Genomic DNA, 144,179 nt, shown 5'->3' with positions numbered 1-144,179 from the left:
TTTTAGCCACCAGCCATTACTTATATATTGTTATAGGTATAAAACTTTAAACTACATGATTCGTGCATTTGTTTGTTATTAGCCTACTGGTGCTGCCCCTTTGGTCTCAGCTTTTCATTTAAGTCTGAATATATTCATTTATACATTTTAGTGTTGTTGAAGTAAGAATTTTACTGTATGTATTTGTGATTCATTGTCTGTTTTGTCTATACCATCACTGGGATCTCTACATACTAATCATTCCCATTCTCTTTATTTTTCTAGTGGTTTGCTCTTGATTTTTCTTCCATCTTTGACCACATTAACCTACTTTAGATCTATATGACATTGATTTTTGGCAGGGACTTTTATATGTATTATCTCCAAAAATTTGTTTGATGAGGAACATCTCTATTTTCATCAATTGGCAAATTGCCTTACATTAAAACTGCAGATTATTTACTTGAGAAATGTTTGTGAGGGCTCCTCTGTGTGTTGCCATTAAGACTAATACTAACATTGCAAAATATATTCATATACAATATGAATATATGAAGGGAGGAAATATAAACCAGCAAGTAAATAATTGTTGTGACGCAATAGGGGAATGCTCAAAGATGTGTGAACTACATGGTATTAAGTAAATAAAAAATATCACAATTCCTCACACATAAAACCCAAATCTAGTCAACAACACCTATTTAAAAGTGAAAATATTCTAAAAAGACTCCTTTACATACAGTAGTTTGACAAATATACGGTGCAATGTTTTCCTCTTTAAAAACCTCTGTGGTTTACTTACTTGCTCAGCACAAAAGCCACCCAATTAACTTCACTCATTCAGCCCCTCAACAACAATACTCTTTTTCTAAAACTCTGACCTCTCTTTTTTGCTTCGGGTCTGCCCTTTGCTTCCAGATAGTTCTTGGACTCAATGGAGCTATGAGAGTTACATTAGAGGCCAGGCAGATCACTCTATTCACTTTCTACTTCAGGTCTACCTTTAGTAGTTTTCTGCTACTTGCTCCAGTTTAGCATCATTAGAGAATTTACCTTGGCATTTAAATTATATATATCAATTATGTGTAGTTCTTGCACTGTTATAATTAGATTATCATTTTGGTAATGTGCAGTCTGGAGCACTTCTTGTAGTTCTGGTCACTATGGTGCAAAAAACACAAATGAACTCTATATGCTGTATGCACAAGAACAGCAAAGTGCATCCTTGAACCATATGGTATGTCATACTGTTATAGCCTGAAAGGAGTGTGTATATACAGTATCACACAATAGCATGTATACTTACATGTCTTCTCAAATCAAGTTAATCTAGTTTTGGGTCATTGATGGAGTCCAATCCATATACTGTATGTAAATAAAGTGATGGGTAGTTTGGTTAACAAGTGTTTGCTACCAGAAAAGGGTGCCACCAGTCAGACAAAGTGCCTAGCAATGCCTTAATAGAGAGTGAGAGAGAGATAGAATAAGAATAATATGTGCTAGTGGTCAAGATGCATGTTGGCATGACAGTGCAGAAGGAAGCATAGCACCAGGGGGCAGCAAAATCTGTAAATGTACCAGTTTCCTAAAAGGCAGGCAGTGAGATGTGGCCTGCAATAAATATGTAATAATCCCACAGAACTTTAAAAAAGGGTGACTCTGAAGTCTTCAGGAAGGCTTAGCCCTATGTTAAAGTAAAGAGTTTAACGGAAGGAGGCTCAGAAGACTATGAATAACCTCTTGACTTGGAGACTCAGGGATACCAGAGTCCAATCGATCAAATTCTAGATTTATGTCTCTCTACTGAAAGTAAGACTGCAGTTGATGCCAGAAATGATTCGAAAACTTGGAAAAAAGGGACTAGCGTTGATCAGTGAAATTCACCAAAGAATTTTTCACAGCAAATATGTGTTTATTGGTGAGCTTGTTCATGAAATATTTTCCTAGAAATTTCCTGTACAGCTAGATTAGACAAACATTTTTTCTGCCAGCATCCAATTATGTTTTGCAAGGCCAGAGTGACATTACAGAATTGTAGAATCCTTGTGCAAAACTTTCACACATGCGTTCTCTCAGATGCAAAGCTGGTCTGGGCATGGTGATGTAAGGACCCAAACCATATTCCAATCTTCCACTCTGCATGTGCCTAAAAAATACTTGAAGTATTTTTATTTTCATTTCAGCTGTACGTTAACTGATCATAAAGACAATATTATGAGTACTGCCAGTGGAATATAAATCTGATCTCTGAATACTTAATTAGAATTGTGCTGTAACTATGATCCAAAACAAGCCTTAAAGGAGCACTCCTCCTTTCCAGAGAGAAAGAAGAAAATGAATGTAACCCTGTGAAATTATAATAATGAAAGGTTTGTTACTGTTTACAAGACATTTTTATCTTCTTCATGGAGCAAAAGGCTGCAAAGCATCTGCACAGAGACAAAAAAAAAGAAGTTCCAGGTTATGATTAAGGAAAGACCAGGGAAGAGAGTATTTCCAGGACAGTTTCTCCCCCAGACAGACAGAGGGCAGCCCCCTTGGTTTCTAGCGGTCATGAGTATGGGAGCTCAACCCTGCTGGGGCCCATGTTCACCAGCGGAGGAGGCATGGACACTTTTAGGGCCCTATTTGGTCTCACTTCCTCCACACCCAGAAGTGCAGCCGGAAGAAGCTTTTTGGGCACCTAGAGTCCTTCTGGGGTCAGTCACCAGAAGTAGATGGCCAGAGTCGCAAGGAAGAGGAGGAGTGAAGGTGGAAGGACGGGTGGCAAGAGGGACTGTGTTGGTTTGGTGATTTGTGCACAGTGCTGAACTATAAATAAACTGTGCATCTCTGTGTTTACTGTGTGGCAATTGGTATCCTGAATTTTTGTGTTGGGGATAGGCGGCTCTACACAACCTGGGCATCACTATATATATATATATATACAGTAATCCCTCGCTATATCGCGCTTTGACTTTCGCGGCTTCACTCTATCGTGGATTTTAAATGGAAGCATATCTAAATATATATCACAGATTTTTCGCTGGACAATGGGTCTTTTAATTTATGGTACATGCTTCCTCAGTTTGTTTGCCCAGTTGATTTCATACAAGGGACGCTATTGGCGGATGGCTTAGAAGCTACCCAATCAGAGCATGTATTACATATTAACTAAAACTCCTCAATGATATTAGATATGCTTCCCGCGCTGTGCTTGATTGTTTGCTTTTCTATGTCTCTCTTACTCTCTCTGCCTGAAGGAGGGGGTGTGAGCAAAGGGGCTGTTTGCACGGTGGCTGTTTGCCTAGAGGATACAAACGCTCCTCTAAAAAATGCCGCTTTATTGCAGTGCTTCGGCATACTTAAAAAGCCAAAAGCACGTATTGATTTTTTGATTGTTTGCTTTAATCTCGCGCTCTCTCTCTCTCTCTCTGACGTTCTCTGCGCCTGATGGAGGGGGTGTGAGTAGAGGGGCTGTTTGCACAGAGGCTGTTTGCTTAGAAGATACGGACGCTCCTCTAAAAAATGCCGCTTTATTGCGGTGCTTAGGCATACTTAAAAGCACAAAAGCACGTATTCATTTTTTGATTGTTTGCTTTTCTTAGCGAGCGCTCTCTCTCTCTCTCTCTCTCTGAAATTCTCTGCTCCTGATGCGCGCACTCCTTTGAAGAGAAGATATATTTGCATTCTTTTAATTGTGAGAAAGAACTGTCATCCCTGTCTTGTCATGGAGCACAGTTTAAACTTTTGACTAAAGGGTGTTATTTCATGTCTAGAGAGCTCTAATAATGTTAACAGTGTGGGAGAGTTTATAAGGGATTAAAATATATAAAAATAACCATACAAACATATGGTTTCTACTTCGCGGATTTTCATCTATCGCGGGGGGTTCTGGAACGCAACCCAAGCGATCGAGGAAGGATTACTGTATATATATATATATAGATATATATATAGATATATATATATATATATATATATATATATATATATATATATATAGTGATGGATTGCCGGCGTTTCAGTCCGGTCGGGACGTCCCTCAAATGAAGAAACCAGCCTGTTAGCTAGATGGCAGTTTCCCTGGATGGAAATGGTTCCATGGACTCCCGCAGGGCAGCATGAGACATGGACTCCAGTTCTTCAGCCCTGTTGGGTGTCGTGGGTGCCGCCAAGGGGAGCTCACCAAGAACCAGGGGAATATTATTGTGATGTTAACCCAGAAGTACTTAGGAGTCACGAGGACGGAAACCTGCAGTACTTCCGGGACACCTGAAGAAGGCGTTTGACCCGGAGACGGAATACCTCCGGGTCAGAGACTTTAAAAGGATTGTTGGAAACCCCAGCAGATCGAGCCGGAGTTGGGTGGTAGAGGACAGAGCTGCTGGGAGTGGAGGATTGTGATTGATTATTATTATTGTGATTATTGATTTATTGAAGAATTGTGGAGTGTGCGGTGCTTTGTGCACTATACTTGAAGGCATATTATTAAAGAATCTTCTTGTGCTTTTACACGTGTGTCTGGGACGTCTGTCTGGTGGGTTCAACGGGGCAACAGCGACCTCTAGAGTCTACTATATATATATACAGTACAGGCCAAAAGTTTGGACACACCTCCTCATTCAATGTGTTTTCTTTATTTTCATGACCATTTACATTGGTAGATTCTCACTGAAGGCATCAAAACTATGAATGAACACACGTGGAGTTATGTACTTATCAAAAAAAGGTGAAATAACTGAAAACATGTTTTATATTCTAGTTTCTTCAAAATAGCCACCCTTTGCTCTGATTACTGCTTTGCACACTCTTGGCATTCTCTCGATGAGCTTCAACAGGTAGTCATCTGAAATAGTTTTCACTTCACAGGTGTGCCTTATCAGGGTTATTTAGTGGAATTTCTTGCTTTATCAATGGGGTTGGGACCAGCAGTTGTGTTGTGCAGAAGTCAGGTTAGTTGGACGATCATTTATTTTTCAACAGGACAATGACCCCAAACACACCTCCAGGCTGTGTAAGGGCTATTTGACCAAGAAGGAGAGTGATGGAGTGCTGTAAATGGTCATGAAAATAAAGAAAACACATTGAATGAGGAGGTGTGTCCAAACGTTTGGCCTGTACTGTATATATTGTGACAGATAGGGGGCGCTATCGCTCCCACGAATCCAGACACCAGGTAAATGTCCAATAATCGACTTTATTAAATTGCCACAGTGCTCAAAGCACCCTCTCCTCCACAATACTCATATAAATCACAATGCTCAATCACAAATACAATCCTCCACTCCCAGATGCGTTGCCCTCCTACCACCCAGCTCAGCTCGCCGTCTGGGAGCTCCCAAATTCCTTTTATTGTCCCTGACCCGAAAGTGTTCCAATCCCCAGTCCATGTGATCCTTTATCACTTCCGGGTCAAATAAAAAGTCCTCTTCTTCACCCCGGAAGCATGTCATTAACCGTTGTTCCTCCCTGCAGCGTCACCTAGTGGCCCCCATTTCATCCAGCAGGGCTGTGTATAAAAACTGGAATGTCCATGATGCCCTGCTGGTTTTCAGGGAACCTTCATACTGCAGGGAGGGCTCCACCTGGTGGCTTGGGGGTATTGGCCGGGATAAACGGCCGGCCATACACCACAGTATTCCCCTCCCAGCGACGAATTATAATTCAGAGCGGCCTGCCCCGAGAGGGAAGTCTTTCTCCAAGAAGACATTCCGGTTGAGCCTTGACTAATCCTTGTATCTTAATCCCTGGAGAATCTAGGGGGAATATTAGTCAAATTCGACAGCTTGTCTCCCTCTCTCCAAGGACAGTTTCGCCAAATGTGGCCCAACCTTTGGCATCTGTAGCACTGCCTCCATCCTCCTGTTATTCTCCCCCTGCGGGACTGAAAACAATTGGGAAACATTAGGTCCGCCCCTCTCTTTTTTCTTTCTTGTCAGGAGACCCCCGTTTTATTTTTGGGATCTCCTGTTTGCTTTGGGGGTTTACCACAGTCTGAGCTTCTTTATTTAATAAAAAGAGACCTTTTTCTGTCTGCACCCCTCTAGACTTAATTTTTAACTGGCTTCGGGGTCTTTAGGACCAACTCACTCCGAAAGCCAGCACCATCCAGCTGCTCCGGATTGATCGGCCCTTCCCCTGACCCGGAAGCACGTCATTCCCCTTGTCCATGTGACTCGGACATACTTCCGGGGCGTAGGGTAAATAACAGTTGTTCCTCCCTGCAGCGTCACCTAGTGGCCCCCATGGCATCCAGCAGGGCTATGTATAAAATCTGCAATGTCCATGAAGCCCTGCTGGTCTTTGGGGAACCTCCATATTGCAGGGAGGGCTCCACCTGGTGGCTTGGGGGTATTGGCCGGGATAAATGGCTGGCCATACACCACATATATATATATATATATATATATATATATATATATATATACTAGCAGAATACCCTATATACTAGCAGAATAGCGAGAAGTAGTGTGTTAAAGAAGGTACGAAAAGAAAAGGAAAAATTTGAAAAACAACGTAACTTGATTGTTAATGTAATTGTTTTGTCATTGATATGAGTGTTGTTCTCATATCTATCTATCTATATATATATATATATATATATCTATATATATATATATATGTTGTTTTCATATCTATCTATATATATATCTCTATCTCTATATATATATATATATATATATATATATATATACCCGCGCTTGGCAGCGGAGAAGTAGTGTGTTAAAGAAGGAAAGAGAAAGAAAAGGAAACATTTTGAAAATAACGTAACATGATTGTCAATGTAATTGTTTTGTCACTGTTATGAGTGTCGCTGTGATATATATATATATATAGCAAAATACCAGCTCGCAGCGATGTCATGTGTTAAAGAAGTTATGAAAAAGAAAAGGAAACATTTTAAAAATAATGTAAAATGATTGTCAAAGTAATTGTTTTGTGTATTTGGCGGCAGCGTCACAAAGTTTTTTTCGTCTAGCTGCATCAGAAAATGTACCACAACGTCTGACATGCCTCCTTTTTAGTGTTTTCTCACAGCTTGGATTGCTGCTGTCATATATATATACACACACACACACACACATACATACATATATATACACATACATATCTTCATATCTACATATCTATATACATATCTACATATACACATATATATATATATATATATACATACCTATCTAGGTGTATAGCTTTGGTCACTGAGTGCAAGGGAAAAATAATAAAATATAGTCTATAAGTTATTAAACAGTAAAACATTAACGTTTTAAGAAGTACAGGTACATTGAGCACTACTGGAGTGGTTTCAGGTAAACTACATTTTAAAGACTGTGTAACACAACAGGTAAGTAACTAACAGCAGCTAAAATGTATATGGATCATCTCTCGGTAGTTGATCCCTTTTGAAAGGTGCTACACGACGGCTGTGGTATAGAAATTACATTTTCTATGTGAACGTTCAAATTTGTGCCTGTGGTAATGTGCCTTACCGGCATTTAAAGAAAATTAGTTTTGTGTCCTCTGCAGTGTTAAGAGAGAAAGGCTTTGGTTTGGGATAAAAGGAAAAAAGGTGTAAAGAAAGGAAAGTTGCCTTTTTCTTTTATATAGTATAGAGAGATGTGTTCGCTGACGTTATGATCGCCTTGTGTAGACTGGTGAGACGTCCCGCCATTAATCGGCTGTGATGGCACTGTCAGTCCTCCACTCGTGTGCGTGTTTTCATAATCCGAGGTGAGGACCTCATAATCGTATACGTGCAAAAGAAAGTGTGAATCGCCTTAATATTATTTTGCCGTGGTGTAGAAAAGGGGTCCCGTGTTTGCACTTGTCTGGGCTATAGCGCAGGGGGAGGATGAAAAAAATTAAAAGTGCTCACTTTGACTTAAAGCAGAAGCGCAGTCAGCATCTCAAAGGCCGGCACAGCTATGCGCGCTGGCTGCTCGACTTTTGCTGGGCAGGAGACCACAGTTTTTGCAGACACGTTCATGATATCAAAAGTCTCAGCTCTTTGGAGGTCATTCATATATTATATATATAGCAAAATCCGCGTCTCGCAGCGGAGAAGTAGTGTGTTAAAGAAGTAATGAAAAAGAAAAGGAAACATTTTAATAATAACGTAACATGATTGACATTGTCATGAGTGTTGCTGTCATATATATGCCTGCCTAAATAAGTCACCCTCGCTTTGCTCTTACTTTATTTACCGTTCATTTAATCATGGCTATTGGCGGAAAAATTATAAAATGGAAGGAGGATGGCTTTACCAAAACAATTATTGATGGCGAATCGATTATTCATAAAGCTTGAATTGGTGATGTTTTTCTGTGTTAACCTCATATTTTTTCAGACTTCTTCTCAAACTAAGGTGGTGCGAGGATAAAATGAATCGGGATGCGCTGATCAATGTAATCGGTGTACAGTACCAGGAAATCATGCATTGACAAAAGCTCCCTTTGCTTGTAATGCAAAGTGTGATTAAATGCATTATTTTTAGCGCGTTATGGAGCACATGCATCGAAGCTTCTCAGCTGTGCTTGTGCTAAGAAAAGGACAGATTTTAAAAATAACGTAACACGATTGTCAATGTGACCTTTTGTAAGTAGTGTCTGGAGGATTCAGTGTGGAGAAACTCTATAGAGACAGCGTGTGTATTAACTTGTGGATTTTTCTGTGAGTATTTGGTGGCAGTCTGACAAAGTTGCTTCGGAAGACGGCATTAGCGCTGAGCTCAGCTCAGACCGAAATTAGATGAATGGGAGGGAGATGATGACGTGACTCCCCACCGCCTTAACTGTCAATCCCCACAAACACAGTCTCGGAATTTGCATAAGCACACCCCTTCACCTACAATTTTAACTTAGTTATAAAGTGATCAAAACTCTCGTTTATATCCTGCGTCCTCTCATTAAACTTGTATCCCGCATTACCTGTGGGCATGTGAAACGCCAGCGGTAGCCTGTCTATGAACTTAGTTTAAAGTTTAGGTTTACACCTTGCTTTCTTTCCGAGGCAGCAACACTCATGAATATGGTAGTATATGTCACTCGCTCGCTTCTTATTGTTTTTCGCTGCGTTCTCAATTATATAATGCATGTTTTCTTAAGCGCTTTTTGCAGGTCTTCCTGGTTTTCTACGCACTGCGTTGACAATCAGTTCACGTGATTACGTGGGAGGCGTGATGATGTCACACGAAACTCCGCCCTTCCAGCTCAACTCCATTACAGTTAATGGAGAAAATACCTTCCAGTTATGACCATTAGGCATAGAATTTCGAAATGAAACCTGCCCAACTTTTGTAAGTAAGCTGTAAGGAATGAGCCTGCCAAATTTCAGCCTTCTACCTACACGGGAAGTTGGAGAATTAGTGATGAGTGAGTGAGTGAGTGAGGGCTTTGCCTTTTATTAGTATAGATATATATATATATATATATATATACATATATATACATATATATATATATATATATATATATATATATATATATATATATAGAGAGAGAGAGAGAGAGAGAGAGAGTTTTGCCAGTTTGTGTACAATTGTTGTATTTTGTTTGTGGTCGTGGTTCTGTTTGCATCTTTTGTTGTTTGAGATATGGTGATGCAGTAGTTACCACTGCTGCTTCACAGCACAAATTACATTTTTGGCCCCAGTATTTCGTTTTGCATAGTTGACAGATGCTTCCTTACCCCTGAGGGACATTTAAAAGGCCATTGCACTATTATAATGCACTCATGTCCATTGATTTCAATGCATTTCAGAAATTTTGGTAAAGTTCTGGAATATTTCTGCCAAACCCATGGCAAAAAGAAATATGTAGGGATTGTTCATCACTAAAAGGGACCCCAGGATGTGGCTTATAGCCGTCCTTTAGTTAAAGACCCTTTTATTATAGGCTTTTATGTCATCCATCCTTGTATTAATTTAACATTTTTCATATATGCAATATACATTATGGTCTCCATGGAGTCTCTCTGTATCCGGAGAATTGCTCTCTTTGTTAATATTTGTATATACATTTTTCCTTTATTCTATACTTTAAAATTTATCAAAACATCTAGTAGTAATTCATACAAAGTAAGTTTTGATCACTTTAATGCTATAGCTAAACTATAACTTAAACATATTCAGTCTTTATCACCTGGAGATTAAATTCTTTAGTTCCCAGCAGACATTTTATGAACTATGGCCCTTTGCTGCAAGAAAGCATTTGCATATTGTTTGTGAGCAGACACCTTTACTGTAATGCTTAATAAAGTACACCTTTACAGAGTAGGCATATCAATGCCATTTAGAGTCCTTAAGAAAGGAGAAAACATATTTTAAAAACCTGGAAATGCAAAAAAATATATAAAGTAAATAGGTGAATTTAAACAATATTGAAGGATAACTGGTTTTTAACTGAATAAATATGAAAGTACACTCATTGCTTACACAATTTCTTTATTTTTTCTAAAGAAAAGGTATAGAGAATTATACTAGATCTTTATTTTGTTTTTGCTCAGACTTTCACCTCACCTAAAGCCAAAATGGTTGACAAGTTGGAATCCAATATTTTTTTTTGTTAATCACAGACACTGACATTCATAAAAGAATTATCATTTTTGTCTTAGTTTTAGCTCATTGTTATGCTGAAGCTCTTCTCTCTACCAGCATGGGATGCCACTGCCCAAGATGTGATAATCCTTGTTTGTGAGAGGCAGCATGGTTGATGGCCCCACCAAGCAATGAAGGATTGGCACTCTAGGGGAGGATTGTCCCCACTTATTACTTCTTGAGGAGTGGGTGCGATCAAGAGGGAATCCTATCCCAGGGATCTTAGGTACGCCAGGGGAGCAAGAAGGAAGACGGATGGACAACCAACCCCAAGCGGTCTGGCCGGTGGCAGCTAAAAGAGGGATCAGGTGGTGAGGACCGCAGTTACTAGTCTGGGCATCTCTGCTCAAGCTGCTGCCCCCGCGACCCGATCTCGGATAAGCGGAAGAGGATGGATGGATGGAAATTGCACTGCACTTAACTGATTGTTTTGTTTGTAATAAAATCACTATTCACTTTATTCACCTACCCTTTGCTATGTGTATGTGTCCTCATTGCCTGACTCATCTCAGCAACGTGGTGCTGGGTTTAAGAGGCTTCTTGTAGAAAATGGTAACATGGAGGTAACCTGCATTATCATACAGATACTTCTAAATTTTTCTTGTATGTTTTTTGTATTTCATTTTCTGAATTTGAACCTTTGCTACTAATCTCCTGACTTTGATTTAGTTTAGTGTTTTGGGTTTGACATTTTCATTTACTGGATCTCCTGGTTTTGACCCTTGTGTGTTTTTTGGTCCCCTATTCACTTATTTAAGTGGCCAGCCACATTTCCATTCTTTAGGAATATCCTTGAAGTGCTGTGCTTCTGCCTTCTGTTTTTTAAACTAATGAGAGCTGTAGTGCTGCTTCATCTGTGGCAGTGTGATGAATTGGTTTACAGTGTTCAATTAAATAATCCATATGGTGAAATAACCATTTTAGCATTGCACACACACATCATCAAAGTGTGGATATATCATGATAATGGGCTGTTCTGAGTAATGACAGTCAGAAGTACAAGGTGGTGTGGCTTTTGTTTGAAAAGTTTGCATCCACATATGATGCAGTTTTTTTCTACTTAAGGAAATTTACTTGCATTTAAAACTAGTGTCAGCAAGGTGCGGTGCCACGAATAGTTAAAGATAACAGTGATTACTTAAGAGTGTGAATGCAAAGATTAAAACTGTTAAATTTAACTTTGGCGGGGTAAACTTTGAACAGATGTGGCATCCCATGAGGGCAACAATTAAGAACAATTAAGCTAAAAGGCACTTAGATAGGAATTTTGCAGATAAAGCAAATGATCATCCAAAAGAGATTCTTTCAGTATTTTAGTAGTAAAATAACAGCAATCAAGCAGGTGAAGTATATAAGGAATAGTAAAGGAAAATTAAAAAATACAGACAGTGAAATAGCAGATGCTGGAAGCTTGCATTTACATTTCTACTTCACACATGAGGAAGTAGAAAACCTCCCAGCGCTATCAAGGACTACTAAGTGATTTGGAAATTGCAGATGGAGAAGTACTGCTTATATTAAATAGTAAGAAATTAAACAAACCACCAGTATCAGATAATATTTATCCTTGAGTGCTTAAAGTTAGCGAATACATATATAAACCCTTGAAACATACTTTTAAGAAGTCACTGTGCACTGGAGAAATTCCAAAGGAATGGAAAATGGCAAATATTATTCCATTTTATATAAAGGGTGATTGGGAAGATTCAAATAATTATAAATCATTAAATGTAGCATCACATGGCAAGAATAGGAGTGTTAGTTAAACAGTCAGCGTAGGTTCAGACGAGGAAGATCATGTTTTACTAACATACTGTAATTGTCTGCGAAATACGATCAAAGTGGAGCATATGATATTATTTATCTAGACTTTCAGAAAGCATTTGATAAAGTGTCACATGGAACATTGGGCATTAAACCAAAAGAAGTGGGAGTTGAGGGTGTAATTTGTATAAATGAAGCAGAGGGTTATGGTGCAACGAACTATACCGGAATTGGGTGAATTTAAGAGTGCTGAGGCTGCATATATTTTTAAAATATATAATTGATTTTAATAGGAATATAAATAACAAGCTAGTTAAGGTTGGAGATGATGCCAAGATAGAAGGGTTAATAGATAATCTTTAGTTCGCGTTGGGGCAGATTTGTAGCAGTTGAATTTTAATAAAAGTAAATGTAACGCACTGGTGAAGACTCATGTAGAGTAGTATGTGCAGTTTTGGTCTCCAAACTACAAAAAATACAGAAATACTAGGGAAAAGACTAGAGAAGAGAAAATAGGCTGATTCCAAGGATGTAGTGGATGAGTTATGATGAAAGATTAAAACAGTGGAGCCTTTTCAGTTTACGCAAAAGGAGATTACGAGGTGACATGATTGAAGTGTATAAAATTATGAAGGGAAGTTGTTCAAAACTGTTACTTTAAAATGAGTTCAACAAGAACATAGGGACACATTAAGTTCTTCTTTCACAAAGAGAACCATGGATACATAAAATAAGTTACCAGGTAATATGGTAGACAATAGGAGTTTAGGGACCTTCAGTCTTGACTTGATGTCATTTTGGCAGAATTAAGTGCATAGGACTAGTGAGCTTTGTTGGGCTGAATGGCGTGTATTCGTCTACATTTTATTTTCTATAGATAGCTTTTTCCATTGCTAATATATGGTATATCACACAGGAACATGTGGACAGGGGAGGCAGGGGAGGCAGGTGAGGCAGAGCCTCACTTGTCATCATTAAAAGTAAAAAAACTAACAATGATAACATAAAATAAATTTGTCAACTGGTCTGTGCTATAAATTTGTTTTCTGTTTGATTCCAAAACTTTTTATCATTTTTATAGTCAAAATCGCTGAATTGGCACATTTACTGTTCAAATACAGGTGAAAAATGCGAGGTGCAGCAGGGGAGAGACACACCTCACCTCAGACTGCACTCTCCCTCACACACTGGGTTGATACATGCAACTGACTGGTGCCTATTGCTGTCTCTCTGTATGTCGCCAATATAATGTTTGCAGACATGTTTATTATACACCTGACTTTCCACAGTCTGGCTAATACCTTTAATGAATGTGTGTGACATATTAAGGCTTGCTGATCTGAAATAAAACTGCAGTGAAAAGGTATAGGGTGAGGCAGACAGCACCGTGCTGCACTGAAGGGGGTGCATGTGAGCCTAACATGTACTTCTTGCTGCTGTTCTTCTACGCAGAGCTTCTGTAAGTTAGTGATATTAGAAAGTCAAGTGCACTGCAGCAGTTCATTTACTTTTATTTTTTATTCTGATTTACTGCCAAAATAGAAGATTAAGATTTTTAAAACTAACGGAAAAAAAGAAGGGACTTTTACAAGAAAGTGAAAGAGATTTTCATGGAGAAGGATAGGTGCATGGACTTCATTTACAAATAAAGGTAATTTAATTTCAATTTTATAAAGAAATCAGACTAAGTAAAAAAAAATCCAATATTTAAAAATTAAATTTTGTCCTTAAATAAAATATTCTTTCATTTTTCTTGTTATCCTTTTGTTGAACAGTATCTATTAAAGTTGCTTAAAGCATTAGAATAAAAAGCTTTTTTTTTAAAAAAAAAAACTAAATATTTCAATTAAGGTCAAAATTGAAATCCGTTTTTTGTTCACTACTCAATACTTCATTTGTATTAAATGAGTATGAATTGTGGAATTGCAATGGCAAATTTAGAACACATGTATGGCAAATACGCTCTCTCCGCTCTCACTCGCCGCTGTAAATGTAACATTCTTTCTTAGCCAAATATGTACCTTACCTATATGTGTGTAAAGAATGCTGATTATCATTATTAAAACAGTAGTATAACCAGTAGTCAATGTGCATGCTGCCAATTGAATAGTGAATAAGCTACTCTTTTGGGTTCATATATTTGTAAATCTGACTGAAGGAGTCAGTGCCTCACCAGCCATGAACCTCACCACTACATGTCACTGATATCACAGATCTTACCAGAGTAAGATTTTAATGTTCATTGAACAGTGGAGCACTATCAGAATCCCCTGGTTACCTCAGAGTAATTTGCACATTGGGTGAAACCAATTATTGAACTGAAAAAAAACATAAATTAAAGAAAAGCAGCAGGTTCAGAATTCCAGCATCTTTACTTTAAACAATTTAACAAAATTACCCGTAATAAGTCAGATCTAAACTAGATTTTTATCTAATACTGAATCATATTAAAAGCATTGGTATTAGCTTATAAAGTGTTTTTTCCAAATCTCACAGCACATAAACCAATTAGGGAACTGCAAGCTTTACATGCTACTGAACAGAATGACTTAATGTCAAGAAAGTGAAATCTGACTTGGCAATAAAAATGAGATAAAATGAAAAATAAAAAACATGAGTGCAAAGGAAAGGAATGGATTATAAACAAATGAATAACATGACAATCATGTAATAGTTAAAAAGCCATTAAAAGAAGTTTATGTAGATCGGGGTTCCCAACCAGAGATAAACTTACTTACTACTCAGGGAGTAAATTTGGTTAAAAAAGCTGAAGTGGTGAAGATCTCAATTAGTTCCCAAAAATGACACAAGGCTCATTCTTTCAACAACTGTGGCAGGAATATCCAGTATTATACGTAGATGACAAGCAAGAGCAAGCATCTCACTGATTGATGATCAAGTGTTTCATTCTGGTATATCGGTATTTGCTCAACATTAGTTGTTTTTAAAGAAGGGAAGCAGAATAATTATGTGCCAGTATTTAATTTTATTTGAATTTAAAATAAATATGTGCCTTAACATTTCCAATTTTGATCTTTTTATTAAAGTAAGTATAAACTCAACCTGAACAAACCAGGGTGAGGGTAAATTTACTTTCAAATAGTTGCCACAGTGTAAATGGGGTAAAAAAGACTGGGAACCCCTGATGTAGATGGTATCAAGTCAGTGCAACTTTTAACTCAAAAGTACACTTTTCTAAAACACTTCATATTAGCAAATAAACACTATGAAAACCTTACTGAGAAAAAAATGTATGATGAAAAGAGCTCCCTAAATAAAACTGTCTTCAGTTACCAATATTATATAAATTGCTGGAAACATATCAGTGACACATCCTGATACTGCTTTTTAGATATGTGCAAATATAGATATGGCACTGTAGAGGCATTTTAGGCTTTTACTTTCTCTGTTTGTTCTTAAAATTGTTCAGCATGATGTTTTTGTTTTATGACGGTGTGGTGTACACATTTTCATTGATTAATATGAAATTAGCTTGTTATTTATTAAAACATATTTAGAATTCCTCAAAGATTTCAGGGATATTTTCATACTGACATTTTTAACCATTATGAAAGCATTTCAAGTTGTGTGCATGTGGTCCCTGCCTTACTATATCAGAGGATAATATTAAAGCAGATTGACTGACGTTACTGTAAATGGCTGTCCCAGGGACAACAGAAAACCGACATGAACTATGTGTGTTATCCCATTGTATTTACACGTTCTTATTTGCTAATAAGTCCTTCCTTCTGATATGATTAAAGTGGTGTTTGTTCGCATGTGATTTGTAAAATGTTTGGAAAAAAACAATCTTTTGAATAAAAAAATAGAAGTGGAAATAATCATATAGCAGATTTTTTTTAACTATTCGTAACATGATTTTTTTTTTATTTCAGTTTTTAACAGTTCCGTCTATTCTCTGTGTTAGTACTAATGCTAACTTTGATTCTTAGCACTGAAAAATATGCTTTGATGTCTTTTTTCTTTTCCTTTATCTTGTTATGTACCCCAATTTGCGATTGTATATGGTAACTAAGTTTACTTTGTAAAGCACCTTGTGATGGTGTTTGCTGCCAGCATTTATCACATATACAGTAGGTTCAAGCTCTACCAGTTATCATTTTGGGCTGCATTTCTCTTACAATAAAATGGATACCATAGTACTAATTAGTTTGCCTATTTGATGCTGCTTTTCAATGCTCTGCATAGCTTCCCTGCCTTGGCCACTAGTGTTGAACTCTGTAGCTTTAAATAATGAAGCAGTAAATCCAATTGTATTTTATTCAGTACCTTACACAGAAAACACAGGAAAGCAGTTAAAAGTGGTGTCATACATAGTTTTGGTATTATGCACAGATCTTCTCCATTGCCAGTATCCAGCAAATTGAAAGGAAAAAAATGAGAAAAGAATTTTTAGACTTCCTGGTCTCAGCCTATTCATAGATCATGCAGAATAAGCATACAGTGAAAGCGGAAAAAAAAAGAAAACAGTGGAGATTATTAAAATCAGCATGTAGCAAATGGTATAAATAAACACCCAGGAGACCTCATTTATATGAGTATACTGTACTGTATTTAAAAAAGGAAGCATGCTTGGACATTATGGATTCAAGACAGGAATTAGCCCTAGACAAGATCCCTGTCCAATAAAGACAGCACATAAAACACTCGTATTGAGGGAAAATGTTGTAAACAATTAGTCTAACAAGTAAATTACAGGATTATCTACAGAATATCCCAGAAATTAAACTAAGTCTACTAAAATGAGTACCAGTAAATTGTCCAACTACACAAATTATAAGTCATACTTGGTATGTTACAAAGCAAAAATGTCTTCTCTAAACTAATTGATATGAGACCCATGTAACCAGATTTAAAATTAATAAAGACCATGGATAAAAACTAATGTTTCCCACATCATGTTACATAAATACCAATCTTGAAAAAATCACTTATTTCTGTATGGAAAATATAGGGATTTATCTTATCTTGAGTATTTTTGAACTACAGTTAGGTCCATAAGTATTGTGACACAGTATTGATAATTTCTCTCTATATGCCACCACAATGGATTTGAAATGAAAAAATAATGTCATGCAGAATAAGCATACAGTGAAAGTGGAAGAAAATAAGAAAACAGTGGAGATTGTTAAAATCAACATGTAGCAAATGGTATAAATAAACACCCAGAAGACCTTATTTATATGAGTATGCTGTATATAAAAAGAACCATGGTTGGACATTATGGATTCAAGACAGGAACTAACCCTAGACAAGATCCCTGTCCAACAAAGATAGCACATAAAACACTTGTATTTAGGGAAAATGTTGTAAATAATCAGTCTAACAAGTACACTCTACAGAATATCCCAGAAATGAACCTGAGTCCACTAAAATGAGTACCAGTGAATTGTCCTACTACACAAATTAAAAGTCATACTTGGTATGTTACAAAGCAAAAATGTCTTCTCTAAACTAATTGATATGTGTCCCTCATAACCAGATATAAAATTAATAAAGAGCATGGATAAAAACTAATGTTTCCCACATCATGTCACATAAATACCTTGAAAAAATCACATATTTCTGTATAGAAAATGTAGGGATTTACCTTATCTTGAGTATTTTTGAACTATGGTTAGGTCCATAAGTATTGTGACATAGTATTCATAATTTGTCTCTATATGCCACCACAATGGATTTGAAATGAAGAAATAATTACATGATTGAAGTGTAGGCTTTCAGCATTAATTAAGTGTTTAACAGAAATATCATATGAGCCAGTTAAGAATGGCAGCCATTTTTATAGCATGGTTCAACGTTTTCAGGGGCTAAAAAGCATTTGGACATTTGACTGCCAAGATGTTCCAGAGCTAGGTGTAAGGAGGTCTCTCATTATTTCATTAACTATTAATTGGGTAGAAAGTCTGGAGTTGATTCCATTTGTGGAATTTTCATTTGGAAGCTGTCAATGTGAACTCTCAATATGAGGTTAATAGAGCTGCCAATGCAAGTAAAAACAGTCCATCATTAGACGGGGAAAACAAAACAAACCAGAGACACAGCAGAAATACCTGGGGCCTCATGCATAATGGCATGCGTAGCATTGAAACAAAAAAATAGTGTACGGACAAAAGTCGAAATGTGCGTACACACAAAAAAATTGAGATGCACGAAACTGTGTGTAAGCCAATGTCCATGCACTTCTGCTCCATAACACTAGAATTACCAGAGCCTACGAAAAAACTCGTAATTCCGTCCCACCTTAAACTGCTTCTTAAATCCCTTCACACCTCTCCGCCAGCGTCCTTTGTTCTCTAAATGTGCTGATAAAGAGAAGCTCGGAGCAGCCGGCTATTCCATCCCCACCAATTTAGAGCGTGCACGAACTTCTCTCAGCTCAGGCCTTGATTGAGTATCTGGGAGTGAAGTGGAGTTTTAGAGTGAAATAATAGATTGTTGTTTGGAACACACGCATTTCATGTCTGTTCCGTTTCTACAGTAATCTGTGTCAACACATTGTTAAAACAGAAACTTTTTTATATTCTAGTAGTAGATGACAAAATGTAGGCATAAACTATATAATGTATGAAGCCTGAAGTCCAAATAGCAAAGAAACATTTTCACAAGAATAACACAATTGCACTTTTATTCAAACATATAACTGCAGAAAGAAAAAGCCGCCTTAACATGCGACATTGACACCAGTTTACTATAACTGACTCCGTGGTTCAATAGATACAGCCCCCGCTTGGGAATCAAGGGTCACGGGTTGATCCTGCGCCCTCCCTTTTGAGAAGTAAACTGTTCTTAGTCTTACTGTTTTAGAATAAAAACATACATTTGATTTCAGTCTATAACAGCCGGTGCAATTTATGATCTTTGTAAAGGTTAGCTTTTTTTTTATTCACTTTTCACTCTCTCAGTCGCGTTCAGAATCAATCCATACAACCCCATCTGACACGGCTGTTTTCACTAAACGCGCTATAGCTCTGCAGTGTACCACGATGCATACTAACGCCCCCGGTTCTGACACACAAACGCTGGCGAAGCTGCCTTCTTCGTATCTCACCGTCACTTGCTTTTCTTTTTATTCAGTTTTATTGAGTGTTCCTGCCAGTCCCGCATGTTGCTGTATGCTTTTCTTTTGCACCCAGGACATGCAGAAGAAAGAATGGTAAAGACCAGTAACTTCGGGCTATATGCAATCATCAGACACTCCCCATCTGCCCGTGTCGTTCAAACACAGGAACATATATTGGTGTAAAAGTATAACAAAAGTGCACTTTTATTCAAGTGCACTTTTTCCATCGCTTTTCCTGTAAGAAGCAGTGTACACACTTCTCTCTATGCTGTGGTTTCTATTACACACCTGAAAGAAAGACAATATATGTGAAAATATAATCGCACTAATGCAATATTATTTGAAAACGAACAGCGTCAGATCGGGTGTGAATTTATGCAGGAACTGGAAATTCTCTGATGCGGGACCTTCCCCCAGGGAAGAAAGTACAGTGTCAGGTGCTCATTCAGTGTAATAGAAACCATAGCACAGAGAGGTGTGTACACGGCAACAAGTACACGGTCGTAAATGTAGGAAGGACGGTCCTTGGGTGTGTGGGAACTGTTAATATTTGAATGTGATGATTTTATATAGCACGGAATGAAAATCTGCACTTCTTAGCATTGCACCATGCAAGATGTCGTATCAATCGCCTACTGTATCTTGCTTTCTTTTTTCTTCGGTTATACAGGTAGTTTTGAATAAAAGTGCACTTGTTTTGTTTGCGAAATGAAGTGTCTGCGTGCACTTTTCGTGGCATTACACGTGTATTTTTTGAGCATGCCCGTTTGAGCAGTATAAAAGTATTGAAAAGTATAACAAAACAACGGGCAGATGGAGTGTCTGATGATTGCATATAGCGCCGAACTTACTGCTCTTTACTATTCTCTCCTCTGGAGTACAAAAGAAACAGAATACAGACGCTATAGCTCTGTGCTGTACCACGATGCATACTAACGCCCCCCCACCCGGTTCTGACACACAGACGCTGGCGAAGCTGTCTTCTTCGTATCTCACCGTCACTTGATTTTCTTTTTATTCAGTTTTATTGAGTGTTCCTGCCAGTCCCGCATGTTGCTGTATGCTGGATATGTTCACATGTATTGTCTCTTTCTTTCAGGTGTGTAATAGAAACCACAGCATAGAGAGAAGTGTGTACACTGCTTCTTACAGGAAAAGGCGATGGAAAAAGTGCACTTGAATAAAAGTGCACTTTTGTTATACTTTTACACCAATATATGTTCCTGTGTTTGAACGACACGGGCAGATGGGGAGTGTCTGATGATTGCATATAGCGCCGAAGTTACTGGTCTTTACCATTCTTTCTTCTGCATGTCCTGGGTGCAAAAGAAAAGCATACAGCAACATGCGGGACTGGCAGGAACACTCAATAAAACTGAATAAAAAGAAAAGCAAGTGACGGTGAGATACGAAGAAGGCAGCTTCGCCAGCGCTTGTGTGTCAGAACCGGGGGCGTTAGTATGCATCGTGGTACACTGCAGAGCTATAGCGCGTCTTTAGTGAAAACAGCCGTGTCAGATGGGGTTGTATGGATTGATTCTGAACGCGACTGAGAGAGTGAAAAGTGAATAAAAAAAAAAAAGCTAACCTTTACAAAGATCATAAATTGCACCGGCTGTTACAGACTGAAATCAAATGTATGTTTTATTCTAAAACAGTAAGACTAAGAACAGTTTACTTCTCAAAAGGGAGGGCAGGATCGAACCCGTGACCCTTGATCCCAAGCGGGGCTGTATCTATTGAACCACGGAGTCAGTTATAGTAAACTGGTGTCAATGTCGCATGTTAAGGCGGCTTTTTCTTTCTGCAGTTATATGTTTGAATAAAAGTGCAATTGTGTTATTCTTGTGAAAATGTTTCTTTGCTATTTGGACTTCAGGCTTCATACATTATATAGTTTATGCCTACATTTTGTCATCTACTACTAGAATATAAAAAAGTTTCTGTTTTAACAATGTGTTGACACAGATTACTGTAGAAACGGAACAGACATGAAATGCGTGTGTTCCAAACAACGATCTATTATTTCACTCTAAAACTCCACTTCACTCCCAGATACTCAATCAAGGCATGAGCTGAGAGAAGTTCGTGCACGTTCTAAATTGGTGGGGGATGGAATAGCCGGCTTCTCTTTATCAGCACATTTAGAAGACAAAGGGCGCTGGCGGAGAGGTGTGAAGGGATTTAAGAAGCAGTTTAAGGTGGGACGGAATTACGAGTTTTTTCGTAGGCTCTGGTAATTCTAGTGATAAATCCCAGTCAGCATGAAAAGTAACACACATGCATGCACTTACCGCCCCACCCCGACTCCTTCCAGAATTACACAGCTTTGAATATGCAAATCAATATAAATAGCCACTTAAGTTCAGCATTTTATGAAAAGACAATGGCAAAAGCATGGGAAAAAAGAAAAATTTCAGCGAATGCAAAGTGGAGGCAAAGAAAAACATACTATTTGCTGGCTTAAGCAGTGCTATAAGGAACAAAAGTGTGGCAGAGACACTCGAAAGTCCAAGTTCAGAAAGTCACACAGTGCCCAAAATAAAAAAAGAAGTGGTCAGATATCACAGTCGACGTGTAAATGTGAGAGGCAGCTCTCCATTTGTTTATTCTGTTTCAGACAATATTACAAAACCTAACTCCTGTGCAATGGTCAGACGGTGATTGTGCTGCTATGCCGCGCAAGTCTTCAGGTGCTGGCTGCACACACACCTCTGCCTCGGAAACTGCTGGGCAACCATCTGGCTGTGTGTAGATGGACGCTGTTCTGAGTCACAAAATGCATTAGTGCTGTAAGAGATGTTGCCAATGAACTAAGGAATATAAGCGCTTTACTTTGTGATACTGACAACAAATTGGTTAAAAAATAAATGCTGCATCTGATTAACTGTTTTTACATTCTACTAATTACATTCAAACGAAGTTGTAACACTGTCCGATTTGGTTGATTATTTGGTAGGCCAGGGTCAGGTTCATCATACCACATCTGTTCAGATACGGGCAAGCCCATTAATAGATTGGGAATGCTTTCTATTTACATAAGCTATTCATTCTCTGAAGGCACCTTTATAGTGTAGCGTCGGCACAGAGTGCAACAATGGATCGACTTTCTGCTCTTTAACCTTCAAAGGACTGCTTGCCTTTTGCCGCACTAGTTGGAAAAAACACCTGCGAATATGTAGAGCTGGCATTTTTATAGGCTTATTCTTTTAGTGATTTATTTCTGACTGTTGTAACTTGACCAATGCCATTGCAATAGCAATGTGTGTGGAGCTGACCACTCGAGATACATTTGGAAAACCAGACGTTGCTGTGAATTGCTCTTTGATGTTTCTTGGTTCAACCGCAGTGTAAGGAAATCTTATATATCTGAATGACAAGCGGATGATACCATCCTATACAGCTGGCATGACGCGACTCAGTGATGACAGAAATACCCAATCAGTCAGCCACTTCACATTGAAAAGCTCCAGTAGCTAAAACCCCGAGAGTGGACAAAACCTGCAAAGGAGCAGGTAGAGCACAATTCCTCAAAGTCTGCCTTTATAAAGCCGGTGCAAGTTAGGCACACAACTCTAAGAGGACAGCTCTTGGAAATTGAAATCAACTTAGATGCCAGTCATCATCATCGATAAATATACACTCTCTTCTAATTCTTCCATTTGTGATATCTTCTAACAATGCCAAAGCAGCCATGGTAGTTGGAATAGTTTGACCATTCTGTGCACCATTATATTGTTACAGAATGATTACAGTTAAGTGAATTAAATGGGTTAATGATATGCAATTAATTTTGGTGTATTTGATAAAACCAGCCTCATAGATGTGAATCTAAACAAACAAGTAAAGCAGGCCACAGAAACAGTAGCAATGCTTTGACTCTGGGTGCCACCAGTTTGCAAATACGAGCAGAAAAAATGTGTAAGCAATGTGTTGTGCTGCCATGAAAATGTATGTGGCTTTGCACCAAGTTTAGTTTTTATTCATTGCGGTGTGAGCGTAGTAATGGGCATATGCAACTTTTTTGTGCATACACACCATTTATACACAAGGCCACTGGAGCGGCCATATCAACCATCTGGTATATTCTTAAAGAGAAGGAACACACTGGTGAGTTCAGCAACACCAGAAGACCTGGAAAACCATGGAAGACAACTGTGCTGGAAGATTGCAGAACTTTTTCCTTGATGAAGAAAAAACAATTCATGACATTTAGCCAAACCAAGAACACTCTCTGGGAGGTAGACCTCAAATTGCTAAAGTCTACAATCAAAACAAGACTTCACAAAAGTAAATATAGAGGGTTTACTACAAGCTGCAAACCATTGGCAATTCTCAAGAACAGGAAGGACAGATTAGACTTTGTCAGAAAACATTTAGAAAGTATTGAAAATTATCATTATATTCATGATTATGCCAGTTTGCCCAAAAACTTTTGTACCCTGGAAACGGAAGGACTATGTATAAAAATGGCTGTCTTCTCTAAATGGCTCATACAATGTTGTTGTTAAATGCTTTAAATGAAACCTACAAGTCTACATTTCAATCAAATCTTGATTGTTTTGTTTCAAATCCTTTGTGGCAGTACACAGAGGCAAAATTATTAAAATGTTGTCAAAATACTTATTGACCCAACTGTGTATAACTCACATTTTGCAAAGTATAAAGAAATCTATAAACTATAAGAATGTTTCAACCTCCAGCCCACACTTGAAAAAGAATATATTTATAATCTTACTATTGGACTCAACACTTTAATGAAAAAGATTTAAAGACCAGGCAAGTTTTCCTTCAGTGATTTAAATTTTAAGGTTGAATTACCTGCAGTTTCTTCTGCCTTTAAAAGAAATACATTTTTAGCCCCTTACTAGACATATTATTGATACACTATAAATGCACAAGAAGTCCAGTTTTATCTTTGCTTGATCAGATTGCATTACTCAATAAATATCCAAATTCACTGATGCTTTGCCAAGGTACTTCTGGATGACCTGTTATCTTGTTGATATTCTTCATGGTCAGCTGGAAGCACCAGTGATAACACGCTTTATCAGTGTGTACTACTTATTTTATTCATGGTATCTTTGGTGTTTAGTTACCATTATCAAAAAGAACTGTGCACATGTGGAAATTATCTGCGTTTCATAATCTTGCTATTTTACTGCCAATACTGGCATACTACTACAGACATTTCATCTGTTTTATTTTGATTTTGATCTACAATATGAGCTAAAAGTGGTAGCTAGACAGAAAATGCAGAAAAAAATACTGAATTTTTACTGGCCTATAGCTAGTAAGGAATAGCAGCCAAGCTTCGGGTATAGTCAAATCAAACAGAACAGTCAAATAAGGTTAAGTATAATTAAAAAGTTTTTTTAAACCTACATTTTTCAAAAGAATTAATTGATAATTACTGAAAAATTGTAATAGATCAATCTTTTTCTCAGTTTTGTTATTCCATGTACACTTTGCATTTCTGACTTTTTATTGACTCTTTATTTTGTAGCAAGGCCCTTTATGGACAAATACTGTATGTTAATCGATAGTTTATAAAGATGCTATCTTCCCATCTTAAATTAGAAAAATGTCTCCTAAAATAAAAAAATAGGTTAATCCAGATCGTTTAGTAAATTTTGTTAGTTGGTACCCCAAGGGTCTCAACAGTGACCTTAACACTAGAATTACCAGAGCCACGAAAAAACTTGTAATTCCGTCCCACCTTAAATTGCTTCTTAAATCCCTTCACACCTCTCCGCCAGTATCCTTTGTCCTCTAAATGTGCTGATAAAGAGAAGCTAGGAGCAGCCGGCTATTCCATACCTCCATCAATTTAGAATGTGCAAGAACTTCTCTCAGCTCATGCCTTGATTGAGTATCTGGGAGTGAAGTGAAGTTTTAGAGTGGAAATAATAGATCGTTATTTGGAACACACGCATTTCATGTCTGTTCCGTTTCTACAGTAATCTGTGTACACACATTGTTAAAACAGAAACGTTTTTTATATTCTAGTAGTAGATGACAAAATGTCGACATAAACTATATAATGTATGAAGCATGAAGTCCAAATATCAAAGAAATATTTTCACAAGAGGTACAAATATAACACAATAGTTGCGCTTTTATTCAAAAATATAACTGCAGAAACAAAAAGCCGCCTTAACATGCGACATTGACACCTGACACCAGTTTATTGTAACTTCCTCCTTGGTGCAATAGAATCAGTTCCCGCCTGGGAATCAAAAGGTCGCGAGTTCGATCCTGCACCACTCCGTTTTCAGAAGCAAACTGCTCTAAGTCTTACTATTTTAGAATAAAAGCATACATTTGATTTCAGTCTGTAACAGCCGCTGCAATTTATGATCCTTGTAAAGGTTAGCTTTGTTTTTTTTTTAAGTCACTTTTTATTCTCTCAGTCGCGTTCAGAATCAATCCATACAACCCCATCTGACACGGCTGTTTTCACTAAAGACGCGCTATAGCTCTGCAGTGTACCACGATGCATACTAACGCCCCCAAAGGGTTCTGACACACAAGCTGTGTAACTTGCTTTCTTTTTTCTTCGGTTATACAGGTAGTCTTGAATAAAAGTGTACTTGTTTTGTTTGCGAAATGATGTGTCTGCATGCACTTTTCGTGGCATTACACGTGTATTTTTTGAGCATGCTCAAACACAGGAACATAAGTTAGTGTAAAAGTATAACAAAACAACGGGCAGATGGGGAGTGTCTGATGATTGCATATAGCTCCGAAGTTACTGCTCTTTACCATTCTCTCCTCTGCATGTCCTGGAGTACAAAAGAAACAGCTTACAGCATACAGCAACATGCGGGGACTGGCAGGAACACTCAATAAAACTGAATAAAAAAAAAATCAAGTGACGGTGAGATACGAAGAAGGCAGCTTCCCCAGCGTTAGTATGCATTGTGGTACACTGCAGAGCTATAGCACGTCTTTATGTGAAAACAGCCGTGTCAGATGGGGTTGTATGGATTGATTCTGAACGTGACTGAGAGAATAAAAAGTGAATTAAAAAAAAAAACAAAGCTAACCTTTACAAGGATCATAAATTGCACCGGCTGTTACAGACTGAAATCAAATGTATGCTTTTATTCTAAAATAGTAAGACTAAGAGCGGTTTGCTTCTCAAAACGGAGTGGTGCAGGTTTGAACTCACAACCTTTTGATTCCCAGGCAGGAACTGATTCTATTGCACCACGGAGGCCATTACAATAAACAGGTGCCAGGTGTCAATGTCGCATGTTAAGGCGGCTTTTTGTTTCTGCAGTTATATTTTTGAATAAAAGCGCAATTATTGTGTTATATTTGTACCTCTTGTGAAAATGTTTCTTTGATATTTGGACTTCAGGCTTCATACATTATATAGTTTATGTCTCCATTTTGTCATCTACTACTAGAATATAAAAAACGTTTCTGTTTTAACAATATGTGTACACAGATTACTGTAGAAACGGAACAGACATGAAATGTGTGTGTTCCAAATAACGATCTATTATTTCCACTCTAAAACTCCACTTCACTCCCAGATACTCAATCAAAGCATGAGCTGAGAGAAGTTCGTGCACGTTCTAAATTGGTGGGGGGATGGAATAGCCAGCTGCTCCTAGCTTCTCTTTATCACAGCACATTTAGAGGACAAAGGACACTGGCGGAGAGGTGTGAAGGGATTTAAGAAGCAATTTAAGGTGGGACGGAATTACGAGTTTTTTCGTGGCTCTGGTAATTCTAGTGTTAAGGGGAGGAAAAAGTGTTTTCATACCTTTTATTTGTTACAGCAGAGATAGTATTTTTGTAAAAGACCCACTTAATAGCTAATGAGCAATGTGCAAGATACGGTAAAGCGACAAGAGGAATGGAAATTTGAATTTATAAAGCAATTCCTTTTGAAGCAATATATTGTATTATGGTGGTGGAGAAACTGAGTGCATTTAAACTGTCCCTGATTAATGGGTGCACAAAATACAGATGATAAAGAGGCAAAGGCTCTTCCAACATTTCAAAAGCTCTTCCACGTTTATAATGGATAGAAACATCAACTGTGTAATGAACTCTGATCTAGAAAAGTAATTCACGTAACCAGAACTATGGCAACCACCACATATTTTATTGAGGACCATAATCCCTATCTTAAGAATTAATATTTTTATACCAATACAGTATGAGACACAATATTCTTTTTGTCCATATTTCTTCACAGATTGAATACTTTATTATTGATAACAGCTTACTATCTCAATTAAGTCCTGTAGCATTAACTCTGAACATAACCCTCTTGTTGTAAAGCTTAAATTATTATAGCCTCATCTGTTGCAACCTAATCCATTATTGCTAGTGCTGTGACAGCTCAAAATGAGGTCTTGCCAGCCAACCTCAAGATGCAGACTTACAGCTTGAGCACAAAAAATGTAAGGCCTAAAAAGAAGGCAGAAAGAGAGGAAGCCCGTGAAAACCCCTATGGCCTACAAAAGAAAACAAAATGCCTTTAAAGGCAAATTATAAAGCTACTAAACCATTTCACAACCCTACACACAAGCACAAAGTTAAAAAACAAAACAAAAAAGCAAAAACACAAGAGCTTGCAGAAATGAAATCCAAATGAGAGCTGATGAGCAGACAGATATTCTAATGTCATACCGCCTGCCGTGTGTCTGTTGCAGGCTTATAAAGCATGAGAGTTGATTCTACAGCTGCATCTTTAGGAGGCCTTTCCTCATCAAGACAGATCACAAATACATATACACAGTTAATATAAGAAAATATAAAATTATCAAACACAACAATATTAAATAAAATATAAATAAAGAACAGTTAAACCAGGAATCCTGAACGCAACATAAACTCTTGCAGATGGGGACAGAAATTAGTGAAACCACACTATGAAAACAAAATTGTGCTCACATTCTTCCTTGCATGCCTTAATACGAGCTACAGATAATTCTAATTACTGTCAATTTGATAGCAATCCTGCTGTTAGGCTATGTAAGAATCAACTTTGGCAAGACACTGGGGCACAGAAGACAAGAACAACGACAACATTTACAGTGGTGGTGTGAAAAACTATTTGCCCCCTTCCTGATTTCTTATTCTTTTGCATGTTTGTCACACAAAATGTTTCTGATCATCAAACACATTTAACCATTAGTCAAATATAACACAAGTAAACACAAAATGCAGTTTTTAAATGATGGTTTTTATTATTTAGGGAGAAAAAAAATCCAAACCTACATGGCCCTGTGTGAAAAAGTAATTGCCCCTTGTTAAAAAATATCCTAACTGTGGTGTATCACACCTGAGTTCAATTTCCGTAGCCACCCCCAGGCCTGATTACTGCCACACCTGTTTCAATCAAGAAATCACTTAAATAGAAGCTGCCTGACACAGAGATGTAGACCAAAAGCACCTCAAAAGCTAGACATCATTCCAACATCCAAAGAAATTCAAGAACAAATGAGAACAGAAGTAATTGAGATCTATCAGTCTGGTAAAGGTTATAAAGCCATTTCTAAAGCTTTGGGACTCCAGCAAACCACAATGAGAGCCATTTTCCACAAATGGCAAAAACATGGAACAGTGGTGAACCTTCCCAGGAGTGGCCGGCCGACCAAAATTACCCCAAGAGCGCAGAGACGACTCATCCGAGAGGTCACAAAAAACCCCAGGTCAACATCTAAAGAACTGCAGGCCTCACTTGCCTCAATTAAGGTCAGTGTTCAGTGTCAGTTGCTGCTTCAGGACCTGGAAGGCTTGCTGTGATAGATGGAACCATGAATTCTACTGTCTACCAAAAAATCCTGAAGGAGAATGTCCGGCCATCTGTTCGTCAACTCAGGCTAAAGCAATCTTGGGTGCTGCAACAGGACAATGACCCAAAACACACCAGCAAGTCCACCTCTGAATGGCTGAAGAAAAACAAAATGAAGACTTTGGAGTGGCCAAGTCAAAGTCCTGATCTGAATCCAATTGAGATGCTATGGCATGACCTTAAAAAGGAGGTTCATGCTAGAAAACCCTCAAATAAAGCTGAATTACAACAATTCTGCAAAGATGAGTGGGCCAAAATTCCTCCAGAGTGCTGTAAAAGACTCATTGCAAGTTATCGCAAACGCTTGATTGCAGTTATTGCTGCTAAGGGTGGCCCAACCAATTATTAGGTTCAGGGGGCAATTACTTTTTCACACAGGGCCATGTAGGTTTGGATTTTTTTTTCTCCCTAAATAATAAAAACCATCATTTAAAAACTGCATTTTGTGTTTACTTGTGTTATATTTGACTAATGGTTCAGAAACATTTTGTGTGACAAACATGCAAAAGAATAAGAAATCAGGAAGGGGGCAAATAGTTTTTCACACCACTGTATTTATATAGCAAGTTTTCATACAAACTATGTAGCTCAACGTACTTTATAAAATGGAAATAAAAGGAAGTTAATATACTATAAAACATAAATTAGTCAATTATAGTATACAGAATGTAACAAAGAAAAAGGCAATGTCAAAAGGCCAGGAGTTAAGAAAAAACAACAAAAAAAAAACAGGCTGGAGAAAATATCAAAATCTGCAGTGGTTCCAAGGCCAAAAGACCACTCAGCCCCCAGAGGGCATTCTACCTAACATACAGTACATGTTCTAAATCAGTCCTCATGGTTTTCAGGCTTCACGTGGAAGAAATTGAAGATGATGGTGGTCATGAGGACATCTGCGACACCCACCTTTCAATCCAGAAACACAGTGGGCAGCATGATACCTTGATCAGGTGGTGGTGGCACAGATTGCCATCACAGAAGAACCGGAAAAGACACCAGAGAATAGTACAGATTAGTAGGGAAATGCAGAACCCAGAGAAAATGATAATTCAATACCCATACAGACTAATAGGATTAAAAGATAGCTACAAAAAAGTAATAAAATAACAGGTTTTAGCAGTTTTTTAGGTTGCTCTACAGTATCAGCCTAGTAAATTTGTATTGGTAGAGTATTCCAAATTTTAGGCGCATAACAGCAAAAAGTTGCCTCACCTCTTCTTTTCAGGTTGGCTCTTGGAATTTTAAGCAGACTTTCATTAGAAGATCTGAGGTTATGACTTGGACTTATGTTCAATCCAATTGAAATATTTGTTAACTCAAATGTTGCATTCCAGAGCACACTGCAAAAACACATGCTTCAGTAACTTTTGAATAATATACGTGCTGGTCATTGTGACAGTTCATGAAAAGCCCCAACTCTGAAAAAAAAATATAGTAATAACAATAATAATAATAATCTTTCACCGGGAAATCATTATATATCATTATATAATATATATCATTATAACCCAACCACAATTGGAATCAGGTATCAGGAGTATTGTGTGATTGAAGAGTTAAGGTGAAGGTTAAAGGTAAGGTTTTTAAGACAGTCGTAAGAGTAGCAATTGTGTATGGCGCTGAGACATGGGAAGTAAAGGGAGTATAGGAGAAGTTAGTAGTATAACACTAGAATTACTAAAGCCTATAAAAAAACTCGTAAATCCGGCCCACCTTAAATCTCTTCGCACCTCTCCATCAGCGTCTTTTCTCTTGTAAATGTGCCGATCAAGACAAGCAGCAAGAAGCCTACTATTCCAACCCCCCACAGCCACAGAAGGAGCACAAAGTTCTCCCAGTTCCAGCCTTCATTATCTGGGAGGGAAGTGCTGGAGTTTTAGAGTGGAAATAATAGATTGTTATTTGGAACACATACATTTCATGTGTGTTACATTTCTACAATAATCTGTGTAAACACATAGTAAAAACAGAAACATTGTTCATATTTTTGTAATAAATGACAAAATGTAGACATAAAATACATAATGTGTGAAGCCTGTAGTCCTAAGATCAAATAAACACTTTCACAAAAGGTTCAAGGGTGATATACTGTAACAGTTTCCGTGGTGCAGCAGTAAGAACTGCTGAGTTGTAATCAAGAGTCCCCCGGTTCGATCCTGACATTCTCGTATATTTAACATTTTGAATAGTGAGTTGCTCTTATTGTTAATATTATACTGTACAATAAACACATTAATTTGATTTCCGTCTGTTACAGCTGCTGTAAATTTATAGTACTTGTAAAACCTTTTCACTTTTATTCTCTCAGTCATGATCATGAAACATACTACCGCCCCCCAAGGGATCTAATGCTGTTAGTTTTTATTTGAAACTGGAAATAACTGTAGATGTGAGTGGTGTTTTGAGACAGTGGAACTGGAAATTCTCTGATCTGGATGGATAAAAGCTGACACACAAACGCTAGTGAATTGTATCATGATTTTTTTTTTATTCAGTTTTATTTACTGTTCCTGCTTACGCTGAATTAGTATGCACCTTATGGTCCATGAAGTCAAAGTGACAAAATACAGAGACATAGGTACAGTATATAGTATATTTTGAATTATTCATTCAATGACCTGTATAGTACATTTCGGAAAACATTGTGGCAACATTATTCATATTATGTGGTTGTAATCAGTGACAGCGTGTTTTTTTTTTTTTCGATCTTGCCAGTGTCCACTTTTGGGTGCATGGTAATTTTTTTTTGTACTCCAGGATATGCACAAGGAAAAATAGTACAGAGAGGTCAGTTCTGCGCTATATGCAATCATCAAATTCAAATGTTAACAGTTCCCACAAACCCAAGGACCGTCCTTCCTACATTTACAACATGTGTACCTGTTGCAATGTACACACTTCTCTCTATTCTGTGGTTCCTATTACATTGAAGGGGCACATGACACTGACTCAGTTTACTTTCCTGGGGAAGCGGCTGTCTTGGAACAGAAGCTTGTTGATGTTGCACTCTCCTTTTCTTTTTCCATTGCCTTTTCTTGCAAGAAGCGACGAAGAAGTTCCTCTGCAAGGTGAGCCATGAACACTTTTCTGTTCTCAGTGGCCCCCTTGCATGCCTTTCACAGTACATATGCATTGTTCACCGCCAGATCAAGCTTGTTATAGCACAAGCAGCCAGCCACCCATGTGCTCCTGCTCGTACTCAATAAGCTCATGCCTACTGGTGAATGATGTCAATGCAGCACGGAGAAAAAACGAAAGAGACAAATATATGTGACATTTTGAATAAATCATTTTATGACCTGAATAGTACCAATCAGAAAGCATCGTCACACTGAAGCAATATTATTTGAAAACAAGCAGCGTCAGATCGAGTGTAAATTTTTGGTACTTGTAAAAGTTAGCTTTTACTTACAGCCCCAGCATAAATTTACACTCGATCTGACGCTGTTCGTTTTCAAATAATATTGCATTAGTGCGATGATGTTTTTTGATTGCACAGATTTCATTCACTAAGTACAAATTTCAAGACAACCTCTCAAATCACCTTGAATTAATGCTATGTTAGATAACACCTAACCGAGAGGTCGTGGATGCGAGAGAGGGCATCGGCGTTGGCGTGAAGGCTGCCGTGGCGATAAGTGACCGTGAACTTATAGGGCTGCAAGTCCAGAAACCACCTGGTGACCCGCGGATTCGACTCTTTGTGGAGGGACATCCACTGAAGCACAGCGTGATCAGTCCCCAGAGTGAATTCGCGACCCAACAGGTAATACCGGAGATAAGTCACAACCCACTTAATGGCCAGAGCTTCCCTCTCCACTGCCGCGTACCGACTCTCTTGGTCCCGCAGTTTCCGGCTCAGGTACATTACGGGATGTTCGACACCTTCGATACTTTGGCTCAACATGGCGCCTAGGCCGGTGTCCGAAGCATCGGTCTGGAGGATAAAAGGCAACCCAAAATCAGGGGCCTTAATACAGGTGCCGATGTTAGGGCCCTTTTAAGGTCATTGAATGCGTGTTCCGCCGTTTCGTTCCATACCACTTGTAAGGGAGTGCCTTTCTTTGTTAGGTTAGTCAAGGGTGCTGCCCTTTCGGAGAAACGGGGTACGAACCGGCATTAGTACGGTAGTACCCCGCCAGACCCAAGAAAGCCTGCACCTGTCTCTTGGTATTCGGACGGGCCCATTCCAGGATGTCTTTAATTTTGGAGCATTGGGGTCTCACCTGTCCTGGCCCCACCAGGTAGCCTAAATACTTGGCCACCTTTAAGCCAAAGAAACATTTACGGGGGTTTATACGGAGGCCGGCCTTAGCCAGTGTCGCGAGGACAGCAGAGACCTGCAATAGATGTTCCTCCCAGGTGCCGGAATAGATGACGTCATCCAGGTAGGCGGTACTATAGGACTGGTGGGGCTTCAGCACTCTATCCACCAGACGCTGAAATGTCGCTGGGGCCCCGTGCAGCCCAAATGGGAGGACCTTGTATTGCCAATGTCCGCTAGGGGTGCTAATGGCTGTTTTCTCTTTTGCAGATGCCGTTAAAGGAATTTGCCAATATCCTTTTGTCATGTCAAGGGTAGTCAAGTATCGAGCCGCACCCAGCCGCTCGAGCAGGTCGTCAATGCGGGGCATCGGGTAGGCGTGGAACTTGGAGACCTGGTTTAGACGTCTAAAGTCGTTGCAGAATCTCCAGGAGCCATCCGGCTTGGAAACGAGGACGATAGGACTGGACCAAGGACTATAGCTTTCCTCTATAATGTCCATATCCAGCATCCGCTGCACCTCCAGTTCCACTTTGGCGAGTTTTGCCTCCGGGAATCTATAGGGCCTCTCCCGGGCGACTACTCCGGGGTCCGTGACTATGTCGTGCGCAATCAGCGAGGTCCGGCCTGGTGTCTCGCTCACTACATCGGGGATGGATTGGATAGTCTGGGTTATCTCCGCCGCTGTACGGGTGTTAGCTCGTCACCGAGGTTAAGGGCAATTGTGCTAGCGAACAGGGAGAGGGATCTACTAGTGTCGGGAGACTCCTCCCGGTCCTTCCAAGGTTTTAATAAATTAACGTGGTAGATCCTCTCGCTCGGTCGACGATTCGGTTGCTTAACTAAATAGTCGACGAGCCCCTTTCTTTCCTTAACCTCGTATGGCCTTTGCCAATGAGCTAGTAGCTTTGAATGGGAGGTAGGGATGAGTACCATTACTCGATCCCCCGGGTGGAACTCCCGTAGGACGGAGTTGCGGTTGTAACATCGGGCCTGCGCTGCTTGCGCACGGGTCACGTGGTCCTTTAGGATGGGCCTGATTTTAGCGAGCCTGTCACGCAGTTGCGCCACATACTCCAATATATTGGAGGAGGGAACGGCCTCAGCCTCCCAGCCCTCTTTTAGTATGTCCAAAAGTCCCCGGGGTTGTCGCCCGTACAATAGCTCAAAAGAAGAGAAGCCCGTAGAGGTCCCAATTCCTGCCATCGGCGCTGACCACCTTGCGAAGCATCTGTTTAAGCATCTGGATAAAACGTTCTACCAGCCCATCTGTTTGGGGGTGGTAGACAGACGTCTTCAGGTGCTTTATTCGCAGTAATTTGGCAACCTCCTTGAACGTATCTGAGGTGAAAGGAGTACCCTGGTCCGTGAGGACTTCCTTGGGGATCCCCACTCTTGAAAATAGGTGGACTAATTCCCGTGCGATACTTTTTGTATTAGCGGAGCGCAGGGGAACCGCCTCTGGGTATCGGGTTGCATAGTCTACCATGACCAATATATACTTGTGGCCACAGTTTGAGGGTTCCAGGGGGCCTACCAGGTCTACCCCTATTCGGTCAAAAGGGATGTCTATCAGGGGAATCGGGACGAGAGGAGCACGATCCTTTCTAGGAATCTGGCGAGTCTGGCACTCCGGACAGGATTGACAGAAACGCCGGACCTCCTCGTTGATCCCGGGCCAGTAAAAGAGGAGCTTGATTCTCTCCAGTGTCTTCTCGGCCCCGAGGTGGGCGCCTAGGAGGTGGGCGTGAGCCAGCTCACATACCTCCCGCCTGAAGGTACGCGGCACTAACAACAGTTTCCGCACCTCCCCATCATGGGATGCGACCCGATACAACAGATCATTCTCCAGTACAAAGAAGGGCTCGCGTGGCATGGAACCGTCAGCTTGTGAGCTGCCTGGAAGAACAATCGCATTCCGGGCAAACCGCAGGGAATCGTCATTCCACTGCTCCCTTTTAAACGAGGCAGGCGTGGACCGAAATTGGTGGTCCAAATTACTTAGGGGGTCTTGTGAGCGGTTTGGGGGAAGGGTTCCCTGGCTCGTCCCTTCTCCGGCGGATGCTTCCAGGTCAGAGTCCGTCGCCTGAGAAACACGTAACGGCGAGCGACAATGGTAATGTTGCTGTCAACTTCGGCCGCCCAGGTGCAGTCCATCGGCTCTACCGCCGTGTTGAGGAACAGGTAGCAAGAAGGTGGCCGACCTCGCTGCACTTGTAACAGCGGTGGCGGTTTTCTTTGGCCTCGGGTAAGCTTCTGCAGCACGTCGAGAGGGCTCGGGGTGCCGCCCGTCCCTGTCGGTTCCATGAGCGTGCCTCAAAAGGATGTCGCCAGGACCTGCTGGGCGAGCTGGGCAGAGCGTTCACCAGGCCCCTCGCAAGCCACCTGCTCTCACGACCTTCCGGCCTGGGGGCCTTCGGTCGTGAACCACCAGCCCCATTTTGCCCCAGAAGTCGAAGGCCTGCGCGCGGGCCGCCTCTCTGGGTCGAACTGCCAGCTCCGCCATTAGGCCGCCTGCTGGCCCGGCGTGATGCCGTAGCGCCCCAGGATCTCCTGTTTCAGGAGGTCATAACTTGCGGCCTCCTCGACGGGGAGGTCACGTAATAAGCCCACTGCGTCGGGTCCCTTCAGATAGGGCGCCAGAATGGGCGCCCTCGGACCGCTGCCACTCGTTCCGGGTGGCCCTCATCTCAAAGATCCCCAGGTAGGATTCTATGTCGTCCGCCTCCGTCATGGGTACCAGAGGCGGGGTTGGACGAGGCGGGTCAGGCCTTACCCTCTGGGCTTCCGCCAGTTTGGCCTTACGTCTCCTCCAACTCCCGGGTGGTGTTGGCTTGCGCTACTGCAGGGCCAGGATCTGTGCATTCATTCCCTGCAGCACCGTTGAGATCTTGCCCTTCGGTCATTTTTATCGGGCTTTTTTATCCTGCCGACTACGCCACTGTAAAAGAAAGCACAGGCAGTATAAAAGGTTGGGGTTTTCCGGCCCCGTATATTGCGGACACTCCACAATAATCAAACAAAAAGGTCAAAGATATAAACAAAACAGTTCATATGCGCGACGCCGTTTAGAAGCGTCAGCGGCCATTTTATAGGGAGGAGCGGAAGTGGAGGAATGCTGGGAAGGAACCGTGAGGGAGGATGGGACTGCTGACGTCAAGGAAGATGGCGGAGGAAGGCGGAGTGGGACTGCGGGAAGGTTACAATGGCGGAGGCGTCTTTTTTCCTGGAAGACAAAGGAGAAAGGTTAGTACCCGCCACTCCCCTACCAGCTTAAGTCTTTGAAGCAGTGCAAGGTCCGTCAGCGTCCTCCTACTGCATGCGATATATATAATTATGCATATGCATATTTCAACCTAAAATTGGGTTTGGCTGGTAATATATTAGTCTAAATTACTTTGTCCTAAAATTGGGTTTGGCTTGTAACAAAGCCACACAGTGGAGGAATTTGACATACCTGTCAGGCAGGTTCAATAATGAGTTTCCACATTATTATTCAGCCTGAGCAGTGAACTGAATACAAAGACAAGTGATGAAGCTTCTGTGCCTTCCTGCTACCCAACGGAGCACCATGGAGGCAACTGAGGGAGCAGAGGAAAAGGAAGAGACACAGAGCAAGAGGAAGGTCTTGTTGAAGGAGACAAAGGGTCTCAAATGAGATGCAGGCAACACTAGTTGACCATGTCATCAACCTTGGCTTGAACATGAGAGAAGCAGGCCAACATGTTAGGACCAATGTGTTGCTTTTACCGTGGTTGGCATAATGTAATAATTTGGAAATAAAGATGGTACAGTAACTGTGGCTTCTGCAGTGCAATACTTATACAGTAGTACCTGTAGATTTAGATATGGTACATTTCACAAAAAATACACAAAGATGAGTAAATGTGTGTTTTTTCAGAGTATAAAAAGAATCTGAAGAGAGACAGGCTGCTTGTATTTAATCCATAAGCAGCAGACTGCAGAGTTAAACATGGATACTAATAATTTCACTGCACACTGAAAAGCAAAATGGATTACACTGTTTTGCATTTTCCTATCAGTGTATTAGTTGGTGTTTAAAATTAGCTATTCATGTGATGTTTTGATGTGGAGTTTTGATATAAAATACCATTTTTAGAAGAGTTAGTATGGTTTTGAATGAAGTTTGTGATTTACATGAGGATGTCTGACTTGTTTTTTGGATTGTGTGAGGTGTTTGTGGGTATTGGGTATAGAGTTTGGATAAAATGAGCTGTAGTTTCCAGAAATCAAATGTAAGCCGTCAGAAAGAACTGCAAAAGAATGTGAATAGAGCAGCACTGCAGAATAATGCTCAGAGACACTGTACACTAGGTGTTATCATACACATGCATTTCATTCTGGAAATTATATCATTTCAATTGTAAATCTTAGCTTTTCAAAGCTTGAGAAAATATAATGATGTAAATTTAAAATACTGAGATGTATACGTGATATAATTTTATGATGATAGGAGTTAAAGCCGCGTTATTAAACATGGGTTTCACTTTGATGAAGTAATTTATTGTGGTGGCACTGGGCAGAGGAATAATCGGTGGCTCCTTAAGCCCATCAATGTCAGTAAGGTAGCTTATGCATAGTGGATGGCTCATGACACAAGGATTTAACTTTTGCCGAAATTTGTTTGCTGCGTTTTATCTGTGTTGTTATTTTCTCTTTCTGTTTTATATTCAATATATATATGCGTAGCCACTGCAGTCCTTGCTTTTCTTTCCCCAAGTAACCGATGCCACACAATCAGCTCTGTAATAGAAGTTAAGCCATCTGTAAGCTTAACGCGATTCTTCAAATCGCTTAAGGAACATTTAAATATCTTCGTAGTACATGTTTAATTATTTTGTCCGTCCACGACACTCCCAGTGAAGAATATAGATTATTTAAATGAAGTTAAAGTTTTATCTGTATAATTTAATAAACATATTTTGCTGCATTTCACCTCAAAAATGATATCGATCATCATATGTAAATACGCACTTTATAAAGGTGGCTCAGGTTGTGCGATATTATAACCATAGTGCAAGTTTACAGTGGGGTGATTGTACTTTTAAGTACTAACAGTTCTTCAAGGAACAATTGATTGAGTGCGTTTAAAGTTCTTGGGATTAAACTGTTTCTGAACCCTGAGGTCCGTTACAGGAAAGGCTTTAAAACATTTTGCAGTGGCTGAGACAGCGTGTCTTTGAATCTGTATACGATAATTCTCTTTCCGATCAGCTGCTGCTGTGATTCCCACTCAGATACAGTGATATAAATACTCTGAGTGGTGCAGTGAGAAGGAATATGGAAAAGATGATCCACTGTGGCAACTCCTACTTGGAGGAGCTGAAAGAAGAAGAAGAAGGAGAAGTGAGAGTAACAACGCTAAAGTAGTTATGGTATTTGGAATACTATCCTTGGTTAGTTTCACTGTATTTATAAAGCCGTGTCAGGAAAATAAGGTGTAACCACACAGGAACAGTAGCATTGCTTTGATGCTGGGTGCCGCCAGTCTGCAAAACCGAGCGGAGAACTTGCGTAGACAAGGTATGAGGTACTGTGGAAAGTCGTGGCTTTACGCCTAGTGTAGGTTTTATACATCGCAATTTGAATGTGGAAAAAGTTCTTACACAACATTTCTGTGCTACGCACCATTTTATACATGAGGCCCCAGGTGATCTGATTTCCTCTCACAGCCAACAGATGAGCTTGTTACTTGGATTGTTGATGCTAAATTGTGCCTTGATGTGTGTGTAGCTGGTGTCCTTTAAAAGGATTATTCTTGGTGCCCAAGACTTTCTGGGATAGACTCCAGTTTCTCTGCATTTCTATTCTGGATAAGCAGGTTTAAGGATTGATTTCAGGAAACAATTGTAAACTAATGACTTACCTAAAGATTACATTCATGAGGTATGGATGGTGGCATAAGAAGTGTACTGGTACCATTTTTTAAGAATAATGGGGATGTGCAGGACTGTAGTAACTACAGGGGGGATAAAATTGAGGAGCCACGGCATGAAGTTATGGGAAAGTGTGAGTGGAAGCTAGGTTAAGAAGGGAGGTGATGATTAGTGAGCCGCAGTTTGGTTTCATCCCAGGAAAGAGCACCACAGATGTGATGTTTGCTCTGAGGGTGTTGATGAAGAAGTATAGAGAAGGTCAAAGGAGTTGCATTGCGTCTTTGTGGACCTACAGAAAACAAATGACAGCATGCCTCGAGAGGAGTTGTGGTATTTTATGAGGAAGTCGCAGAGAAGTATGTAAGAGTTGTACAGGATATGTACAAGAGAAGTGTGACAGTGGTGAGGTCTGTGATAGGAGTGATGGATGCATTCAACGTGGAGGTGGGGATCACATCAGGGATCAGCTCTGAGCCCTTTCTTATTTGCAATGATGATGGACAGGTTGACAGACGAGATTAGACAGGAGTCCCCTTGGACTATGATGTTTGCTGATGTCATTGTGATCTATAGCAAGAGTAGGAGTATGTTGAAGAGACCCTAGAGAGGTGAAGATATGCTCTAGAGAGGAAAGGAATGAAAGTCAGTAGGAACAAGACAAAATACGTGTGTGTGAATGAGAGGGAGGTCAGAGGAATGGTGAGGATGCAGGGAGAAAAATTGGCAAGGTGGATGAGATTATAGACATGGGATCAACAGTACAGAGTAGTGGGTATTGTGGAAGAGAAGTGAGAGAGAGAATGCAGGCAGCATGGAATGGGTGGAGAAGAGTGTCAGGAGTGATTTGTGACAAATGGGTATCAGCAAGAGTGAAAGAGAAGGTCTACAGGATGGTAGTAGAGACCAGCTATGTTATGTGGGTTGGAGACGGTGGTACTGGCTAAAAACAGGAGACAGCTGGAGGTGGCAGAGTTAAAGATGCTAAGATTTGCGTTGGTAGTTACAAAGATAGACAGGATTAGAAACAAGTACATTAGAGGGTCAGCTAGAGTTTGGACGGTTGGGAGACAAAATCAGAGGAGAGATTGCGTTGGTTTGGACATGTGCAGAGAGTCTTGCTGGGTATATTGGGAAAAGGATGTTAAAGATAGAGCTTCCAGGCAAGAGGAAAGAGGAAGGCCTAAGAGAAGATTTATGGATGTGGTGAGAGAGGATGTGCAGGTGATGGAGTAACAGAGCAAGATGCAGAAGACAGGAAGATCTGGAAAGGATGATCCGCTGTTGCAACCCTAGCGGAAGCAGCTGAAACAAGAGGAAGAAGGTATGAATGGTGGCAGAGCATGGTTGTCATCCAACTGGAGACAGACTGTACAGATGCAGAAGTGACCAGAGCGAAGAAAAGAAAAGAGCAACATGTTGTAAAATTGTATTCTCTTTTGAATTTGGGAAAAAATCTTACTTTATTACAATCTTAATAAGAACAATGAAAATTACTGTGTTTGTCAAATGTTCGTAGGAACTGAACCCTGGCCCCCAAATTAACAACTGTGCTCCCTTTCCACTATGCTATTTAAACTGGTTTGTTTGTGAACATTGAGTTGTGACATTGAAGAAGCCAAAATCATGCAGAGGAGGATAGAAGAAGGTTATAAGAATACTATTTCTTGATCAACTGCTGAAATATTGTATTCTAATATATGACAATTAAGTAAAGCTATAATATTTACCAAGTTGTGCTGTAATACAACATGGATTCCGGCAACTTGACACTTAACGTCACAGGTGTTTCAAATAAATTTGCAAAACCTCAAGTAAACTTTTTCACATTGTCATTATGGGGTGTTGTGTGTAGAAATTCTGAGGAAAAAAATGAATTTAATCCATTTTCGAATAAGCCTGTAACATGTGGGATTTTCCAAAATGTGGAAAAAGATGATGCAGTGTGAATACTTTCCGGATGCACTGTATATATATATATATATATAATAAGTTGTAAAAGTCACTTCTCATTATTTTTTGGGAGCAGGTAGAGGGCACCATGTGAAATTCAAGAAATAGTAAAAGTTTTATCTGTGCCAAAATTTGCCGTCAATTTGTGGTGTAGTGGTTAGCATATCTGTCCTTAAATGAAAAACTATGTGGTCAAATCCTGCCCACAAATGATTTTATTTCAAAATCTGTCATTGGTTGTTTTGAGCGCACGGTAGCACAGTGGGTAGCACTGCCTTGCAGTTAGGAGACCTGGGTTCGCATCCTGGGTCCTCTCTCGCGTAGTTTGCATGTTCTCCCTGTGTCTCACGTGGGTTTCCTCCCACAGTCCTAAGACGTGTAGGTTAGGTGCATTGGCGATTCTAAATTGTCCCTAGTGTGTGGATGTGTGTGTGTGTGCACCCAGCGGTGGCTGGTGCCCTGCCTGGGTTTGTTTCCTGCCTTGCTTCCCCATGTTGGCTGGGATTGGCTCCAGCAGAATCCCATGACCCTGTAGTTAGGATACAGCAGGTTGGATAATGGATGGATGGATGGTTGTTTTGTTTGTGGGTGGGGACATAATTTCTCAGGCATTACCTAAAGGTTACTTGCAGGAAGCAGGTAGAAGGTGGCAGTATGAAAAATGTCTTTTGCACTCATGAACTATGAGAGATGTATGCTGACAAGCAGTGGCAAGCAATAATGACAGGTATATGGAAATAAGTGTTGCTTATTAAAGGAAAAAGTATAGGTGATAAATGGGAATTGACCTGTAACTCATTGGTTGAAAGGCATGCTAACCACTACACCACCAATATGCCTGGTATACAGTTCTTTCTTAGTTGATGCTGTATATCAGACTGTATTATTTGAACAAATTGCAAGAGATAGAGGTGAAAGGAAATAATGGAACTGTTCCTCATATGTGAATTAAGTTCTAAAACTCACTTTTACTCTGTTTTGTGTAGACCGGGGAGGACATAGTTTGACTTAGTAGTGTAGTGGTTAACATAATTGCCCTAAAAAGAAATGTTTTGGGTTCAAATCCTGGCCATGATGTATTCAGTTTAATCATTCTGAAATATTTCATTATGCATAATTGCATAATGATATTTTCTCAACTATTGCCCATTGTTATTTGGGGAACAGCTACAAGTTATCAACATGAAAACATTTCAATATCCTGGTGACAAGATAAATATAGAGTAATGTGTTGAAATCTGGATTTTCAACAGATGTAGTTAATGATTCTGGGCCTTAAAATTGGACATTTTGAAACTGGTATGTGTCCATTGCTGTATGGTGTGTTGCTGTGAAAATAACAAGGAACTGTAGCTGTGGGAGAAAAATGGAAAATTCTGTTGGGGTTGACACACTCAGACAGATCGTTAGTGGTGATTATGTATTAATAATTTCTGCGATATCACCTCACGGGTTCCTGAGTCATGGAGGAGCAGTAAATTGAGGTAACCACACATGTCAAATGCTTCTTTGTGAGACTCCAAAAGGATCATTTTATGCTTTCCTCCGACATCACTAGACCCAGGTATGCTATGAACTTAAACTCAAAAGCATGGAAATTTTTTTTTGCATAGGTAAAATGTGCCACCTTGTTATGAAACCTGTAATTTTTCGTTGTCTGTGTGGTAATAAATGGACAGTGCAAGTGCTTGGGTGACTGGTACAGTAATCCCTCCTCGATCACTGGGGTTGCTTTCCAGAACCCCCATAATAGATGAAATCCATGAAGTAGAAACCATATGTTTGTATGGTTATTTTTATATATTTTAAGCCCTTATAAACTCTCCCACACTGTTAACATTATTAGAGCCCTCTAGACATGAAATAACACCCTTTAGTCAAAGTTTAAACTGTGCCCCATGACAAGACAGAGATGACAGTTCTTTCTCAAAATTAAAAGAATGCAAACATATCTTCCTCTTCAAAGAATGCGTGTCAGGAGCAGAGAATGTCAGAGAGAGAGTCTGCGTGACAGAAAAGCAAACAATCAAAAATCAATATGTTTGCTTTTGGGCTTTTAAGTATGCCAAGCACCCAGCGATAAAGCGGCATTTTTAGAGGGCGTCCGTATCTTCCAAGCAAACAGCCTCTATGCAAACAGCCCCTCTGCTCACACACCCTCCGTCAGGAATGAGAATGTCAGAGAGGGTGAGAGAGACAGAGAAAAAGCAAACAATCAAGCACAGCGCAGGAAGCATATCTTATATCATTGAGGAGTTTTAGTTAATATGTAATACATGCTCTGATTGGGCAGCTTCAAGCCATCTGCCAATAGCGCCCCTTGTATGAAATCAAGTGGACAAACAAACTGAGGAAGCATGTACCATAAATTAAAAAGACCCATTGTCCATGAAATCCACGAAACAGTGAAAAATCCGTGATATATATTTAGATATACTTACATTTAAAATCCATGATAGAGTGAAGCCCGCGAAAGTCGCCGATATAGCGAGGATTACTGTATTACTGTTTGTGATCACTGGTGTTGATCGGACAAATTTGCGAGTGTTTCTCACAGCAAATATGCCACGTTAGCCAGTGACCTTGTTTGCAGAAGTAATTTCCTGAAAATTCATTGTAGCGGCCAGCTTAGACTCACTTTCATCTTCTAATGCACCAGTGTGATATAATAGAGCTTTAGCAGCCAGTGTTGCTGTGTTGGATGGGACAGCCACTCAAGTATATAACTAGTTCACTAAATATAATTTAAATATAGTGAAAAAATTGTACACTAAATCGAGTTTCCTAATAGTACACTAAAAATGACTGGAAAACTTGCAATAATTTGTAAACAATAAACATGCTATCGAAGGAAAATTGCCAATGTTTCGGTGCATTTTGCGTTTAAAAGGTTGTGTGTTTTGTATAGACGTATATGTGAGCTGTGTTGAATATGCATGCCTAGCCCTTTAACAGTATTACCCAGGGTGCTGTTCAGTTGATCAACCAGGAAGGACTGAAGAGTCCACATGCTTTAGTGTTGGGCCTATTTGGTAGTAGCAGCAGTGAGCAAAGCAAGTCTATAAGGGAAAACCAAACAAACTGAATGATTGATTGATTGGTTGATAGATAGATAGATAGATAGATAGATAGATAGATAGATAGATAGATAGATAGATAGATAGATAGATACTTTATTAATCCCAAGATGGAAATTCACATACTGCAGCAGCAGCATACTGATAAAGAACAATATTAAATTAAAGAGTGATAAAATGAAGGTATAAAAGACAGACAATAACTTTGTATAATGTTAATGCTTTACCCCGTTGGAACTGAAGAAGTCGCATAGTGTGGGAGGAACGATTTCCTCAGTCTGTCAGTGGAGCAGGACAGTGACAGTGCAGTCTGTCACTGAAGCTGCTCCTCTGTCTGGAGATGATACTGTTCAGTGGATGCAGTGGATTCTCCATGATTGACAGGAGCCTGCTCTGCACCGTCGTCTGCCACGGATGTCAAACTGTCCAGCTCCATGCCTACAATAGAGCCTGCCTTCCTCTCCCAGTTTGTCCAGGCATGAGGCATCCTTCTTCTTTATGCTGCCTCCCAGCACACCACCGTGTAGAAGAGGGCACTGGCCACAACTGTCTGATAGAACATCTGCAGCATCTTATTGCAGATGTTGAAGGATACTAACCTTCTAAGGAAGTATAGTCGGCTCTGTCCTGTCTTACACAGAGCATCAGTATTGGCAGTCCAGTCCAATTTATCATCCAGCTGCACTCCCAGGTATTTATAGGTCTGTACCCTCTGCACACAGTCACCTCTGATGATCACAGGGTCCAGGAGGGGCCTGGGTCCCCTAAAATCCACCACCAGCTCCTTGGTTTTGCTGGTGTTCAGGTGTAAGTGGTTTGAGTCGCACCATTTAACAAAGTCCTTGATTAGGTTCCTATACTCCTCCTCCTGCCCACTCCTGATGCAGCCCATGATAGCAGTGTCGTCAGCGAACTTTTGCACGTGGCAGGACTCCGAGTTGTATTGGAAGTCTGATGTATATAGGCTGAACAGGACCGGAGAAAGTACAGTCCCCTGCGAGTGCTCCTGTGTTGTTGACTACAATGTCAGACCTGCAGTTCCCGAGACGCACATACTGAGGTCTGTCTGTAAGATAGTCCATGATCCATGCCACCAGGTATGAATCTACTCCCATCTCTGTCAGCTTGTCCCTAAGGAGCAGAGGTTGGATGGTGTTGAAGGTGCTAGAGAAGTCCAGAAACATAATTCTTACAACACCACTGCCTCTGTCCAAGTGGGAAAGGGATCGGTGTAGCATATAGATGATGGCATCCTCCTCCGCCCACCTTCTCCTGGTATCGCAAACTGCAGAGGGTCGAGGTGTATGGCGGACCTGTGGCTTCAGGTGGTGAAGCAGCAACCGCTCCATGGTCTTCATCACATGTGACGTCCAGAGCGACAGGCCGGAAGTCATTCAGCTCACTAGGACGTGATACCTTTGGGACTGGGGTGATACAAGATGTTTTCCAAAGCCTTCGACTCTCCCCTGTTCCAGGCTCAGGTTGAAGATACGCTGTAGAGGACTCCCCAGCTCCAATGCACAGGCCTTCAGCAGCCATGGCGATACTCCATCTGGACCCACTGTTTTGCTGGCACAAAGTCTCCTCGCTCTCTGCTTAACCTGGGCTGCTATAATTGTGGGTGGGTGTCTCTCTATGCTGGTATCAGCAGAAGGATGGATGGATGCAGTACTCAGGTGAGAATGGGTTAGGGTGTATAACCTGTTAAAGAAGTTGTTTATTTGGTTTGCTCTCTGCGTCTCTAGATGGTGGTACCCTGCTTGAGCTGCAGCCAGTGATGATCTTCATCCCATCCCACACTTCCTTCATGCTGTTATTCTGCAACTTCTGCTTCAGCTTTCTCCTGTACTGCTCTTTAGCCACCCTGAGCTGGACTTGGAGTTCCTTCTGCACGATGCTTGAGCTCATGCTGATCACCACCTTTAAAAGCCCTTTTCTTCTGGCTCAAAGGCCCTTGATGTCACTTGTAATCAATGGCTTGTTGTTAGCATAGCAGCGTACTGTTCTAACTGGGAACTGCAATGTCCATACAAATTTGATGTAGTCAGTAGTGCCAGTCAAAACTACTCCTCAATGTTCTCACTTTGTGACTGGGATATCCCAGTCCTAGTTCCAAAGCAGTCTCTCAGAGCCTGCTCTGCCTCAGGGGACCACTTCCTGAATGAGCATGTGGTTGTAGGTAGCTCCCTCACTCTTGGTTTGTAGTGAGGCTGAAGCAAGGAACTTTCAGGTTATGATCTGCTTTCCCAAGCACTTAGACAGCGGGGTGGCGATGTATGCATCTTTAACGTTTGCATACAGTAGGTCAATAGTCCTATTTCACGAGATTATTTACAATCCACATACTGGAGTTGAGGCAGTTAATGTTTTTTCCAGCGTCACATGGTTAAAAGTCTCCAGCGATTAGCATTAGTTGGCACTGCTGTGCCCACATCTCAGGTCAAATTTTGGACACAATGTTTGGTCCAGAATAATTTTGAAAACACTTCTGTAGACTTCAGAGGGAAACTCTTAAAGAGACTATTGCACCTTCATAATCCGCTCAGAGTTCAATTTATTCTTGCCCACTGACTGTGCATTTTACTACAAGATTCTACAGCGTTCCCAGACATTTCCCCAATTTCACAGAAACAATTCAACCAAGGTTAGGCTCATCACTAGTGAGCACAAACAACACATTCTGATGCCAAACAAAACAGAATAAGTACAAACATATTATTGTACTAAAAATGAAGTATGAGAGCTGTATATGAGAAAGGATTTGGCTTCGAAACAGCTTGAAGTAAAGAGACGTTAGTCCAGGTGAATGTACAGTTACAGGGAGATTTTCAGAGACTAATAATTTTCTTGATTCCTTTTGAGGAACAATGACACGAAAATGATATCACACACTCTTCATGCCAGTCTATCTGGATGGCATATCGGTCATGAGTCATTTAGACCTGGAAGATAATGGGATATCACCAGACAGACAGGGAAAATGTGAAAGAAACAATGGTAATGAATGATAACATTTTGTAAAAGTACAACTCAATTGTTTTTAGAATCAGATTGCTGCAAGAAACTAGGACTCATTTTATTGCCAAGTAATGCGTCTGTAAGTTTGAACTTCTTAGTTATGTTGGATGAGGGAGGTCCCACTTGGAGTGTAGAGCATTGTGATATTCTTACATTAAATTGGGGTGGGTTTCTCCCATAACAAAGTTCAGAGGCACAATATATATGTAGTGTTTTATGTGTGAGTATTGTATTTGGTATGAGGGTTTGACTCTGTGTTTGGGTTGTGTGTACTTGTCCTTGTGATGCACAGGCACTTTGTCCTGCTTTTTGTGCCATTTTACTTTCTGTGACAGTGCAGCTGCCCTTGACCCTGCCCTGGAAGAAGCTTAGGAAGCTTAGGTTTGGAAGAGGAATGGATGGATAAATGGAGGGATGGATGTGTTATGGTAAAACGAGGTCCACTCACATAGTAATTGTGATCTCTTAACCTATGAACAAAGTACCCAAAATCTTTAGTTAACAGAAGTGAACAGGAATCATGGAGAAAATAAACCTATTGGGGATTCCATGATTGGTTATATTAGAGAGTACCAAGTAAATAAAGAATAGTTATGAGCCACTGTTGGCTGTTCTTGTGTTACTTTTAAAAAAATCCTTACCCACTTTGTGAGGGTCTTGTTTGGTGCAGCATGGCGAGACTCTCACTTGTCTCAACAGAGTAGCCTGTTTACAAGTTGGATACATTTGCATTGCACAGTTACAAAGCATTTTCATTACATAATCAAAAGAACAGATATATGGTATGGTCTTAAACAGACCTATATATCTCTTGAGTATTATCTCAAAGGATTATCTCATCTGGTCCACTAACCTTTCTCTCTTTCTTTTCCTAGGTGAGAAGCGAAGAGAGTAGAAACAGACAATGGCCGACAGTGGGGTAGATCAGCGTTTACTTGCATTAAATTCGTCGAAGAACTCAGGCACTTCGACAAACAGATTCAGAAACTCCTGTCCAGACGAAGGTACCTCAGAGACTTGAAGTCTCAGCTGCTGGACAAACCACACTCAACAACTGAAGTCGGTGTCTGACTTGTCAGAGCGTCAGAAAGAACTGCAAAGAATGTGAATAGAGCAGCACTGAGAATAATGCTCAGAGACACTGTACTCTGTGTTATCATACACATGCATTTCATTCTGAAATTATATCATTTCAATTGTAAATCTTAGCTTTTCAAAGCTTGAGAAAATATAATGATGTAAATTTAAAATACTGAGATGTATACGTGATATAATTTTATGATGATAGGAGTTAAAGCACGTTATTAAACATGGGTTTCATTTTGATGAAGTAATTTATTGTGGTGGCACTGGGCAGAGGAATAATCGGTGGCTCCTTCAAGCCAATGTCAGTGCAAGGTAGCTTATGCATAGTGGATGGCTCATGACACAAGGATTTAACTTTTGCGAAATTTGTTGCTGCGTTTTTATCTGTGTTGTTATTTTCTCTTCTGTTTTATATTCAATATATTATTGGTAGCCGCCCACTGCAGTCCTTGCTTTTCTTTCCCCAAGTAACCGATCGCCACACAATCAGCTCTGTAATAGAAGTTAACATCTGTAAGCTTAAGCCGATTCTTCAAATCGTTTAAGGAACATTTAAATATCTTCGTAGTACATGTTTAATTATTTTGTCCGTCACGACACTCCCAGTGAAAGAATATAGATTATTTAAATGGAGTTAAAGTTTTATCTGTATAATTTAATAAACATATTTTGCTGCATTTCACCTCAAAAATGATATTGTCATCATATGTAAATACGCACTTTATAAAGTGGCTCAGGTTGTGCGATATTATAACTATAGTGCAAGTTTACAGTGGGGTGATTGTACTTTTAAGTACTAACAGTTCTTCAAGGAGCAATTGATTGAGTGCGTTTAAAGTTCTTGGGATTAAACTGTTTCTGAACCGGAGGTCCGATTACAGGAAAGGCTTTAAAACATTTTGCAGTGGCTGAGACAGCGTGTCTTTGAATCTGTATACCGATAATTCTCTTTCCGATCAGCTGCTGCTGTGATTCCCACTCAGATACAGTGATATAAATACTCTGAGTGGTGCAGTGAGAGGAATATGGAAAAAGATGATCCGCTGTGGCAACTCCTAACGGGAGGAGCTGAAAGAAGAAGAAGAAGGAGAAGTGAGAGTAACAACGCTAAAGTAGCTATGGTATTTGGAATACTATCGCGGTTAGTTTCACTGTATTTATAAAGCCGTGTCAGGAAAATAAGGTGTAACCACACAGGAACAGTAGCATTGCTTTGATGCTGGGTGCCGCCAGTCTGCAAAACCGAGCGGAGAACTTGCGTGCGACAAGGTATGAGGTACTGTGAAAGTGCGTGGCTTTACGCCAAGTGTAGGTTTTATACATCGCGATTTGAATGTGGAAAAGTTCTTACACAACATTTCTGTGCGACGCACCATTTATACATGAGGCCCCAGGTGATCTGATTTCCTCTCACAGCCAACAGATGAGCTTGTTACTTGGATTGTTGATGCTAAATTGTGCCTTGATGTGTGTGTAGCTGGTGTCCTTGTAAAAGGATTATTCTTGGTGCCCAAGACTTTCTGGGATAGACTCAGTTTCTCTGCATTTCTATTCTGGATAAGCAGGTTTAAGGATTGATTTCAGGAAACAATTGTAAACTAATGACTTACCTAAAGATTACATTCATGAGGTATGGATGGTGGCATAAGAAGTGTACTGGTGCCATTTTTTAAGAATAAGGGGGATGTGCAGGACTGTAGTAACTACAGGGGGATAAAATTGAGAAGCCACAGCATGAAGGTATTGGAAGTGTAGTGGAAGCTAGGTTAAGAAGGGAGGTGATGATTAGTGAGCAGCAGTTTGGTTTCATCCAGGAAGAGCACCACAGATGTGATGTTTGCTCTGAGGGTGTTGATGAAGAAGTATAGAGAAGGTCAAAGGAGTTGCATTGCGTCTTTGTGGACCTACAGAAAACAAATGACAGCATGCCTCGAGAGGAGTTGTGGTATTTTATGAGGAAGTCGCAGAGAAGTATGTAAGAGTTGTACAGGATATGTACAAAGAGAAGTGTGACAGTGGTGAGGTCTGTGATAGGAGTGATGGATGCATTCAAGCGTGGAGGTGGGATCACATCAGGGATCAGCTCTGAGCCCTTTCTTATTTGCAATGATGATGGACAGGTTGACAGACGAGATTAGACAGGAGTCCCCTTGGACTATGATGTTTGCTGATGTCATTGTGATCTATAGCAAGAGTAGGAGTATGTTGAAGAGACCCTAGAGAGGTGAAGATATGCTCTAGAGAGGAAAGGAATGAAAGTCAGTAGGAACAAGACAAAATACGTGTGTGTGAATGAGAGGAGGTCAGAGGAATGGTGAGGATGCAGGAGAAAAATTGGCAAAGGTGGATGAGATTATAGACATGGGATCAACAGTACAGAGTAGTGGGTATTGTGGAAGAGAAGTGAAGAAGAGAATGCAGGCAGCATGGAATGGGTGGAGAAGAGTGTCAGGAGTGATTTGTGACAAATGGGTATCAGCAAGAGTGAAAAGAGAAGGTCTACAGGATGGTAGTGAGACCAGCTATGTTATGTGGGTTGGAGGCGGTGGTACTGGCTAAAACAGGAGACAGCTGGAGGTGGCAGAGTTAAAAGATGCTAAGATTTGCGTTGGGTGTTACAAAGATAGACAGGATTAGAAACAAGTACATTAGAGGGTCAGCTAAGTTTGGGACGGTTGGGAGACAAAATCAGAGAGAGATTGCGCTGGTTTGGACATGTGCAGAGGAGTCTTGCTGGGTGTATTGGGAAAAGGATGTTAAAGATAGAGCTTCCAGGCAAGAGGAAAAGAGGAAGGCCTAGAGAAGATTTATGGATGTGGTGAGAGAGGATGTGCAGGTGATGGAGTAACAGAGCAAGATGCAGAAGACAGGAAGATCTGGAAAGGATGATCCGCTGTTGCAACTAACGGAAGCAGCTGAAACAAGAGGAAGAAGGTATGAATGGTGGCAGAGCATGGTGTCATCCAACTGGAGACAGACTGCACAGATGCAGAAGTGACCAGAGCGCGAAGAAAGAAAAGAGCAACATGTTGTAAAATTGTATTCTCTTTTGAATTTGGGAAAAATCTTACTTTATTACAATCTTAATAAGAACAATGAAAATTACTGTGTTTGTCAAATGTTCATGTAGGAACTGAACCCTGGCCCCAAATTAACAACTGTGCTCCCTTTCCACTATGCTATTTAAACTGGTTTGTTTGTGAACATTGAGTTGTGACATTGAAGAAGCCAAAATCATGCAGAGGAGGATAGAAGAAGGTTATAAGAATACTATTTCTTGATCAACTGCTGAAATATTGTATTCTAATATATGACAATTAAGTAAAGCTATAATATTTACCAAGTTGTGCTGTAATACAACATGGATTCCGCAGCTTGACATAACGTCACAGGTGTTTCAAATAAATTTGCAAAACCTCAAGTAAACTTTTTCACATTGTCATTATGGGGTGTTGTGTGTAGAATTCTGAGGAAAAAAATGAATTTAATCCATTTTGGAATAAGGCTGTAACATGTGGGGATTTTCCAAAATGTGGAAAAAGTGATGCAGTGTGAATACTTTCCGGATGCACTGTATATATATATATATATATAATAAGTTGTAAAAGTCACTTCTCATTATTTTTTTGGAGCAGGTAGAGGGCACCATGTGAAATTCAAGAAATAGTAAAAGTTTTATCTGTGCCAAAATTTGCCGTCAATTTGTGGTGTAGTGGTTAGCATATCTGTCCTTAAATGAAAAAACTATGTGGTCAAATCCTGCCCACAAATGATTTTATTTCAAAATCTGTCATTAGTTGTTTTTGAGCGCACGGTAGCACAGTGGGTAGCACTGCTGCCTTGCAGTTAGGAGACCTGGGTTAGCATCCTGGGTCCTCTCTGCGTGGAGTTTGCATGTTCTCCCTGTGTCTACGTGGGTTTCCTCCCACAGTCCTAAGGCGTGTAGGTTAGGTGCATTGGCGATTCTAAATTGTCCCTAGTGTGTGGGATGTGTGTGTGTGTGCACCCAGCGGTGGCTGGTGCCCTGCCTGGGGTTTGTTTCCTGCCTTGCCCCCATGTTGGCTGGGATTGGCTCAGCAGACTCCCATGACCCTGTAGTTAGGATACAGCAGGTTGGATAATGGATGGATGGATGGTTGTTTTGTTTGTGGGTGGGGACATAATTTCTCAGGCATTACCTAAAGTTACTTGGGAAGCAGGTAGAAGGTGGCAGTATGAAAAATGTCTTTTGCACTCATGAACTATGAGAGATGTATGCTGACAAGCAGTGGCAAGCAATAATGACAGGTATATGGAAATAAGTGTTGCTTATTAAAGGAAAAAGTATAGGTGATAAATGGGAATTGACCTGTAACTCATTGGTTGAAAGGCATGCTAACCACTACACCACCAATATGCCTGGTATACAGTTCTTTCTTAGTTGATGCTGTATATCAGACTGTATTATTTGAACAAATTGCAAGAGATAGAGGTGAAAGGAAATAATGGAACTGTTCCTCATATGTGAATTAAGTTCTAAAACTCACTTTTACTCTGTTTTGTAGACCGGGGAGGACATAGTTTGACTTAGTAGTGTAGTGGTTAACATAATTGCCCTAAAAAGAAATGTTTTGGGTTCAAATCCTGGCCATGATGTATTCAGTTTAATCATTCTGAAATATTTCATTATGCATAATTGCATAATGATATTTTCTCAACTATTACCTATTGTTATTTGGGGAACAGCTACAAGTTATCAACATGAAAACATTTCAATATCCTGGTGACAAGATAAATATAGAGTAATGTGTTGAAATCTGGATTTTCAACAGATGTAGTTGTGATTCTGGGCCTTAAAATTGGACATTTTGAAACTGGTATGTGTCCATTGCTGTATGGTGTGTTGCTGTGAAAATAACAAGGAACTGTAGCTGTGGGAGAAAATGGAAAATTCTGTTGGGGTTGACACACTCAGACAGATCGTTAGTGGTGATTATGTGTTAATAATTTCTGCGATATCACCCTACGGGTTCCTGAGTCATGGAGGAGCAGTAAATTGAGGTAACCACACATGTCAAATGCTTCTTTGTGAGACTCCAAAAGGATCATTTTATGCTTTCCTCCGACATCACTAGACCCAGGTATGCTATGAACTTAAACTCAAAAAGCATGGAAATTTTTTTTTGCATAGGTAAAATGTGCCACCTTGTTATGAAACCTGTAATTTTTTCGTTGTCTGTGTGGTAATAAATGGACAGTGCAAGTGCTTGGGTGACTGGTACAGTAATCCCTCCTCGATCAGGGTTGCTTTCAGAACCCCCATAATAGATGAAATCCATGAAGTAGAAACCATATGTTTGTATGGTTATTTTTATATATTTTAAGCCCTTATAAACTCTCCCACACTGTTAACATTATTAGAGCCCTCTAGACATGAAATAACACCTTTAGTCAAAGTTTAAACTGTGCCCCATGACAAGACAGAGATGACAGTTCTTTCTCAAAATTAAAAGAATGCAAACATATCTTCCTCTTCAAAGAATGCGTGTCAGGAGCAGAGAATGTCAGAGAGAGAGAGCTCGCGTGACAGAAAAAGCAAACAATCAAAAATCAATATGTGCTTTTGGGCTTTTAAGTATGCGAAGCACCGCGATAAAGCGGCATTTTTAGAGGGCGTCCGTATCTTCTAAACAAACAGCCTCTGTGCAAACAGCCTCTGCTCACACCCCTCCGTCAGAGCATGAGAGAATGTCAGAGAGGGTGAGAGAGACAGAGAAAAAAGCAAACAATCAAGCACGCAGCAGGAAGCATATCTTATATCATTGAGGAGTTTTAGTTAATATGTAATACATGCTCTGATTGGGTAGCTTACAAGCCATCTGAATAAGCGTCCCTTGTATGAAATCAAGTGGACAAACAAACTGAGGAAGCATGTACCATAAATTAAAAGACCCATTGTCATGAAATCCACGAAACAGTGAAAAATCCGTGATATATATTTAGATATACTTACATTTAAAATCAGCGATAGAGTGAAGCCGAAAAGTGAAGCGCTGATATAGCGAGGATTACTGTATTACTGTTTGTGATCACTGGTGTTGATCGGACAAATTTGCGAGTGTTTCTCACAGCAAATATGCCACGTTAAGCCAGTGACCTTGTTTGAGAGTAATTTCCTGAAAATTCATTGTAGCGGCCAGCTTAGACTCACTTTCATCTTCTAATGCACCAGTGTGATATAATAGAGCTTTAGCAGCCAGTGTTGCTGTGTTGGATGGACAGCCACTCAAGTATATAACTAGTTCACTAAATATAATTTAAATATAGTGAAAAAATTGTACACTAAATCGAGTTTCCTAATAGTACACTAAAAATGACTGGAAAACTTGCAATAATTTGTAAACAATAAACATGCTATCGAAGGAAAATTGCCAATGTTTCGGTGCATTTGCGTTTAAAAGGTTGTGTGTTTTGTATAGGCGTATATGTGAGCTGTGTTGAATATGCATGCCTAGCCCTTTAACAGTATTACCCAGGGTGCTGTTCAGTTGATCAACCAGGAAGGACTGAAGAGTCCACATGCTTTAGTGTTGGGCCTATTTGGTAGTAGCAGCAGTGAGCAAGCAAGTCTATAAGGGAAAACCAAACAAACTGAATGATTGATTGATTGGTTGATAGATAGATAGATAGATAGATAGATAGATAGATAGATAGATAGATAGATAGATAGATAGATAGATACTTTATTAATCCCAAGGGGAAATTCACGTACTCAAGCAGCAGCATACTGATAAAAAAATATTAAAGAGTGATAAAAATGCAGGTAAAAATGGACAATAACTTTGTATAATGTTGACGTTTACCCCCCTCGGCTAGAATTGAAGAGTCGCATAGTGTGGGGTCTCCTCAGTCTGTCAGTGGAGCAGGACGGTGACAGCAGTCTGTCGCTGAAGCTGCTCCTCTGTCTGGAGATGATCCTGTTCAGTGGATGCAGTGGATTCTCCATGATTGACAGGAGTCTGCTCAGCGCCCGTCGCTCTGCCACGGATGTCAAACCGTCCAGCTCTGTGCCTACAATAGAGCCTGCCTTCCTCACCAGTTTGCCCAGGCGTGAGGCGTCGTCCTTCTTTATGCTGCCTCCCCAGCACACCACCACGTAGAATAGAGCACTCATCACAACCGTCTGATAGAACATCTGCAGCATCTTATTGCAGATGTTGAAGGACGCCAGTCTTATATGGAAGTATAGTCTGCTCTGTCCTCTCTTGCACAGAGCGTCAGTATTGGCAGTCCAGTACAATTTATCATCCAGCTGCACTCCCAGATATTTATAGGTCTGTACCCTCTGCAGACAGTCGCCTTTGATAGTCACGGGGTCCAGGAGGGGACTGCGTCTCCTAAAATCCACCACCAGCTCCTTGGTTTTGCTGGTGTTCAGTTATAGGTGGTTTGAGTCGCACCGTTTAACAAAGTCCTTGATTAGGTTCCTATACTCCTCCTCTGCCCACTCCTGATGCAGCCCATGATAGCAGTGTCATCAGCAAACTTTTACACGTGGCAGGACTCTGAGTTGTATTGGAAGTCTGATGTATGTTGGCTGAACAGGACTGGAGAAAGTACTGTCCCCTGTGGTGCTCCTGTGCTGCTGACCACAATGTCAGACCTGCAGTTCCCAAGACGCACATACTGAGGTCTGTCTGAAAGATAGTCCACGATCCATGCCAACAGGTGTGAATCTACTCCCATCTCTGTCAGCTTGTCCCTAAGGAGCAGAGTTTGGATGGTGTTGAAGGCGCTAGAGAAGTCCAGAAACATAATTCTTACTGCACCACTGCCTCTATCCAAGTGGGAGAGGGATCTGTGTAGCATATAGATGATGGCATCCTCCACTCCCACCTTCTCCTGGTATGCGAACTGCGGAGGGTTGAGAGCGTGGTGGACCTGTGACCTCGTGTGGTGAAGCAGCAGCCGCTCCATGGTCTTCATCACGTGCGACATCAGAGTGACTGGCCAGAAGTCATTCATCTCACTAGGACGTGATAAGTTTGGGATTGGGGTGATGCAAGATGTTTTCCAAAGCCTCTGGACTCTCCCCTGTTCTAGGCAGAGGTTGAAGATGCGCTGTAGAGGACTTCCCAGCTCCAGTGCACAGGCCTTCAGCAGTCATGACGATACTCCATCTGGACCCACTGCTTTGCTGGCACAAAGTCTCCACAGCTTTTTGCTCACCTGGGCTGCTATAATTGTGGGTGGGGATGTCTCTCCCATGCTGGTATCAGCAGAAGGATGGGTGCAGTACCCCAAGGTGAGAGTGGGCTAGGGTGGTCAAACCTGTTAAAGAAGTTGTTAATTTGGTTTGCTCTCTCCATGTCTCTCTCGATGGTGGCACTCCGCTTCAAGCTGCAGTCAGTGATGATCTACAACCCATCCCACACTTCCTTCATGCTGTTATTCTGCAACTTCTGCTCCAGCTTTCTCCTGTACTGCTCCTTCACCGCCCTGAGCTGGACTTGGAGTTCCTTCTGCACACGCTTGCTCATGCTGATCACCACCTTTAAAAGCCCTTTTCTTCTGGTTCAAAAGGGCATCTTTAACGTTGCATACAGTAGGTCAATAGTCCTATTTCACCGGGTGTTACAATCCACATACTGGGTGAAGGCAGTTAATGTTTTTCCAGCGTCACATGGTTAAAGTCTCCAGCGATTAGCATTAGTTGGCACTGCAGCCTTACATCTCAGGTCAAATTTTTTGGACACAATGTTTGGTCCAGAATAATTTGAAAACACTTCTGTAGACTTCAGAAACTCTTAAAGACTATTGCACCTTCATAATCGCTCAAGTTCAATTTATTCTTGCCCACTGACTTCAATGCATTTTACTGAATTCTACAACGTTCCCGAACATTTCCCCAATTTCACAGAAACAATTCAGCAAGGTTCGCTCATCACTAGTGAGCACAAACAACACATTTCTGATGCCAAACAAACAGAATAAGTACAAACATATTGTACTAAAAATGAAGTATGAGCTGTATATAAGAAGGATTTGGCTTCAAAAACAGCTTAGTAAAGAAACGTTAGTCAGAGTGAATGTGCAATTCTGAGGAGATTTTCAGGAGCTAATAATTTTCTTGAGATTCCTTTTGAGGAACAATGGGCACAATGATATCACACTCTTCATACCCAGTCTATCTGGATGGCATGTCCGGTCATGGTCATTGGAGCCTGGAAGATAATGGGATATCACCAGACAGACAGGAAAATGTGAAAAACAATGGTAATGAATGATAACATTTTGTAAAAATTTAACTCAATTGTTTTTAGAATCAGATTATTTTCATAACAGAGAAAACTAGGACTCTATTTTGTGCCAGAAGTGTCGTCTGTAAGTTTGGTTTCTTAGTTAGCCGGATGAGGAGGTCCCACTTGGAGTGTAGAGCATTGTGATATTCTTACATTAAATTGGGGTGGAGGTTTCTCCCCTTAAAGTTTCGAGCACAAATATATATGTAGTGTTTTATGTGTGGTATTGTATTTGGTATCAGGTTTGACTCTGTGTTTGGGTTTGTGTGTACTTGTCCTTGTGATGCACAGGCACTTTGTCCTGCTTTGTGCCATTTGCTTTCTGTGACAGGCTGCAGCTGCCCCTTGACCCTGCCCTGGAAAAGCTTAGGAAGCTTAGGTTTGGAAGAGGAATGGATGGATAAATGGAGGGATGGATGTTATGGTAAAACGAGGTCCCACTCACATAGTAATTGTGATCTCTTAACCTATGAACAAAGTACCCAAAATCTTTAGTTAACAGAAGTGAACAGGAATCATGGAGAAAATAAACCTATTGGGATTCCATGATTGGTTATGTTAGGGAAATGCTCAGTAAATAAAGAATAGTTATGAGCCACTGTTGACTCCATTCTTGTGTTACTTTAAAAATCATGCCACTTTGTGGTCTTGTTTGGTGCAGCATGGCAGACTCACTTGTCTCAACAGAGTAGCCTGTTTTACAAGTTGGATACATTTACATTGCACAGTTACAAAGCATTTTCATTACACTAATCAAAGAACAGATATATGGTATGGTCTTCAAACAGACCTATCTCTTGAGTATTATCTCAAAAGTTATCTCATCTGGTCCACTAACTAACTTTCTCTCTTTCTTTCCTAGGTGACGAAGAGGAAGTAGAAGCAGACAATGGCCGACAGTGAGATGAATCGGCGTTGCCGTCGTCGTCGAAGAACTCAGGCACTTTCGACAAACAGATTCAGAAACTCCTGTCCAGACGAAGGTACCTCAGAGACTTGAAGTCTCAGCTGCTGGACAAACCACACTCAACAACTGAAGTCGGCGTAACATCAACCCCATCTCGTGCCACTTAAGTCAAGGGCAAGTAAGCTTCACCCCGCTACCGTAGGAGCAACGACAAGCGCTGATGAAGACCTCGATGGGTTTCAGCTTTGCAGCGAGGGGTTCAAGGCTAGAACACCTCCATGCGGCACAGGCGAGCATCCCAATCCAGAACCGATTCGACTCTCTGCGTCCCCAGTCTGCCTTCAACCCGGTGATGTAATCGTGGTAGGTGATTCGATTGTACAAAACCTGAATATCACGCGCCTAATCAAAAATCCTTTGTTTCTTGTTTTCCCGGTGCTCGAGTTCGAGATGTGATGATCTGCGCTGACCTTCTACGAGAAGCACAAGAGGGCATTGGATCCATTATTCTACGCCGGCGTAAGCGACATAAGGCACCGAGAGTCTGAGGTTCTCAAGGCTGACTTCGCAGCACTAGTTGAAGACATGAAGTAGAGAACCCCATCCATAAAATCTTCATCTTGGTCCACTACCTCTCCAGGCGATCGAATGAATACTACAGTCGTCTGCTGGGTTTAAACAACTGGCTGAGAGGCTTCAGGAGACTCAAGGCATCGAGTTATATACAACTGGGATCTTTTTGGGAAAGGCGGCGCTTCTTCAAGCGCGATGGACTGCATCCGAATAGATTTGCCGCCCGTCCTCTCCGAAAACATCGCTAAGGTAATTCGTCTATCTTGACTGTCTACTTCTACTTTTAACCCCTTCCGTAATGCCACTGCTTTGATAGGACATAATGGCTTAACAGAGTCTTCAGTTAAAGTGCACAACATTAATAATCTACTTTGTAATAACAAATCTTAATGCACGTAAAAAATCTAGGCAATGCGGCATAAACACCAATAATTTATTGAAATTACTACTTCAGATCAACACTGCATTAAGACTATAAAAAGGATTGTAGATTACATAAAAATACACACAGAGCGGCGTTAACAAAAATAACTTAATTTTGTTCCGATTACCAATAACACGCATAAAATTCAGCTCTGCCCTTCAGAAATATTAAATATGGCACTATTAAATGTTAGAGCTTTAACTAACAAGACATTTTTTATAAACGATCTTAGTAAGAGCCAATCTTTGAAAGTTAAAGTTTTGAATTAGACTCATATTAATGTTTGCTTAATTTGAATAAAATATAAATTCTTTCATAGTCATAACTTATGGTATAGTCTTTTCCCCTATAAGTTAACAATGATAGAACCTTCTTACTATAACTGTGATAATATGCTCAGATTGTTTAGTTTGTCCCAGTAAAGAGGGACTTGAAAGACCCATTTAAGCTTAGAAATGGGATAAGCATACAGTTTTCTGACCGTTTTGGAAATGGTTCAGAAATGTTAAGTAAGAAGTAACGATTTGAGATGTAACAAGATTAAGCTTAGAACTGAACTTTTCTTGACATTAACTTTTCCTTTTTTGTTATTTTAATTTTCCTTTTTGTGTGAACTGTTTTACTTCAAAACTTAACTAAACTTCCAAAACCAAGATATTTTGTCTGTGGAGTCATTTCTGCACGTCAGGCTTTTGTTGAATACCATTTTTTTTGAGTTGAAGCTGCAGAACTTTGGTAATTTTGGGAAAATGCAGCTATACTTTGTCAGAAAACTAGCTATCTAAGGCCTGAACTGGAATCTACCATTCGAGAACAGAAGATACTTATGCTACAGAACTCATCAACGAGGAAAAGAACTGAATCATTCAGAAGGTACTGTGATATTATCTACTATCTTCGCATGATCATAAATGAAAGCAAGGTCACGCATCCTTAAAAAGATTTGAGAGACTGTGATATTATTAAAGGACGTCTTGGAAAAAGACTATTTTGGATGATTGGATGTGCCTTTGCCTGAGTCATTGGCGATTTGTTTCAAGAAAGTAATCTGCCTTGTTGGAACGTCCTATTGTGACGAAATTGCTGTCAGGAAACGTCCTGTCATTTGTTTGAACTGTTGTCATGGCAATGTCTAAACAGAGCTCAAGTGAGATCGGCAGTGATCTGAGTACAGACTCAAGTCAGAAAATATAATTAGGGATCTTAAAGATCACATAAGTCAGAGGAAAGATAAGCTTTCCGTGTTCATAACTGAAATAGAAAGTCTTAAGGACATTCCAGGAAACCGCTTAATTGTACCAGAAAGATTTCACAATTTTTGTGCAGCACAGAGAGATAGAGGAGTTAAACTAAAAGCTACTAGCTACTTTAAATAAAGAAGGAGCGATTAAGAAACAGAAAAGACATTCGCAGAAAGCTCTAAGAAATGGAATGAATTTGCTGCCGCTACAACGCATGGCTGAAAGATGCAAATGAGCAGCTAGTTAATCAATTCGAAGAAATGCAATTTCAAGAATGAGATCACTCAAGATCCTACAAAAACTTCATGAGCTTGAGTTTATAGTAAAAACAGGAACGATCAGAACAACCTTTGACTAAGCAGTAACAGGAACGCAGAGTTCTAAAAATGATATAATAGACATATTAGCACAGAATCAAGCTGAATTTCAGAAAGCGTTAGCGAAATGACTAGAGCGTTAACTGAACAAAAAATAACACCTGCTCAAACACCAATAGTACCTCTGGCGCGTGGTGAAGTACCACACAGACAGGTCCCTTTATTTTCAGGCGACCCACTGACTTATGCAAAATTTATCAGAACCTTTGATCACGCTGTAGGTGACATATTAGTAGACCCACAAGACAAATTAGATTACTTGATTCAATATACAAGAGGACCAGTTCAAGAAATGATTGAAGGATGTGCCGATTGCCACCAGATGAAGGATATGAAAAGGCTAGAAAACAGCTAGAAAGTTACTATGGCAACCAAGCGTTGTAATAGATACATATGTAAACAAAGCTTTGAAGTGGCCTCAAATAAAACAAAATACGGGAAGCCTTGAGATTATGCAACCTTTCTTGATAACTGTATGGATTCCATGACCAAAACAAGAAATCGAGCAGCATTCAATAGCAATGAAAATATCCGTACTATTCTCTCGAAGTTCCCATATTCTATAGAGATAAGTGGAGAGACGCAGCTTATGAAATTGAAGATGAAGAAGAAAGAGAGATCGACATTCACGATTTAACTGTCTTTTTACATAAACAGGCTAAGAAATTTATGCATCCCATTTATGGCGACATAGAAAAAGGAAAAATCGACAAAATTAGATCTCCTCTTAAGTACGGACAAAAATCAGGAAACACTTTTACTACAAACATATCTGATGCTGCTAAAAGGAGACTCAAGAAATCTCTGTCTTAACAAATGTTAACGATATATGTGCATTTAAAAAGCCTTGTGCCTTTTGCAGTAGCCAGCATATCCTCGCCGAATGTGAAAAAATCAAAGAACTGCCACATAAAGAAAGAATTGACTTTTTAAAATCTAAAGGTTTATGTTTTCGCTGTCTCAAACAGGGTCATCTAAGTAAGAATTGTAAAGAGAGAATGAAATGTCAGACATGTTCCTTACAGCACCCAGATATCCTGCACATTAAAGGAGACAGTGGAGCAGTGTTTAAAGCTAAGGTTAGTGTGGCGGCCTCTACTGAAACGGAAACCGAGACTGGAACTTGTACCTTTACAGGGGCCGGAGAAGAATGTGCACTGCAAGTAGTTCCTGTTAAGATAAAATCCAAGAAAAGTGAAAGGTATGTAGAAACATACGCCTTTATAGACCTCGGCAGTACAGTAACAATTTGCACTGAAAGGCTCCAGAGACAACTGAGCCTTCAAGGGAAAAGGACGCAAGTATTCCTCAAAACTATGAGTAATTACGATGATGATTCAAAATGCTAACCCAATGTTCTATTTTATCAGATTTACAAGTCTGTGGTCTCAATGATGTTGAATATATTGATTTGCCAAAGGTCTTCACACAGGTCTCCATTCCAGTGAACAGAGAAAGTATTCCACTTCAAGAAGATCTCGATAAGTGGGCATATCTTAAAGAGGTACGCCTGTCTCATATTGACTCTGAAGTTGATCTTTTAATAGGAATCAACTATCCAGAAATCTTTGAGCAGTCATGAATTATACCAAGCCAAGGAGGTGGACCTCACGCCATGAAGACTGCACTTGGATGGGTAGTTGGTGGACCATACAAAGAGATAGATGACCTCAAAAAACAAAGTGGTAAGATGTCTAAACATTCAATCAATCGTGTCAATAACAGAAATTGAAGATATGCTGCTGCAACAGTATAACACAGATTTTCCAGCGCAACTGTGAAGAAAAAGAGGAAATGTCACAGGAAGACATCAAGTTCATGCACATAGCTTCAGAATCTGCAAGACTGGTAGGTGGCCACTATTGTTTAAATTTGCCTTTGAAGGATGAAACACTTAAAATGCGAATAACCGCTGTATTGCTGAACAGCGTGCTATTGGACTCAAAAGAAAATTGAGCAAAAACATTATAGACAATTGTTATGCTGTTAAAGTACCCAAAGAAAGCCTGAATTGCAATGAAGGCAGAGTGTGGTACATCCACATCATGGTGTGTATCATCCAAAGAAAAATAAGATTGAGTGGTCTTTGACTGCACTGCCACCTACCAGGGGATTTCACTTAATGAACAATTACTAAAAGGCCCTGACCTAACTAACACACTCATTGGCGTCCTTACAAGATTCAGAAAGGAGCCAGTAGCCTTAATGGCAGACATTAAGTCAATGTTCTACCAAGTTAAGATACCAGACAAAGACACAGATCTTTTACGTTTTCTATGGTGGCCTGAAGGTAATCTAAGTAAAGACCTAGAAGAATTCAAAATGACAGTACATCTTTTTGGTGCTACTTCTTCACCCAGTTGTGCTTCTTATGCTTTGCGTAGAACAGCCGAAGATGCCAGAGATACATTTCCTGAGGAAGCTGTTAACACCGTTCTCAACAACTTCTATGTGGATGACTGTTTAAGGTCAGTGACAACAGAAGAACAAGCAATAAAGCTGGCAAAGGACCTCCAAGCTCTATGCCTCAAAGGGGGATTCCATTTGACTAAGTGGGTGAGTAACAACAGAGCAGTTTTATTGTCCATACCTGAAGAAGACAGAGCTCATGAACAAAAGGACTTAGATTTGAGCCACAGTCTCCTTCCCACAGAGCGTGCCCTGGGCATCCAGTGGTGCACAGAAACTGACAGTTTCAAATTTCAGATTAAGTTGCAAAACAAGCCCGCTACAAGGCGTGGTATCCTCTCTGTTGTTAGCTCAGTTTATGATCCACTTGGTTTTCTAGCACCTGCCTTACTGCCAGCAAAGCTTATTCTAAGAGACTTATGTAAAGAGAAATTTGGGTGGGATGAAGAAGTAGAAGTCAAACACATTCAGAAATGGAAAAAATGGATGGATGATTTGAAGTTACTTACAGACTATAAAGTGAACAGATGCTTCAAACCTACTGGGTTTGGAACCATAAAGACAGCACAAATGCACCATTTTGCAGATGCTAGTGAAGATGGATATGGCACTGTCACTTACCTTGTGCTAACCAATGAAGAGGGCAAAAAGCATTGTTCATTCCTGATGGGCAAGTCAAGAGTTGCACCATTGAAGCAGATCACGATTCCAAGAATGGAGCTGACGGCAGCCGTCATGGCAGTAAAAATGGACAAAATGCTTAAAGGTGAGCTTCAAATGCCCTTACGAGAATCTACATTTTGGACTGACAGCACCACGGTGCTAAAATACATCTCAAATGAAAGCACTCGATTCAAGACCTTTGTTGCCAACAGAATCTCCGTGATCAGAGATCATTCACAACCTTCACAGTGGAGGTATGTCACATCTGTCCTTAATCCGGCTGATCAAGCTCTAGAGGGCTAAGCATCGAAAACTTTCTAAAGAGCACCACATGGTCACATGGTCCAAGTTTCTTATTGAAGTCAGAACGTGAGTGGCCAAAAAGATCAGATCAACTGAACGATTCACTTTTTGAAGATGATCCAGAAATTAAAATCTGTGTAGTTAACATGACAAAAATAGAAGAGACAACTGAACCCATCAACAAACTAATCACTTACTTTTCAGATTGGCATCGCTTGAAGAAAGCAGTAGCTTGGTTTCTCAAGTTTAAAGACATACTGTTACATTTAAGAAATGAAAGAAAAACATTTCAACTAGAAGCCAGTCAGACTAAAGGTAATCCAAAAGAACAAAATCACTCATCACAAAGCACATGAAAAAGTATAAACGGACTTTAAAACCAAGTCCAATTTCTCTAGATGACTTAGTTAAAGCTGAAACAGAGCTTATCCGTCTAAGTCAACAGCAAGAATTTCCAGAAGAATTAAAAGCTCTAAAGAAAAGACTTGTGTTAAAAGAACAGTCAAATCTATAAACTTGATCATACAAGATGGAATATTAAGAGTTGGAGGAAGACTCTGCAAAGCTGCAATGCCGAAGAAGCTAAACATCCTGCAATTCTACACAAACATTCACATGTTGCTTCTCTCATATTGCAGCACATTCGTAAACGAATCGGTCATTGTGGGCGCAATTATGTGCTCGCACAGTTACGACAGAAATACTGGATACCTCAAGCAAATTCAGCTATCAGAAAAATAATTTCAAAGTGCACAACATGCAGAAGATACAATGCAAGAGCAGGTGAGCAAAAAATGGCAGATTTGCCAGAAGATCGCCTAGCATCAAACCAACCACCGTTCACTAATGTTGGAGTTGATTATTTTGGTCCCTTCCTAGTCAAAAGAGGAAGAAGTCTAGTCAAGAGGTATGGAGTAATCTTCACATGTCTAACAACCAGAGCTGCGCAATAGAAATGCACATAGCTTAGACACTGATTCTTGTATCCAAGCCATACTCCGATTCACGGATAGAAGAGGACAAGTTAAAATCATGCGCTCAGACAATGGAACAAATTTCGTTGGAGCAGAAAGAGAGCTACGAGAAGCTATCAAAAAATTGGAACACAAAAAAAGTCAGTGACGCTATGATGCAAGAACAAATCAAATGGATTTTTAATCCACCATCAGCCTCTCACCAAGGTGGAGTGTGGGAAAGACAAATCAGAAGCATAAGAAAGATTTTAAATTCAACACTAAACCAACAAACACTTGATGATGAAAACCTTCCTACAATGATGTGTAGAGTAGAATCAATACTCAATAACAGACCCCTTACAAAGACATCAGATGACCCAAATGATTTGGAACCACTCACACCCAATCACTTGTTATTACTGAAGACCTTGATTCAGAAAATGAACCATACCCGAGAAGACGATGGAAACAAATTCAATACATGGCTGATTTGTTTTGGAAAAGATGGACAGAAGAGTATTTGCCAATACTTCAAAACGTCAAAAAGGCTTACACCAAGAAGAAATTTTGAACCAGGGACGTTGTTCTAATTGTAGATAAAGCTACACCTCGCAATTCCTGGGTAATGGGTCGAGTCATCAAGACAATGCCAGATGCCAAAGGTGCAGTCAGAAGAGTTTGTGTGCAGACCAAAACCAGCACACTGGACAGACCCGTGAATAAACTGTGCCTGCTTCAAGAAACAGCCAATGTTTGAAATATGAAATTTTTAAAATGTTTGTTTGCAGTGTTATTGCTAGTGATTTGAAAAGAATAGTTAATATAAAGTAATTGGCTCATATTGAAGTAAAGTATAGTAATTGTCTCCGCTCCTGCATAGTCAATTAGGGGCCGGAAATGTAAGAGCCAATCTTAGAAAGTTAAAGTTTTGAGTTAAACTCATATTAATGTTTGCTTAATTTGAATAGAATATAAATTCTTTTCATAGTCATAACTTATGGTATAGTCTTTTCCCCTATAAGTTAACAAGAGATAGAACCTTCTTACTATAACTGTGATAATATGCTCAGATTGTTTAGTTTGTCCCAGTAAAGAGGGACTTGAAAGACCCATTTAAGCTTAGAAATGGGATAAGCATACAGTTTTCTGACCATTTTGAAATGGTTCAGAAATGTTAAGTAAGAAATAACGATTTGAGATGTAACAAGATTAAGCTTAGAACTGAACTTTTCTTGACATTAACTTTTCCTTTTTGTTATTTTATTTTTCCTTTTGTGTGAACTGTTTTACTTCAAAACTTAACTAAACTTCAAAACCAAGATATTTTGTCTGTGGAGTCATTTCTGCGTCAGGGTTTTGTTGAATCCCATTTTTTTGAGTTGAAGCTGCAGAACTTTGGTCATTTTGGGAAAACGCAGCTATAATCTTATTAGTGATAGAAAGATTGATTTTATTGCACTAAGTGAAACATGACTTAACTCAAATGGAGCGGCTGTTTTAATGAATCTCGTCTCGGATTACAGTTTTACTCGTGCAGACCGCCAGGGGAAAAGGGAGGCGGATTGGCAAACATTTGCTCAAGCCAATTAAATGTAAAGATGTTAGTTTTGGTAAATTTAAGTCCTTTGAGTATCTCGCCATTGTTAATAATGGAGATTCTCACGTTCTAGTATTATCCATTGTAAAATATGCAACAGGAGACAGCATAAAGTTTTGGGTCCGCCAGCCCGTATATTGTGCAGAAATTATATTACTTTCAAGTCAAATTATAAACAAAGAAATCATTCATTTATTGAGGAGGAGCCAGAAGTGGAGGAATGCTGGGAAGGACCGTGAGGGAGGCTGGGATGGTGACGTCAGGGCAAGATGGGCGGAGGAAGGCGGAAGTGCGCGCACTGCGGTCAAAACTTCGGCTATGAGGGAGGGAGGTCCTTTTCCAATGAGAAAGCAGAGGGAGAAAGTTAGTACCCCACTATTCCCTGCCAGCGAACATATTCCCAGGTGCGTTCGAATCAGTCCATGGCCTCCTACTCGCGCGTGCGTGACACCGTGTATAGACCTCCTAAATATAACGCGTCTTTCCTTGAGGAATTCTCTGACTTAATGTCAATTTTAATTACAAACTATGACACTCTTAATAGTCGGCGACTTTAACTTTCATATCGACAATCAGTGTGACCAAAAGTAAAAGAATTCATGAACCTCCTGGACTCTTTTGATTTGAGACAGCTCGTTAATCAGCCTACACATAAAGCAGGTCATACGTTAGACTTAGTGATTACTAAAGGACTTAAAGTTGATATAAAGCAGGTCATTGATATTGGTCTATCACACCATTTCCTTCTACTATTTAATATAGAAATAAAGATAGAAAACACTCATGAGAAGCATTTTGTTAAAAAACGCTTCTTTGACTCATCAGCAGCTTTAAAACTTACAAACATTCTAAGCAATCAGTCCGTTTATAATGCCAACTATAATAGCGAGGATAATGTAAATAGTAAAGTGGAAAACTTTAATTCTAAAGTAAGAACTGCTGTTGACATAGTTGCACCTGAAAAGACAGTTAAAAATCTTCTAGTATTGTTATTCCATGGAAGACCCAAAGAGTGTCTGATTTAAAAGAACATGTCAGAGCTGAGCGTAAATGGAGGAAAACTAAACTAACTATCCATTATGAGATATTGAAGGTTAAAATAACAGAATACAATAACACTGTCCGTCTTGAGAGGCTGCTATTTCTCTAATATTATAAATAACAATGCTAGTAATCCCAGAGTCTTATTTTCTACAATTGATCGTCTGTTAAACCCAGGTAACACAAAGGAATGCCCCAGAATACTTCCAGTGAAACCTGTGAGAAAATTGCTGTATTTTTCAATCAAAAAATTAATGATATTAGAGATAACATAGTATATCTCCCCAACACTGCAGAACCTCCAAAGCCCGGTACTCCATTATAAACAAATTAAATGCTTTCACCAGGATAGATTTACCTGAATTACATAGTATAATCTCTCAACTGAAACCTCCACCTGCGTCCTTGACCCAATACCAACAAGTTTTTCAAAGAAATATCAGGCGTGCTAATTGACAATATTCTGGACATAGTTAATTCGTCATTAGATACGGGGGTCTTTCCAGACTGTCTTAAGACTGCTGTAGTTAAACCCCTGCTCAAGAAAAATAATCTTGACCCCTCTGCCTTTGAAAATTTTAGACCCATCTCTAACCTGCCCTTCTTAAGTAAAATTCTAGAGAAGGCAGTCATTATGCAGTTAAATGACCACCTCAATAAACATGCTATTCTTGATAAATTTCAGTCAGGCTTCAGAACAAATCACAGCACAGAAACTGCACTTGTTAAAGTAGTAAATGACTTGCGGGTAAATGCAGACAGAGGCCATTTATCTGTTCTCATCCTCTTAGATCTGAGTGCTGCATTTGACACCATTGATCATAATATTCTTAGAAATCGCCTTAGTCAATGGGTGGGCCTCTCTGGCAGTGTCTTAAATTGGTTTGAATCCTACCTGGCAGGGAGAAAATTCTTTGTGAGTTGTGGTAATCACAATCTCAAAGACACATGATATCCGATATGGTGTCCACAAGGCTCTATCCTGGGTCCGCTGCTTTTCTCAATCTACATGCTTCCGTTAGGTCAGATTATCTCAGGTTACAACGTGAGCTACCACAGCTATGCTGATGACACACAGCTGTACTTATCAATAGCACCTGATGACTCCGACTCTTCGATTCACTAACACAATGTCTTACTGGTATTTCTGAATGGATGAATAGTAATTTTCTCAAACTAAATAAAGAGAAAACTGAAATTTTAGTAATTGGCAATAATGGATTCAATGAGGTTATCAGAAATAAACTTGATGCATTAGGATTAAAAGTTAAGACGGAAGTAAAAAACTTAGGGGTAACCGTTGACTGTAATCTGAATTTTAAATCGCATATTCATCAGACCACTAGGACAGCATTTTTTCACTTAAGAAACATAGCAAAGTTAGACCTCTTATATCATTGAAAGATGCTGAGAAATTAATTCACGCTTTTGTTTTCAGTAGACTAGATTACTGTAACGCACTCCTCTCAGGACTACCCAAAAAAGACATAAATCATTTGCAACGAGTGCAGAATGCAGCTGCTAGAATCCTAACTAGGAAAAGAAAATCCGAACACATTTCTCCAGTTTTGATGTCACTACACTGGTTGCCTGTGTCATTCAGGATTGACTTTAAAATACTGCTTATGGTTTATAAAGCCTTAAATAATCTCCATCTTATATATCGGAATGCCTGACACTTATATTCCAAATCGTAACCTTAGATCTTCAAATGAGTGTCTCCTTATAATTCCAAAAGCTAAACTTAAAAGAAGTGGTGAGGCGGCCTTCTGCTGTTATGCACCTAAAATCTGGAATAGCCTGCCAATAGGAATTCGCCAGGCAAATACAGTAGAGCACTTTAAAACACTGCTGAAAACACATTACTTTAACATGGCCTTTTATAACTTCACTTTAACTTAATACTGATACTCTGTATGTTCAATTCATCATAATAACTATTCATAGTGGCTCTAAAATCCGTACTGACCCCTACTCTCTCTTCTGTTTCTTTTCCGGTTTCTTTGTGGTGGCGGCCTGCCACCACCACCTACTCAAAGCATCATGATGCACCAACATTGATGGACTGAAAGCCAGAAGTCTACGTGACCATCATCATCAGGTCCTTCCATGAAAACCCTAAATACAAAGAGGACTGTTTGATTTATGTTAGGTAGATTGCCCAGAGGGGACTGGCGGTCTCTTGGTCTGGAACCCATACAGATTTTATTTTTTCTCCAGCTTTGGAGTTTTTTTTTGTTTTTTCTGTCCACCCTGGCCATCGGACCTTACTTATTCTATGTTAATTAATGTTGACTTATGTTTATTTTTATTGTGTCTTCTATTTTTCTATTCATTTTGTAAAGCACTTTGAGCTACATTTTTTGTATGAATATGTGCTATATAAATAAATGTTGATTGATTGATTGATTGAAAGTTACAAATAGTTATAGAGAATAAAACTCTGGTGAATATCTGGTTCACAGAATAAGACTTCGCATTTGTAAGCTAGCTCTATTTTGTAGCTTTGCCTAGGATGTTAAGAGAGTGGGTATTAGTTGTAGTGCTGTTAATCAGATGTATCACAAGTGCTGTGTAAGTAAGAAATTTTCTTTATAAAATGTTTGTAGCTTTTGTTTTTTATTTTTACCATCAGGCAAATATTATTGTTTCTGCGTCTACTTTCCTCTTCCTCCCTTTTTGCTTCTAGTGAAAAAATGTCTACATTCACAACCACAGCACTTGGCACCATCACTGGAGCTTTATAATGAGTACTAACTTTTGAGCTTTGTGTCTTCGTTGAGCTTCCCTGAACATTGTCCTTCCATTTCACACCTCCCTGTACATGCTAATCATGATCCTGTCTCTTTATTCCTGTCAGGAGCACCGCCCCTTCTTAGTTTTCATTCCAAACAATTGGATAGTGGTGCTATTTATGTGGCCTATCCATCCCTTTCCTTTGCATGGATAGGCCCATTCTGAGCCTGCACAAAGCATGTACCTTAACACCATAATAATAAAATATTTAAATAAAACTGACATTTGAGTTTAAGAGGAGGAATCTGCATGTTCTCACAGTGTTCATTGGTGAAATTTATGAACGAATTTTCGAATGAATATGCAGCAATTTTTGGAGACCTTGTTCATTGAATATATTCCTGGAAAAGCTTTGTGCGGCTGGTTCACGTGAACATTTTTTTCTAAGCATTCCTGGTGTAGATGATGTCAGTTGTGTTATGAGGATGCCTCGATGATGGGCCATTAGTGAGAATAAATGCCACTTGCTGTTGGTTTGGCAGTTATTGTACTGGAGAATTGCATGGTGGTTCTAGTGGTAAAGAGGGACAATTGCACATCTCAACAATGAAATGCGTTCAAGCTCATTATTATGTTTATAATAGTACACATAGCTTTGTTTTGACACTAAATATTATCTATTTTGTAATTGAGGATTTGCCTGTAAAACTGAAGATCTCATTGCAAATTAGGGAAGTGTGGTCTGGTACTAGCAGAGATGACTTTTATACAGATGGCTCTGGTTACATAAAATGCATAGCAAATCATATTGATGTTGAGAGCGCTGTAGGATGCATGGTCTGCCCATTTCTTGAAAATCCTTGAGTAACCTTAGATGGTCCTTAAGAAATGTTGTTACAGTCATGGAAAATCCCAGAAGAAGTGGTGTGCAGTAATGACAGGTATATGTAAGGTAATTTTCTATTCACGAAAAATTTGTCAGTCATGGATGGTAAGTGAACTTACACATCCTGGTTGAGAGATGTATATCCTACCCACTATACTATTATACCTGGCCTGGCTTTCTGTCTCAGTTGATACTGTGGTATTTGAACAAAGAACAAGAAGAGATTGAGGTGGATGCTAATTGCTGAACTTTATCTCATATTTGTGTTAAGTTCTTACTCAACTCTCTTTCAGTCTGTTTGAGGGCAGACGGAGGTTTTTCTGTGTTTGACAAAAAATAGAAATGTGTGAAATATTCCAACACAAACCAGCATTGAGATATGGTGTAGTGGGTAGAATACCTGCCCTTAAAGTAGTGGTAATGGGGTCAGTTCCCAGCCATGATGTTAAAACTTGTTTTTGGTTAAGAACTTTTCATGATTGTCTAAATTATAAGTGAGTAAGGCCATGTTTTACCAGGAATTGCATATTGTTACTGTATTTGTGGAGCAGGTATGACATTTCATCATATCATTGTAATCTTTTGGACAGTAGGTAACTGAAGACTAAATTTGTATTACTTGGATTTTTAATAGAATCTCTGTGATCCTGGACTATCATCAAAATGTAACATGAAAACTGTGACATGTACTGTGTGCTTTGATGTGTGGTGTGCTTCTCTTCAAATTACATTAAATAGCATATAGAGAAATAGTGAAAAATCATGGTGTCCAGGTCAGGTGATGTAGAGAGAAGTGGTCGTATATGTATATATATATATATATATATATATATATATATATATATATATATATATATATATATATATATATATATATATATATGTATATATACTGTATATATATATATGTGTGTATATATGGGGCAAAGCCACATAATGGATGAAGTAAACATGCTTGTTAATATACGTTTTCATGAGACTAACTCTGTGGCCAAACAGGCACTAAAACGCTGCATAACTTTTAACTTAAAATGAGTTTCCTTTTTATGTAAACTGTACATATATTCTTTCTTTCTTTGCTGGATGTCTCTGCATGGCTGTAGCTGTTTCATGGACTGTTTGGATGTTGCAGATGTTCTTATTTGCACACTCACTGGTCCTGCATATCAGCACACAATTGTCAATAGTTATAGCTCAGTGGTCTGTTTCCTATTCCAGTGGCACAAAACCCTTAATGCACATCCAGCAGTTTGCTCTCAGCACTAATCCCTTAAACAGTTCCTGCTCAACACGTTGCATAGTGTTCAATTTCTACACACAAATTTCATGATTAATTCTCATATTATATTTTCATAATGCTAAGTTAGATAATGCTTACATTTGGAAATCATCAAACTTAGCACAGAGCTCCACTGAGCAAACACTGCAGATCTTTTCTCCACACTTCTCTACCAATGCTATCCAATGTGAGAATTGTATCATATTTACAGTTAGAGGCATAAGACTGAATTAAAGAAAAAAATATGTAAAGGTGAGGAGAGGAGGGACTGAGCCCATGACCTCCAGGCGTACAATGTATATATGCAAATATTGACAGTTGATGTGACTGCTAAGCTACCACTAGTGCACTAAACACTATAGATTGTATTGTCAGAGTATGCATACATATATATGGGGGATGGATGAATTAGACATGCCTTTCAATATAACATTTTTAATGGGGTTGCAGACGTTGAGGTTTAGTTTCTGGAACACCCAACCTTCTCTGTTGTAGACGTTCCAGCATATTTTCCCTTTCTCCCATTGAGGAGTTCTTTTCCTGATATCAATCAAATACAGTAAGAGGCATTAGACTGAAGTAAAAAAAAAAAAGAGTTAACCATCAAGTGTCAGAAGAGGGGATTGAACCCATGACTTTTGGGGTCACAATGTACAAGACCAAAAATTTTTTAAATATTTTGACCACGAGGCTACAGGAACTACTGCTACAACCTCAACTATCACATCAGAGTGTATCTTTGGAATGTACATATACGGTATAAGGGGAAAAGGCACACAATGGATGAATTAGACACACTTGTCAGATAGGGTTCAACCAATAAGTTTCCACATTGTTACTCTACTTGAGAAATCAACTGAATATAAAGGAAACTGAAGAGTTTCACAAGAAATACAATAAGATGAGTAAATGTATGTATTCTCAGAATTGCAAAAACACCCTGAAATAGGGAGAGGCAGCCTGTCTTTGATCATGACCAACAGATTGCAATAGTAAGTATGGTACTGGACAACAATGTCACTGCACACTGAAATAGCAAAAATGGATTGTCAGTTATGTTTAGGACAAATTATTCATGTGATGGTTTGCGTGTTCAGTTCTGATGCAAAAATAACCTTTTTTTAGAAGAGAATGGTTGTAAACGCAATATGTACTTTGTTGTCAGGTGTATGACATGTTTTGGGTTGTGTGAGTGTTTGTGGCTATTATGCATAGAGTTTAATAACAATAATGATACATTTTATTTATTTATAGGCGTCTTTCTAAACACTCAAGGACACCGAACAATAGACAAAACACAGATTATAAACAAAAGTAAAATACAAAAGTTAAAATCAGACAAAACTATTGCAATCAAAGAGAAAAAGCAGTCTTAAACAAATGAGTTTTAAGTTTAGATTTGAAAAGTGAAAATGATACAATATTTCTAAGTTCAGGTGGTAGTGAGTTCCACAGTGGTAAGACGGATGAAGTGGACAGTCAAGTGGAGGAAGAGGGTCTAAGTGTACGGGAGATAATGGCAACATGGAGGAGGTCAGACAGATATAGAGGGGCAAGGTTGTGGATAGCCTTAAAAGTTAGTAGGAGAATTTTGAATTGAATTCGGAACTGAACTGGAAGCCAATGAAGCTGCTGCAAAATGGGAATGATATTGTGAATAAAGGGGGTTCTAGTAATGATGTTGGCAGCTAAATTCTGGACCAGTTGAAGCTTATAAAGATATTTGCGAGAAAGACCAAAGAAAAGTTAATTGCAATAATCCAGACGAGTAGTGAGAAGGCTATGAACAAGGATAGCAGTGGTGTGGGGAGTGAGGGAGGGGCGAATACGATTAATGTTATGCAAGTGGAAATATGCAGACTGGGAGATGTTATTGATGTGGGACTGAAAGGATAAAGTACTGTCAAGGATGACACCCAGACTCTTAACCTTTGGGGAAGGGGAGACAGAGGAATTATCAATAACAAATGAAAAATGATCAGTTTTGGATAATGTTAATTTTGCATCAATTTTTGTACCAATGAGGGGAACCTCAGTTTTGTCACTATTTAATTTAAGAGAATTTGAAGAAAACCAGGATTTGATTTCTGCTATGCAATCAGTAAGTGAGGAGGGTGGAAACGAAGCAGTAGGTTTGCTACTGAGATAGAGCTGCGTGTCATCAGCATAACAGTGGAAGCTAATGTTATATTTATGACAGATATTGCCAAGGGGAAGGAGGTAAATAATGAAAAGGAGGGGCCCCAGGACAGAGCCCTGGAGCACACCTGAAGTAACAGCAGTGGGTTGGGATGTGAAAGTTTTAAGCTGAACAAACTGAGTGTGGCCTGAGAGGATCTGAACCAATCTAGTGGAGCGTGGGTAATGCCAATCGAAGATAATCTATTGAAAAGAGTATGAGTTTGTATAAGATGAGCTGTAGTTTCAGAAAATGTTTGTAAAAAGTGGGAAGGAACTGTAAACGATTATGAATAGAGCCACATTGCAGAATGATGCATAAAGCCATGGTACTGTATGTATTATCACACACATGCATTTCATCCTGGAAACTGAGCTTTTTAAATATTGAGAAAACGTAACAATATGAATTTAATAGACCCTGTTTGGTGACTACTGTCTTCCATCTTCTATCAGCTCAAGAGGTTTCTAGTTTATAGAAGTCTTTGTGAGAGACATTTAGAGAATGCATTTTTTTTAGCCTCTCAGTTTGAATTGCAAGAGTTTAGATATAAATGTTGAATATGTAAGTCTTAAGTAAAATAATTAGAATCACTTTGTTGTTGACAGAAGTAAAGCATATGCAGCAAAGTGAGTATCATTGAAAACCTGACAAGCAACAGCGTAATATTGACAACTATATAATTTTATTTTTTTATTTTTCTTAGAGGAAACATTTAAGGTCATAAATGGAATTTTTAACTCAGACTTCTTGGTTGATGAGCATGTATGCCATCCACTATGCTACCACCAAACCTGGTCAGGAGGTCTTTCTCAGTTGATACTGTACATCATACTGTATGATTTGAACAAGATCAAGAGATTAAGGTGGAAGATAAATGTAGAAGTGGAATAAATAACTTTACAAACTATGATATAATTTTATTTTGCCCATTGTGTAATTCTGAAGAAATAGAAAGGTGTGATTTTTTCCAAAAAAATAACAAGAAGTGGTGGTATAGTGGTTAGTATATTTGCCCTTAAAGTTGTGGGTTCAGTTCCTGGACATGATGTATTTACATTCCATTTTGTTTGTGAAGTATCTATCAATTTCTGTAGTAAATTTGAATTGTTCTTTGTTATCAGGTTTTGCCTATTATTCTAGTGTGAGCATCTAAAAGCTGTTTGTTCTGAAAAAAAATTGGAATGCCAAGAGACAAAGTAAAATATTGAGGTATACATAAACATTTAAAAAGGAATCATGTTTGGGTGTGATCCTGGGTTATAAAGAAATCGAAATGTGTGAAAAAGAATATGTCCATTGATGTACAGTATACTTGTACTGAAATTTACAGTACAGTGAGTGATCTGTAGAAAATCTGAAAAATCATTTGGGTTTGAAACACCAATTCAGATGGTGTAGAGGTAAGTGCAAAATGTGTCTCAATAAATCATGTAATCTCATTATACAGGTTCAAATCCAGGAGGAGGGCGTTTCTGTGACAAAGGAAGAGTGGTAAGAGTTTGAGGGTAACAAGGACCATAAAACACGCTGTGTGTTGGCTTTATACATTTCGAGTACTTTTACTTCTTTTTTTTTTTTATTATATTCATTTTATTGCAATCCATACAAATCAATCAAGTTTTACAAAAGAAAAATTGAGTTAAGGACAAATCGATCCCCACCCTGAGAGAGAGAGCAAGGCAAACGGGGTGAAATTTAAGGGCTGTAAACATACCTAAATTAATAAATTCTCTGTGCTTTATGAGCTTATTTTAAAATATTACTGGTTAGATCCTGCCATGTTTTGAAAAAAGTCTGTACAGATCCTCTAAATGAGTATTTGATTTTTTCCAATTTCAAATAGTATAACACATAGGTTTCCCACTGACTTAAAAGAGGAGAGTTTGGGTTCTTCCAGTTTAGCAGAATAAGTCTGCATGCCAAAAGTGTAGTGAATGCAATCACAATTTGTTTGTCTTTCTCCACTTTAAACCCATCTGGAAGAACCCCAAACACAGCTGTTAATGGGTTAGGAGGGATTGTGAGTCCAAGGCTGTCTGAAAGGTAATTAAAATTTTGTCCAGAATAATGTTAATTTGGTGAAGGCCCAGAACATGTGACCCAGTGAGGCTGGGACTTGGTTGCAGCGTTCGAAGATGGATCATCGCCCTGGAAACATTTTGGAGAGTTTTAGACGAGACAGATGTGCTCGATATATAATTTTGAGTTGTATAATTGTATGCTTTGCATATGGAGTCGAGTGAATTCTCTGCATTGCTACTTTCCACTCCTTTTCTGATATATTAATTGAGAGATCTTTTTCCCAGTGTCCTCTTGGATCTTTGAAAGGGAGGGATTGTAAAATGATTTTATATATTGTAGAGATGGAGTCTAAGTCCTTTGAGCAATATTTTTCCAGCATGGATGAGGGTGCAAGATGAGGAAAATCTGGAAGGTTCTGTTTAACAAAGTTCCTGATTTGAAGATAGTGAAAGAAATGTGTAGCTGGAATGTTAAATTTGGAATGTAATTGTTCATAGGATGCAAAGACGTTGTCTATATAAAGATCTCTAAGCAAGTTAATTCCAAATTTTTCCAGATATTAAAACTGCATATGTTTGTGAAGGTTGAAAGAGGTGGTTCTCTTGCAGAGGTGCCACAGATAGAAGCTTCTCCGTCTTAAAATGCTTTCTACATTGGTTCCAGATTCTAAGTGAGTGGAGCACAATTGGGTTATTAGTATATTGCCGATAACGTGTGTTTATTGGAGCACAGAGCAGGGAATACAAAGAGGTACTGCATGATTTTACTTCTATTATGGACCAAGCCTGTGTATGTTCTTCTATTTGTGTCCAGGTTCTTATCGCCTGTATATTTGCTGCCCAGTAATAAAACTGGAAGTTAGGTAGAGCCATGCCACCTTCTGCCTTTTGTCTTTGTAGGGTTGCTCTTTGATGCGTGGATGTTTTGAATTCCAAATAAATGAGGTTATTGTTGAATCTAATTGCTTAAAGAATGATTTATTAATGTATATTGGAATGTTTTGAAATAAAAAAGGAGCTTAGGAAGAATATTCATCTTAACAGTGTTAATTCTTCCAGCTAGTGTGAGATGAAGGGTTGACCATCTATGCAAGTCTTGTTTAATTTTTTCCATGCAGACGCAAAATTTTGTTGATAAAGAGCTTTATGTTTACTTGTGATGTTTACCCTAGGTATTTAAACTGTTCTGCAATGATAAAAGGTAGGGTATCTAATCTAATATTATATGCTTGAGAATTCACTGGAAAGAGTACACTTTTATTCAGATTAATTCTGAGACCAGAGATCTTTTGAAATTCTGTGAGTGCTGCTAAGACTGCAGGCACAGAATTTTCTGGGTGTGATATATACAGTACCATATCATCTGCATATAATGAAATTTTCTGTTCCAGTCCTTCTCTGATATTTTGACAATGTATTACCAGTGCTTCAATGGCAATTGCAAACAGTAGCGGTGACAAGGGGCATCCTTGTCTAGTACCAGGTTCTAGTTTAAAGTAGTCTGAGCAAATGTTGTTGATGCAAACTGAAGCTTCTGGGTTAGTATACAGTAATTTAATCCATGCACAAATGTTCGGGCCAAACCCAAACTTCTCCAATGTAGTAAAAAGGTATTTCCATTCAATCATGTCAAATGCTTTTTCTGCATCCAATGATAATAATATTTCTGGGGTGTTTGATTTAGTTGGTGAGTATATTACATTAAACAGGGTCGAAGATTTGAAGATAAGTGTCGGCCCCTAATAAATCCAGTTTGATCTTGTGATAATACCGAGGGGAGCACTTTCTCCATCCTTCTAGCTATGATTTTAGAGAGTATTTTAACATCATTACTCAGAAGTGAAATTGGTCTGTATGATGCACATTGTAATAAGTTCCTATTTTGTTTTGGAAAAACGGTGATAATTGCTTTTCGAAAAGTTTGAGGAAGAGTTTGGTTATCTCTGGCTTCTGTAAATGTTACTAATAGGAGGGGAGATAGCTGAGCAGAGAATTTCTTGTAAAATTCTGCAGGGACGCCAGAGGTTTATCCAGTTCCACCACACTAAAAGTGTCTATTTGTGGTATTTTTAATGTATTCAGAAATGCATTAGATTGTGTATTGTCTTCTTTAAACTCAGTAGTATATAGGGATTTACAGTAGTCTCTGAAAGTGTGCATTATATTTTTGTGGTTGACGATTTTATCTCAGTTTGCGTTGGTGATTACTGAGATTGCATTGCGCACTTCTTGCTTGTGAATTTGTTGAGCTAAAAGCTTATTAGCTTTCTCTCCATGTTCATAGTAATGATGTCTGGATTTATAAATTAGTTGTTCAGTTTCTTTAGTTGTCAGGAGGTTTAGTTCTGAATGCAGAGCCTGCCTTTTCCTATGTAGAGTCTCGCTTGGTAGTCTGGCATGTTCTTCATCTATTCTAGTAATTTCACTTTTTATCTCTGCTACTTTCTTGGTTTCTAATTTATTTCTGTGGGAAAGATATGAGATAATCTGTCCTCTTAAGAAGGCCTTAAGAGTTTCCCAGAGTATTCCTGCAGAGATCTCTGAGGATGTATTTGTCTCTAGAAAGAATTTGATTTGTTTGGATATAAATTCTTTACAATTCTCGTCTGCTAATAGAAGCGGGTTGAGACGCCATCTGCGGGGTGAGTGTAGGGAGTTTAGTAACTTTAGCTCCAAGATCATTGGTGCGTGGTCAGAAATAACAATAGCATAGTATTTGCAAAATTTAATAATCTGCAAGAAGTTATTGTCTATAAAGAAATAATCAATCCTTGAGTAGCAATGATGTACTGGTGAATAGATAGAATATGTTCTTGAGTTTGGGTTTAAAACCCCCCAGGGGTCTGATAAGTTGTGATCAGTTATAAACTTTGTAATTATCTTTGAGTTATTGCCATTGCCATTGCCTATTATTACGTTGGTAGTTATAATTATAAAGATTAAAAGAATTAAATGAATAGAGATGTGCAAGCGGATTTAAGGTGGGACGGATTTACGAGTTTTTTCGTAAACTTTGGTACTTCTAGTGTTAAAAGAGAACATTCACTTTTGGATTTGTGTATTAATGAAAATAACTGATAAAGAAATCTTCAGTCTTAGTGTGTCTTTTTATTTTTTTAATCTTAGACAAATGGCATCCTTTCCTTTTCTAAATCCACTGCTCATGGATGATTCCTGCTCCTACTGCTTAAACTTTTGAATCTAAACCATCTTGTGTAGTAACCACTGTACACAGTCAGCCTATGAAATTTCATAAATAAGCCAGTTTAAAGCTACGGGTATATAATAAAGTATTGATTTGTTATGAACATTACGATAAATAATGCAATTATAGCATCATTTGAAATTATGAAAAAAATTGATATTATGATTATTTTTGTGTTTGATTGCTTGAATAGTTCTCATGTAGATTCTCAACTCTTTGTTAAGGAAATGTAAATTCATGTTGATACATGTGCTAAACTGAGCTGTTATAAAACTGTGTAGTTCCATCTCCTTGCAAATTGTTTTGTATCTGTAAATTTGAGATGCTTTTCTATCTTTAGAATAATAAATTGTTTTTAAATATGCATGAATCTTCGTCTGGTTGTCTTAAAACAGGATAAGAAGCTGGTTGTTTTTATACCTACAGAAGGCTGGAAAATAGGCAGAGCTTAGCTGAGGACATGTGACTACTTCCAAGTGACTATACCCAGATCCTGCTGCCAAAGACAAGCATGTATTTGACTTCCAATGACAGCTTGAGCACTGTCAACCTGTGTCCTTGCCAAATCAGGCTCCTTGAAAGTGGGGATCCAATCATTTTCAATATTGGTCTCTATCAGACTCAGTAGTATCACCTACATTGTTTATGCTGTATGCATGTCGCCATACTGATTTCAAATTTGTATTCTATCATAAATAATGTTTCCAAGCTGTACAAACATGATTCTTTATGTTGCACATAATTTAGTAACTTCTTCTTGTGTTGGTTCTGGCATAGAGCCCAATTCTGGTCCCTGAATGCCTTTAAGCAGATTTAAGAATGTTGTATTATTATTGTGTTTTGGTTTGCCCTCCTTTTGACTTTTGCTTGTGGGAATAATTTGTGTGCCCCATGGTTATCTTTGGCAAAATCTTTAGGTTGAAGATCTAGACAAAAATGTTTAAAAAGTATTACTTTTACCTGTGCATCAAGTAGAAACTCACCCAGAACAAGGTTACCACGATCTAAACCTAAAGAGAGCTGTTGAGGTATTAACTGATACAGTAGCTTGATAGTGAAGTGGTTTAAATGGGTGTAGATATTAGATGGAAAGTTCTGGGAAAACCAAACAAGTACAATTATTTGCTTATCCTGTTGCTATTATAGTAAATATCTTAGGCACTATTATCATCTGCAACCGTAATTTGTATTTATTTGTATGATAAAAACAATCAGGTTATTAAGAAAATGAAGCCCAAATGGTCAAAGTGGCTTGCTTTAGCTGTTGTTATACATTTCACCAATAAAAGAAAACAAGTTATGTGCATTTCTTTGTCTAAAGTACATTAACTATATTCATTGACAACACCAAAAAATAAAACATTGCAGCAAAAACCTTAGCTACTTACACATTGTTGTAATAGCTTCTGCAACAGCGGGTACATCCCACAGCATTGTTGCTGCAACATCTGTCTTGATTTTTTCTTTTTCCATGTATATTTTAAGTTGCTTGTGGCTGCCAGAATTTGTGTGTTTTATGGTTTAATTTCAGAGCACAATCTGCACTATTGTGCTTCACTGTATGGTAAATATGTGCCATCTAAGCTGCTGCCCCAAGTAACAAAGATAATGATCAGTAGCAGGCTACTATTTTATTATATAACTTTATATTATTAGAAATAAAATTTCTATTTCTCCTATTGGCTATGGTTATTTGATGGCCCTTACGCTAGCCATGATTTTAGGGATATGTAATTCTACCTGAATTATATTTCATATATTTATTATTAGTCAGATCAAAATATCAACGATGCATCACATTACCACGTCTGCTTCAGGTGATGCACGAGGAATTGTCTAATACCCTTGGTGCTCCTTCTCATGTTAACAGTGTGCCTCTCTCTAGCCACATGCTGCTTGACATCACATACACTGCCATGTGCAACAGGAAATGCTCCACAGTAAACTTTACAGTGTGCCCTGCAGGCATCTCCTGTAATGGATTTAAGTTATAAAAAAATGGCATTCACAGTTGAGACAACAATTCTGTAAATTGCTCCGTTTTGCGTGATATGATGATAGAAGCAGATATGTTAGCGTTAACTAACTGGCTTGCACAATTGGTATCTGTGTAACTGGCAACAAACATGACGCAGTTTAAGCAGAGGGAGAAAGAGCTCATATTTCTCTTTGATTTATTTATTTAGCCCACATACTGTTATGTGTTTCATTAAGGAAAACAAAATTTTTAATGTTGATTGTTAGTATCAATTATTTTCATTAGTCTCAGAGTCATGTATAAAATATTAAAAACAAATAGCATTCTATATTGATTTTTTAAGAAGCGCAACCAAACTTTCAAATATGGAATGATTAAACAAGGAACAGGAACAACCCTGTCCAGAAGAAAGAAAGTGCAGGTTAGGGGCGTCCACACCAACTGAAGGTGTTAGAAAACCTTGCAATCACAGCCACCTATGTTATGAAAGTTGTATTTTAATCTGCAAAACTAGGTTATTGCCACCATTTGTACAATGCCAGAATATTAGCTTTTTTACACTCTGCCTCAAATCAAATCAAGTTAAAAGGATTACAGGAAAATCAAACCTTTAATGAACTATTGGCCTATTAAAGCACTTGCCAGACCACATGTTAATATGCCATGCCCTCTTAATGGGAATTGTAATTTTTTCTCCAAAACGCTGATTTGTGAACTATCCCAGACAAAGATCACTTAAGCCATTAAAAGTATTTATTTAATTTATTACATCTCCAAAAATGTTTATTTTTGTAAAAGCAATGTCCTGCTCCTTGCTAAAATATGACTGCCATGTCTTTTTAAAGATATGTCATTTCCTGCACACTGGAACTGTGAAAAACAGCATCTTTTACTATGTTTGTTAAAACAAGAAACAAGCAGCAGATTTTTAAACTGTAATTTGACAGGTTTTTCAAGTCCAAGTACTCACCCACAGTAGAAGTTTGTTATTGATGTCTGGTTTCTTCCTATGAGATGGGTCCAGTTGCAGACCTCTGCAGGTCTGTGATTCAGTAGCTCCACTGGACAGCTAATTGGATTGCAGGTTTTTGTCACTTGGTTTACTTGACTTACTGTAAGTCAGATAACCCTCACCCAACCCTAATCTTAACCATAGTGTCCAGATGTTATCACTGACGTATACTATAAAGCAACAGCATCCTCAATGGAGTGGAGCTCTGGAGGTCTGCAGCTAGAGTCTATTGCTTCCTATATGGCCAATTTTAAAAAACATTACTTGAATTATTTCATTATATCAAAATCATTCTAAATAGTTATGCTAACATTTGATTCATGTGGACTATTGCCCCGACCTGAAGGAGCTTATTATGCATGTAAGATGGGTTAGGCAAATAGCTTTCTATCAGAAAGGAGGCTATAAGTTTTTTGGGAAGCTACAAGGTAGAAAATTACCAAGAAATAGTCAGTGATCTTCTCAAGGCCTACCAAGTTACAGGGTGTAATATGTCACTTAAGATAAGTTTCTTACATTCACACTTCCATAAAGTTATATTCACCACAAAAAAGAAAGTTAAATGCAGTTTAAGTTTGCTAGCTCATTACTGATGGACACTAAACAGTTTTCCTATTTATCATTGTTTTGTTGAAGTCAAAGAAATTGTAAACAATATACATTACAATGCCAGAAAACTGGCATCATACTTTATTTATTCAATTAGTATTTAGTGCAGTTTCAAAATTCAAATTAAAGATGTTCAAGTATTTATATTATCGTAATAATGTATTATCCAGTAATATGAAGTTAAGTCTAGTGGTATCAATTGTTGGGACTGCTGTCACTGTGTCTTTTCTAGCTGTTACAGCAATAATAATGGATGGCCAAAGGAGGAAAGTTAAGCTGTTAGGAATGAAATGCTTACACAGCATTTAGTACACAGTATATGCTGGGACTTTGGCAATACACAGTATTCACATCATTTCAACTGTGCCTCAGGAACAAACATTCATCAAAACATTCCACTCTTTAGTTTTTAGACGAAGATACAGATAGCATTTCAAACTATCCCAGTTTTGTCAAAGGAGTGCACTTCTACTTAATCTGAGACAGTTCTGGGACAAAAACCTTTCAACTACATTTTCAGAAAATGAATGATAATCATTCCTAAAAATATCCACTTGTCTTCAGTTTGAGAAAAAAAAATACTGTAAAGCATACACTTTTATGAGATATGCTACCAAGCACCTGCTGCCTGTGTTCATGTGTTTTGCTTGACCCCTTTGCTTATTTATTAGACAGCTTTCAGACCACAATAGTATCTGATCCTCTAACATGTCTAATTGAAGTCACAACCAATGAAATGTTTATTGAAAAATCTTTTGTGAAAACTTACAGAGCAGTGCTAGTGCACTGTTCTATCTTCCTAACTTGGAAGGATTCTAACCTGCCTACCTAAACACAGCAAGGAAAAGAGGCCATGTGTAACTTAAAAGTACACTAAATTCAATTTACTTAATGAGGAACAATTAATGAAATCGGTGTCTGACAAGCATTTATTAATTTTGTTCTTATTTTTTTCCAACATGCTGAGTCATTTGGACCTTTTAGTATTTGTGTGATTACTTAATATTAACTCTTTTTTTTCTTTTTTTTTTGCTCTGTATAGGTGTGAAGAGAATCAGGTATGAAAAAATGTACTGTCATGAATCCTTGGAGTAATTCAAATAATAATAATTAAAAAAAAAACTTTTCTCAGTAGTTTAAAAAACAGTTCTTGACATAAATAATACTTTCAGCCTGTCATTAAAATAGAGCAAACATCTTGAAAAAGTGTTTATAATTAATTTAGAAAAATATTTTCAAGAAAGGCATTTTATGTTTATTTTTATTTTATAGTTTTTTTATGTTTGCTAAAATATTAAGATTCAATAAGGAATCTTGGCATCAATAAAAACTGTAAGAAGAAATGTTGAACATTTCTGTAGATAATGCATTTCCTTTTTATATATATATAGAGTATATAAGTATAAAATGTAGTCAGTCATGTCAGTCAGCCATTCTCCAACCCGCTATATCCTAACTACAGGGTCACGGGGGTCTGCTGGAGCTCATCCCAGTCAACACAGGGCGCAAGGCAGGAACAAATCCCGGGCAGGGCACCAGTCCACCACAGGACACACACACACAAATACCCACACACCAAGGACACAATAGGGACACTTCAGGATCGCCAATGCACCTAACCTGCATGTCTTTGGTGTGAATGCCAGGTGTCACGTTTGTAGGAAACCAGGCACCGCTCATCACCAGGTCAATATCATCCCTACAGTGAAGCATGGTGGTGGCAGCATCATGCTGTGGGGATGTTTTTCAGCAGCAGGAACTGGGAGACTAGTCAGGATAAAGGGAAAGATGACTGCAGCAATGTACAGAGACATCCTGGATGAAAACCTGCTCCAGAGCGCTCTTGACCTCAGACCGCGGCGACGGTTCATCTTTCAGCAGGACAACGACCCTAAGCACACAGCCAAGATAACAAAGGAGTGGCTTCAGGACAACTCTGTGAATGTCCTTGAGTGGCCCAGTCAGAGCCCAGACTTGAATCCGATTGAACATCTCTGGAGAGATCTTAAAATGGCTGTGCACCGACGCTTCCCATCCAGCCTGATGGAGCTTGAGAGGTGCTGCAAAGAGAAATGGGCGAAACTGGCCAAGGATAGGGGTGCCAAGCTTGTGGCATCATATTCAAAAAGACTTGAGGCTGTAATTGCTGCCAAAGGTGCATCGACAAAGTATTGAGCAAAGGCTGTGAATACTTATGTACATGTGATTTCTCAGTTTTTTTATTTTTAATAAATTTGCAAAAACCTCAAGTAAACTTTTTTCACATTGTCATTATGGAGTGTTGTGTGTAGAAGTCTAAGGAAAAAAATGAATTTAATCCACTTTGAAATAAGGCTGTAACATAACAAAATGTGGAAAAGTGATGCGCTGCGAATACTTTGCGGATGCACTCTATAATAAAATCAGCAATTGGTTCTGCAATAATACCGTTTGGAACACCACTTTTAAAATGACCTACTTCAAAAAAACATCCTTCCTCTCTAACCAATTGTTTCCATGTTAGGTCAATTATGTAACCATCTTTTATCATGCCATGAGCCCCTTTGAAGATAAGCCTCTCATTCAGCACCTCATCAAAAGCTTTTTGAATTTACATATAAATAATATCATTATCAGGATTATGGGAGTTTGGACATGTTTTTGCTCAATTTCCAACATTTTTTGTTATTTTTAAAATTTTTGGCTTTAGTTTTTTAATGTCCTTTTAGTTCTCTGTATCATATTTATTAAGCATTGTGCAACAAGTTTCTATGTTGTGAATGTCATCTTATGAAGCTTCCAGAACTCATTTTATACATGGAACATGGCTACCATGAAGCTAAATCTTCAATACGCTAAGGCCATCTTTCATCCTGGAATCCTGCCAGACAGATGGAGCAATTTGAAAAGAACAATGAAAACAAATTAACCTCACAAATGGGTACTAAAACTAATTGAAATAACTTTTAAACCTTACACTTCTTTCATTACATAGGAGTCATCCTGCCTGTTTTTCTTTGAAATGGCAAACATATTATTCTTCTCAGCACGTACGTTATAAGCATGAAGATGACAAAGTCAAATACCTAATTTTTGAATCACAGATTGAACCACGTACAGTGCAGTGGGTGAACACATTGAACTCAAAAAAACAAGCTTTTAACTCAGTAATCTCAGTAATTTTATAAATTTGACCCCCATGAAGCTTGGACACTTGGATGGGGTATCCCACTTAGCATCAAGTGCCACAAGGAAATGACACATGATCAATAATCAATAATGATCAATAATTTGTCCCCCAATAACACCTTCAATGCAATTCAAAAACAGATCCGCTGCACAGTTAAAATTTCTGTGCTACTGCCAGGGCAACCAACATGAGAGATGGTCTGAGTACAAGCAGGTGTTGCATCGAATTCAGTCCCTCTTGGCCACCCTGGCAATCAGACCTCAAAATAAGTGACATTTCATGATCAGGACTTACACATAAATCAATACTAGACCTTGCCCTTCTCTATGGATCATTGCAAGGTCCAAATTCTATTTTCTTTTAAAAAGTTATTCGCCATTATAATTGCTCTGCCAATGGCATGGAACCCGTGAAAACGTGCATTTTTGTTCCTCATTCACAGGTGACAACTGCATACCCAAAGCTTGATTCTTTTCATATCATAGACCAGGAACACTAACTAATAAATGACCTACAAATGACAGCACACTGCACCATGCTAAAGTCAGGCAAAGCATCTCATTCAATTTTGCTGAATTGTGGTGCAGCCTCCCTCTTCAGTGCACCTCCTCAACTGCCATTTCACACACCCTGGGGCATCCCTGGAGTAGGAACTCCTGTATTTGAGAGAGGCATCAGTGTCCCTGTGTTATATGTGTTGTCTCTCCTGGTTGTTGTATTCACTGCCTAGCTGATAAACAATACCAATCAGTATCTCCCTTGCTTTGTATTTGTCATGTCCTTAAAGCTGATGAACAAAATCAGCTAGCATCTCACTTACTGTGTATTGTTCTGAGGATACAGAAAATCAACCCCTTACCTAGCAACTGTGTCATTTTTTTCCTGACTGCTGCACTCTGCATGTCTGTCTGTTCATCTGTCATTCCACATAAAATAACTTAGCTCTCCATAAACTAATTTAGTTGAGATTTGGCACAGTTAATCTTCAAGGCATTTGTCACTAAAATTGTATTTTCATTGTGGTATCTCAATTACAGAACACTATACAACATTTTTGAAAATTCGAGATCTTATATTTAAAAGCATTAGCAAATTTTCAAAGTTTTTTTAAAACAGAGAGGGTTTCTGTGTGACTTAAATTGCAGATTAGTTAATATATCCTGTGAGAGATTACTTCATTTTCTATAATCTGCATATTTTCTTCTTTTACTGATCTGCCAGCTGCTCCGAGCTGCAAAACGAATCCCTGATACAAGTTAATCAAATGCCCAGGATGTTGTGTGCATGAAAGCTGCTTGTACAACAGCTCATTTATCTTGAAATAAATGTAAGAAGAAAGCAATTTTGTAAGCACTGTTTTTAAGCAGATTGAATAAATATGTATATGGTTCCATCCAAACTCCTGGTCACTCTCACTCCTTGTAACAGCTCAGCTGGAGTGAGCACTTCCAACTGCCCCCATAGTGTCGGCCACACCCTCCTTCCCAGGGGTTGTCCTCCCAGCTGCCTGCCTTCTCTCCTGTGAGCCTGCTCTGTTTCATTCGCTCTCTCGTGCCCACACCGGTACTTTTCACCTCCTGCCTTCTTCTCTCAGTAGCCTTGTGTTCCTTCTTTTCTTTTCAGTCCTTCCCCTCCTCACACTTGTGCTTCCCCTTTTAAAATGGGGATGTGGCACAGCTATGTCAATCAGCAGCTCCCTGCACCAATTAGTGTCATGGACGATCCTACACCTGTACATTTAGTGTAAGGCTGTCCACTTCCGCATTGCGGCCGGGAACCACTCTCACCACGCTACAACGCCCTCTCCTCCCAAGACGTGAGTGCGACAATTATTTACTTAATATTATTCAACTTTATATTATATATCGAGCACATCTGTCTCGCTTAAAATTAATATTTCCAGGGCAAGATCCAACCTGCGAACGTTGCAATCAAGTTCCAGCCTCATTGGGCCATATGTTTTGGGCCTGCACCAAATTAACATCATTCTGAACCAAAATCTTTAAATGCCTTTTAGACAGCCTTGATGTCACAATCCCTCCTGATCCATTGAGAGCTGTGTTTGGTGGACTTCTAGATGGGCTTAAAGTGGAATAGGACAAACAAACTGTAATTACCTTTACTACACTATTGGCACGTATACTTATCCTGCTCAAATGAAAGAATCCTAACTCCCTTATTTTAAGTCAGTAACTAACTGATATTATCTGAAATTGGAAAAAATCTAATCCTCACTTAGAGGATCTGTACAAATCTTTTTCAAAACCTGGCAGGATCTAATCAATATAACATCAATAGCATACAATAAGCATTTTAATTGAGGAAGCAGATTCTCGCCCCTCTTTTTTTACTCTATTTATTTTTATTCATTTATTAATTTACTTACTGTATTTTTATTAGTTTAAAGTTTTACTCTGCTGGCCTACCTCTCTTTCTTAAGTGTGGGGGTTGATTTGTTTCGAACCTAGTTTTGTAAAATTTGACTCTTTTTTTGTATGGAATGTTATTTGATTTTAATAAAACCAATAAAATCCAAAAAATAAATAAATAAAAATAAGATGCTGATCAGCCGCGGACCTCTCTTTACAACAGTATGTTTTTCAAAAATTTTATTACCAAAAAATATGAACTATAGTTACTTAAAGGCCTTCCACAATCAACAGCTAACAACAGGACATGAATCAATGCCATTTTTACATCACTTGAATTGGACTCTGCTGTATATGAATAATACTGGGCCACCACAAGCCTATTTGGGTTACATTTTATCTTCATGACACTGAAAAAGGGCTGTTAAAAAGTATGCATTTAATGTAGTCTCCTAATGTATATAGCACTGCATTCCATTATCACTGTTATTTTTCAATATGACTCACAGTTACAAAAATATTTAATAAAAAATGTGATTACTGACTCTTTGAAGTTACTCAAAAATGTAAAATGCTACAACTTTGAAATCAAATAAATAATGACTCCAAATGCACATGAAGGTCATGCCATGCGTAAATTTTCCACTTTATTATAATTTCTAACTGCCTCCAGCTATTTCCCCATTTTTGTTTTGTGAAGGACTTACTAGTCATGATTTCTAGCTTTGCTTTCAACTACAGTTTTGATTTTCTAAACAATTTTAAAGGGTAAATGTGCACCTCTTTTGACAGAGTTAATGCTTTAAAGATGGCAGAAGAACAAAGAATACATACAAACAAACAAAATAAACAAATAAATAAAAAGCACTATAAAAGCTAAACAACTCCAGCTCTTCATGCATGGCCCCTTAATTAACAGTACCATATCTCTGAGGCTCTTGTCCATGCTCCTTTGACAGACTTTTCTGGGTCAGAGCGTCTTTATGCAATTTCAGATCAGAATTTTTTTTTTTGCTGACTACAGATTCTTTCCTGCTTTACTTTCCTGTGTGGTAAAGTATTTGTTTCTTTCAGACATGAATCACTGCTGCCTTGCTATGCACCTCCAGTGGTAAGCATGGTCTAATCTTAGTAATGCTCTCTCAAACTTCTTGAAAAGGGCTTTCTTTTTCTTGTGACTTTGCACACAATTAACTCTCCTGCCTGGTGCTTGAACTGTGATTTTCTTTACTTTGACAGAGCAAACAGAATACAACTTATCTTTTAATGTAGAAGAGAACAAACCAAGAAAGATTTCTAAAATCTCCTAAAATACCTGAATATATTATACAGTCACATACAGTATGTAGTGATTCATGCAATACATATACACACTGTTACACACGTGCACACAGGAGGCAAACAATGGGCTTAACTGAATGTTGTATGCTGGTACTGGGTGCACTAATGCTTTTTCTCCTTTCCCCAGCAAATCCGTGGGAGGGAAGCCACTCTAATTCTATACCCAGTTCATCCACAGACTCTACTTCCATACTATAACTACAACTAAGTTCTGACATCATCTCTGCCTCTTCCTCCCCTTCCTCTAAAAAAAAAACCAGCCTCTTCAAATCCCCAACATCCTCGTTTTGGACTCAGTCTTTTATGACTACTCTGTTTGAGATTCTTTTTTTACCAGTTTTCAAGTATACAGGGTAGATCTCCAAACCTTTTTAATGTCTTTCTTTTCTCTCATTACAGCACATACTGTATATACACATTCACCCAACCTGGCAAGATAAGAGTGACTGAGTGAACCACCACTTTCACTCAGGTGACCCTTGACTGAAATAAAAGGAGACCTAAGATGTCAGATCAGTGGTTCCCTTCTGCCAAACTGTTGTAAAGTGTCACAATTCTTCACTTCAAGAACACAGCTGTTTCTAGAGGAACAGTATGTAGAGCTTGTTCTTTATTTTCCAAAGCTGCAATCTCTCAATATTTCAGGTTAAACATTGCTCATCAGCTTTTAGGTTTCAGAGAGTGCAAGAGATAACTGCAACTAGTTTTTGAAGGAAGGTGTAACATCTTGTGACTGGATTAAAGTCAATTCAAGTTACAAAACCTGTGCCTCTTCATAGGTGAGTTATTTTGTCTATCACAGTTATCACTCATTGAATTCTAGCTCTTTTTTCAGACTGGGGTGTCAGAAGAGCCTCTGCAAAGATATCAGTTCAACCCTGGTTTACACTTTTATAATCTGACGAAATACAGGCTAATACAAGTCTGAACTGCAGTCTGACCACTTTCTAGAACGTAGATTGGGGGAAGGGGAAGGTGGATTTCTGCATCCCTGTTAATTCTGCTGTCTTAACAGGCCTTGTATGCCACTAAAAGCCTATCAGAATGGGCAATTCCCACTTTGTCCTACACTGCCTTAGCACATTGTAGAGAAGCATCCTTGACACTAACACTGTGAGCATCAAAGTTTCAAAACAACACATCAAGCCCCATGCAAGTTCATAGTATTTGTATTCAGTTTACTAATTTCTACATATTGCTTAGTATTATGTCATTTTACAAAATGTTATTAATTTCTGTAATTTGATTAAGGTATTAGTCTCATATGCAACGTTTACTTAAAAATGGCTGGTGCCTTTAAGGTTGCAAGAGCAATGCTTTACATTGCAAACTCAAAGGGAGCTGCAGCCTGTCACTGAAGTTCCAGGCACAAACCAAAAAGCAAACCAAGATGGGAGGTTAGTCCATCATGAGGCACACTCGCCTATTTTCATTTTCAAATCCTCAGATCATATTTTACAAAGTTTAATACTTGGAAATGTGGCGAATGTGCAAAATGTATGAAACTGACAAGCTATTCATAGAAGTGTGCATGTGAACCGATACAGTGAGCATCATTTTGCATTCAGTTTCATGACATATATTTGCATTGCTTTTAATGGCTATTCTCTGTTGTATTGTTTTAAAGCTAATATTTTTCATTGTTTTATATTTTTTCATAAATCATATTTTAAATTCATTCATTAATTATATTTCCCTATGTTTAAAGGTGCACTGTATTGTGAAGCCTGTATTGCAATATGTATTGTGAGTCGATTAAGTATACCTTCTCAATACCTAGTTAGTATATGGGGGGTGGGGTTAATTGAGGGCATAAAAATTGTGCCTTGCCTCATTATTTAAAGCACTAGTTTGAAACTAAAGTGTTCCAAGTAGACACTTTTCAACTACTGAGCATGACTTCCTTTATGAAAGTTAAAGTAGTACAGTGGAACCTCGATTCACGACCATAATTCGTTCCAAAACTCTGGTTGTAAACAGATTTGGTCGTGAACCGAAGTAATTTCCCCCATAGAATTGTATGTAAATACAATTAATCCGTTCCAGACCATATGAACTGTATGTAAATATACTTTTTTTAAAAGATTTTTAAGCACAAATATAGTTAACTAGCAAAATACCCGCGCTTCGCAGCGGAGAAGTAGTGTGTTAAAGAAGTAATGAAAAAGAAAAGGAAACATTTTGACAATAACGTAACATGATTGTCAATGTAATTGTTTTGTCACTGTTGTGAGTGATGAGTTTTGCTGTCATATATATATATATATATATATATATATACACACACACATATAAACCTATATATATATATATATATATATATATATATATATACATATCCATACATATATACGGTACATATACACTTATCATATATATATATACATATATAAACATACATCCACATATATATACATATTGTGACAGATTAAGCGCTTGCTCGCACCGTTGCACCCTCAGACACCACATCAGACACCAGGTAAAAGTCCAATAGTGATATTTATTATATCAATAATGTGCACAAAGCACCCTCCACTCCCAAATACTCCAATAACAATACAATAACAACAATAATAATAATCCTCCACTCTCCCAGACGCTTAGCCACCCTGCCTCCCAACTCAGCTCATCGTCTGGGAGCTCCCACAGTCCTTTTATATTCCTGCCCAACAGTACACAAGTCCTTATTCCTTCCGGGTCAGGGTAAATAGTCCTTTCTTCAACCCGAGCACGTTGTTTCTTCCTGTCACGTGACCGTGACGCACTCCCGGGTCATAGGGCACATAAGAGCCTACGAGCCCCCCTACAGCGACGCCTGGTGGCCCCCAAGGTATCCAGCAGGGCTGTGTACGAACACTACATAGTCCATGATGCCCTGCTGGAACTCGGGGCATGATCATGCTGTCGGGAGAGCTCCTCCTGGCGGCCTGGGGTTGAGGGCCGAAGTGAAATGCCGGCAATCCACCACAATATCTACATATACACACATACATACACACACATATATACACACAAATACATATATATATATACATACACACACATATTTAAACATATATATACATATACATACATATATACATATACACACACACACACATATATATATATACTAGCAAAATACCCGCGCTTCGCAGCGGAGAAGTAGTGTGTTAAAGAAGCAATGAAAAGAAAAGGAAACATTTTGAAAATAACGTAACATGATTGTCAATGTAATTGTTTTGTCACTGTTGTGAGTGATGAGTGTTGCTGTCATATATATATATATATATAAATATAAATATATATATATATTTACACACACACACAAACATATATATATACATATCTATACATATACACATATATATACACACACACATATATACATACATATATATATCTACATATACAGTGGTGTGAAAAACTATTTGCCCCCTTCCTGATTTCTTATTCTTTTGCATGTTTGTCACACAAAATGTTTCTGATCATCAAACACATTTAACCATTAGTCAAATATAACACAAGTAAACACAAAATGCAGTTTTTAAATGATGGTTTTTATTATTTAGGGAGAAAAAAAAATCCAAACCTACATGGCCCTGTGTGAAAAAGTAATTGCCCCTGAACCTAATAACTGGTTGGGCCACCCTTAGCAGCAATAACTGCAATCAAGCGTTTGCGATAACTTGCAATGAGTCTTTTACAGCTCTGGAGGAATTTTGGCCCACTCATCTTTGCAGAATTGTTGTAATTCAGCTTTATTTGAGGGTTTTCTAGCATGAACCGCCTTTTTAAGGTCATGCCATAGCATCTCAATTGGATTCAGGTCAGGACTTTGACTAGGCCACTCCAAAGTCTTCATTTTGTTTTTCTTCAGCCATTCAGAGGTGGATTTGCTTGTGTGTTTTGGGTCATTGTCCTGTTGCAGCACCCAAGATCGCTTCAGCTTGAGTTGACGAACAGATGGCCGGACATTCTCCTTCAGGATTTTTTGGTAGACAGTAGAATTCATGGTTCAATCTATCACAGCAAGCCTTCCAGGTCCTGAAGCAGCAAAACAACCCCAGACGATCACACTACCACCACCATATTTTACTGTTGGTATGATGTTCTTTTTCTGAAATGCTGTGTTCCTTTTACGCCAGATGTAACGGGACATTTGCCTTCCAAAAAGTTCAACTTTTGTCTCATCAGTCCACAAGGTATTTTCCCAAAAGTCTTGACAATCATTGAGATGTTTCTTAGCAAAATTGAGACGAGCCCTAATGTTCATTTGCTTAACAGTGGTTTGTGTCTTGGAAATCTGCCATGCAGGCCGTTTTTGCCCAGTCTCTTTCTTATGGTGGAGTCGTAAACACAGACCTTAATTGAGGCAAGTGAGGCCTGCAGTTCTTTAGACGTTGTCCTGGGGTCTTTTGTGACCTCTCGGATGAGTCGTCTCTGCGCTCTTGAGGTAATTTTGGTCGGCCAGCCACTCCTGGGAAGGTTCACCACTGTTCCATGTTTTTGCCATTTGTGGATAATGGCTCTCACTGTGGTTCACTGGAGTCCCAAAGCTTTAGAAATGGCTTTATAACCTTTACCAGACTGATAGATCTCAATTACTTCTGTTCTTATTTGCTCCTGAATTTCTTTGGATCTTGGCATGATGTCTAGCTTTTGAGGTGCTTTTGGTCTACTTCTCTGTGTCAGGCAGCTCCTATTCAAGTGATTTCTTGATTGAAACAGGTGTGGCAGTAATCAGGCCTGGGGGTGGCTACGGAAATTGAACTCAGGTGTGATACACCACAGTTAGGTTATTTTTAACAAGGGGCAATTACTTTTTCACACAGGGCCATGTAGGTTTGGATTTTTTCTCCCTAAATAATAAAAACCATCATTTAAAAACTGCATTTTGTGTTTACTTGTGTTATATTTGACTAATGGTTAAATGTGTTTGATGCTCAGAAACATTTTGTGTGACAAACATGCAAAAGAATAAGAAATCAGGAAGGGGGCAAATAGTTTTTCACACCACTGTATATACACATACATATACATACACACATACATACATACACACACATATATACACACAAATACATATATATATATATATACATACACACACACATATATAAACATATATATACATATACATACATATCTACATATATACACACACAGCTATTTCAGATCAGTGCAATACGCTGCTTGTTAAAACGGATAACTCCCGCTCTTACATGCAAGTCTGCGTGGATATTATGAACTATCGTATTTGTTCAAGTTCTATTTAAATTTTAAATAGAAGGAATTTTTATTTAGTCGACATAAATATCTTTGGTAGGAATGGTAAAAACAGACAGGAATATTATTCCTGAATAAATCAACTCAAACCTTAAACAACTTATAATATTTTGCTCTCCATAAAAATATATCCTGTCTAAATTATACAAGTTAGAAATAAAGTAAGCATTAAAAGAACAAACATTCAAATTTCTTTACTCTTATGTAATTTTATATTTTATAAAAAATAAACTTAAATTTTAAATATCCCAAAAGATTTTGCTCTCCATAAAAATATATCCTGTCAAAATTATACAAATTCAAATATGAACATGCTGCATAACAAAACCTGGAAATATAAATAAAATGTGTTCCTTTCAGCAATAACAAATCAAATCATTCAGTTGTCTTTGCTCATATGTCATTTTAGAGCTGGACGCCTGGCATCTTTTTTTGGCCACAAGTTCGTTTCTGTTTGGTGTGAGGTTCTGTGTTGTGGAGATTCTCAGGATGGATTGCAGGTGCTCATCAGTGAGGCGACTCCTGTGTGCTGTTTTGTTAGTCTTTATCACTGAGAAGAGCTTCTCACACAGATATGTGCTACCAAACATGCACAAGGTTCGAGCCGCATGTAGACGGACTTTTTTTGTTCTTCAAAGTCACCAAAGCGCCGTGCAAACTCAGTGCGCTCAGTTTATCAGCAAAGTGCGATTTGGGAACACCGTAGTGACGACTTGGTTTAACATTACTTGGTAACAGGGAAAGTGGGGCAAGTGGTTGTGTCTCCCATAAAAGCAGCCTCAATTGAAATCACTTTGTGATTGTGCACGGTAAAACGTCCGCTGAAGTGTCAGATTCTTATTTAATTCTTCTGCTTTCTGTATCTTCTGCATTGCATTCAGGTCTTTCAGGTTACCCTGATGTTTTGTTTTATAGTGCCGTCTTAGATTAAATTCTGTAATTACAGCCACAATAGCTCCACAAATGAGACACACGGGTTCAGTAAACATATACTCAGCCTCCCATCGGTTTTTAAAGGCTCTATTTTCAGAATCAACTTTTCTCTTCAGCATCGTGTGAGCTAGCGTTGCATTATGGGATCTGTAGTTTATTGTGTTACCAGCGCTTCATATACCGGGCTTTAATAACAATAATACAGTATATAAAATGATCTCGGGCGGATATAATTACGCCGGGCGGATGTGGCCCATGCCCTTGAGTTTGACACATATGGACTAAATAGAACTTGAAAAGATATATTTTTTCAAATGTGATCGCAATTCAGATAGAGTTGACGCGCACTACAGCCTGCATGCCTCAATTAGTCATCCTCCCCTCGCCCTTACTTTTTTACCGTTCATCTAATGAATACACTGAGTATGGCTTTACCAAAACAATCATTGATGGCGAATAAAGTATCCATTATTCGAGTATGTAGATCGGGTTATATATATATACATATATATATACCAGCGTATCGCAGTGGAGAAGTAGTGTGTTAAAAAGCTAGAAAAGAAAAGGGAACATTTTAAAAATAATGTAACATGACTGTCAATATACAGTATTTGTTTTGTGAGTGTTACTGAGTGTTGCGGTCATCAAGGATTTGATTATCATTATTTCTTTCAATCAGGTTCGTATTTGTAGGATGTGTTGTGTTCAAGTTACATTCCGTGTTTGTCAATCGTTGTAAAGATGACAGGTTTCATTCATCGATTGTTTCTTACTGCATCAATAAACAGCTTGTCTTCTTCTTTATCTGAGACCTGACACACTGCATGCACGGGTTTTTTTTACACTGTCTTCCTTTAGCGGGACATTGACTTTTTCCAACGTGTGCTTTGTTTCCGCAGTAGTTGGATTTATGAATATGCTTGTATGTATGAGACGCTTCATATTTTTTGCTGCCTTTTCAATTGTGTAATTCGGTTTTGTTCAGCTCTTTGGAACTGTTGCTTTTATCTGTGCACTGCGTCAGTTCACGTGAGCCACTCGGTGTACATGCATCGAAGGTTCCCAGCTGTGCTGGTGCCATCTCCTGCTATGTCCATGGCTGTATTTAATGTTACCTTAGTCCTGGCACTTAAAACTTTCTCTCGCAGTTTCGCTGAGTTTGTGTCAAACACCACCCTGACCATCTCATCTTCCTCTCCATAAGCACAGTCCTTCACCCGTGAATATTTACCCGTGGCAGTTTGCTATTGGATTGCCGCTGACGGACGGCCTTATATGGGCAGGCACTAAATTACAAACGCCAGCGCAGCCTGTCTATGAACTTAATTTAAAGTGTAGGTTTACATCGTGCTTTGTTTCAAGTAGCAGAACTCATGAATATGGTTGTATATGTCACTCGCCGCTTCTTATTGTTTCGCTGCCTTCTCAATTATATAATGCATGTTTTCTTGAGCGCTTTTTTGAGGTCTTCCTGGTTTTCTATGTACTGCGTGATTACGGGAGGCGTGATGATGTCACACGAAACTCCGCCCCACGGCGTTGAAGCTCATCTCCATTACAGTAAATGGAAAAACTGCTTCCAGTTATGACCATTACGCGTAGAATTTCGATATAAAACCTGCCCAACTTTTGTAAGGAAGCTGTAAGGAATGAACCTGCCAAATTTCAGCCTTCCACCCACACGGGAAGTTGGAGAATTAGTGATGAATGAGTGAGTGAGTGAGTGAGTGAGTGAGTGAGTGAGTGAGTGAGTGAGGGCTTTGCCTTTTATTAGTATAGATTACACCATAGAATGCACAGCGTAATAGTAAACTAAATGTAAAAACATTGAATAACACTTAGAAAACCTTGAACAACAGAGAAAACTTAACACTGCAAGAGTTCGCGCTATAGCGCTATGAACCACTCGCTAAAAACACTTTTTTTTATGAGTTTTAAGCACAGGGAAAAAAATTAACATTTGAAAAATCCGTAATTTAATAAACCATCAAGAAAAGTAACATTGCAACAATGCACGCTACGAACTGATCACTGTAAACAGAAGTGGAGGTTAAAATCCAATAGAAAAAAGTCTTCATTAAATACAATGAGGTTAAAACAATGCTCGGATCTGTCTCTTTAAAAACAAGCCTGGTGCATTCTTTAACTTCCTTCTTGGCCTTATGCGTCCAGCCATCTCTCTCTTGTGCGTGTGTGTGTGTCTTTCTCTCTTGCTCTCTGTAAAGGGAATGCACAGGGAGAGACTGAACATGTGTGGAAATCATCGGCGCACACAAACCAAAAGGGAAACTGGCTTGTTAGTGTACCGAGTGTGTGGTTGTGAACAGATGCAAAAATTTGTCAAACTTTTTGGTCGTAAACCAATTTGTACGTGTTCCGAGACGTTCATGAACCGAGGTTCCACTGTACTTATTATTAAACAATTGTAAAAGATGCAAAAGTAAACAGCATAAAGCTTTGGGGTTTCCGGCCCTGTATATTGTAGAACAATTCACAATTTCAAAAAGAAAAAGCAGGTCAAAATATAAACACAAAACAGGTTCATATTCGCGACGCCATACAAGACGTCGGCGGCCATTTTATAAGGGAGGAGCCAGAAGTGGAGGAATGCTGGGAAGGAACCGTGAGGGAGGATGGGACTGATGACGTCAAGAAAGATGGTGGAGGAAGGGTGGAAGTAGCGTACTGCGGGAATGAGGCTTATGGTGGCAGAGCGTCTTTTTTCCTAGAAGAAAGCAAAGGAGAAAGGTTAGTACCCCGCCACTCCCTGCCGTCGAACGTCTTCCTGAAGCGTGTTAAGGTCCGTCCGCGGTCTCCTATTCGTGCGTGCGTGACACAATGACAAAACAGTCATATTTATACAGTTTATCATTCTTGAGTAACCAACCTCATGCCATTACTCTGTCAATATTGTTGACAATTCAATACACAGAAAGTAATGAAATGGCAACTGAACATAGAATTTGGACAGAGATTGAAAATTTGGCCAAAAATGAGACAAAGAAAATTCTGTGGAAACTGCAAAAACACTTTGCTCATGCATCAATCCATTGAATCATTTTAATATTTAAAGGCAAAGCCACTTCCAATTTAGAATGCAGATATCAGGAAAAGCCATTCCACCATATGCTAAAAATTTTGATAGTGCTTAAAAATCTTTAAAGGTCTAAAATTTTACTGTTAGCATTAATATAATTTTTTTTTCAAATTTTCATTGTGCTAATGGAGATCTATATTAAAAAATGTCTTAGAAGACAATTTAATGATTTTTTTCTTTAATTCATACTTACTGCAGCATCATTATGAAATATAAATTAGTGGTCACTTTTTTGAATGCATCCACCTCATATATACTCTCTGGAAATGCTGCAAGTGAGCTGTGGTTTTGTCCTGGTTTAGTTTTTGTCCAGTTCCCAGCACAAGCTGCAAACAAACCTTTCTGTGGCCAGTGTGAAAGAACTCAAAAGGACACAGGAAAAGATTTGGGGGCAGCCGAGCATATACTTGAAATTGGCTTCTGAAAAATGAAGGTTGTTGTTCAAACAATAACAAAAACAGACAGGCAAACATGGCAGCTTTAAAGTCATGCAGGGGAAGTGATGTCCTCGGGACCGGAACTAGAAGTGACGTCATCAAATCCAAATTTTCCACGGTCAGTCTGCCAATGAAAAAGAGGAAGGATCAGTGCACCCTGCCATACTCTGGTCTGGCGTGGAATTATCTTCATCTGAGCCCTTTAGCTGCCTCCCATGCACATGTGTGACTTGATTTAAAAGAGGAGAAAGGGCACTTTATGAGAAGCTATCTTTCATACAATGTAATGTTGTTTTATACTGTATATGTATAATATATGCAAAGTAACAAAACAAAAAAAATATTTTGGTTTCTAGGTGTTGTGTTGTCAACGTTTGGGATTTATAGCAAAATCTTTTTGATTCCATGTTTTGATACACTGAAATTACTTCACCTTTGTTAATAGTGGTATCTTCCTCTATCGACAGAATCAAAAGATCAGAGGGTCATTCTTACCTACATAAAATAAACCAAACTGACCAAGGAAAAACTTTGTTCAGCAGTTGATAATGATACAAACCATGTGGGAGAGATGACCAGTAATTGAAAATACTAGCATCAAATTGTTTGAATATACTCAACACAGTGCAGTTGTACAATAATCAAATACAGCTCTATCAGTAGACCTGACCTAAATGGTGCTACCAAAACTGGTCCCTCTCTTCTCCTTTCAGAAAGAAATGGAGACACAATCTCTTTTACACTTAAGGTTGTACAATGTCTTGCTTGGCTATAGTGTGCTTGATTTGATGGCTAGACAATGCAGTGCACTGTAAAAAATAGTTTATAAATCTTAAATCGATTGGAAAGTGGGGAGCAGCTAATGACCATATCGAGACAAACAGAAAAGCTGACGTTATAAGCAAAGTGAATATGTGTAGGTTGTGCACTGACATCACAGCTATGTTCCTCATCATACAAACCAGCACATAAATATTTTTCATGCATTTTTTGTGGAATTAGCTAACAGTAATTAGCACAAATCATACTTTATTTCCACATGGGACGGTAAACAGTATCCTGCCTAGATTGTACAAGGTAAATTGCTAACCTCTGCTTTTTCTCTGTTTTTTACAATGAAAAAGAGGGGGTGGATGTGTGCTCAGAATTGATTGAAAATGTTCATACAGGAGGGAAGGATACTTGGGCCAATAAGAGGAAAAGGACAAGAGCTTGAGCCACCATAGTCACTCCGCTGTGTAGGACCCTGGTTAAATGATGCAGGCAGCAATAAAATCATCTTCCAATTCCAAATAGCATTTTGGATTTTGAGCCACATTAGCAAATTTGCCTGATTTACAAATAACTATATCAGTAAATAATGAAAAATATACAGTACTTGTAACATGCTCTGTTTCTTTACTTTTTAGCTTGACATGATCGTTGATTGATATGGAAGAAATATGCAATAACTTGTTGGTGATATTTATCCATCGTAAGGGCTGAGAGCAGAGATACTTTGGTTGGATCATGGGATTGACAATACAGTTTCTTACAACACCGTATTAAGATCTACTTACAGGTAATGCCAGTGAACTGAACCTGATCATCTCCTGTCTTACTGATAAACATAAAGAATTAATTAACAGAAAAAGAGCAAATTTTATATAAAAAGCAGGGGCATGCCCCACGAGGGGAAGGTGGTTTAGGGCTGCAGTGGCTTAAACCCTTACCCCTTCCCTTTCATCCATTCTTTGGCCTAAACTCCATAATCCAAGCACAAGTGTATGCTGCTTTGTTTTTGTAAGAAGCAGAGAACAGGCAATGATAAGCAACATTGTTTTGTTAAAGTTTGGCAGGCTACTGTTCACACAGAAATACAATATGGTCTATGATAATTATTGTTTTGCACCCTCCTCCACCATAACTTATTGTCTATCAGGGAGGACTGAAAGCTAAAGATTCTTCAAAACTTTCAATCTCTGGTTTTTGATAGATCTTGACATTTTAGGGTCCCTGACACCGGAAACACTGATATCTTGGGTGTGTGAGTATCTGTGTGTCAAAGTTTCTTTAGGACTGTCTAGAGGTTAAATGACTGGATGGAAAAATACCAAACTCGAAACTTTTATGAAATGATGATTTGCTGATTAGTTTTTGACCCAAAACTTTCAAGAGAAAGGCATTCCAACAAAGGCATTTCATACAATGGAATGAGCAAATAATGTGTTAATGTTAAAAAAAAACTATACTAGGCTGTATTAGCATATTTACACAATTAATTACTAAGACAGTTTTGCAAATAAAGGTATCTGTTTAAATGAGTTGACAAGTTATGATTATTTTTATGTTTGGTTCTCTTTTCTTTATATTAACAAATTTCTTCCAGTACAAGTATGCAGGAGGCAGAACATAAAAAACAGTTTTTTACTATAAAACCCCATGGAAAAGAAAAAAGGTCTTATTTTTCTTTTGTATTTGTTACTGAACTATCTTAATATATAAAGCATATATTAAATAATTTTACGTTGTTCCAGATTATACCATAATCGCATTGCTGAAAGACTAATGCAGAAATAAAATGGTCATATATAGCACCAGATCATCAGTTCTAGTAGCTTCCTCAGTTTCTGACCCAAAATAGTAATTTACTTGGAGGAGAAAAATTTTTGATTTGTTGTGTTATGATGTGAACTCTTGCTGTTAAGGACCAGGAAAATAGAACTATGGAATTTGTTTATTTACTGGTTCATCTTGTTAAAATGTGTCATTGTTGATGATCTGACATAATCGGCAATCATAGACATAGATTTTTTGTCAGTTTGAGAATATTATAATAACACAAAAGTTACACCCATGATTCCAATTATAAAAAAAAACATGAAAATAAAAGTCAAAAAGTAATTTATGTCTGGGGTTGAAACGTAACAAACACTGTTCTGTGAAATGCTCCTTTTAAGCCACTGACCTCCAAAAAGTCTGTGCACATAACTGGTCAAGAGATTCAGAATATGATATGATCTTTCAATAAATCATACTTAATTGCTTAAGTAAGAGGCCCCTAAATGAGGGAGTTCAGGATGTGTAATTTCTGACGTAACAAACTGGCTTATTTCGTGCATATATCCCATTACATTAAACCTCTTTTGTGCTTGTTTTCTGACGACAATACATTTTGGGTGAATTGCCCTGCAAAAGTCTGTTTTGTTGTTTGTAAAGACAAAAAAAAAGTCACTTTAATATTAAAACATTCTGCTGGGGTAATTTTACAAGGCCAATGTGTTTTTTATTTATTTTCTCTTGTTAATATTTAATGTGTATTTAATATTTTTTTATTAATATATTTTTATATATGAAAAGGGTGAGAATAATAATACACTAACAAGGTTGTGGCACCTTGGGCTCCCTCATTTAATGTTGATGAATTTCTCTGAAATAAACTCTCCAAAATAGCCTTGGCTAATGCAAGACTAGTGTCTTGTGTCTCGCTCTTGTGCGGGTCATGTTAACACCAAAAGCTTGCATATATAGTATGTTCCTTTGGTTTGCATGACACAAGGGGTTTACTGATTGGATGAGGTCTTCTTGGTTGAAGGACAGTTAAGCTGTTATGCAACCCATAATGCCTTTTACATTGGATCCTGGAAAGGACTTGCATGAATGTATACCCTTAATTGGATTAACAGGTTTTTGAATATTATGTTATCTTTTTTTGTCCCAAATAGTCATACCATATGTCATATTGAACACACAGGCTACTAGCTAAATAGCCCATGTCTCATATCAGGAAATTGCTAAGTTTAAGTTTAAATGGTGACAATCAAGTTATTCCAAAAATTTAATTTCCTTGTCATTTTTCTTACTTATCACACAGTACACAAAACATTTATAAGCAAGAGGAACTCATTTAGTATGTCTAAGTTACAGAGACAAGTGAGTTAATATTTTTTCTTTGTATTTTAGTTGCAGGTTATTAAGAGATGGCAAATAACCACTCCAGCAGTATGTCTATTAGCCACTGCTTTTTTTGCGCAGATGAAAATCCTGCAGCTTGTTTTAATACAGGTTGTGGACTCACTAAATATCTCTACGCTACCTGAATATTGTTCTCATTGTTTGTGTATATATTTAGCTACCTCTCTGCAGGCAAACAGTGGATATACATGTATACAGTACACACACATACAGCACATGTATAATATCTATCAGTCTGTCTCTCTTCCTCTATGTATGTATGCATATATAAAAGTGTGTGTGTGTGTGTGTGCACATGCAGGAGTATTGCACACCACATTGAGGTAAATGACATTACTTCTTAGTATTCATTTCCTAGGAAAACAAAAGTCAGACATGAAGTAGTTTCATATTCTTTCTTTATGTTTACTCTTAGTAACAGGCGTACAGTCCTAGATTACTTCTTTGCGCTATTTGCTGATTCCTTCTTTCCATCAGATTGTATTGAATAATTGCTTTGAGATGTTATTTTTAGTTGTTATTTTACCTGCAATGTTTTCTTCACCACAGGGTCAAGATCAAAGATCACAAGTCCTGCAACATTTCTTTTAATAAGTTCCCTGCTGCTTACTGTTGTTCATCCAAATTGTAATCTGTACATCCAGCCTGTCAGATGTAACTCATTCTGAGCTGAAAGGGATTATTGATGCAGCTAGTGGCTGACCATGTTATTTCTCTTGAGAGGCACAGACATTGAATACAGATGCAATCTTCTGCTCTCATTTTTCTAATGAAATTTGATTTTAAAAATACTTCTCTTTTGTAAATATAACATTTGTAATTAAACAAAATGCAATAAAGGGGGGGAAATGCGGCTTTAACTAGAATGCTTCATTTTATTTGTGTGCTGTTTCTTTTCTGTTATATTGGATTATGTTCAGATGTCAGTCTTTGGTTTTGAAGCTGATCTAATAAACAAACATGTGGCATATAACACAAAAAGCAGGATATTCATTTTTAATAAGTTCATATTTAAACTTAATTGCATAAATCCAATAAATTTTAATATCAGTGTTCTTTAAAACTATCTTTCCCACCATATAGTAATGTTCTGTAATTGTATCAAGTATAAACAAATCCCTGGATGCTTAATGGAAATTAGGCACAAAAGGATAGTAAATAAGGAAAGAACAAGTTAAAATGTAATTTTGCAAAATCCAAAGAAATAGCCTGTGACATTCAGTTGCCATAATTGTGCTTTTATACTTCTCTTTTGCATAGAGATCTCTCTAGTCTTGTTTCCTGGTTGTACTGTATCAAATTGATGCATACTATTTAATACAATGTAATTCATTTCAGTTCATTTTACTGCAATTATACCTTTAAGTACAGAGGAAAATATTTGTTGCTAATCCTGCTGATAACAAAATAACAAAAGTACAAAGACGTTATATAATATGTGGTATAATTACATAGTACAGCAAACTCAGATGTTAAACTAAGCAATTGTAAGATACAGCTACAACAAATATTATTTAATATGCAACAGTATTAAATTACTAACATAAATACCATACAACATGTACCAGACAGAATAGTATGCAGCCAGATAATACAACAAAGAAACAGAATGATCAACTATAGTAAAAAGAAGTGGTAGTGCAAATGTTTACACCATGTATTTTTCATCAAAAGTTAAGCAGGTAATTACTCTATATGTGAGACAGCAGCTATTGTTATTTTAGTTTGTTTCTTAGTTTTATTTATTTATTTGCTTATTTATTTATTTTATTGCTTCTTTAATGCTTAGCTTTATTTACTTGTTGGATACTTATCAAAGATTTGATAATTTGACAGTTGCTACCTCTTCATTTCTCTAGACGGCACTGTTCAAGAACCCCTGTGGTTCACTCTGACACAACATTGCTAATATAAGGTTTGCTGCCACGTTCCATTTGAGAGAAATCCATTATGAAAAACATAATAGATTAATCCTTTCCTAGTGGAAAATTCTTGAACTTGAACATTTACCATGTTCACAAGAGTTAATAATCTGCTCCTGGGTATATGTATGTGTGTGTGTGTTTGTGGGGTCTGTAGGTTAGTGTTTCTTTTTTAGGTATCTCTTTTCATAAATATAGGTGTGACTCCCTGTGATTAACTAGACCATTTTAACAAAATGCTACAAAACCCCTCTGATTTGTCAGATTTTAGTATTGGCTGTCAGTGAGTGAGTATGTTTAAATCTCTACTACACCCGAGCACAGCAATAACATGAAGAGTCTCATTCCTTTTTAAAGGAAGTTTGGCCCACTCCTCCTTTTAATACTACTTCAGCTCTAAAACCCAATATGAACATTGAACTGAATGATTAGATACTAAATGCATGGGATCATTGAAATACCAGGCATGTAGATATTTTATTTAGCTTTCAAAAGTTCATTTTTTGATCTCAAGTTACAGTGTTAAAGACAATAAAATCACACAGTAAAGGGAAACACTGTAATGGCAGTGAGGATTTCTTAAATTTTAACCTGAACAACAAATCACCTATTGGACTCGACAAAACCAATTATCTGCCCAGTTTTCTATAAATAAGCCTATTGCTCTTAAATGGCGCTCTTTATACTTGTATCATTTCCCCTTCTTCTAGGAGATACAGTATGTGTTTTGACAGAAGATCTGGTGCATATAAGTTAATTTTACACTTTGTTTATTGTCGTATATGAGTTTCAGTTAGGTTTTGGCTGTATCTGGACATTTTAATGTATTTTTCATTTTGTTCAGAATATTTGTGTCTTGATAAATTGGGGATTCCTCTCAAAACCTACTGGCTGATTTTTCTGTTATGCATTGAATGTACTGCACACAGTTGTATTATTTGTTGAATATTGTTCTAGATGTCTTCATCTTATCAGGTCTCTCCATCCCACATTTTAGATTTTATTAATCATGTACTGTGTACTGGTTCTAGATGACTCTTTCAAGTTTATTTTTCTAATAAACATCTACCTACCTTCTCAGGATAGCATGACAAATAGGAATCATAGTGTTACATATGAACTTTTATTTCCTTAGACTGATAAACTGGACAGTTTTTAATCCACTGGTAGTGTTTCTTATTATTTCTATGTTTTCTTTTCAAGATTCAAGATTCTTTATTTGTCACATGCATAGTTATACAGGACAACACACAGTGAAATGCTTCCTGATCCACTTATCAAAACTGTGCAAAGTAAGAAGAATATCACTTAGATTAACAAAATGTCCTAGATTGAAAGATAACAATATAATAAGACATAGATAAATAAAGTAAAATTAAGTTAAATAAAGTAGAATTAAAAGTTAAAGTGATTAATAGTGCAGTGATTATTGTGCAAAACCAATGTTAGACAGTGTATAGTGTTAAAGGACAGACCAGTTTCTAAAACAAGGTAAGGGTTGACGGCATGGTACAATTACAATTCAGTCTAAGTATGTGGAGGGTCATGGTTGAGATGGCATGTTCTGATTTAACAGTCTTATGGCTTGAGGATAGAAACTCCTTCTGAGTCTCTCTGTCCTGGCCAGGATGCTACAAAACCTTTTGTCTGATTTTAACAGATGAAACAGGCTATTGCTGGGATGAGATGAGTCTTTGATAATCCTGAGAGCTCTGGTCCTGCATCTTCTGGTGTAAATGTCCTGCAGAGATGGTAGAGCTGACCTGCAGCAGCATTGTGCTGCACGGATCACTGTAGGGCTTTACGGTCCTGAACACAGCATTTTCCAAACCAGGATGTAATGTTCTGTGTCAGGATACTTTCCATAGCACCAGAGTAGAAAGTCTTTAGAATCCCTGAAGAGACCCCAAACTTCCTAAACTGTCTGAGATGGTAGAGTCTCCGCTTTGCCCTTTTGGTCTGAACTTGGATGTGTTCAGACCATGTCAGGTCCTCAGAGATGTGACTCCCCCAGGTGGACCCTCTCCAATGAAGTCCCGTTAATGATGAGGGGCTTATAGATCTGCTGCTGTCTCCTGCTGAAGTCCACTACCAGCTCCTTGGTTTTGCTGACATTGAGCTGGAGGCAGTTTTACTGACACCACAATGTCAGGTTCGAAACTTCATCCGTGTAAGACGTCTCATTGTTGTTCATGATGAAGCCCAGTACCACCATGTCATCTGCAAACTTCACGATAGTGTTGGAGGAATACGTGGCCGTGCAGTCATGGGTGTAGAAGGAGTACAGCAGGGGGCTAAGAATACACCCTTGTGGAGCTCCTGTTGATGGTGATGCTGTTGGAAACAGTTACCAACCCTCACTGACTGTGTTCTGCCTGTGAGGAAGTCCAGTACCCACACACACAAGCGGTTGTTGTCCCTCAATTTCACAGACAGTCTACAGGGTATTATTGTATTGAATGCTGAACTATAGTCAATGAACAACAATGTCACATAATTCCCCTGTTTCTTATCCACATGGCTGAGGGTAGTGTGCAGTACGTGGGAAATGGTGTCCTCTGTCAATCTGTAAGGATGGTACGTGAACTGGAGTGGGTCAATGGTGGTTAGGATGGAGGATGAGACGATGTCTTTTGTCTTTCAGTTGCCTTTCAAACACCTTCATGACTACTGATGTCAGTGGAACAGGTCGGTAGTCATTCAGGCATCAGGGCTTGTTCTTTTGAACAGGAACGATTGTGGATCTGTTGAAGCACATAGGAACCACGGACTGCGCTAGAGACTCATTAAAGATGGTGGTGAGTACTCCAGCTAGTTGGTCAGCGCAGCAACACAGCAGGTGTCCAGAGATGCCATCTGGTCCCGCCACCCTGTTTTAAATATTTGTATTTTCCTTTTATTTATTTATTTATTTATTCTTTAATATTTAGATTTTTTGTCTTGTTGGGTACTTACTGTATCAGAGATTGGCTAATTTGGCAGTTGTTTTCTATTCATTTGTTTAGAAGGCACTGTTCAAGAAACCCCGTGATTCACTCAGATGCAACATTGCTAACATAAGATTTGCTGCCATGTTCTTTTGGAGAGAAAAAGCTTTCACCACACTAACCCACTATGAAAGACAGATTAATCCTTTCCTAATGGAAAATTCTTGAACTTGAACATTTACCACATTCACAGAAGCTTATAGATTCCTACATGAAGCTTTCAGTTTTATTGCAATTTCCTTTACCTTCTTGCAGTCTGATCTTTGGAAGAATTTATAAGGATGACAAACTGTCTAGATCTGGGCTTTGAGAAATTCTCACATTATCCAACTCCTTTTCGCATGTAAATGGGTTCTAAAATTATCATTGTCTCCAACCTTAAGACCCTTAAGATTTACCTCGCCGTTTCAGACCTCTTTACATAGTACCCAGTGATTTAACAGGTTTGGTTATCTGTTTTAGGTCTGAAGCCCCTATCATTCTGTTCTAGTCCCTAACCTTGCTTTAACCTTTATTAAAAACTTAAGCTGACATCTCCATCTAACATTTTGAGACCAGAGACAAACTTAAATAGTCTAGGCCAGATTAATATTAAAAAGCAAGCTTCTTTCCTATCCAATATATACGTATATCCTCTACAATAGGGATTTTCAAGTTTAGTTCTGGGCAATTGCTATCCCCACCCCAAAGGAATTTGGTTTCCATCCCACCTTATTTTTAACAGTGAGTTATTTTTACCTTTTAATGTTTTGCTCCAATTATGTTACATTCAGAAGAAGGCTGTAATTTGACATTTACATTAACTGCTTTGTCATTTTATTTTTAACTAGCAAAATACCCGCGCTTCGCAGTGGCGAAGTACTGCCTTAAATGTTTTATTAAGAAGAAAATTAAACCTTTTTAAACTGAGGGAAAACATACCAATAATTATTTGTTAAGGATCTCTTTGTATACCACATTGTCATTTCGGCCCTCCAGTTGTAATATGACCAAACTGTGCACTGAGCTTACTCTTGAGCATGCAACGTACAGTTGGCCATGTGAAAAGTAATCTTGTTTCAAATCTCACAGCTTGGATTGCTGCTGTCATAATCAGTTTGAGTTTCATGGTTTGTTTCAATTATGACAGTATTTGCAGGACTTGTTGTGTTGAAGTGACATTCGGCATCTGTCAAGTGTTGTAAGTATACAACCGGTTTCATCGATAACTTCACATACAGCTTTTGAGAGTTTAAACATTCATAAACAGGTGCCATCTCCGGGCATGGAAACCACTTGGTAAGTGACAGTTCTTTGATCGATAGTGATCACCTCAATAGACATGTTAATAGGGGTATGGTTGGAACGATAAAGGAAATGGGTACCTGAACAATGTAAAGGAAGTCTAAAATACCTACACAATAACTATAATCGTAATAAATGAACAATAAAACAGTGGAGAAGCCGTGGATTAAATAAAAAGGCTGTAGTTATCAGCAGGGAGACATGAATCCCGTGGGGTGAAGCAAGGAAGGGAATGTAGAGACCAGAGCAACGGACGGCCTTATATAGGCAGGCAGCCAACAACGTGGGAGGCGTTGGAATGGGGGGCCCAACGCCGCCTCACACGATGACAGAGCTGCAGGCTATGGATGTATATAAGTACGTAAGTAGGATTCAGTTAGCGTTGGGAACCCGCATACCAAATTTGTTGAATATGAGCCCATATGTAACAAAGACCGTTGAAATGTTCAATGTGGCGGCCGACAGTGGCGTCATACCACCAAAATAAGTACATACATTGGTTTTGGTTAGCGCAGGGAAGCCGCCTACCAAATTTAGTGAAGATGGGGCCATAAATAAGAAAGTTCAACAAGGCGAACGTTGTCGACCGTTATGACCGTTACGCGTAGAATTTCGAAATGAAACCTGCTTAACTTTTGTAAGTAAGCTGTAAGGAATGAGCCTGCCAAATTTTAGCCTTCTACCTACACGGGAAGTTGGAGAATTAGTGACGTTGGAAAGTTCAATACATCGGTTTCGGTTAGTGCAGGGAAGCCGCCTACCAAATTTCGTGAAGAAGGAGTCAGCCTTCTACCTACACGGGAAGTTGGAGAATTAGTGACGTTGAAAAGTTCAATATGGCGGCCAACAGTGGCATCATAAAACCGAAATAAGTACGTACATCAGTTTCGGTTAGTGTAGGGAAGTCACCTACCAAATTTCGTGAAGATGGGGCCATAATTAAGAAAGTTCAACATGGCGGGCATTGTCGACCGTTATGACCATTACGTGTAGAATTTCGCAATGAAACCTGCTTAACTTTTGTAAGTAAGGATTAAGCTTGCCAAATTTCAGCCTTCTACCTACACAGGAAGTTGGAGAATTAGTGATGAGTGAGTGAGTGAGTGAGTGAGTGAGGGCTTTGCCTTTTATTAGTATACATTTACATTTTGTCTCTGGAGTTTTCTGTCTTCTCCAGATACTGACAATTAATACCTGTAATCAGCAGAGCAGACAGAGGTGCAAATGACACTGAATGCTAAAGGGCAGCAGCTACTTCAGCGTTATCCACTTGTGTACTTAGTACAAAATAATCACCTAAATAACCTGAACATTAATGAAGAATAACATATTAAACAGCAATATAAAAATAATTCATCCCTTTCTAACTCCTATAAATGCTTCCTTAATTAAAATGAGCAATTTGTAATTTCTGTAGTAACACAAATAAACAGAAACTTGCAAACAAATGTTAGCTAAATTAATGCAGGGTCCAATTAAAAGAAGAAATTATTTGGGAGGAAAATCTGCAACTACAAGCCCCAAGATTTCAGTTTTTTCCTCAGTTGTTATAATAAAATTTTGAACAATATTTGGCCATTAAAAGGATATTCTTCTTAAAACTGTCTTATGGTAGCTCAAACATCTTCAGTATAGTATATTTTTTTTGTGTGATCATTTTTTAAAGTTCACTTTCTTGCTTGTTTTTAGTTACAGTTATCAAAGATCTGAAGCTTACTGTAGTTACTTTGAAAAACATATTTATTACAAAAATATAATTTATTAACGAATGACATAACTGAGAAGAGATTGCAGCATGATAAATCTGAGATAAAGAGGTTTCTAGAACCTATCTGTTTGGTTTTATATACTTTGTCAAGGGTAAGTATCACAAATATCTTAAAGATCTGACTCAGCCTGTTCTTGTTTAATCTCTGTCTTTTTAAATGGAAATCTCAGAAGCTTGTAAGGCTTCTTTTGTTGATTAGACCATGTGCAGCTCTCTCTCAGACACAAATTGGTTTGCAGTCCAAATCTTTGCTAGTAGGCCAAAGATGCTTTTCTTCTTGTCTCAACTCCTGAGGAGACTGGCAACTGAATGAAAATTCTCCAATTATAATAATTATTTAGTCTATATATGTTGCCTTTAGGAAATTTGTAATTTGGTAATTTGAAAACATTGGATTAACATTTAAATGTATGACAATGACACTAAGCTGAATTTATGATTACACCAAGTAATACTTCTTCAATTACATGTTTAACTAAATTTGCCAAAACAATGGCAGAATCATAATTATATGTGTTTAAATTCATGAAAAACAGTAAAGGGTGGTACTTCTGTGAACAGTAACACACAACTAAATAGTCTTAACTCAGAAGACTTGAACTTAAGTTTAGCTGAATCCATCTGAATGTTATGTACTATCTCTTATTAGAATTAATGTTAAGTACTAGCATTTCTAAAATACAGCAAAACTAGGCTTTTTTTCAGTTTTTTTTTTTTTATTTATTAAGTTAGATCATATCTATCGTTGTGAAGAGGGGGGCTGAATACACCCCAAGGAGACACAGCGGCTCCACCAAAACACCTCTTAAACGGTGATACAATGGGAAACAAATTCCTTTTTTTTACCTCCACTTTACTCGATCAGCTGCTGACTTGCTGCTGCTGCTGTGCCACGTGATCTGCACTTCACTCGCCAACCACTCCCCTCCCGCCAGCACTACACACAATTGTGTAGAGAGGGGCTGAACGCACCCCAAGGAGAAACCTCCTCCAAAACCCCCTCTTAAACGGTGATACAATGGGATACAAAGAACAGTTATTTTTTTAACCACCTCTTTGCTCGATCAGCTGCTGGCTTGACGCTGCTCCTGTGTGGCATGATTTGCGTTTTGTTCGGTGCATTGAATGTTTTAAAGTTACTGCCTTGTCTCTCTTCTCCCCCAGACATCCTCAAACACTATTCGATCTCTTTTTGCTGTCCTGTTATTTCACCAGGTAATATTTTCCGTTTGTTTGTGCTAATGCGATCTTTACTCTTATTTTTTTGTGAGTTTCAAATTTTCCTACTTCCATTATCTCTAACCTGCTCTGCATGTGTATCACGGGACTTGCTTCCATAGGTTGTAAGTATGACGTGACTTGCCTGTCTCGCGGGACTTGAAAGTGTCTCTGTCTCTCTTCAAAAAATCACGTCTCGTGACAAGTTTTTTTTTATAATAGAGAGTGTCGACCTTGTCGAGAGGTTTACTTACCTCAGCAGCGACATTCATGTCTTTGGTTACTCTTCCTATGATGTCAGTAGACGGATTGGGAGAGCATGTTGGGTCATGAGGTCGCTGAAAAGGGGCGTGTGGCACTCCCAATATCTTTGCAAAAGGGCAAAGGTCCAAGTTCTTAAAGTCCTGATACCTACCTCTTGTTTTGCTATATGGTTGTGAGACATGAACGGATTTTGACCTCTGGTTTGACTTTGTGTTAAATGATCCGTTGCTCATGGAGTCCCGAATGATGCACATTACCTGCATTGTGAAGCAGAATCAGTTATAGCACTATGGCCATGTGGCACAATTCCCAGAAGGTGATTCAGCTCACAGGACCAGCTGGACCAGGCCAAGGGGATGTCCACATAACACCTGACTATGGCAGATAAATAGTAATTTCCGGAGGGTAGGACTGGACCGCGTGTCTGCCTGGGGGGTTGCCAACCAGAATCCCAAGCTGTTTCATCGGTGGTGGGTGCGGCTACTCACTGTACCAGTGCAAGCTCTGCAACCTGACCTGACCTGTAGATCATTAATGAATTTTAGGCTTAATTGACTATTGTAATGCTTTACAATCAGCCTGTTCAAATAATTATCTTACTACAGTACAGTTAGTTCAATACACAACAGCAATGATCATACTAGCACTAGAAAATATGACCATATAGAATGCCACTAGTTCGTAATTCGCTTTATTTGTTTCCAATTTAGTGTAGAGATATGAAAAACTTACTTCTTAGATGTTTACTTTGCCATGCAGAGCTTATTTGTGCCTTATTCCATGGTGTAAATTGTCATTTCAAGATTAGATTAGATAGATAGATAGATAGATAGATAGATAGATAGATAGATAGATAGATAGATAGATACTTTATTAATCCCCAAGGGGAAATTCACATACTCCAGCAGCGGCATACTGATAAGAACAATATTAATTAAAGAGCAATAAAAAAGCGGTGCAAGTTCAAAAAAAATGCAAAGTGGAGAGTGCAAGGCATGTATAACAGACATTAACTTTGTATAATGTTAATGTTAGAGGTGGAATTGAACAATCGCATAGTGTGGGGGAGAAATGATCTCCTCAGTCTGTCAGTGGAGCAGGACAGTGACAGCAGTCTGTCGCTGAAGTTGTTTTTCTGTTTGGAGATGATACTGTTCCATGGATGCAGTGGATTCTCCATGATTGACAGGAGCCTGCTCAGCACCCATCGCTCTGCCACAGATGTCAAACTGTTCAGCTACGTGCTTATAATAGAGCCTGCCTTCCTCACCAGTTTGTGCAGGCGTGAGGCATCCCTCTTCTTTATGCTGCCTCCCCAGCACACCTCCGCATAGAAGAGGGCACTCGCTACAACCGTCTGATAAAACATCTGCAGCATCTTATTGCAGATGTTGAAGGACGACAGCCTTCTAAGGAAGTATAGTCGGCTCTGTCTACTCTTGCACAGAGCATCAGTGTTGGCAGCCCAATCCAATTTATCATTGGATAAATTGCACTCCCGGGTATTAATAGGTCTGCACTGTCTGCACACAGTCACCTCTGATGATCGCGGGGTCCATGAGGGGCCTGGGCCTCCTAAAATCCATCACTAGCTTTTTGGTTTTGTGGTGTTCAGGTGGAGGTGGTTTGAGTCGCACCATTTAACAAAGTCCTTGATTAGGTTCCTATACTTCTCCTCTTGCCCATTCCTGATGTAGCCTATTATAGCAGTGTCGTCAGCGAACTTTTGCACATGGCAGGACTCCGAGTTGTATTGGAAGTCCGATGTATATTGGCTGAACAGGACCGGAGAAAGCACAGTCCCCTGTGCTGCTGACCACAATGTCAGATCTGCAGTTCCCGAGATGCACATACTGACAAACTGTTAGAAAAACTGTATCAATCCTATGGGAAAAAATTTGATGCATACAGCAGCAGAAACATAAAAAAACAAGAATAAAGACTAACAGGGCAGATAATACAGCCAATTGATAAATAAATAAATAAACTTAACTACATTGGGTGGGAGCATTTACACCATGGTGGAATAAGCCTGTGGATAAAAGTGCTCCAAGTGAGCGCATCCTGAAGGGGATGGAGGGGATTTTTCATGATGGCATCCTGTTTTGCCACACCAAATTCCAGTGTGTCCAGGGTTTGCCCTGTGATAGGGAAGACTTGCCTGATAAGATACAAACCTCCTTAATTTCCAATGATAAATAAATGTTTTGTAGGAGACAGAACCATTAGCTATAGGGCGCCCAAACTGTGGAACAATCTGAAGACTTATTACCTGAGTAAAGTATCTACTGCTACTGAGGTTCTTTAATATTACACTTTGAAACTGCTTTTAATTAATGTTAGTAATTCTTTTTGATTCACCATTAGTAAGTTTTTCCATTTTTTTCTTGTTCTTGGAAGTTAGGGGATTGCTATCTAAGGTCTTTTCATATCATTCTGAAAACTTTTTATAAGCTACTATTTTAATTTTAATTTATATTTTCATTGTTTAACAGTTTACCTGAGGCGCAGCTGAAGGTATAATAAAGACTAATACAACTGGGGCTTATAACCGTTCAAAGGGGAGATCCCAGTTGATTTAGACATATGGATATTTGTGGTACACTCAGCTTACAGCAAATACTTACTCTGTTTGGAGGGGTATTCAGAGGCATAAAAGCAAAGATGTTATTCTAATTTCGTTATAATATTACAGTTTGCCCTTTAGATTGGTTTGGTAATATCAGGAATAGTTTAGTTTAATAACTAATTTGAAAGAAAAACCTTTCTAAAACCAAAAACATAAACTGAGCACCTCAATTTTAGACCGCTGATGCCAGAAAAAACATTCAATCCAAAAAAGATATGTAACAAATACATCAACTATTTTCTTGCTGGCATTCTTTTAAAAGGGACTCAGTATGCAGCCTGGGAGACCAGATTAAAACAACAAGGTCATGCAGAAAGAGATCAATAAAAAATAAATGTGTGTGTAACATTGTATGTGTATGCTCCATAATAGGACATCAAATATGCGTAGGAACAAATTTGTGCAAAACTAGAGAGGCCAATAAAAATGAATTGTGGCTCCCCCAAGTTAAACATCTGCATTTTTTAAGAAGATGTCTGTTCAAGTTGCCATCTGTAACTACCTAAATTAGGTCTCGGGGCACCAAGTATAATGATTTGCTGCACAGACTGAGCAAACTGCCTGATTATGGTAGCAAAGAACTTGTCACCTTCTCAAAAAGGTTCGTGCTGTGATTCAATAGAATCATACTTTAAACAAAATTTATCAATTTTTTATTCATCTTTAATTAATGGTATACCATAGCACAATTAAAACAGCTGAAAAATAAAGCCTGTTTAACTAGCCTGGTATTATTAACTGCATTTAAATATGTCAAATTTTTATTTTCTCTAAAAAACTACTAAGATGTTTTGTGCTTCCTCTAATCAGTAAATACAAACTGATAATTGCAATTTAAATGTAATAACCCTATTACCTATGTCAGAGTTATTTTCAGGAGGTGATGCTATTTTTGACACATTTTCATCAGAACAGCACTTTCACCTTCACTAATAAAGATTTGATTTATTATTGGAATTATTGTATTCTAAGCATTACACTGAACCTTTCATCTTGCCAACAAAACAGCTAAAGAAATTGTGATGTATATTTTCCAAAATGTTAATCTATCACTTTAGCTTTTGGGACTGATGTTTGAAATTTTCAGATTTATTTTGAATCTTTTCATATTTAAATAGGCAATAAATTTGGGTAATCATGCAGAATATGGGATAGCAAAACTAGTACACTTTACTAAAAAATACAGAAGTCTCATTCTTCAAAGGGCAGCTCATAAGACTGACAGCTATTGTAAAAACTTGGTTTCTCTGACTGCGGAGAAGTCTTTAAACCAGCAGTCCTCTTCTTTGCCTTCCCTGTTTTCCTGGGATTGTGGAGTTTTAGCTGGAAACAGCCTCAATATACGGAGTAAATAAGAGAACTTGCCTTTTCGTTATAGTTTGCTGTAATAACTAGAGAAGAAATGTTGTAAAGTCATGAATGAACAGCACTCTCAATGGGTTCCTCTTTCATAAGAATATGGTTATTTAAAACCTTAAAGTCCAGCCTAGACACTTTGTACTTTGTTACAACTGAGGCATCAAAATCCTCAACAAAATCCGGCCCATTATTAATGAAATGGGCAAAGAAGGTAAGAGAGTTTCTGAAATTTCAAAGACAGGAAAGACAGATCTAAAAGGTTGAGGCTTTGAGGTTATAACAAAATATCAACAGTGAGAAAAAGACCAAATAACAAGCTTTAGGGCCAAAGCTAGAACATGGGAAAGGTATGTCCTAGGGTCATCCAAAGGACATAAATAGGATAATGGACTGGGTTCCAAAGCCTTCCAATAAAGATAATGGGGAATAGGGTAAAACTCAGGATGACATTAATTGGGTTTGTTTGATAATTGATATTTCTGGAGCAATGCCCAACAGTACTGAAAAAAGTACAATGGAAAGTGGAAGCAGGGAGGTTGCTGAGCCAAGGACTGCTGTTTTTGCTAAAAAAAACTTGCATTCATTCTTGACAGTCTTAGAGCAACTATAAGAACTTTACTGCATGAACTAAGGTTTGAATTTTTTTTCCCTAAACTGAGACATAACAGATAATACAACCATTGCTTAAAATTGAAATAATATTATCTGACAAATCACAATGTAGCAGTATACTGCATCTGAGTTTACTGTACCTCTTCAGGTAATACTGATCCTAGCGGCCCAAACTGTTCTACCTCTTAAATAATGTTGAAAGGGAAGCACCGCAGACACTGAGATTAAAGGCTGATTTATACTTTTATACCAATCCCATGCCATAGGTACACTGTCACCCATGTACACTATGAAGTACCTACGGCGTTGCCTGATGCACACCTCCTCAAAAAGGTGACAATAAGTTTTGTCAATGCGAACCATACACAGACCCCAATGACTGAGATTGGCCAGTTTGGTAACTATTTCCTGAATAAGTTTCCATTTGTCTTCTGGTTTGGAAGTCAGCAAATGTATGAAACAGAGCAGTATAAATCATCTTTAAGTTTGTTCATGGTGTCAACACGTGCAATTGGGAGACAGCTGAAGGGCCTAAATGATACAAATACCATGCCAGACCAGGGGGCGGCGGGGTGTGCCAACTGTCTCTCTCAATCTCTTGTAGACCATTCACGGGAAATCCCGCAGGGTTCTGGCGCCAATGACGATGTCACTGCCGGTCCTGATGACGTCACTTCCGTTTTTTCACGGTGCCGATGATGACATTACATTCGGCCCGACAAAGTCACTTCTGGTTCTGGTGTTAATGACGACATCCCTTCCGGTTCCGACAATGTCACTTCCGGTTCCGGCCCCGATGACATCATTTCATTTACTGGCCTTTAAAGACACGATCATACCTCCATAATATCAGTAATATTTTAAACTCAAACCAGTGAACATCTCTGTTCAATTCACTTCAATTTTGCAGCCGGGAAACAATATACCTTTATGATGTTTGTGACTCATCTTTGTGACAATGGATACATTAATAGAACTATGTGTATTACCTGTTAAAAAGAGTCAACAGAATTTATGCTAAAAGTCATGTAAGGCAAGAAACTTGAGAAAGGATCATAACGCAGTGATAAAAATAATGTGTTTGTCATATTCAATATTCAGTAGCAGTAGTAAACTTTAGCAAGAAGGTCTGCAGATAAAAATAAGAAGTATATTAGATACCAAGATGTAAGATAGATTTTTAAAAATTTATTATGCTAACCAGAACACTTTACAAACAGAATAGTTAAAATATAACATAAAATTAAATTAAACTAAAGCACAAAAAGATTGAAAATCCAAAGGTATTTTCTAAAGCATTTTTGCCGTTCTTCTAAGTCAGTGGATCATGCTGCAGACAAATCTGACAATGGATCCATTACTGATACATCCACTCTAAGGCTGAAATTTGGCAGGCTCATTCCTTATGGGTTACTTACAAAAGTTAAGCAGGTTTCATTTCAAAATTCTATGCGTAACGGTCATAACTGAATTCTGCTTACATACATATATACATCCATAGCCTGCAGCTCAGTCGCCATGTGAGGCAGAGTTGCGTCCCCCATCCCCACGCCTCCCACATAGTTGGCTGCCTGCCTTTATTGTTCGCTTATTACGCTTATATTTATTGTGTAGGTATTTTAGACTTACTTTACATTGTTCAGGTACCCAATTCTTTTACCATTCCAACCGTACCCCCATTAACATGTCTATCGAGGTGATCACCATCGATCAAAGAACTGTCATTTACCGAGTGGTTTCCATGCCCGGAGATGCCGCCTGCCTTTTACATTCTCTGTGTTACATATTGCACGGCTATATCTGGCTCACTCTTGATATCCGGTGGAACATTGTGTCTTATGTATTGAATGACTGGGACAGGTTCAAGATGTGGACTGATGATGGTACAGGAGATAATTATACTACACAGGAGCACTATAAGAGTGAAATGCTTAAGCCCTTCACCTATGCTTCTGCATGTGAGTTGATGGCTGCTGCTGAATTATTCGGTTGTCGCCTTCAAGTGTACTGAAATGGCCAAATATTTTACACCTTTGGAGAACCGCCAATGCCTCTTAAACATCTTAGATTCACAGGTGACGATTTGAGTAGTGGACACTTTGATGTTTATGAATGTTTCAACTCTCAAAAGCTGGATGCAAAGTTATCGATGAAGCCGGCTCTATGCTTACAATGCTTGACAGATACCGAATGTCACTTCAACACAAATCTTGCAAATACTAACGTAATTGAAACAAACCATGAAACTCAAACCAATTATGACTGCAGCAATCCAAGCTGTGAGAAAACAGTAAAAAGGAGGTGTGTCAGATATCTTGGTGCATTTTCTGATGCAGCTAGACGGAAACACCCTCGAGACGCTGTCGCCAAATAGTCGCAGGCAAATCCAAAAGTTCATAGACACACTGCCGCTAAATACTCGTAGGCAAATCCACAACTTAATAGAAATGCTGCCGCTAAATACTCTCAGGCAAATCCACAAGTTCATAGGGACACTACCAATAAATACTGGCAGGCAATTCCACAAGTTCATAGACACGCTGCCACTAAATATTCGCAGGCAAATCCACAACTTAATAATGGGAATGCCTGTTAAACATCTTAGATTCACGAGTACCGATTTGGGTAGTGAACACTTCGATGAATGAAACCTGTTATCTTTACAACGATTGACAAACACAGAATGTAACTTGAACACAACACGTCCTCCAAATACAAACCTGATTGAAAGAAATAATGATAATCAAATCCTTAATGACAGCAACACTCATAACACTCACAAAACAATTACATTGACAATCATGTTACGTTATTTTTAAAATGTTTCCTTTTCTTTTTCATAACTTCTTTAACACACTACTTCTCCGCTGCAAATCGCGGATATTTTGCTAGTGCTTAATAAATAAGTCTTTAGTCTTGACTTAAATGTTGAGACCTAATATTGCAAGACATATTATCGCAGAGTTTATAAATCTGTATCTTATAATTAACTACATTGTGGTATATAGCATTAATAAGTTGTGAAAGATAAAGAGGGATAAGCAATTTATGACTTTATTCTGCAAGATTTTATTTTGAATTTGACTATTAATTTATCTGGAAGCCAATGTACTGAGTTATATCTATGTTTTACAGATGTAATTCTTGCAGAAGTGTTTTGAATTAACTTTGAACACATGGACAATAAAGCATTAAAATATCCAATTCTACTTGAAGTGAATGAAAAAATGAACTAGAATTCCAAGATTTTGAAAGTTACTGCTTTAGGTTTGCAGTGATTTCAGGGTAGGGAAACAAGCTTTAGAAAATGTGGAAATGTTACAACTGAAAATGTATGTTAAAGTTAAAAAATGTAAATAGAAGGTGCACTGAACTAAAGTACAAAAACACAAGCTAATTTGACTGAAGAGTCTTCAGTATTGCCTTATTGTTTTTAATATACTGAAAGATTTTTCACAAGCAATCCAAGTGTTACTAGCTGTAACAAAGATAGCCAAGAGTCATCAAAGGTTTGGGGCAGCCACCCATATAATATGCCCTGGCTGCCCCAAATGGGTATTTTTTTGAGTTGTATTCAGGTTGAAATCCAAAACAGAACTGACTTTAGTTTGAGAACATGGAGGCTTTAGGAAGTGACGGCATCTGAACCAGAATGGGAAGTGATGTCTTTGAGCCCGGAATTGTCGTCATCCATTGCAGTGGAACCAGTAGTGCCATCTCTGGGGCGGGCGGGAGGTGTTTGGAGGGTAGCCTGTTGGAAATGGTGTCATCCATGGCACTGGTTCCGGAAGTAACTTCATCAGTAGTGCTGGCATCTAGTGGGATTTCCCATGGATAGTCTGAAGAGGACAGAGAGAGAGAGAAAGTTAGTGCAGCTCATCACCCCCTGGTCTGGCGTGGTACTACTATTATTTAAGCCCTCTAGCTGCCTCCCAATCGCATGTGTGTGACATAGCATATAAATCACCATTTCTCAACCTATGGGTCACGGTCTGCCATTGGTGGGTCACGAGTTGCTGTTTTTATAATGGAAGTGGGTTGAAGCAGATTTTTGCTCCAAGGGTCAGAATCCACCACCCACCCCCCCAGCTCCAAGGGTAGAACAAGCTCTGACAAATGTGTTTGACACCATCCCTTAGTGGTTCACAAAGAAACTTAGAGGGGAAAAAGTGGGTTAAATCATCAGAAAGTTTGAGAAAAACTAATAAAAATGACTTGATATTATACTTAAAAATTACAACTTGTAGCAACATTATGTAAAGAAGAAAAAGTATGGTGTTCTGAAGGATAGTATGTGTAAATGTTGTCTTTTTTTTTGCTCTACATAATAAAAATGATCTTAAGGCGTTCATTTGCTTAATTCTGAATCAGGGGATGATTTTCTCCTTTGTTTCCATTTAGTTTGCTTGCATTCTACTCTGGAAACTTTCAAGTGAATTAACATTATGTAAGCAAGGCTGATGACTACAACAGCATCATTTATTTCTATAGCACATTTTCATACAAACAATGTAACTCAAAGTGCTTTAAAAGATGTCAAAGAAACAAAGAATCATAATACATAAATAGTACCAAAAACATAATAATATTACACTATTAAGATAAACACACGATAGATACAGTATATAATTAAGGGAAATAGAGTCCTTAAGTAAAGAAATGTTCTTTAAGTCTCTAAGTGACAGTTCTATGATAAGGTTAGTTGGACAGGGTGGACCAAAAAAAATCTCCAGTTAAGATGGATAAAATAACAAAATCTGCACGGGTTCCAGTCTAAAACAAAAATACTAGCCTCCACTGGGCATTCTGTCTAACATAAATATTCTTAAGTGGTTCTTTTTTTTAAGACTTCATCTCAAATGTTTCAACACAATGGGTGCTGTGGCAGGCTGGGGTATCCACTTTCATTCAAATATTTAAAAATCACAGATGTCTGCACAGGATTTTGATCAGGTTGTGGAACAGAACACTACTACAGAAAAAAAATGAAAAATAAAACAGAAAAGCAAAGATTAATAAAGATTATATGATACTATTGATACTCATTAAAGAGTATCTTGTCAGATGTGTTACTTAAATCAAAAAGGATAAATCCACAGTACACACAAGCTGGTACTGTTTTACATCTCTCCAACCACTTGCTCTTGCTAATTTAACACTGGTGTTTTTTTGTGCTTGTTTCTCCAATACTAAATTAAAGACTATAACTTTGCCAAATAAGCTTAACCAATTTTAAAGAACAGCATAATTCTATCTCATATTAGCAGGGAGAGTTAACAACGTCAAAATGAACATCCTTCTTAAGCTTATTTCAAAACATTCTCGCATAAATTAACAAATAATTTTTTAAGAGATTAGACTTAATTATAACCCCATTTATCTGGAATTTGAAACATCCACAAATTCAAAGTGTGACTGTACAAAGACCTAAAGTAGAAGGTGGCATGGCACTACGTAACTTTCAATTTTATCACTGGGCAGCAAATATGCAAGCTATAAAGACCTGGACATTGATACAAATTGATGAATATTTAAAGATAACTTCCCATTAATACTACTTTAAAATCAGAAACTTTGCTAAAAGGAACCTACCAAATTTTCCACACCTCCTACCCATTTCTATTCCAGAAGAAATACTGATCAGTCTTGAAGCTCCAAACAGCATCTCAATAATATAAAAAAAATTATATCTCTTCCTTTCAATGATCCCAGGGTACAGTGGAGAAAGGATCTTTCACTTAATATCTAGCTTAATATTTCAGAAAAGGAGTGGAAGGTGGCGAAGCGAAATTGTCGAGGCTTAACCTGAAAAGAAGGCTAATAGGAGTCATAGGATAGGCAAACAGAGTATATAGCTTTAGTGCAATGAAACAATAATGCAGACTCAACCCAATTTGCCCAAATCGAGCTGAGCCCCGAACAGTCCAAAAATCAAGTTTATATAATAATTTCTTATCATCCTGACCTTGCTCAAAACAGCTCATTCACTGTTCTTTCTGACTCCTTTCTGTAGCTGGCTTCCCAGGTTTTTACTGTCTATTGTTCATCTTTATTTTCTCTGCTTCGCTTATTTTCTGGTTGGCCTTGAGCTTACAGACATTCACCTATTTGTCCACCCTTGGGCTGTCTTATCTTATCACTTCCCTTCCTTGGTCTTCGAGCTAGTTTATATTGGTGGCAAGAGCTAAGCTTTAATTAAAAAAGAAATATGGCATGTGCCTTTTTTTAACTATTCGTTTAGCAGGGCTGACTTGCATTAATATTTGCACTAAAGTTAATGCTTATATATTTTTCTATATTTATTTATGTTAATACATGAATATACTAATTCTGTTTTCCATAAAGGCAGCCATGCACTGAATATAGTCTAGCTCCATATATGTAAAGCATTCAATTATTCAACTTACAACCTTTTATCAATCACATTGGTCTCGTTTACAATTGTCCAAACTGTATCCAGGAGAAGATCCAACTTGTGAACACTGCAATCTAGTTTCAGCTTCACTGGGCCACATGTTTTGGAAGTGCACCAAATTAACATCATTTTGGACCAAAACCTTTGAATGCCTGTCAGACAGCCTTGGTATCATACTCACTCTTAACCCTTTAACATTTGTGGTTGGTGTACTCGCAGATGGGCTTAAAGTGGAGAAGGACAAGTTAAATGTAATTCCCTGTACCACACTACTAGCACGTAAAATTATCTTACTCAATTGAAAGAACTCCAACCCACCTTTTGTAAATCAATGTGTAAATGATATTCTACTCTTATTTGAAACTGGAAAAAAATTAATCCTCACTTAGAGGATCTGTTCAAAAATTGTTTTTTAATATGGCGAGATCTAATTAATAATATTTTAGAATAAGCTTTTATATTGGAGAAAGGACTTTTCCCTTCTTTGTTGTTTTTAAAGATTTGCTCTTGCTGCTGGCTCTCCTATGTTTCTTTCTGGTGGGGGTTGAATTCTGTTTGTTATGTTCGACTTGATTGTAAGAAATGTTATTTTCTTCATTGTATAAGTTAAACTTGATGGTATGGAATGTTACTTTCTTCAAATAAAATAAAATAAATAAAAAAATAAAAGACAGCATAATTAATAGAATCTTTCACAAAGCATTTATATATGCGTTTTTTTTTTCTTTAAAATCTCCTAAGGAAACAAAATGTATTCTGAACTTTCTTGAAGGCACTTATTTTTAAAACTATAGTTAGTTTGAATGTTGCCACATTCAAAAATCAATTTTAAATGCCTCTGCCATGCATTAAGCAAAAAAGCTTTTTTTGAAATCTTTTATCTCTAATTAAATACTGATTTTCAAGCAATACATCCCTGTATTCTTTAACTTCTTCCACCACAGTATGAGTAAAGAATTTATTATCATATCTTCACCTTTTAGTGACAGTTTACCTTGTATAATATATTATTTTATAGTTACTTCATTAGTATTAATTTGAAATTCAATTTGACATATAATAGCAATAATAGCATTAAATATAGTTTGATTTGCTTATTACCACAGTGCTAAACAGGGTGAATTTAACAAAAATAGGCTCAATTAGCAGGAACACTTTTTATTACACTAGGCTAGAAAAAATAGCTTGGAATAGAAATGTATCCCTGAAGTATGATTTTATTATTATTATTCCTTTTGGGTATAGAAAGACAAGAATAATGGATACTATTAAGGTTTAAGCTGTCTGGTGTAACTTTCAATGATTTAAATAAAAAAGCAAACATTTCACAGCAAAGCCAAATAGGATAAAAAGAGTTGATATTGAATTAGATCATTGATCAATACGTTCAAGGAGTGTGTTTTCTAAGATTTCCTTTTTTCTCTTTTATCTATCAATAAAAGAACTTGCTATCATGTCTGTTAGAGTAAATATCTTTCACAACTGCTAAAAATACTTGGTAGAAGGGAAAAAATCATTGACTACTTTTTTAAAGGAAGATAATGTCAACATTATATAAATGTGACATGAGATACAGAGAAAAAGTCTAAACAAGAAATATAAGTATAGATTTTTATGTGGCTGTGTAAAGAAGTTCAGGTAGTCCAACCAAAACCAATAAATTTTAAGAAGCTTCATTAAAAAAAGGGAAAGAGTAAATATGGATAGCATTGCCAAATATTTTGGTATGTTTTATCATTTCAAGTGTAAATTCATATTAATTTTGATATGCCATCATTAACATCACTATTTACATACAGTTATAATATGCTCACTAGTTTTTCATTGTGGTTCAATCTGTAAATGTTATTGTTTGATCATGTATATGCACATTCAAAGCACAGGAATATATGTAAAGAACACAAGACAAAATGAACAGAGTAAAGATTACAGTAAGTAAGTTAAAAAGCAAAAGACATCTTTTCTGGATCTAGTCTGGGTTTGCAGCTTTTTACAATCTATAAGCTTCCATTAGTTCAGATTATCACAAAGGACAAGGTGAGCTACCACAGCTATGTAGATGACGCATAGCTTTATTTATCGCTAGCACCTGATGACCCTGACGCTGTTGGCTGTCTGATTCAATGTCTTATCAGTATTTCTGATTGGAAACATTAAAAACATTCTCAAACTAAATAAGGATAAAAAAGAAATCTTAGTGGAAGGCAAACATTATAATAGAAAGGATATTAGAAATAAACTTGATACCTTAGGTTTGAAAATTATGGTGGACATAAAAAATATAGCAGTAATCATCTACTCTGACCTAACCTTTAAATCACGTATTAACAAGATCACTAGGACTGAATTCTTTCACTTAAGAAATATAGCAAAAGTTAGACCTTTTATAACATTACAAAATGCTAAAAAATGTGTTCACGGTTTTCTTTTACGTCGACTAGATTACCGTAATTCATTTTTAACTAAACTACCTAAAAAAATCAATTAACTGTAATTAGTGCAGAATTCAGCAGCCAGAATCTTTACTAGAAAAAGAAAATGTTGTTCATTAAAATACAAATAATCTCTATACAGTAATCCCTCGCTACTTAGTCGTTCAGTTTTTGCGGATTCACGACTTTGCGGGTTTTTAAATATAGTAGTAGTATTTCCTAGTCTAAGAACAACAAAACAAGTGACTAAGTGCGTTGTAACACGGGCTGTGATTGGTACATGGGAGGGAAACGACAAATCACAGCTTCCCGCTTTCTAATTGGGCCCGTGATTGGTGCTTTGACTGATGCCCAGATCCAACAGCCCCTTGTCTCTCTGTCGCGGCCATTTCGATTCAAGCTTTCTCGCCAAGTGGTTTACTTTACACTGTACTGTGTGTGATTTTTTTGTGGTTTCTTTGTGTTAAACTTCGCTTAAATTTTCACCCCCTGCATTGGCTCCCAAACGTGCACCTTCTTCCAAGGCTGGTGCTGAGCCTAAACGCCAACGAAGAATGCTGACGATCGCTGAGAAGGTGAAACTTCTGGATATGTTGAAGGAAGGAAGAACGTTCGCGGCTGTGGCTGCAGACTGGCTAAGGATCTGCTAGAGCGGTCACAGGAATGGGATGACGATATGGTTCGATCGGTCCAATTTTGCAACAAGGTCGACGACGTCATGACCGCCTACAAGCTGCTCTTCGACCGGAAAAAGAAGCAGCGGCAGCAGCTGCCGATCACAATGTTTTTGCAGCCTCACAAAAAAGAGCCAGTTCCTACTACTACTACGGATACACCTTCGGAAACCGTGGAAGAGGTGCCCCAAGAAATGGCACTGTCGTCTGAAGAGATGTAAAATACAGTCATCGGCTGTGCAGTAAAAGTCATCATCACCTTCATCGTCATCATTTTTGCTGCACAGCATATTCATCGCCATCATCACGTCATATATAGGTACGTGTACTTCGCTATACAGTAACTGTAAACTTATCTACTGATTTCATATTGCTTAACAGTTGTCCCTGTTATTAATAGAGTAAATGGTGGGTTGTAAACAGTACAGGGAGGGTTTAAAAACGTCCAAATACACGTTAAATTATTAAATAAATATGGTGTTCCTACTTCGCGGAAATTCAGTTTTTGCGGCGGGCCTTGGAACCTATCTCCCGTGATAAACGATGGATTACTGTATATTTAAAATACAATGACGGTCTGTCTGTATGTCTGTCCGGGTTTAGATCAGCTTTTTTTCTATAATTTGCTAGGACATTCCGGTTGATTTTGCGACTTCTCTCATCATGCTAAGAATCATTGTTAGCTTGTAGGAGCAATATATTCGTGCTAATCCAAGACAAAGGCTGTGTGCCAAGGGAAGGGGGAAGCGTGACATCAGGAGTAGGGAGCCAGGCAGCGTCCTCCTCGCTGTCCTGTTTCACTTCTAAGTGGGCAAAGCCTTGCGGGACAGCTAGTGGCTTATAAAGCCATAAATAATCGTGCTTCGTCCTATATTTTGAAATGCCTCTCCCCAAACACTCCAAGTTGTATCCTTAGATCTTCGAATTGAGAGCTGCTTAAGATAACAAGAGCCAAACTTAAAATAAGTGTATAAAGTGACTTTTTGCTGTTATACACCAAAAATCTGGAATACTTTACCTACAGAAATTTGCCAAAAAAAAATACTGTAGAACATTTACAAAACAGCTAAAAAACTTATTAGTCAGTCAGTCAGTCATTGTCCAACCCACTATATCCTAACACAGTGTCACGGGGGCCTGCTAGGGCCAATCCCAGCCAGCACAGGGCACAAGACAGGAACAAACCCCAGGCAGGGTGCCAGCCCACCAATGGAAAACATATTATTTTAATTTGTATTTTTTATAACTAGAATTATATTCTTCTGGGATCCACAATTTGTTCTAATCCCCATTATACTCCACTGTTTTTTTTCCAGTTCTTCTGAGGTGGCATTCTGAGCCACCACCACCTGATTAAGGCACCTGGTAGCCATCATAGATGCTGGAACGAAGGTAGGTGTCTCAGCTGTTCACGAGACCAAATTCATCAAATGTTACCATGTGAAGCATGAAAATTAAGAGGTCTGATTTAGGAACATTTATGTTTGGTAAAATGTCCAGTTGTGGCTGGGTGGGCTTTTGGCCTTGGAACCCCTGTAGATGGCCATCTTACCTTACCTTGTTTGGTTGTTTTTTATTTCTTTAATATTATTGCTGAATCTTAATTGTTTTCTCTTCTTGTAACTCTCTTTTTGTTATTTTCTGAAGCACTTTAAGCTCTATTGTTGTATGAAAATGTGATATATAAGTAAATGTTGTTGCTGATATGACAAAATATCTTTATCTCTTGTAGCACCTTCTTAGTTGTTGGTAGTAATACACATTTCAAGTGAGTAACATGGTCGATTAGCCGCCATTTTCTAAAAACAGATGTATTTTCCGTATTCTATAAACTTTCAGTTTTTAAACAAACACTCGGGAAATATTTCAAAGCTGTATTTTCCTTACTTTATTCCTGTTAAGATGGTGCCTGCTCTGTTTCTTTTTTAGGTGTGTTCACACACAATGTGAGATGCATCTACTGCAATAGCATGTCTGTCTATATATCCACATGAAATAACAAAGTCCACCATGGAATGATTTTGTTGAAATTTTGCACACATATTCTTCAAAGATATAAACTTATCAAGACAGTTCAATTTTTGTTGAGATATTTTAAACTGTTCCTGCTTTATAAAATTATAATATTTGAAAGTCTCTCGAAAAGCATTGGCAAATTTGAAGACTCAGCTATCTTAAAACAGAGAAACATTCTGCACATCTTCATCTACGAATTACTTTATTGTTTCAATGTTACCTTGACAGCAGTTACACCAACTTGTATATTTTGCTTATTTTCCTTTTTTTGACTTCCAGCAGTCACTACTGGTGGCAAACAGATCCCCAAAAAAGTTTACGAAACACCAGCAGATTGTGTGTGCAAGGAGGAACTCACTGTCACAAGCTGCTTGTGTGTATGCGGCAATCCTGTACTGGCAAGTCTAGCTGGGTGCAAGAGGGAATCTCTACATCCCCAAATTATGCTTGCTTTATGAACTCTTTATGCTTGAACACTTTAAATTATAACAGGTATGTCAAATGATCTTTCTAGCTGTAAAAACATAAAATAAAAGCAAGTAAAACAAACGGTTATTTAGATTTGAATGAAATACCCTTTGGTGTGTACGGCATTATACACCAAGTAAATAAACATTTTTTCAGTGTTTACCTTACACCAAAACAACCTTACAGCTGCATTATCTGCAGATTATAATGATTCACTGTTTCACTGACCCTATAATTTACATTTAGAGTGCTATATTCCCATGATATCCATAATGTTCAGTTACTGTAATAAAGTTAGGCTTTCAATTCTGTTATTCCCTAACATTTATCATAGCTGAATAGCTTGGCATGTCCTATTTCATGAAAATTACTGTGACCAGACATTCTCAAGCAAAAAAGAAAGTAGTTAATTTTTTTTTTATTTAGGTTATGTTAATTGGCAATTATAAATTGTGTGTTTATATTTGTGTGAGTGAGAATTGTCCCTCTGATGGACTAGAGTCCTTTCCAAGCCAGTTTTTGGCCAATCCTGGTGGGATTTTCTAGACCCAAATTGATTTCAGAAGGTTCTAAAACCTATCTATTGAACTCAGTCCATAGAGGGCTACAATGCTTGCACAGTGTCAGTATACAATGCAAAAAAAGTTTATTTCAACACAAATAAAATTGAGACACACAACACTTTGGCTGTATGGTGTTTAACACTAGAATCCCTGAAGCTTACGATTTTTTTTGTTGTCCCTGACCTCCTTAAAGAAATTGTTCAATTGACCTTTTGCTGAAGTCCAACTATCAGTCGGTATATAATACAAGACGTTTGCATACATATGCGTTTATGCGTTTCATTTTCAACCAGTTGCCACAGTGGTAACGCTGCTCCATTACAGATCTGCACAGATGATGTATTGGTACACTACTGTTTAGTGATTGCGAGGTAATAGGTTCAGATCCCATGTCTTCTCTGTATTTAATGCTTTGAGTAGTGAGATGCTATTATTATTATTATCATATAATGGTAAATGTGAGGAAGACCTGGGATCATACCCACAACCTCTTGATTATGAGACAGCAGTCCTTACCTCTGCACCAGACAAGCAGATTTGTCTACTTTGTATCGATTGAAGGTTGGGCTTAATTTTTTACACATTGCCAGTAACATTTAAATTGAATAATTTCTTTTCTGGGGTTATATTCTTGAATAAAAGCGCACTTGTTTTGTTATACTTTTTATGAAAGTGTTTATTTAATATTTTTGACTTTAGTCTTCACACATCATGCACTTTATCTAAACATTTTATCAATTATTACTATAATATGAAAAAAAATTCTGTTTTAGTTATGTGTTCAACATTTATTGCCTTGCATTTCCTGTCATCCTACATTTACACAGATTGTTGTATTCCAAATAACGATATATTATTTACCCTACACAATTCCAGACACCTTATTCCCAACTCTGAGAAATCTGTGTCTGACTTGACTTCAGCCACCTCGGTCAGGGATGAGTAAGCCGGCTGCCTGCTGCCAGTGCTGATTGACACATTTGCAAAACAAAAACGCTGCTGATGAGGTGTGAGGAAATTTAAAGTGGCCCAGCATTACAAATATTTTTATAGTGTTAACAGAAAAGGAAAAAGCAGGTTAAATAATATAGGAAGGGGTGAACAAAACCAGGGGAGATTAAAGTAGTGAATCACATGAACTGGTGTGAAAAGTTGATATTAGAGATGATGAAGGAAGCGATTAAAAAGTTGGTTATTAAGACCTGGAGGAAAATCTGATCCAATCTGAGAATTACTTTTCCTTATTCTATGTTGTGATGGTGCGGGCTTGCTCCATGCTCCTGTCACATCCAGGAGCCTCTTGAAACCCTCACTGCTGATAACGTAAACAAGGGATAAGCCGGTCAAATAAAGGCACTCACAAAGGAAGGGGTAGATGCATAAATTGATTTCTACTATTGTTAAAACAAAGTCAAATAAAAGTACTTTAATAAATACTACAGTTTTCAAAAGTCTTCAATAAATAAATAATCTATAAAATCATCCTTGTGCAAGTGTAGTTTAAAAATTCAAAAAAAATAAATGCGTAAAAATGAGGTTAAAACTCCCAGGCAGGAAACTTCTTTAAAACTCGGCGCATTTAAAAATCCACATCTCCCTTGCTAACCCCACATGGGACTTTTCAGCTGAAGAGACCCCCAACTGACAGGCACAGCCAACCTTCTTTCTCATATCTGGTTCCCTACTGTCCCATGGCACCCAGGTGAGCTCCCAATCCATAGTTCATGCCAAGGCTCATGTTCCTGTGGCCATCTGTGGCCCCGTCAGGGCTTCCCATCCAAACCTCCCCAACTTTTGCTGCCTTCCTAGACTTACACAAAAGTGGAATCCGGTAGTTACTCCTGCTCCATAATAGCTCAGCTGGAGTAGCCTTCTCCAGCCCCTGAGTGTTGGTCTCACGTTCCTCTCAAGGGGCTATCCTCCCAGCTCCCTGCCCCTCTCTCTCTCTCTCTCTGTCTTGCTCGCACACTGACTCTCTGGTTCTTCACTAGGCTTAATAAGGTCTTCAACCTTCATGGTTCTAAAATGCTTCCTGAAAGGAAGATGTGTCTCTGTTTTACCTATGTAGATGGACACTTCTTACGATAAATGTAGCAAATAAGATTTTTAAACCATCATGTGTTCTGTGGTTTAACATCAGTCTTACCAGAGGATTCAGGTACAATAGCATTGTTGTTGGCATACTAGTTAATGAAGCACCAGCTCCAAATGCAACTGAAAGTGCCTTGTGGTAAATTTAGTTCTGTCTTATGAATTGAGCTGCAGAAAGAGGCTTGTAAATTTAGGAGATCCTAGTGTATATTACAAACTGAATACAGTGATCCCTCGCTATATCATGCTTCGACTTTCGCGGCTTCACTCTATCGCGATTTTTTTTTCTCATACACGCTTACGTCACTACACATGCGCTTTCTGAGAACTTTTATCTAAGCCCCACGATGGCTCCTACACGTGCTGCTTTTTCTAAGCCTTCTGACAATAAACCTAAGTGCCGGAGGAAGATGCTTGCTATCCGGGAGAAGGTGAAACTCTTGGATATGATCAAAGATGGCAATACCCTACAAAAGCCTCCTCACGCATATGAAAAGACAGCGCCAGCAACTGCCTATCAAGATGTTCTTCAGCCACGCACCCAGATACCCACTGCCTACTCTTAGTACTCCTTTAGCGGAAGAAGACAACGATGCACCTGCTGAATATACTGCACCACCTGAAGACTCTCCTACTGAGGTTGTGCCTTCATAGGTTAGTGGTTGTGTGTAAGAACTGTGTGTGTGTAATTAAATGTACAGTACAATAATCTACTATGTAAAAGCGCTCGGGATTGTCCTTCTGTCCCATGAGTGCAGAGCGTAACGCTATTCCGCTTATCACAGACTTACTACTTGCGGATTGCGGTACGAAGTGACGCGATGTGAGCAGAGTTCTGGTGCTCTCATCATTCCCTTGCTTTTGTGCGCGATGCGCTGGAAAAATAGACAAAATTATGTCTCTGGAAATAATTAATGTTGATGGAGTACAAATGCCTCACCGCGTAGTAAATATCAGGGGAGATGGTGCTTGCTTATTCTCATTTATTGCATGAAACTCCGTCTTTAGTGGTACAGATTCAGGCTGCCATTGTACGACTTTGGACAGGCACCCAAGGGGATAAAAAAACTTAGGTTTTCGGGAGCTGTTATGAATGGGCACTTTAATGTTCTCATTCCCTACATTTACATGCCTGATGTACACATGGAGCGCACACAAATTGAGAATAAAAGTCGGTCGCCTTAAAAGGAGGGTGAGCCTAGTAATAATATATTTGTAACGTCTAATATGTCTTATTTTCTCTTATTTTGTCTAATATATTGGGTAATACGAGTGTAATGGTGACTAAAGTGTGTTATTTCATGTCTAAAGAGCTCTAATAATGTTAAAAAACTGTGGTGGATTGCCGGCATTTCACTCCGGCCCTCAACCCCAGGCCGCCAGGAGGAGCTCTCCCGACAGCATGATCATGCCCCGAGTTCCAGCAGGGCATCATGGACTATGTAGTGTTTGTACACAGCCCTGCTGGATACCTTGGGGGCCACCAGGCGTCGCTGTAGGGGGGCTCGTAGGCTCTTATGTGCCCTATAACCCGGGAGTGCGTCACGGTCACGTGACAGGAAGAAACGACGTGCTCCCGGGTTGAAGAAAAGGACTATTTACCCTGACCCGGAAGGAATAAGGACTTGTGGACTGTTGGGCAGGAACACCTCCGGGTCAGGGAATATAAAAGGACTGTGGGAGCTCCCAGACGGGGAGCTGAGTTGGGAGGCAGGGTGGCAAAGCATCTGGGAGTGGAGGATTGGTTTATTAATTATTGTATTGTTTATTAAGAATTGTGGAGAGGAGCGTGCTTTGTGCACTTTATTATTATAATAAATATCATCATTGGACTTTTACCTGGTGTCTGACGTATAGTCTGAGGGTACAAGGGTGCGAGAAGCGCCCTATTCTATTACAAAACGTATTTAGAAGGTCGTAAACAGGTTTTCTATTCTCAAAAATATTCGATTTATAAATAAAGAATCCTACTTCGCGAAAATTCATTCATCACGGTAGAGTCTGGAACGGATTAACCGTGATAAACGAGGGTTCACTGTAAATGTTTGCAGTAACACAGAGATTCATCCATAAAAAGAAAAAAAAATTTTTTGATCTTTAAATGTCTGTAAAGGGGAGCTAATTGTGAATGTTCTATGTTATACTAGAAAGAGTTTGCTCTGGGAATGATTTCTGATTTACATTAATGACATTCTGGTATAATTAGTAAACTTGTCAAATTTACAGATGATACTAAAATTGGAGGGTTAAATATTAAGGAGGCTACACAAATAATTTAAAAAGACTTGAATAATCTTCAGAACTGGGCAAACACTTGAAAAATATATTTAACATAGAATAGTGCAAAATGCAACATATGGGTCAAAAGAAATGTCAATTATAAATACAAGATAGGAGACACTTGTTTTACAGAAAGCAACATCTGAAAAGGATTTACTGGTTTACATTCACACAACCTTCTCATCATCAAGGTAATGTGCAGGAGCAGAGTTTTTTTTCCAGTTTATGTGAATATCAGAAAATGAAATTGTTGATTTATTTCTCTAGAAAAACCTCATGTGGAGCAGATATTGAAGTGATATTAAAGTGACATTGAGTATGTCTGAAGTTAGATTGCTTGAAAAAAAGAAATGGGAAAACTGTAGCAAAGAAGGTTGGATTCCGGAAATACAGGTAGGCCTATTTTCTAAATTCAGAGCAATTTATTGAATCTTATGGTTGGGAAATATTAAATGATAGAAATAGTAGAGTCTGAATATGTCACTCCAAGTTACTTACCAAAATTGATTTAGAAAATAGTGGATGGGAACCTTAATAAATGTGGAATCTCAAAATCTGTTTTGAATGCTATATTTTGTGATGCTCTGGGATGGCTCCATTCCCCACCCTCACCCCCATTTGTTTCCTGAAGCCTTTTTAACCCATACCCATCGATAGTCATAGACTGAGATGAGCCAGGCAAAGAGAACACATACGTTCAGCAGTGGGTTGGTGCAAAAGTGGTTCAATGCTTTTATTAAAAATCCAGTCAAAAATGCAACCACTGCAGTGATTCAAAGAATCAATCAATAAATAAATAATCCATTAAAAACAGTGACAGTCTGTGAGTTAAAACCCAGGGTTAAAAGAAGAGTAAAATAAACAAAGTCATAGGGTCCTTAATGTTACATATCTGATCCCAGATAAGCCCAGCACAACTACCTCTCTTCAGCTCACCGATAACTCACTCAGCCAGAAGAGACTCCAGCAGGCACAGTCCTGTCCATCGACCCCCCTCTTAGCTGTCTCAAATGGCGTCCACCAGATCACTTGGAGTCAATTGTCCTTCTGTCTCCCTTGTCGTTCCCCTGGCATACAACCTGGGGAGGACTCTACTGCAATCGCATCTGCTCCTCTAAGAATAATCAAGGGAACAACCTGACCCTAGAGTGCCAATCCTTCACTCCTCATTGGGACTAACAATGTTTAAGCACATGCAAGTTAAGAATATCATTGTTTCTTAATAAACAATAGAATTGATATCTGTCATGACATTGGAATTATTTGAGCATAAAGTTCTGAAAAAGCCTCGACACGTGGAAGGATACATCAGCCTTCTGCTTGTAAAAACATAAAAAGTAGATGAAGGATCTTAATAAAATAAAAACATTTATTTTACACAAAAATGCTCTTTAGCACAAAAGCTTCAAAGTCTCAAAAAGCAGTGAAGGAGTTGCCTTCCTAAGAATAGGTAATCCAGTGGCAAACAAATTCAAATGCACAAATCTTGAGAATAATCAAAAAACAGAACAAAAAAATTTCTGCATACAAGCAGAATAATAATCGCTAGAACTCACAAGAAATATACTGCAAGGGACTTGGGGGGTCTTTCCTTGGCCTTTATAGGACTGAGGGCAGTCGCATGACAGTGATGAGTAGGTGGCCCCTGCTTTTGGAGAACCACCCACAAGACACATGGAACATATTAGAAGATACATAGACACACAGAAACTACACGATCAAATGTATTAATGTAAACAAAAGAATACAAAAATTAACAAAAAAGTTATAAAAAAGGAATTTGAATCCCAATCCTTGGATGGGCTTAGCTGAAAATGATAGTAGCTTACAGCCAAATTAGGCTGCTTTACTTGTAAACATTTCAAGCATGTTAGCCTTGTATGAGGAGCACAGGAGTAGAGTGTAGTTATCAGCAATGCCTCTGGGTATTGCATGCCAACAGTCTAGTTCATCAATTTCCCAAGTGGCATTTTGCTGAGTTGATTGAGATATGAATTTCTGACCTTTATTCTAAAAATTGTGAGCATGATTTCATTGATTTTTTTCACCAAGCTGAAAAAAGCACATCTGATCATATTAGGCATCAAGACAACCATGATTGCATTTGTCGACATTAACAGACTTGTTAATACAGTTTCCCAGTAAACAGACTGTTAATCAGCAACTTTATACTGAACTGCTGAGGCATCTCTGGGAAAGCATTAGGGAAAAAACACTCGGAGCAATGGCAGAATCAGAACTAAATTATACAACATGACAGCGCACCTCCACACACTACATTATCAGTCAAAGAAGTTTTGACCAAAAATGTGGTTGTTGCTTCACAACTCCTTTATTTGCTTGATCTAACTAATTAACTAATTCATTAGAAGGCTGGCATCCTTCAACATCTGCTATAAGATGCTGAAGATGTTCTACCAGACGGTTGTGGCGAGTGCCCTCTTCTACGCAGTGGTGTGCTGGGGAGGCAGTATAAAGAAGAGGGACGCCTCATGTCTGGACAAACTGGTGATGAAGGCAGGCTCTATTGTAGGCATGGAGCTGGATAGTTTGACATCCGTGGCAGAGCGACAGGCGCTGAGCAGGCTCCTGTCAATCATGGAGAATCCACTGCATCCACTGAACAGTATCATCTCCAGACAGAAGAGCAGCTTCATTGACAGACTGAGGAGATCATTCCTCCCCCACACTATGCGACTCTTCATTTCCACCCGGGGGGGTAAACGTTAACATTATACAAAGTCATTGTCTGTTTTTACCTGCATTTTTATCACTCTTTAATTTAATATTGTTTTTTATCAGTATGCTGCTGCTGAAGTATGTGAATTTCCCCTTGGGATTAATAAAGTATCTATCTATCTATCTATCTATCTATCTATCTATCTATCTATCTATCTATCTATCTATCTATCTATCTATCCTATCTGATCTTGTTCCCTGTGACTTTTTGTGCTTCTGAAAGAGAAGACGATTGCTACCATGTTTGAAATCGAGGAATAAATCACAAGATGCTGATACAGGAATGGAAGAAGCCCTGGGACAAATGTATTGCATCTCAAAGGCAGTATTTTTAAGCGAGTAAAAGGGAATTGCAGTTAAGTTGTATAATAAAGTTGTTGTTTTTTTTTTTACAGTTCTGAGAATTTTTGGGCCTCCTCTCTTAGTTTCTTTATAAACACCTTATGAACATTTTATTTTATTAGAAGTGTTGCATGTAATTACAAGAATCATTTTATTTTGTTTTATATTATGCTAAATGTACATCTATTATGGATAAATGTTTTGGATACATGTTTTATTAAGTAAAAATTATGTTAAGGAGATCTTATTTATTTTGGTAAAAAGGTGAAGAAAGCCTACAAAATTCCATTTTGTTAAAATAAATGAACGGACTGCGGTGTGCTGGCGGCCTGCCTGGGGTTTGTTTCCTGCCTTGCGCCCTGTGTTGGCTGAGATTGGCTCCAGCAGACCCCTGTGACCCTGTAGTTAGGATATAGTGGGTTGGATAATGGATGGATGGTTGGATAAATGAATGGATCACACCTGTGGTCCACAGCGAATTTTAATTGTAAAAATAAAAAGCATACCACCTTAACATAGAATAGGAAACCAAGTTAACAAAACCAAAAATCAGTATTGGAATTCCAACCCTAAAAAAAACCTGATCATATGGTCTTTCCTGTTGAACTCATGATTAAATGACCATTTTTTTAAAGAAAACATTTTCTAGATTTATAATAAATTATGCTTACTCCACACAGGTGATAACGGTAGACTATAAAGGTTCTTCAATTCACCAAGATAAAGGAAAAATAACTTCTTAGTTTATTGTTTGTTTATTATGCATAAACAGAGCTACATTATTTAGTAATTGCTTTTGTAATGGTCCATTCATTTTGCCATAGTCACAGACACTTTAGCTTCTTATGGACATAATACACCAAACATTTAATATACACATACTATATATACATAGATATTTACAGCTTTATACTATAACTATATGTTCTGTGATGCTGCTAAAACAAGGAAAGTTCACATTATAGGTCAATAAAGTAGTGTCTGTGTAAATATTATAAAAAGACTATTGTATTTCATCAAATAAAAAACAGAAATATTTAAAACCAATCCATCTGCTTTAAAGTGAAAGGTACCTAACTACAGATTATTCATACAGTATTAAAATCATCATTCAGTTATTCTCAGTCTTATTTAATTTAATTTTTTTAGCAAAAATAATATATCCCATTTTTCTATCATGTATCATTCAAAAATCCCAAGGAAATTTGTATTTATTTTTTTAAACATCAATGAATTGCTTTTTTAATTATTCAATTTAAAATTCATTCAAAATACCATGTAATGTCTGAAATGATTTTATTCAAACTTAAGCTAAATCACTTATCAGGATTCAACTTTTTTATATTAAGTATATATTTGTATTCAGTGTGGATTGTGTTGCATGTATCATTAATATTTTATATCATGCATTTCATCACTATTCATTTATCATTGAATTGTTCCTTTTAGACTCAGTTGCTTTTTCATAACTCCATCACAACATCACAAGTCTTTTGATTCATATAAACCGACAGGTAAAATATGATGCAGTAGACAGCAGCTTAGAAAGAAACTATGTTAGACATATCTACTAGAGTAATTAACCAGAATACCTTTTGTGAAAGCGATGTATTGCTATAGAGTGTATATGAATATGTCTTAATGAAATTTGGCTTTTTACTGGTTTGTCCTATTGGGGTCTTCATAGTTGTAGAAAGTGGTTGGTAAGAGAAGAGACCAATGGACTATAGCACATTTAAAAACACAAGGAAATAACATGTTGAAGTAAGAAAGATTACAGCAGGTCCTTTGCACACACATGGAGGGATTTTGCAGGTCATGAAGCAAGCAAGTTGTAATGTCAGACACTAGGATAACAAAAAAAATAAACTACACAAAAGAGTTGCCCTGGTTTCATAACCTGTAAATTAAATTGAGTAAAAGCACAAGGTATTTTTTAAATCTAATTTGACTGCCTTGTTTCAAACATCCACAATCATTTTGGTGTTGCAAAGTTTTTTGTTATATTTTTATTTATGAGACACTAATATTTGCCTTATCTTATGTGAGAGGTGCTATATAAGGCACACATAAAATAAAACTACTATTTATTTTTTTCTTCACCTGTGGGCGCACGTCTTCCCCATGTCCCACAGGCAGTACACAGTCCCAAACACAGCACACACCAAAACAGCAATAAACTACAGTGTTATCCTCCACTCCTCCTAGGCAGCTTTGTCTTCTCCCTCCCAACTCCAGCTCCTGAGTGGTGGTTGCTGGCTCCTTTTATTAGGCACGAGGAAGTGCTCCAGGGGTTTGATTGCCGACACCTGGCTGCAACACCCAACACCAACTCACATGAAGCCCTGCGGGAGTCCAAGGCACTGCTGCAACCCAGGGAGGCTGCCAACTAATGTCCAGGAGGAGGTATTGGGTTTCCCATGCTTGCTCCCCTGGAACATATGCTGCAGGGGTATCCCGGCCGGGCATGGGCCCTGGCCGTCTGCCACACTTAAGAACTTGTAATTTAATCATAAAAGGGGAGAGTAAATGGGGGAATCCAACACAGAACTAAAATATTCTAATTCTCCTGTGGGAAACTTCCCAATGACCTTACATCATATTCGTTCTAGTGTTTTAGTGGTTCATAAAACATCATGTAATTTTCTTAGCATTTCAAGCATCTTTCTCTTTAAGTGTAAAATTCAGTGGTCTGCAGAGTTTTGATTATATAGTTTAATCTTTGGGTCACATAATGCCACCTCTGTCTTCATAACTCAGAGAGTAAGTAATCAAACTGTTTACCAAATACTTGTACATTTTAAAGACTCAAGCATATGTGCTCTTGCTGGCTGCATGCCAATTTTCAAAATAAAAAGTTGACTCTGATTTAAGAATTAATTAATAGATATAACCAACAATCTATATGCAACAAATTTATTATTTTTTACTTTATGTAGTCATTTTATTCTAAAGTTTTGGATATTGTTTTACATTCATTAGGCCGAAATGATCATTATACTAAAATATAACGTATATATAGTATTTTATTAATACATAAATAAGAGGTAGTAAGTCTCCTTCACTTCCACTTTGAAATTATACATTTAATATGAGACATCTTAATTAATGAAGCAATTTTTTAAGTGCTAGTGACAGAAAATGCAGGGATGAACAGATAATATCCTTAAAATTTACGAGAATTATTCTGTATCTCTTGCATTGTGGAAGACTGAAAGAATGACAAAGATTTTGTGACCTGTCCATGACCTCTCTCATAAGCTTAAAGCCTTAAATCTGACAGCATGTCTGGTTTTGTTGACTGTAAATTAATCTTAGCAGCTAATGGTTATAAGTCACTGTTTTAGAAATAAGTGTTGTTTTGCAATGTCAAGTCTGAAGGATTATATGCTATAAGTATTATTTATAGATATTTATTAAAGAAAACCTTTAAAAAGGAAAGGATAATGTTTGTTTTCCAAATACATTTTTGAATAATTTCAGAAATCTAAGTTAGGTTTTTAATGTATTCCATAAAATCAGGGTACCTTAAGAGGGTAATGTGACATAATGTGTAAAGTAAATCAGTAGGGTAGCTTGACAGTTAAGTAAGAATCATTACAAACTGAAAGCTTTAATCTATATTGCTTTCACAAATGTTCAGGATGTGCATATTAGATTAACAAGCAGATCTAAGTTTGGTGTTTATGATTAACTGTGGATGTTAGCGTGTTTGAATATGCCCTGCGATAAGACTGAAGAAAGTGGGGGTAGAAGGTAATTACATGAATGACTTTCATGCATGCATGGCATCAGTTTATATACATAGACTACAAAGTTTTTGTTTAGTCTCCGTTTTTCACCTTTTGTCCAAACTACCATGGCATTTTCAACTCACAAAAACTCATACTTTTGAAAGCGTTAACCACAGCCATATACTTCTGATAATGCCAGCTCTACATTACAGTGTGGATGAGTAAAAATGCTGTTTTTCAAAAGTACAGACTGTATTTATGCTTTGATTGGTTCTTGCATGTTGCAACATCTCATTACCTGATCACCCTTAAAGGACAAAAATTATATTCCAACAATACTTTCCATGGTGCTTGTTGAGCTGCTTACCTGGATGCATCTAAATTGTACTTTGTACAGTTGGAATGATGTATAAAAGTACAAAGGGCAAACTAATTCACCGGTCGCTAAAGTTTTGCAATAAATCCTGTGGCCAACAGTAATACCACCCCTCATGCCTAACGCTGTGTGTAGAATTCACACTATAACATGACGTAAGGACAAAAGTGGAAATGTGCTTTTGCATAAAAAAATCCAGATGCATAAATCTATGCGAACGCCAAATCCACGTTCTTTCGCTACATAAATAATGGTGAACGTGAAAAGTAACACACGTGAATGCGTCTGCTGTCCCGCCACAACTCCTCCCAGAATTACGCCTATTTGAATATGCAAATCAATATAAGCAGCCCTTAAGTTCAGCATTCTGCAATTGAAGTTCAGCAAATACCAAGTGGAGGCAAGGAAAAACATGCTATTTTTTGGTTTATACAGTGATATAAACAACAAAAGGAAGTTGATCGAGTGACATAGACTGTCGGAGAAACTCAAAAGCTCAAGTTCACAAAGTCGCACAGTGCCCAAAATAAAAAAGAAGTCAGATATCAAAGTCGCAGTGTAAAGGCGAGTTGTAGCCCACCGTCTGAGTTTCATATGAAGGCTTATTAGGGTGCAGAGAAAAAAAAAATAGACACAGTGGGGAAAAAAGCAAGAAATGTCAACTTTAATCTCAAAATTTCCACTTTAATCACATAGTTTATTTTGTCATTAAAGTAGAACATCATAAACTTCACCTTAAAAATCATTTAATTTACTTGTTTCTCAAATCCCATCGTAATTAAAGTAGCACATTAAATGCTTTGTTTTGTATTTGATCTTCTATGTGCTCTATGTGTGTGAATCACTACATGCTTTCTGTTCCTCCGACAGGACACAGAATCCATTATATTATTACAATATTACAGTTCTCTGAATAATGAAATACTGAGATGTATACTTGATATCATTTTCATGATGATAGGAGTTAAAGCATGTTATTAAATATGGGAACATGGTGGCGCCGTGATTGTGCGCGACCTTCGATGAAATAATTTATTGCAGCACTACTGCCTTTCTTTTCTTTCTCCAAATACCCATTCGCCACACAATCAGCTCTGTAATAGATGTTAAGCCATCTGTAAGCTTAGAACACCGATTCTTCAAAACTTTTAAGGAACATTGAAATATCTTCATAGTACATGTCTAATTATTCTATCCTTCCAGTGTCACGCCAGTCCCAGCAAGCATACAGCACGAGGCAGGA

At 38.4% G+C, this 144,179-nt stretch overlaps 1 protein-coding gene across 1 annotated transcript; it reads left to right on the top strand.

The window, feature by feature from the left end:
- Positions 1–64,036: 64,036 nt before the first annotated feature.
- Positions 64,037–64,693, top strand: LOC120528780 (the record flags this gene model as incomplete). Its single annotated transcript, XM_039752914.1, has 1 exon — positions 64,037–64,693. A coding segment is annotated over one exon (657 nt), but the record flags the coding sequence as incomplete, so codon positions are not given.
- Positions 64,694–144,179: the final 79,486 nt, after the last annotated feature.

This window comes from Polypterus senegalus, chromosome 4 (assembly GCF_016835505.1).
Source record: "Polypterus senegalus isolate Bchr_013 chromosome 4, ASM1683550v1, whole genome shotgun sequence".
NCBI lineage: Eukaryota > Metazoa > Chordata > Cladistia > Polypteriformes > Polypteridae > Polypterus > Polypterus senegalus.
Note: the sequence above shows the minus strand (reverse complement) of the source record. Positions and strands in the feature narration are given on the sequence as shown.